General features: G+C 48.6%; 31 protein-coding genes across 31 annotated transcripts; 16 read left to right on the forward strand and 15 right to left on the reverse strand.

The window, feature by feature from the left end:
* Nucleotides 1-8914: 8914 nt before the first annotated feature.
* Nucleotides 8915-10794, forward strand: F5B22DRAFT_655173 (uncharacterized protein; the record flags this gene model as incomplete). The annotated part of the gene is made up of 2 exons (XM_047979867.1): nt 8915-9168; nt 10340-10794. 2 exons carry the CDS (start codon nt 8915-8917, stop codon nt 10572-10574), a joined length of 489 nt encoding a protein of 162 aa, XP_047831251.1. The 3' UTR covers nt 10575-10794.
* A 5163-nt stretch (nt 10795-15957) lies between these two features.
* Nucleotides 15958-17376, reverse strand: F5B22DRAFT_130335 (uncharacterized protein). Its single transcript, XM_047968950.1, has 2 exons — nt 16819-17376; nt 15958-16668 (listed from the first exon to the last, which is right to left on the reverse strand). The coding sequence occupies exons 1-2, from the start codon at nt 17201-17203 to the stop codon at nt 16298-16300; spliced, it is 756 nt and encodes a 251-aa protein (XP_047831252.1). The 5' UTR covers nt 17204-17376; the 3' UTR covers nt 15958-16297.
* Nucleotides 17377-17888: 512 nt separating this feature from the next.
* F5B22DRAFT_130508 (CPSF A subunit region-domain-containing protein) lies at nt 17889-22706 on the forward strand. The gene is made up of 5 exons (XM_047968951.1): nt 17889-20208; nt 20259-20575; nt 20627-20800; nt 20851-22096; nt 22160-22706. The coding sequence occupies exons 1-5, from the start codon at nt 18117-18119 to the stop codon at nt 22690-22692; spliced, it is 4362 nt and encodes a 1453-aa protein (XP_047831253.1). The 5' UTR covers nt 17889-18116; the 3' UTR covers nt 22693-22706.
* A 328-nt stretch (nt 22707-23034) lies between these two features.
* On the reverse strand, nt 23035-23916 carry F5B22DRAFT_130512 (uncharacterized protein). Its single transcript, XM_047968952.1, has 2 exons — nt 23275-23916; nt 23035-23192 (listed from the first exon to the last, which is right to left on the reverse strand). Exons 1-2 carry the CDS (start codon nt 23692-23694, stop codon nt 23103-23105), a joined length of 510 nt encoding a protein of 169 aa, XP_047831254.1. The 5' UTR covers nt 23695-23916; the 3' UTR covers nt 23035-23102.
* A 1426-nt stretch (nt 23917-25342) lies between these two features.
* Nucleotides 25343-27006, forward strand: F5B22DRAFT_636073 (major facilitator superfamily domain-containing protein; the record flags this gene model as incomplete). Its single annotated transcript, XM_047977238.1, has 6 exons — nt 25343-25426; nt 25520-25708; nt 25744-25881; nt 25935-26022; nt 26094-26522; nt 26561-27006. 6 exons carry the CDS (start codon nt 25343-25345, stop codon nt 27004-27006), a joined length of 1374 nt encoding a protein of 457 aa, XP_047831255.1.
* Nucleotides 27007-27293: 287 nt separating this feature from the next.
* On the forward strand, nt 27294-28880 carry F5B22DRAFT_130601 (U6 snRNA phosphodiesterase Usb1). The gene is made up of 2 exons (XM_047968955.1): nt 27294-27781; nt 27940-28880. Exons 1-2 carry the CDS (start codon nt 27517-27519, stop codon nt 28827-28829), a joined length of 1155 nt encoding a protein of 384 aa, XP_047831256.1. The 5' UTR covers nt 27294-27516; the 3' UTR covers nt 28830-28880.
* A 540-nt stretch (nt 28881-29420) lies between these two features.
* Nucleotides 29421-31363, reverse strand: F5B22DRAFT_636074 (endoplasmic oxidoreductin; the record flags this gene model as incomplete). Its single annotated transcript, XM_047977239.1, has 2 exons — nt 29421-29529; nt 29604-31363. 2 exons carry the CDS (start codon nt 31361-31363, stop codon nt 29421-29423), a joined length of 1869 nt encoding a protein of 622 aa, XP_047831257.1.
* Nucleotides 31364-33581: 2218 nt separating this feature from the next.
* F5B22DRAFT_130578 (regulatory subunit of cyclin-dependent kinase) lies at nt 33582-34379 on the reverse strand. The gene is made up of 4 exons (XM_047968953.1): nt 34080-34379; nt 33873-34017; nt 33745-33803; nt 33582-33683 (listed from the first exon to the last, which is right to left on the reverse strand). The coding sequence occupies exons 1-4, from the start codon at nt 34187-34189 to the stop codon at nt 33656-33658; spliced, it is 342 nt and encodes a 113-aa protein (XP_047831258.1). The 5' UTR covers nt 34190-34379; the 3' UTR covers nt 33582-33655.
* Nucleotides 34380-34975: 596 nt separating this feature from the next.
* On the forward strand, nt 34976-38235 carry F5B22DRAFT_130591 (Bromodomain-containing protein). Its single transcript, XM_047968954.1, has 6 exons — nt 34976-35250; nt 35641-35735; nt 35870-36631; nt 36691-36952; nt 37003-37555; nt 37607-38235. The coding sequence occupies exons 1-6, from the start codon at nt 35161-35163 to the stop codon at nt 38020-38022; spliced, it is 2178 nt and encodes a 725-aa protein (XP_047831259.1). The 5' UTR covers nt 34976-35160; the 3' UTR covers nt 38023-38235.
* A 1869-nt stretch (nt 38236-40104) lies between these two features.
* F5B22DRAFT_605104 (hsp70-like protein) lies at nt 40105-42781 on the forward strand. Its single transcript, XM_047974823.1, has 4 exons — nt 40105-40291; nt 40438-40615; nt 40728-40899; nt 40968-42781. Exons 1-4 carry the CDS (start codon nt 40249-40251, stop codon nt 42423-42425), a joined length of 1851 nt encoding a protein of 616 aa, XP_047831260.1. The 5' UTR covers nt 40105-40248; the 3' UTR covers nt 42426-42781.
* Nucleotides 42782-44532: 1751 nt separating this feature from the next.
* On the forward strand, nt 44533-45579 carry F5B22DRAFT_636077 (uncharacterized protein; the record flags this gene model as incomplete). The annotated part of the gene is made up of 1 exon (XM_047977240.1): nt 44533-45579. One exon carries the CDS (start codon nt 44533-44535, stop codon nt 45577-45579), a length of 1047 nt encoding a protein of 348 aa, XP_047831261.1.
* Nucleotides 45580-46172: 593 nt separating this feature from the next.
* On the reverse strand, nt 46173-49790 carry F5B22DRAFT_646150 (hydroxymethylglutaryl-coenzyme A reductase; the record flags this gene model as incomplete). The annotated part of the gene is made up of 2 exons (XM_047978691.1): nt 46173-46515; nt 46573-49790. The coding sequence occupies 2 exons, from the start codon at nt 49788-49790 to the stop codon at nt 46173-46175; spliced, it is 3561 nt and encodes a 1186-aa protein (XP_047831262.1).
* A 3530-nt stretch (nt 49791-53320) lies between these two features.
* On the reverse strand, nt 53321-54695 carry F5B22DRAFT_130913 (isochorismatase). The gene is made up of 3 exons (XM_047968958.1): nt 54338-54695; nt 54130-54256; nt 53321-54034 (listed from the first exon to the last, which is right to left on the reverse strand). The coding sequence occupies exons 2-3, from the start codon at nt 54190-54192 to the stop codon at nt 53390-53392; spliced, it is 708 nt and encodes a 235-aa protein (XP_047831263.1). The 5' UTR covers nt 54193-54256; nt 54338-54695; the 3' UTR covers nt 53321-53389.
* F5B22DRAFT_130912 (alpha/beta hydrolase fold-3 domain-containing protein) lies at nt 54696-56578 on the reverse strand. The gene is made up of 2 exons (XM_047968957.1): nt 56239-56578; nt 54696-56101 (listed from the first exon to the last, which is right to left on the reverse strand). The coding sequence occupies exons 1-2, from the start codon at nt 56389-56391 to the stop codon at nt 55118-55120; spliced, it is 1137 nt and encodes a 378-aa protein (XP_047831264.1). The 5' UTR covers nt 56392-56578; the 3' UTR covers nt 54696-55117.
* Nucleotides 56579-57606: 1028 nt separating this feature from the next.
* On the forward strand, nt 57607-58483 carry F5B22DRAFT_130871 (catabolic 3-dehydroquinase). Its single transcript, XM_047968956.1, has one exon. The coding sequence runs from the start codon at nt 57850-57852 to the stop codon at nt 58300-58302; it is 453 nt and encodes a 150-aa protein (XP_047831265.1). The 5' UTR covers nt 57607-57849; the 3' UTR covers nt 58303-58483.
* A 905-nt stretch (nt 58484-59388) lies between these two features.
* On the reverse strand, nt 59389-60153 carry F5B22DRAFT_646154 (uncharacterized protein; the record flags this gene model as incomplete). The annotated part of the gene is made up of 4 exons (XM_047978692.1): nt 59389-59496; nt 59567-59698; nt 59879-60070; nt 60136-60153. 4 exons carry the CDS (start codon nt 60151-60153, stop codon nt 59389-59391), a joined length of 450 nt encoding a protein of 149 aa, XP_047831266.1.
* Nucleotides 60154-62956: 2803 nt separating this feature from the next.
* Nucleotides 62957-64345, reverse strand: F5B22DRAFT_636081 (uncharacterized protein; the record flags this gene model as incomplete). The annotated part of the gene is made up of 4 exons (XM_047977241.1): nt 62957-63650; nt 63705-63846; nt 63898-64160; nt 64218-64345. 4 exons carry the CDS (start codon nt 64343-64345, stop codon nt 62957-62959), a joined length of 1227 nt encoding a protein of 408 aa, XP_047831267.1.
* A 757-nt stretch (nt 64346-65102) lies between these two features.
* F5B22DRAFT_605114 (uncharacterized protein) lies at nt 65103-66745 on the forward strand. The gene is made up of 2 exons (XM_047974824.1): nt 65103-65749; nt 65805-66745. The coding sequence occupies exons 1-2, from the start codon at nt 65225-65227 to the stop codon at nt 66387-66389; spliced, it is 1110 nt and encodes a 369-aa protein (XP_047831268.1). The 5' UTR covers nt 65103-65224; the 3' UTR covers nt 66390-66745.
* On the reverse strand, nt 66746-68686 carry F5B22DRAFT_605115 (nineteen complex-related protein 2-domain-containing protein). Its single transcript, XM_047974825.1, has one exon. It carries the CDS (start codon nt 68439-68441, stop codon nt 66846-66848), a length of 1596 nt encoding a protein of 531 aa, XP_047831269.1. The 5' UTR covers nt 68442-68686; the 3' UTR covers nt 66746-66845.
* Nucleotides 68687-68778: 92 nt separating this feature from the next.
* Nucleotides 68779-69205, forward strand: F5B22DRAFT_646158 (LSM domain-containing protein; the record flags this gene model as incomplete). The annotated part of the gene is made up of 4 exons (XM_047978693.1): nt 68779-68808; nt 68869-68940; nt 69000-69074; nt 69137-69205. 4 exons carry the CDS (start codon nt 68779-68781, stop codon nt 69203-69205), a joined length of 246 nt encoding a protein of 81 aa, XP_047831270.1.
* A 2120-nt stretch (nt 69206-71325) lies between these two features.
* On the reverse strand, nt 71326-74167 carry F5B22DRAFT_605120 (family 76 glycoside hydrolase). Its single transcript, XM_047974826.1, has 4 exons — nt 73572-74167; nt 73006-73491; nt 72702-72940; nt 71326-72545 (listed from the first exon to the last, which is right to left on the reverse strand). The coding sequence occupies exons 1-4, from the start codon at nt 73660-73662 to the stop codon at nt 71985-71987; spliced, it is 1377 nt and encodes a 458-aa protein (XP_047831271.1). The 5' UTR covers nt 73663-74167; the 3' UTR covers nt 71326-71984.
* A 2210-nt stretch (nt 74168-76377) lies between these two features.
* F5B22DRAFT_131080 (uncharacterized protein) lies at nt 76378-78689 on the reverse strand. The gene has a single exon (XM_047968959.1). The coding sequence runs from the start codon at nt 77977-77979 to the stop codon at nt 76444-76446; it is 1536 nt and encodes a 511-aa protein (XP_047831272.1). The 5' UTR covers nt 77980-78689; the 3' UTR covers nt 76378-76443.
* A 2313-nt stretch (nt 78690-81002) lies between these two features.
* On the reverse strand, nt 81003-82506 carry F5B22DRAFT_131125 (uncharacterized protein). Its single transcript, XM_047968960.1, has 2 exons — nt 82448-82506; nt 81003-82371 (listed from the first exon to the last, which is right to left on the reverse strand). The coding sequence occupies exon 2, from the start codon at nt 82216-82218 to the stop codon at nt 81016-81018; it is 1203 nt and encodes a 400-aa protein (XP_047831273.1). The 5' UTR covers nt 82219-82371; nt 82448-82506; the 3' UTR covers nt 81003-81015.
* A 14841-nt stretch (nt 82507-97347) lies between these two features.
* F5B22DRAFT_131352 (glycosyltransferase family 2 protein) lies at nt 97348-99494 on the forward strand. The gene is made up of 4 exons (XM_047968961.1): nt 97348-97716; nt 97797-98651; nt 98717-99011; nt 99070-99494. Exons 1-4 carry the CDS (start codon nt 97622-97624, stop codon nt 99295-99297), a joined length of 1473 nt encoding a protein of 490 aa, XP_047831274.1. The 5' UTR covers nt 97348-97621; the 3' UTR covers nt 99298-99494.
* An 11663-nt stretch (nt 99495-111157) lies between these two features.
* Nucleotides 111158-112824, reverse strand: F5B22DRAFT_646165 (sugar transport protein; the record flags this gene model as incomplete). The annotated part of the gene is made up of 4 exons (XM_047978694.1): nt 111158-111421; nt 111470-111513; nt 111580-112691; nt 112745-112824. 4 exons carry the CDS (start codon nt 112822-112824, stop codon nt 111158-111160), a joined length of 1500 nt encoding a protein of 499 aa, XP_047831275.1.
* Nucleotides 112825-114445: 1621 nt separating this feature from the next.
* F5B22DRAFT_131506 (uncharacterized protein) lies at nt 114446-116708 on the forward strand. The gene is made up of 4 exons (XM_047968962.1): nt 114446-115198; nt 115393-115901; nt 115953-116177; nt 116261-116708. Exons 1-4 carry the CDS (start codon nt 114856-114858, stop codon nt 116318-116320), a joined length of 1137 nt encoding a protein of 378 aa, XP_047831276.1. The 5' UTR covers nt 114446-114855; the 3' UTR covers nt 116321-116708.
* A 4122-nt stretch (nt 116709-120830) lies between these two features.
* Nucleotides 120831-121831, forward strand: F5B22DRAFT_131738 (uncharacterized protein). The gene has a single exon (XM_047968963.1). It carries the CDS (start codon nt 120891-120893, stop codon nt 121611-121613), a length of 723 nt encoding a protein of 240 aa, XP_047831277.1. The 5' UTR covers nt 120831-120890; the 3' UTR covers nt 121614-121831.
* A 219-nt stretch (nt 121832-122050) lies between these two features.
* On the forward strand, nt 122051-125679 carry F5B22DRAFT_646167 (uncharacterized protein; the record flags this gene model as incomplete). Its single annotated transcript, XM_047978695.1, has 3 exons — nt 122051-123067; nt 123125-123718; nt 123775-125679. 3 exons carry the CDS (start codon nt 122051-122053, stop codon nt 125677-125679), a joined length of 3516 nt encoding a protein of 1171 aa, XP_047831278.1.
* Nucleotides 125680-126936: 1257 nt separating this feature from the next.
* Nucleotides 126937-128900, reverse strand: F5B22DRAFT_605192 (phospho-2-dehydro-3-deoxyheptonate aldolase-like protein). Its single transcript, XM_047974827.1, has 2 exons — nt 128069-128900; nt 126937-127946 (listed from the first exon to the last, which is right to left on the reverse strand). The coding sequence occupies exons 1-2, from the start codon at nt 128545-128547 to the stop codon at nt 127010-127012; spliced, it is 1416 nt and encodes a 471-aa protein (XP_047831279.1). The 5' UTR covers nt 128548-128900; the 3' UTR covers nt 126937-127009.
* F5B22DRAFT_131747 (uncharacterized protein) lies at nt 128570-130273 on the forward strand. Its single transcript, XM_047968964.1, has 4 exons — nt 128570-128938; nt 129071-129470; nt 129626-130005; nt 130112-130273. Exons 2-3 carry the CDS (start codon nt 129228-129230, stop codon nt 129728-129730), a joined length of 348 nt encoding a protein of 115 aa, XP_047831280.1. The 5' UTR covers nt 128570-128938; nt 129071-129227; the 3' UTR covers nt 129731-130005; nt 130112-130273.
* Nucleotides 130274-131680: 1407 nt separating this feature from the next.
* F5B22DRAFT_131750 (cytochrome P450) lies at nt 131681-134287 on the forward strand. Its single transcript, XM_047968965.1, has 4 exons — nt 131681-132241; nt 132294-132393; nt 132463-133049; nt 133104-134287. Exons 1-4 carry the CDS (start codon nt 132118-132120, stop codon nt 134192-134194), a joined length of 1902 nt encoding a protein of 633 aa, XP_047831281.1. The 5' UTR covers nt 131681-132117; the 3' UTR covers nt 134195-134287.
* Nucleotides 134288-134486: the final 199 nt, after the last annotated feature.

Genomic DNA, 134486 nt, shown 5'->3' on the forward strand with positions numbered 1-134486 from the left:
CCTACAGCCTTGCTGCTATGCAGCAGGGTCAAAGTCCATCAACCAACGGGCATCGGGGCCACATCCTGAGGAGCCAATAAGCTGACTACCCGGCCGCCCAGGTGAGAAACAATCTACAGCCCTAGTACACTAGATTGCCGCCGTTGATGCTGTACATATGCAGCTCGTGCAGAGCTCTTGGCGGCCGATGCCTGTCAGTGCCTCGGCGTGTTACCTAGTACCAGGGCTGTGTACTGCCAGTGGTAGATGTTCATATGACCTATGACCAGACAGTAGACCAGACAGCAGGCCAGATATATGACGATAAGTCGTGCTAGGTGATAGTGAGTTGCGAGCGACCAAAGTACTATCTATGCTCGGTACATGCAAACATACAAGGTAGTATGTGCAGTAGGCTTTCCATGTAAGTAAGACGCGGCCGAGATGGGATACTTTCAATGGAGTGCAAGTGGAGACAGGGAACCCACGATCCCCTTTCCGCGCGAGTTCCAAGCAGCTTCCATGTGTCTTTCAGGCCTTCAGCAGCGGACAGCCTGGAACCACAACTGCCTTGGTTGTTAGCTTCACTTCCAACATAATCTCACCGACACCGAAGTTATTTTATTCTCTTCGATTTCAATTAGGCTACGCCTACGATGTAGGAGCGTCTGCAGCGTCTGGAGCATCTGGAGCATCTGGGTCGTCCTAGTAATACAATCACTCCCTGGCCGCTGCTTGCTTGCTTGCTTGCTCGCTCGCTTGCTCACTTGCTTGCCCCACGACACAATCAAGGTTCTACCAACAGCGGCCTCGACGCGATCCTTCAGGCCCACGGCTGGTAGCAGAATCGTCCCGTTGTAGAGTGTGCCGTTACAATCCACCTTGAGCATCGTCGGATCAATCAAACCGCAGCCTGTCTCGAGAGCATTCGAGACGCTACGCACAGCGACATTTCGAACATGCTACCACCTGCATTCCACCCCGAGACCAATGACACGCCGCAGTCGCACACTCACACTTACTCATTCTGTGTAGCATCGGCGTCACTATCCACCGAAATCTTTTGCCATGCCTCTGCTTGTGGCGTGATACGCTGTTCGGTAGATTGCAGGGCCAACCCGATCTAGGCTCCTCCATGTGCCAGCATGAGAATCCATGTATAGGTGCACCCCACGCTATCCACGCTGTATTCGGGTACAAAAGAGCACTATTGGGGCACTTCTCTATTCTCGATATGCAGTGAGGGCGTTTGAAATTTGCGTTTTTGATAAATGGGCGTGATATAGTAGGGCTCACAGGTGATGATCATCTTGGAGGACTTCAATTATCCCAGCTTAAAATACTTCTACCTTCATCGTGAACCCTCATCCTAACCCCACGTTGAAGGAGTGTCAAGGGCTCAATCAAAACCATGCGTGTCTTCAGACGAAAATCACAGCTGCTTATTGAGTTCCCTCGTTGTTCTACAATACTCGCGTCCACCCACCTTATCCACAATGTGTGACAGCCGATCGTTGGCCTGTACCGAACGTGTCTCGGCCGATGTGCGACCATCCAATTGAGTTAGTTGGAATATTCTTCAAAGGCACGAGAACGGCCCTAATTCCGTTCTCATGCCGGACGGCCAAATGGGAATGTGTGCCGCTACCAGTGCCAATCACGACACCATCCTTCGAAAGAACACTCAAAGTCGATTGGAGAGTCGGTATGCTGAGACCAGACCATATTCGCGCAGTATGGTCCGGTCTAGGGCTAGCTTCATGTGCGACTTTTCTTATAAGTTTGCCGCTTCTAGCGGGCAGTCGAGAGGCTAACGTGAACATGCTGTCGACAAAGCTCAATAATTGTACAGCCTTCTTTCATGGTGAATTTCTTTTGCCAGGAAGACCCCAGAATGAATATGAGCGCGGATATGTTCTCGGCAGAATCACCAAGAAGCATGGTCACACTCACTTGGGATGATGGTTTCACATAGGTAGCATCGGATATTTCCTTGACTGTGACCGGCAGTACGCGGGACGACTCTCACGGCAAATGTGTTATACTGGCGTTACGAAATTCAGGCCACGCGGCCTTGTCCTCGATACAGCCTTTTCTTTCACACACTTACTTTTCGTTTAAGGAGTACTTTGGCTGCGTAGTTGGGAGGGATGCCATCATCATCTTCCACCAGTGATCAATAAACCTATAAAATCAAGACTCAATCCACCAATGAGCAAATTGATATGACGAGGCACCTATTTGTTACTGCTAAATTAGATCAATGAAGCATCGTAGGCAAGTACGCCAAAAAAAAAAAAAAAAAAAAAAAACCGCCGGATACACGTGCCGACCTTGCCTTGTAGTATTCCCCACCGCCATGGGAACAGCAGACTGCATATTAAACATTCCTCTCTGCCTGCTTGGTACTTTCGCTAAAAGATAGATGCATGAACGCTCCAAGACTACAGCATGGTCCCTTACTGTTGGCTTGGCAGGTTTAGGTGTGTGAGCGGCAGGAAATAGATAGTCACGGTGAATAAACCAGGGATTCTTCAGCCGCTCCTTTCCTAAAACTCACTGAGCTGATATTGTTGTTGGGAAATTCGGCTCCTTCTCCCAGCATGGGACTTATTTTATTTCGGGTGAGCCCGGTTCCCGTTGGAGTAGGTAAGGATCTCTAGCCTTGCTGGGACGAAATGTTGTTGGTAGAGTCGACTATTGGGGCTAACTAATATCAATATTATGACAGGATTCGTCATGCACCGAGAGACTTTGCGAAACAAGTTTCTGCGATATACTCCATGAAAAGAGCCCTGCGAGGCACTATAGGACGCCAATTGATCCCAAAGGACCAATAGCGGGCCACGTGGTTGCGACTAAATGCCCCTGCTGCAGAGGTTACCAGAGCCCTGGGTCGAGTTCTGCCTGCGGCGAACCTTACGGAAGAAGGTGAAGGAGAAAGAGAAGACTTCGTGATCTCCACCTCAGTCGTTACGCGGCGCAAAAGGATGGGAATGCCCTAAACCTTGTCGTTACTAAGGATACGGAACAGCTACATGAAGAAGACCACGTTCCCAAGTGGCTCGAGCCAACCTTCCATCTGTAGCTAAAAATATAGTAATACTTTGGTGGCGGCCAACTTCGAGGATCATCTCACTGAATGCGTGACAGTAACATGTGCCGCAACTATACAGTAGGGGAGCACCGGAGCACTTCTGCGAGGAGCTTGATGTGTGGGTTTATCTTCCCTAAACTGGCAATGCGCTCGGGCCAGAGCCACGGTTGGTTGTTCGTGTTTGAATACCTGACGCAAGAACTATTAGGCTAGCATATAATGTGAGGAGTTATTCCCACTGGATCTGTCCTTTGTGGGGAGGCATAAGACCGTTCCCACGTTTTCTAGAGTTGAGTGATCGAGCGAAGAAGTCCCTTGCCTTAGTCCTAGATATACTTTCGACGGCACGCCGCTCCCACCAGCCGAATCGCCACTTTGGAGGATGATATCAAACCACCCCTGTTATTCATTCCTTCGTGTCTTGGGTCTGTCATTTCTAGATGGGGCGAACTAGCACTCCTTTCTCGTGTATCATGCCTGAGTGGGTGGAAGACGGGATGCAGAGTGAATGGTTAGCCACGCCTTAGGTCAATCCCCTTAAGGTGAACGGCATTAGCCGAGCAATGGATTTTACCAAGCCTTGGAAAGCACCAGGCTTGATCGGAGTTCAGAGTAACCTACCTAGTGATTTACCTGATTATTGCTCTAGAATCCTGCATGAGTTCTATAACATCAGGGACGCGTAATCTTTCAGATAACTCCTCATGAATTGCTATAGTATTATCTTTGACGCCTCTGAGACATCATGCTTTTCTTCGACTAGGGAACAATTAAATCTAGTCTATAGAGAACACGGTTTGGTTACAGGTAGATGATCTTACCTTCCTCCATCAACATCATGAAGTAGTCTCCAAATTACTACCCCTTTCTTTCGGAAGCTACCCGACAGGCTTCAGTAGACCTTGTCCGTCCGTCACACCACACTTGATAGATATGCCCTGAATTCGTGAATTAGGTATCATGTCCGTAGTAAATAGTACATCTACCTGACTAGGCTATTGGTCTATGTCACCCTTTCCAAGTACTAACTTTGAGCCTTCCGTTCCATCGATCTAGGTTAAGTGTTGGGAGTTCACAAGTCAGCTACTAAATCACAAGCCTGGTTATCATCCACACACCCTCTTTGAGATATATTCAACCTGTAAGGCAAAGTTCCCATTGAAGGATGTTATCCTGCCAGCTTTATTGATAGATGATTGTTAAGAAAAATGCCGATCTACCCTTTTTCGCTTACCTTAGTTGTATCAAACCTCTAGTATGTGAGATAGAATATACTCCATATATCCGATGATCTTGCGTGATTGGCAAACGGCTTTCATCGTAGCTCCAGGGACTATAGTCGAGAACACGGGACATGGAACACAAAGCGTGAATGACTCTTAAATACTGCGAGGTCAAATGACGTATTGGTATACTCAACATTGAGCGCAATACCACAGTCATCACACCTTCCCGAGGTGAATACCCCAATATACAACGACATCCCGCAAATTAATTAAAATGCACACATGATAGTTATGTCATTCCCGCTGACCATGCACTCTCCTCTCGAGTCCGATGCCGAGTGCTTGTATTAACTCCGAGAAAGCTAGGCGGTTGTGCACGCGCGTGTGTATTCCGATAAAGGGATCTCTTTACAATATCGGGGCATATACGAAGCCTCTAAAAAGGGTATTTGGGCGTCTTAAACTAGGAATTTCTCTATATTAGAAACCCATTGAGCAAAACTCGCACCGAGGCAGTAGTGAAGCTATTCCAATTGTCCACCTTCCCCGAGGCACATAGAATCATGCTTTTTGCCCGCTCTTACCTCCCTTGAACATTCATTTGTCTTAGTAGTTAGCCTTTTCCCTTCAGGATCATATGTCCTTTCATGACACCCGATGTCCCAACCCTTATCCTGCGGTGTTCCAGACCCAGGATTTCCATACACAGGCAATAACAGAAATTCGTATCTGGGAGCAGTAGTTTCAACTTTAATGTTGTCGTGTTTGATTGGATCCTGTGAGGGGATGATGCTGTAGCCGTTCTAGCCGGACTGAGAGCAAGATCAAATGCGGGAAGAAGGTTAACCATCGAATAGGACGAAATAGAGTTGCACTGTCCAATTCACAAAAAACATGTGTTCAGTCGTAGGTGAGAAGTGACATTCAGAACTAGATAATTTGAGTTTTAAGATCTCCTGTCATTGCACGAGGGGTTGTAATTACTAAGGTCACCAGAGGTCTACTATTGACAGAGTGCTTTCTTCACCCCCCGGGGGTCGTAGTGTGATGGCCTAGAATCTGTATCGTGAGAGTGTAGCATAGACAATGAACTTTGATGAGATATATCTGTTCAAGATTATTCATCAAAATCGTCCTTAGCGAAGATCGAGCAGTATAACAAGGGCAGAGATACTGGGCTTGGAACTTAGAATTCAGATTATAATGAACAACTAGGGCTGCATGAGTCCTTGACTAACCAACTCCTTTTTGGCTGTTGGTGGCTTGACTCGACTAGGTCTCTGGGGTCTGTTTCAAGAAGCGAAGTCTGTATAACCTCACTTTCCAATATTGCCCAATATTGCCTGCATGTCTTGAAAGATCATGAACAGCCTGCAATGGTCCTCCCTACGGCCGAAGTGCAAGGCGAACTGCATATTCAGCTGGCACAGAGGTTGTACGTGTAACAAGCAGCTATCTAAGGAGTTGTGTCAAATCACTTTAAATGCTGTTTGAATTTCCACTTCTCATGTCTTTGAGATTGCAACTAACTCCTGTGAAATTATATGCGTATATATGAGTGCAGTGGCATATCATCGCTCTTATATGTATCGAGTTACCTTGAGAGTAGATCCGGCACTCCCGGACGAATCTTATGCTCCGAGTCACAACACTGTTCAACCGGTGAGATACCACCTATAGAAGTTGCATGGTCGTCATCTAGCTCGAGAACTCGAGAACTCGAACACTGACTGGGACCTTCCCATCTTCGACATATCGTATGTACTCCATGTCTTCCAGCTAGGTGAGTATCCCAGGCAGCCAGAGTTATAGTTGTGTAACAAATTCACTAAGCTGTCACCCGCAGTCCTTAAATCTACACGTCTTCCAGATTGAACAATGAACCAAGTCGATTATTCGACGTACACGACGTATGAACTAGCATGTTTGAACTCGTGTATCTGGCTTGTGAGTGGTGAGCGGATAGACAAAACGCGTATATATGAGCCTTGGGCAGAACTGAAGCTCGTAACTCATTTGGATATATCGATTCATTGCAAAAAAAGCCAATAGTAGATCGCATCTTGGCACTATACAGGAATAATCCTGCTTGCTGATGAACGCTGGTGGATTTCCTAGACAATCCTGTCAAAGTCTGCTAGGAACAAAAGCCTGTCCATGTAACGCTTACACTGAGAGTTTAACGAGCGAGCCATGACATGCGTAAATACGAATACCAAAGATGATCTGCTTTGTCCGTATCATAAAGTCAAGCGAATCGACTGCTTCCCGCTCTGCGTAGGTTATAGATGTATAGATTCTCATATATCTCAACATTGATGAGATTGTGATATGCAAGGGACGCGTGTAGGTCCTTCGTGAGTGGATGTGAGACTATTTTCTTCTAAGAGCTAGCTGACAACTAGATCAAAAGTCGAAGTTATCAATACTCGTTTGCACACGTGGGCTATTTATCTCCTATCACTTCTTACCTCTTGTGAGTGTCGTATCGGTATTGGGTTACGTCGCCTGTGCTAAAGTAAGATAGTCTGGTGAGTATGAGGATAGAATAGAGAGCGTATATTGGATTAGGTACTCGGATTCGCCATCTCTGTATATTTATCTGAAGCTCACATATAACAACAAATTAAGGTAAATTCGGACAGGAAATTTCATCATGTATTTGATGTATCTAAGTAGAGGCAATTCCTGGAAGATGTTGATCTATGTTAAGTCGTCTTGGGAGGTAACTGCACTTATGCCAGTCACAAATTCAAAGGAGATGTTCATTTTCCTGTTCATGACTGGTCATGAAGTTTCAATAGAAATTGCAATTATATCGATCAGGGATGAATATCAGGTTCTTTAGACCTCCTAAGGTATCTGATTTCGCAACTGACCCTACAGTACTTGGTGAAGAGCATGCTTCATCAAGTTCGGCACATAATCAGATATATGCATCAATAGGTATGACCTGGATACACCATAGCAGCATTTATTCTTGTTCTTATTTTTATTATCATTTTAAACAGATATTTCCGTGCTGTGTATGGGCATATGTTCATATCGAACGGTGGCTGGGGAGGGCACTGGCGTGCGGGGACAAGGGGCGCGGGCCCCCTCCGAGGAATTCTCGTTGGGGGCCTCAGCGCAGCCAATGGCAGACGCGGCAGCGAGGCCCAGCACTTGTCGAGGGCACCTAGGGCCTGCTGGGGTCTGCTGGGGCGCCTGGAACAGCTCACTGTCGGGCATTTTCGAGGCCTCGTTGGAGCCGGGACTTCGCGAGGTGTCATAAAGCTTAAAATGAGCCGCATTGTTCTTCTCCACACGGATTCTCATATAAAAGCCAACGACATCAGTTCGCCTCGGGCGTTGGGTGCTGGCTCTGCTCTGTTCTGCTGGCGGGTTCCGACCAACTCGCGCCGCTGCATCATGACACGCTCCCTTCAGCCGACCGAGGCCCCTCTCTCTCTGCCAGTGCCGGGCCCCCTCCCTCCCTCCTTTCCTACCTCGACTAGCCGTGTACCAAGCCTGAGCTGGGCCAATTACGGTCGAGAGAAAGCAGATACAGGCAGATACAGGCAGATGCTAGGTTGGAAGACTTGAGCAGCCGGGGGTTCGGGGGGGGTCGTCAAACTTTACGCACCATGTGAACGTCTGGAGATTCGCGCTGTGCTGTTTGCTCCTCCGAGCGTTATCTCTGTGCATGGCCAATTGAGCCATTCAGCACCCCACGTGCGGGACGTCTGGCCTGGCCCCGACTGGCGCTCAGCACCCAGGACCCAAGGACACTTGTCTCCTGGAAGTGACCAACACTTACTTACTTACTCGTGTGTGGTGTGTGTAGGAGGTCAGCGACCAGCGACTTACGGCAAACAGCCGCCTGCTGTCATCATCCTCTTCCCACCCACCCGTACCAGGCTCTTGTGCTCACCAATGCCATTCTAAGAAGGCCCTCGCGAGTACCACAGCACTCGCTTCGCTTTCTCTGCTAACACCGATGCCCAGGCCCCAGTCTTCTACCCAGTCTTCTGCCCAGTCCTGCTGCAGGCGCGCAGAGTCACCCAAAGTATGATTGTGCTTGCCTGTGGGGGTGGAATGCCCGGGAACTGCGTAGTTTGGCTACCTAGCTGAAACCTCGAAGCTTGCGGTACACCCACAAACCTTGGCACTCGTACAGTACTTACATCCACCACCGTGGCGGACCGGACAACATAATTTGTAAGTCTTGGCGACTCACAACCATGGGCAGGCACAATGGACGATCCCAGAAGGTTTTATCAAGTACCCTCCGGTGTTAGGTATGATGTCCCTTGTGGGGGTTGCCGTGGCCGTGGTGGCCCGTGTCTCTCCATCGCCCATCACGTACCAAGTGCCACAGAGTGAGTAGTATAAAGAGCTGCGTCCGTTCTAGTTTCCCCTTCAACTTTCTTTGATCCAACTCAAGTCACTCTCAACCTTTTCACAGACAAAGCCGAGGAAACCGCCCCTCTAGCACAAGGCTAGTCAGTCGTACTCCCGCTCACCAGTCATTCTATCTTAAACTGCAGCCATCGCAACCTTGTCACTCCCGCACACGCAATTAGTGACCATCATACCTACAACCTAAACACATACCTCTCTATCAAACAAAATGTCTTCCGTTCCGACTGTTAAGAGCGTCAACAAGGTCATTCCTCGACCTTCAACCTTCCTCTCTCTGGCTCCTGAGACCTCGGCCTCGTACCCTACTGCCCAGGACATCAAACCCGCCCTGCACCCGCGTCGCAGTTCTAGTGTGAGCAGCGCAGGCAGCGCACCAAGCCTTCGCGTCCTCAAGCTCGGCCCTGTCCACTACGGCGAGCACCCTGATGAGCACAAGGAAGACTTCCACGAGGTTGCCGTCGAGTAAACTCATCAGTCTTCGAGACAAATTGCGACCTTAGACTGCATGACTCCATCAATGCTATTGATTCATTTCCTCGCGTGCTTCACAACCAAATTGATCTTCACGCGGCACTTTCTACATTCGGCGCTTCCCCTTGCACAAAAAACAGAACCGCACAAAAAGGTGACGGAAATGGCAGGCGCGACACTTTACGAAGTTATCTGATTTGATTCATCTTTGATTGCAATGATTTTTCAACAACGGCGTTCACATGCTCTGCTAGAGGAAGGCACCACAGGACTATTGATGATAGCCTGGGGATTAAGAGAAAAGGCATAGGTTTTTTTTTTTTTTTTATCGTAGTGGCGTTTTTCCTATGGTGACTGGAACTGGGATAGGATTTTGGGATGGGCGCACGAGATAGACCGAAAACAATGATCAGACTAAGAACAATACCCTCAATGCAGAATAGTACTCAATTTACCCTGGAATTTTTTTTATTCCTTGCCATCTCGCTTCGTATCTGTTTCGTGCATGCGTCGACGTCTGCAAGATGGTTACATGGTCCTATGATCACGGGGCATGGCCGGGAACTTTGCCATTTCCTCCCTTACTATGTAGTTACACGTACAACGAAAGAGCCAACTTGGGTGTTAAGAGTTTGTCCCCCACACCGAGCTGTCTGGCTGAGAACTGATAGGTTCGCTGGTAAGGGTGTTTTTTTTATTTATTTACATCCCTGCAAATAAACGGACGAACTGTACAGCTGTGGTCCAGACGTACCCGCCGGTGATGCATCACATGATAGAAGTCTCAGGCTAGATGTGCCGCAGAAAGAACGAAGGGTCAGTTCGAGAAGAGGGGCGAAAGCCTTATCTGCCACTCAAGGTATCTATGTACCTAGGTACCTACCTATGTACATAATATTCCCTCTCCGCTACTCCTGCCCGCTCCTCCTCTCGTAAGTAAGTACCTAACTCCGCCCGGTGAGTGGGCCGCACAAAGGATGGGAATTGCGTAGTTTCGCCCTACGGATACGTCAATTGAGCTATTATTAATATTTCCCATATTTTGTGAAATGAATGGGCAGTGAAACGCGTAGGTAGATCATTGTCGAAGGCGAAAGAACCTCAAGCAATCCAGCTATTACCATAGGTACATAGACATACGTACCAGTACTTACATGCTTAGGGAAGCCCTCGAGTACCAGATCCATTCCTCGTCACAAATCCCCCTTCCACTGATGCGCGTGCGTACGTTGCACTGCGGCGGGGAAAGGAGACAGGGGAGTCTTGGCGAAGCGACTACCAGAGACTTGGCTTTTCCTTGGCAGACGGGGATCCCCTTGAGCGCATCCAGAGGCATCCTTGCTCTGTTCGAGCAAACTGGGAAATGTGTACAGAGTTTACTTCCATACACTGCCTAGAGTAGTTAGTTTCTACATGTAGGTATCTACCATAGTAGTACTCTAGTACTAGATAGTGTTGTTAGTATCTTGATCATCATACTTACAGCGTTAGTGTCGAGATAATGTTTTCCCCAGAAGTATGCAATAGGTAGCGAGGAACTTATCCACTCACATCCTCCGCGTAGAATGACCACATCAGGCAATAGAGTGGGTTGAAGACAAAATGTTTCTATTGCCTTTTCAGCGTTCGAGAGGTCCACGCATTCTATCTCTACTTACGCATACCTACTTACATACCTGGCAAGTATGGGCGTGCAGGGGTTAGTTTTGCGCGGTTTGGTTGTCCGCTGCATGTGCCAATGTACTCTGTATGCGAGAAGCAGGGCAAATAGCGCTGGGGGACGGGATAGATCGATAGAAAATGGATTGATAATACTTCCCCTAAGAAATGTAAATGACAAGGCGGGAAAAGAGAGAGAGGAAGAGAGAACCCGCTTGGTTTCCTGGCTGGAGGTATTCATTCACCTACTGTTTTCTTTGCCTGCCGGCTAGTATGTGTATGCCCTTGTTTCTTTTAATTATTATAGAGGGTTGCATATCCCCTCCATGTGTCCGTTACGTACACTGCCACAGGTGATAGAAAGTCGATTCAATCAATGTCCGGATTTTCAAGGCTGTTGCTAGAGGCTTGGTATGTGTTCACTACCGTCATGGCCGAGATAATGGCAGATCTTTAGGCAATGTTACATGCCAAGGTGCACATGTGTCTGTTCTGTAAGTACCCAGCGTATTCCTACCTAGTATTATGTAGGCGTTTGCGTATACGCAGATGAACATACGCGAGAGGCTTATCTATCGCACAGACAACTCGATCAGATCAGGGTTTGTGTGAGAAGTGCCAATCCCAGTCTCACCAAACGCTGGAGCGAACGACATGCGTCATCAGGCTCCAGCATCCAGGTTCGACTGCTACGGAGTGAAGGAAGCCCGAGGAAGCCCTACCGCAAATGTAGCTGGTGGTGATACGCTACCTATAATTAGTAGGTAGGTACAGTACATGAGTGGCCTGTAGGCTACAGCAGTAGCCGACACTACCAACCTAATCTACCTACCATTCATCTTGCAGCAAATGCGATCGGTAAGCTTGGGACTTCTGCTTTAGCTGGAAATGGGTAAAAAAAAACGAAAAAAACACTTTAGCATATGATCAACTAAGAATTGAAGAGTGAAGTATGCGATATATCTCCGAAGTTGGAACAGGCTAAAAAAAGTAGTGTGTGATGTACTTGTGCTAAGTAGGTACCAGTGTAAGTAAATACCTGTCCCTACGTCTACGTGGTCAATTTTGTTTTAATTCTTTTCCTAAACGGACGAGATGCACTACAATACCAAGAAAATACCAAGACGCCGCGCCTCGGGACTTGAGGATTAATCTCGGAAGTCCTGGCTGGAGGCTTGCCGCAAGGGGCCGGATTTACAACACTTGACATGAGATCTGCGGCCGTCCCTGCTGCTCTTTTCCCTCTTTCTCTTACTTAACTGATAACTGTGTACCCAGACGGACGGTGGCAATATGTGCATAATCACTCACTATTATTGGCTTCAGTGTTTCTGCCCGTAGATCAGCGCGAAGACGGAAACAACTATCGCGGGCATTTCGTGTACCCGATGAGATCGTTTACACAATGCACGCACACACCATCTTACTTAAAGGGTAGCAGAAGGGTAGGTAGCAAATAGAAACTCGAGATAAAAAGGGCAATAAGGATCAAGAACTACGTCATCCTGTCGAGCATCTCAAACACTACATAAGTAGTACTGTTAGACTGATATGCTAACTATGTCTGTTTTAGCACCGTGGATGGTGAGGCGAGGAAGGGGAATCCCTCCAAGTCTTGATGATCAATACACCGGCGAGATGTACAATACACTACATAGGACCCTGACAACACTGGCTTATCCACACAAGGACAAGGCGCTCCGGGCCGCGGCATATTCGACTCTTGGCTTGGCTATATATCTGAACAGAATATTATACACCTTGCGTCGCTTATGTGCTTTTTGCCGACTTGGTACCTACTTGGCGTGTATTCCTCGAAAGTAGTACCCGTTTGCGAAACTGGAAGGGTAAAGAGAGTCTATCAAGGCTTCCTAAGATATCTATACGTGATGCAATGAAGTGTGGGAAAAAGGGAAGGATATGGTTGGTATCCCCATGGGTGCCCAGGTATGTCAGACGAGAGAGCCTGCACGCTGAGTATACATTGCTACAGTTCTGCACCACGTTGTGCTCATATCAAATCCGTATACCGGTATACTCCGTACAAAGTATTATCAAGTAGGCTGACTGAGATTCTCCCCGCAAAGTGCTATACTTGCCACACACCACTTAAGTACATAGCAGTAGGTAACGCATCCATGTCCATGCCAGGAGCGGCAGAGCAGGGGATCGCAGTTTCGCAAGGCGAGGCAGATAGCGCACGTCCTATCTATTACATCATAACTCCCTATGAATAATGAAAGGTGTTCAGGTATTTGTCTATCACTCTGCCCAACTGCTCATCATCCCTTTCAGAAAAAGGCCATTGGCTCATGGCGATGGAACTATGTGTCGTGCAACTACAACCCGTCGAACGAATGCTGAGAGCTGTAATAATGTCATAGTTCAGCAATGACGATATGCAGCCTAGTTGTATTGGATGAGATAAATTGACCGCCGCAACCACTACAATACTTAGGTAGGCAACAAGCCGTAACACAAGGACTTGAAAGAGCAGTGATCGAACCGACAAGGGCATTTATTTTTGCCAGGGTTCAGCCTTTTCTTATCCGACAGCGTGGGATCTCCGATGATCCCAGCATGCGCCAAGCTGTCTGCGTTTCGCTCACTGACACAACGCACCGCCCCCAGTCTGGAAGCTGACATTCATTCCTTCCTGGCGGCTAGCTTTGCTGAAAGCCTGGTCTCGCCCCTTCTCTCCTATTCTTCTCTTCCTCTTTTGATCGGTTCAAAAGGTACAGATCGAAGAGGGAACTACATAGAGGGTGTTGTTGTACAGCACGTTACGCCCTGGCTAGCCAAGACCCTGGATTTTGTACGTGGGATATATTATGACGCAAGGTAAGTAGGCAGGTATCTTCGATGCAAACGCGGACATACATGTATAGGGTCCGTACAGGGCATTAATAAGCACCTTGATGGTTAGGCTACTACTGTAGGTAGGTATCAAGCCTCGGTAATCTTCCCAATGTGTGTGAACAGATTGTCTTCGGTGAAGGTGATCAGCCTCGCCTTTAGTCGTCTCTGCCTGCCTTATCTCCGTCTATGTACTGTAATATCTAGTACAACGTCAGGAACCCCAGAATTGCGTTATTTTCCACCCCCCTGGAGGCACCATCAGCACATTATCTGATCGCGTCTTACATGTGTATTCGTTCACCAACAAGCAAACCATTTGGCAGGTAGCTGTGTGGCGAACACACGAGGAACTAGGTATCTTACTAGGTAGTTAGGAGCAGGATGCTGGACTGTGGTGGCGGAACCCATGCTTGTCACATCGTTTATATGCGATATGCATGCACGTAGACACACAGACTTCAACCGGGGGAAAATGACTTGCACATGTCTGGATAGAAACAACAAGGAGTATGCCGTACCGGTAGCAAACCTACCTATACGACGGTACGTTATAGATCACTATCCCCGGGATAAAGAAATGCCTCAAAGGCGGGAGGGTTTTCTGACGGGTCATGCAGGCATGTCTTTCCTGTGCCTGTAATACCGCAGTGTCGTGTTATGTCGAGAGGTCGGTTGTAGCACTGAAATGCATGCAGCATCATGCATACCTACGGCATACCAAGTTCCATTCAATCCCCGTCCGTGGGTTTCGAGAAGGTTGCATGCGCTGCTGTTATTCTGCCTGCCTGTCTGCTTACCATCACAGAGTAGCACCAATAACAAGTTGAGTATTGTACCGAGGTTCTGCGAGGTCATGTCAAATGTTATGTTCCCGAGTAACTTTGCCCCCCTTCCCAACCCTTCCCCATGTTTTCTGTGTACACCCTTTTGTTTTCTCTGTGTGATAATTCATGTAGCAATAAGCCGTCTCTATGCGTATCTAAGCCTACCAACCGTCCTCGATGAAACGAGATCCTTGCCACTGTTTGTCTGCCCATGTCGCGCAAACGCTATCACGTTGTGTAGCAAGCATGGCCCTGTCATTCTTTTTTCTGGCTGAAAAAGGTTCATGGAAAGCAAGTTGAGACGAAGAGCGCTCGCTTCGGGACTACTCGAGGCCCGAGAGAGATCCCTCTCGGAGTCCGATCCGAATCAGCGCCCATTACACGGCTGGTGCTGAGCTGAGCAGAGCAGCCCAGAACGCCAGAAGGAAATGATCTTCTAAATCCTTCTCTCCGCAAGACATAAGCCTCACCCCCGATGCTTCCTGAGACTCAACGTCATTGTTTACAGTGATGGTGACACAAGTGTTTGGTTTTCTGGATCGCGGACAAACTCGTGACTCAACTGTAAGATATTGACGGAGATCATCTGAACCCGTAGTAATTCTTGTACTAGGTAGGCAATACATTGCACTGTCACTGATGCAGGTATTTCGATCTTAATGAGTGATGTTACAAAATTTGCTTCTGAAACTCACTTCATGTTTAGGATACGCTCCCCGGTGACTTTCGCGGAGACCCGTAATCATAATCATATCTATCAACTCGCACAGTCACTGATCAATATGCACCACGCCTCTTTTTAGACAGCTTATGCCGGGTACACATCCGCCTGCAAGCCAAAACGTCTAGGTAGTGTACACCGCCTGGGCTTGCTGAATACCTACTCAAAGATGCCAAGCTCATAAGAAGGCAGGTCACCTACATCTTCCCATGTAGGTCATCCACAGCCGGTGCATGCATAGGCAGTAGTGAGATGCGGAGATTGCTTATTTTCTGAGTCTTTTCGTGAGAAGTGCGTCAAATGTATTTCCGGCTCATTCGCTCTTGCCGTCTCTGCTCTTCTTGATGACCATCTGTTGAGGCGGGATATCCATCTCATCTTAGCCAACAGTGGTAGCAACGTCACTTCACTAATTCAGAGAGCCAAGAGGCTCACCACCAGCCGGATGAGCACCACATGGCCTTGGCAGCTGCTTATTACGCGTAAGAGCTTCAGTAAGGCCTGTGGGTGTAACGTGGTGAGGATTCGAGAACCAAGCTTTAACCAGTAGATGCCAATATTCGGCAGAAGAAAAGCAGGCCCGTCAACGCGTGGACGGGTACTGCCGAAGAGTAAGCGGCTGGGCGAGGCTGGGCACTTCTGGGCAAATGCAATCACCCTCCAGAACGTCGCAAGCTCCCAGTTTCTTTGTACGGGTTTGCTAAACTGGTGAGTATTGGAGCATTGAAGAAGTGTACCTTGGCGACATTTTCTTGGCCGACGATCTCGGCGAAATACAGTCTCGGCGTGTCTCGAGTTTATTCGTCCCCAAAGGAAGACATGGGATTATGACATTGACGAAAAGCGCTATGATACAGCCAGCGTTGAAATCCGTTGTGGCCGGTCTGATATTGATACGCATGATTAGCAACGCACATGTGATCCGTGCTTTGGTTCCAAATTGATATCTTGGTTCGGTGGCCATTCATCCACATCTCTCACAACAAATCACTCTTGCTAGAGACCTGCAGCGTGCCTACGCATGTTGCGGTCGAAATGTGTTTTAGCTGTTGAATCTTCAGGAGTCCACGTCCTTGATTTTCAGAATTCTTTCACCTGCCCTGAAATTTTCTATCATTGCCTGCCAGTCAAGTTGGATCCAGTCTGGATGACCGCGAATTGTGGCAAGGCCATGGTCATCCACCGTTTCCGAGGTCTTTTCTTTGGTTGACGCTTCTAAGTTCTCATGAAAACGGCAAAAGATGCTCCAGTGGACTTTCCAAACGCACAGTTCGACATGCTGTAGATCTGGGTCAGCTAACAAATCCAGGAGCGCCTGAAAAGGGACTGTCGTCATTATGTTGATATTGGGACCGGATATTCTGGCATGTTGTGAACTTGGTGGCCCAAGGCATATCTTTAAGCTGCGCAAGCTACCAGATAAGATCACTACGGCACAGTCAGCTATAGCCACCTTCGCCGGTATTTTCAGGTGATCCAAATCACTGAGAGTGTTGAGGGCATGCTACGAGCTAGAGGGTAGTTTGTCCCCTCTTAACCCTGATTGGGAAACGATAATAGCCCCGGCATCACACTTACTATCGGAAATAGCAGGTGCTAGTACATTCTCGAACTCGCCACCAACTCGAGTCAAATACAAAGAAAGAGTCTGAACTCTTCGTCTAGCATCCCGCCCCTGTGGACTCAAAAAACCACCGGCTTTCGTGAGGTGTCCCGGCAATCGGTGGCTTTGGCCATTGAGTATGAAACGATTCCTTGAATAGAATATAGCAGACGCTTCTTGATACATCTGTACATTGACGAGAAAGATGTACAAGAATGTTACCCTATCAGTGGCCGTGAGGCCGAACAGGGTGCAGTTATAGAGGACGATGCCGTATCGTGAAATCAGCAGATAAGACAAGATATTGGTCCGCAGCTCTGCTGGTAGGTCAAAGAAACGAAAGTAAGAAGCTGAAGGCATTTCGGTGCTGCCTTAATAAATCTATAAGGAAGAGAACAGTAACGTGCGAGAGTGGTGATGAGAAGGATGCTGATTAGGTGTAGAATGATGCATCAACGACCTTGGATGAGGGTAAGGTCGATGATACCAGACATCAATGGTCTATTCATGAGATAATGGAATTAGAAGATATATTGAATGAAAACCAAAGGACCCTAGACTGAGCATGTGTGAAACTCTCATCGATCTTCAGGGCTGGCCTCGTGTATCAGCTCTCCTCGATTCACCATGACGTGGTGCTATACCCAGTAAATTAGGGGGTTAAGTTGGGCAGATAGATAGAAGCTTGACATAGAACGACGGTAGGTTATCGCACTTTCAATTCCGGGAGAAATCCATCATCTTCTCCAGGCCAGAGTTTAATGCCTGTATATAGGTCGGTACCGTGATACCTAATGTCTGCTTCCAAGTTTACCATTTCACATAGAGAATGGACGGATGAGGCGGACTTGGCCTGACGGGATCACCTGGTTAGTTCCAAGGTTGTACATACTAGGCATACCATAACATGTATTTGCTAGAGCGGTATACTCGTCTATGCAATTAAAAGGATGGCGATAACGCTGCAGGTGAGGTCCTTTGTACTAACTGTACCTATGTAAGGTACGATCGCCCCTTATCAGAAACCCGATAAGTCCAGCACATGTGAAGACCTACTGCGAGGTGAGGTGTGGATGGAATGGGAAGCGGAGCCCAGAGCTGGAGCTCTTGGAGCATCAAATATCGTCAACACGCGTTTTGCGCCAACAACAGGCTCTATATATCGACATACGTAGCGAGTATTCCAACATTGGCCCTTGTATCTTGCGCGCATCGCTGGTCTAGCTAGCCATTGACCGAGTATACGTAGTGAAATGCGCCAACAACAGTCAACATGCAGTGCTACGCGGAGTTGACGCCTCCCACCGCCGTCACGCATTCTCTGAGCTTGCACTTTATCTCGGCCCAAAGCAACAATCTCGTTGTTGCCAAGTATTCTCTCATCCAGATCTTTACGACCAAGTCGGTGTCGGCCGAGCTAGATAATGCCCAGAACTCCCAGCTACAGTCATCCACTACCGATCAGCCCTACGACACGCGTATCAACGATGACGATGGACTCGAAGCCTCTTTCCTTGGTGCCGATTCAGCCCTCATTCGGTCCGATCGCTCACATTATACCAAGCTTGTCCTCGTCGCAGAGTTTGCGCTCGCTGGAACAGTGACCGGGCTTGCGAGAGTCAAGTACCCGCCTTCGTTGTCTGGAGGGGATGCTCTCCTGGTTGCGTTCAAGGATGCTAAAGTAAGCTTGATCGAATGGGACCCTGTGAAGCATGCAATGCGAACAATCTCGGTACACTACTATGAACAAGAGGATTTACAAAGTGCCCCCTGGGCTATGCCGTTGAGTTTCTATGTCAACTTTCTTATTGCAGATCCGGGAAGCAGGTGTGCTGCCCTGAAGTTTGGGCTGCGTAACCTTGCGATTATTCAATTCAGATCACACGAGGAGGATGTAGATATGCAGGATTGGGACGAGGAACTTGATGGCCCTCGCCCGGTCAAAGAGCCGTCTACCACGCTCGGAAGTGGTACTAGCAACAAACAAGAGACATCGTTTGCAACTTCATTTGTCTTACGCCTGCCCAATCTTGATCCCAGTCTCATCCATCCTGTGCATATTGCCTTTCTACATGAGTATAGAGAGCCTACATTTGGAATCCTCTCTTCAACCGCCGCACCGTCATTGGTGCTTAAAAGAAAAGACTCATTGTCATATAAGGTCTTCACCCTCGACCTGGAGCAAAGGGCGTCGACCACAATACTTTCTGTAAATGGGCTTCCACAAGATCTATCCCGCGTGCTTGCGCTCCCTGCGCCGGTCGGTGGTGCTTTGTTGATCGGAGCAAATGAATTGATTCATATTGACCAGTCTGGGAAAACCCACGGCGTTGGGGTGAACTCTTTCTCAAAGCTGGCCACGTCATTTAGCTTAGTTGATCAGTCCGAGCTTGAGCTCAAATTAGAAGGCTGTCAGATTGAGGTCGTATCTGCCGAAAATGGAGAACTCTTGATGGTGCTCAATGACGGGCGTTTAGCGCTTATCACTTTTAGGATTGATGGCCGTACAGTATCGGGATTGAGCGTTCAAATGGTTGGGCCGGATTCTGGCGGAAACATCGTTCCAACACGTGTATCAACTCTCAGCAAGCTTGGCCGAAGTGCATTATTCGTTGGAAGCAAGGAATCCGATTCTCTAGTTGTTGGTTGGACACGAAAACAAAGCCAATCGGAAAAGCGAAGGCGTCGGGTCCATGATACTTCTCTTGATCTCGACATGGATGATGAAGACCTAGAGGATATGGAAGATGATGATGATTTGTATGGAGAAGAGTCCGCGCCGGCGAAACAAGCCTCAGATGTCATCGATGGCCAAGGGGGACGATCCGGCGAACTTGTGTTTCGTATACATGATTCCCTTGTCAGCATCGCCCCGATTCGTGACTTCGCCCTTGGTCCAACATCTGGATCCAAAGGTGAAGAACAATCGACCCAAGAGGGCGTAACGAGTGACCTTAGCCTTGTTTGCGCCACGGGAAAGGGGTACGCCGGCTCGATTTCCATAATAAACAAAGCTATTCAACCTAGAGTTATTGGACGGTTCGAATTCCCAGAGGCCAGGGGGTTCTGGACAGTTGCTGCACAAAAGCCCATACCCAAATCATTACAGGGCGACAGGGGTACTAACACCTTAGGAGCCGACTATGACGCCTCAGCGCAGTATGATAAATTTATGATCGTCTCAAAGGTGGATCTGGACGGATATGAAACATCGGATATCTATGCTTTAACGGGGGCCGGATTTGAAGCTTTAACAGGCACTGAATTTGACCCAGCGGCTGGTTTCACGATCGAGGCCGGTACTATGGGCCAGCATATGAGGATAATTCAAGTTCTAAAGACTGCCGTTCACTGCTACGATGGAGGTACGAAAAGAGTCCCGAATTTCCACAAAGATACTAACGCACCGCGGTAGATTTCGGGCTTAGCCAGATATTACCTATGCTAGACGAAGAAACCGGGGCAGAACCAAGAATCGACTACGCTAGTATAGCCGACCCTTATATGCTGCTTGTTAGAGACGACGCAAGCGTGCTTATTGCGAAAATGGACAATGACCTAGAATTAGAGGAGCTCGAGAAGCACGACACCTCATTAGCTTCTAAAAAATGGATAACAGGGTGTCTTTACGAAGACAAGTATGGTGTTTTCTTAAAGACTTCAAGTGATAAAGGCACAAACTCGGGAGAGAACATAGTGATGTTCTTGTTAAGCAAGACCGGCGCCCTTCATGTACGTCAACCGTTGGAAGTCTACGGAAATGTGCTAACACCAGTGTAAAAGATATACTCTCTCCCTGATCTCACGGCACCTATATATATTGCTGAAGGATTGTCATACTTGCCTCCAATTCTTTCTGCAGACTATGCAGCGAGGCGTGGCACATCCCGGGAGAGTCTCAAGGAGATTCTGGTTGCTGATCTGGGTGACAACACATCTTCTTATCCCTACCTCGTCGTAAGTTCCCTGGGCGGCCGCATATCATTGCATCTACTCACATAATCTAGACTCGAAACAATCAAAATGATGTGGCTATATATGAACCGTTTCGAAGCATTTCCGAACCTACCACAGGGCTTTCTCAGGTGTTACATTTTCTGAAGCTACCAAATTCCACCATAGCAAACAACCCGGAAACGGTTACAGAGGACGACGTTGAAGGGCAAAGGACGTACCCAATGCGTCAATCCGGCAACATAGCTGGGTACAAGACCATTTTTCTGCCTGGCGACTCCCCACACTTCATTCTCAAATCTTCCAAGACGCTACCAAAAGTCATCGGGCTTCAAGGATGCGCTGTACGCGGCATGAGCTCGTTTCATACGGAAGGCTGTGAGCGAGGGTTCATCTATGCGGATTCTCGTGGTATCGCACGAGTCTGTCAACTCTCAGCAAGCAACACGACTTATGCTGCAATCGGTATGCCTCTGCGGAAACTTCCCTTAAACATTGACACACATGTCATTGCCGTTCATAGCCCTTCAGGAACGTTCGTCGTTGGTTGCGGGACCAAGGTCCCTTTTGAGTTGCCTAAAGATGACGACTACCATAAGGAATGGCAGCTGGAGAAGGATCTTCGTCTGAAGCCCATGGTCACACATGGGCTCATCAAACTTATTAACCCTTTAACATGGACAGAAATCGACACAGTTGAGATGGAGCCATTTGAAAGAGTCATGTGCGTTGAAGCGCTTCACCTAGAGGTCTCGGAGTCAACAAACGAGCGGAAATATCTCATCGTTGTTGGAACTGCTATTTCTCGCGGAGAGGACTTACCAATTAAGGGCCGAGTTCTTGTATATGATGTGGTGGCCGTTATCCCCCAGCCTGGCCGGCCGGAGACGGACAAAAAACTAAAGCTCATCGCAAGAGAAGACATTCCACGCGGCGCGGTAACAGCACTCTCCGAAATCGGTACGCAAGGACTCATGCTTGTTGCACAAGGTCAGAAGTGTATGGTACGAGGCCTCAAAGAGGATGGTTCTCTGCTGCCGGTTGCGTTTATGGATATGACCTGCTATGTAACGGCAGTTCGGGAGTTAAAGAGTACTGGATTTTGCCTCATGGCTGATGCCATCCAAGGTGTCTGGTTCACCGGCTATACAGAGGAGCCTTATCGGATGACACTCTATGGAAAGAGTGCAACCAGATTCGAGGTGCTTACTGTCGATTTCCTCCCTGATAAGGATGACCTTTTCATCGTGGCTTGCGATGCAGATGGCGGTATTCATATACTAGAATACAACCCGGAACGTGAGTTGATTTTTAAATTTTGTTTGCTCAAACATTCTTGGGCGCCTAGCTAACCATCAGCAGATCCCAAATCGCTCCAAGGTCACCTGCTGCTACATCGTACTTCTTTCTCCACTGGCGGCAATATACCAACTCGCAGCAGGCAACTACCACGGACATTACCGGCTACGTCGGACTATTTCCTTCAGAATCAGTCGGACGGAGACTCGTCAGCGAGACACTTGCATAGTGCATCAACAATCCTATTTAGCTCGCCAAGCGGCGTCCTTGCCACACTCTCGCCGATATCTGAGCCACAGTATCGCCGGCTCTCTCTCCTATGTGGACAGCTCATCTCTTCATTGCCGCAACATGCGGCCCTCAACCCCAAAGCCTACCGTGCTCCTTTGACGACCGGCACTATGGGACGGTCCCCGCCAGGTGTCGACGCGAACGTGGGACGAAGCATTATTGACGGTGCACTTCTCGCACGATGGAACGAGCTGGGCGCCGGCCGCAAAGCCGAGATTGCGGGACGCGTCGGGTTCGCTGGCGTAGATGAGGCTCGGGAAGTGCTCAGGGAAGTGTTGGGGACGAGTGGGCTGGGGTACATCTAATAATTTCCTGCGCGCGTATAAAGTAGATCAGTACTGGCCTTGTGGCAGGGATCCCGAATTCAGGAATGGAAGTTCGTGCCAGTCTTGTCTTGTAGTCGGCCGTTGGAAAAGGGGAAGAGCCAAGGAGTTAGGAGCGGTGGGTTTCTCCTCGCCATGTATCATTAACTTGTTGAAAAGTATGAGGATAACCTTCATTAGAACAGTGATTACGAATTTTTCTTTACTTTCACTTGTTTTAAAATCCGAATGTGAATGTGGATTAGCCCTGCCTTAAACTACCCGGGACTCTGAAAGCTACATCTCAATCTCCGCTTAAAAAAGAAGAACCGTAACGCCAGTGATAAACATAAACGCTTTAAACATATTACCAGTATTCCCTTTCACCATTGCGCATTTGAAACCCTGTTTAATCAGTCCTTCATTTTCCTGCCTGTCTTGAGATCTCGTTCAATCGTGTACGCGGGCTCGCCTTTTCCTTTCAGGTCGCTGGGGTGGTATTGCTATATGTCGATAATTAGTTACGTAATTCTTACTACCCCGATGACATATCTGTTCTCGTCTTTTTTTACTTTAATTACTTACGACGTGCTCATACCGCTTATACGCACCGCCCGCGGCGTCAGGCTCGCGCATGATATCAGCGCCCTCCTCGTAATCCATCACATTCCCTTCGTAATCAACGGCGCCCGGAGGGATGATGGCCGTGCCCTGGAGCGGGACATGCTTCGTCACGCTGTCGACGACGTTGACGGCCGGCGTGGCTTTCAAGGCCTCCCTGTTGCCTTCTTTCACGGCCGCGAGGGGCGCGTACCGCGCGTCTTGGTTGCGCGAGGCTAGCGTTGCGTCGTAGGGCCCGTCGTGGTGGTAGATGCCGCCTGGCACGACGTTGTCTAGGGAGTCGATTTGGTCGGGGCGCGGCTGGTTCGCTTTGCGCAGGTGAGGGGAGCGGTTGGCGAGTTTGGTCTCGCGCTTTATTTGCTCTAGGGGACGGGGGAGGGACATTTTTGGTTTTGTGGGATTTGTGTAGTTACTGATTGATATGGTGTTGGAAGATGAGGGGTTTGGTTTTGGTTTTGGTGAGAATTGGGATGCTGGTGATTTGTTTGAAGTTAATTAAATAGGTAGGTGAGAACCTGTGGTCAAGGGCTGTCTATGGGTGTTATATTTTATTGTGAGCTCGTGTGGATACAATTGATCAGATGAACTGTTTTCTCAGGCACGACAAGACAGGGGAGACGGAGACGAGAAAGAAGGTAGCAGAAGGTAGCATCGGGATCATATACAAAGACCCTAATAGCTTGGAAACCTGTCTACGTAGGAGATGCTCCGATCATCGTCACCCGATTCGCTGCTTTGTCGCACACAGCTTCGCGTCGGGACTCCATATGTAGGTATCTACCAGAATCTACCTACAGTAAGTAGGTACCTATATCATGTTATCATACCCTATCCACCCATCCCGGGCATCGGCTGTGTCTGGTCTTGTAAGTAGTGTAAAAGCCAATCCGTCATCATCATAGCTGAGCTGGAACTGGACGCTAGGGTATGATGTAATTGTCGAGGTCGGGAATGCGCGTCAAGTGGCTTGCGCCGAGAACGGTTGACCCACAGGCGGCTCTGCCCTGCCCAGTGACGCAACATTGATGCAGGGATCAACATCTCATCTCTTTGATAACCCCCAACCTCTGCCCAGAGCTCTGCCCTACTGTACCTATGGTAGTAATTATCATCAAGTAGTATGAGAGCTGTCGTAAGCCATCAAGGTATTGAATTGTACTATTACGGCTGATACTGGAGCAAGGTGTGGGGGTGGCCATGTAAGTACCTATGCTGTGCCGTGGATTCCGCAAGCAGGATCACTTTCTTTCAGGTACTCACAAGATTATTACTCGTGTTCGCTTCTTCACAGTACAAGCTGTTTGAAAAATTATTGTTCAATTTGACTATTAAGAACTAGAAGTTTAGCTGAGCGGTTGGGCTGTTGTCATTCACGTAGAAATCCTACGCGATACGTGCACAATTTGGTTGACAGCTGGTCGAGGTTGCTGCAGCTGATGCTTATATAATCAAATAGCGGACCTCGAGTTCTTCAAGAATACCTCTTGAATACTCCATATGCAGACTGTCTTTGAAAAGAAGCGGTATGCTCCAGCTCACCATTGGAGCGCATACATAAAGCAAAGTATGGCCCACGTTGCAACCGCGGAATACAATGATACTTGCCCGACCCCTGGCGGTCGTTGAACACGCAGCAAACTACTGCAGGTCGAATAACTGCCAGGCACCAACAACTATTAGAATACTTATGTGAACTCCGCTTCTACCATACTTGGCTGGCCTGGCCATGATCGCATTGGCCTTCCAAATAAGTGATGTCGCTGTTCCGCAGACACAATGCCTCCAATCTGCTTTCGGTGTTAAACTGCGACTCGCACTCGCTTGCATTCACTGACCGACTAGGTAACAGGCTGCCATCGACAATCACCAGGGGGTGCCTTCTTCCCCTCTTTCCTGTTAAGTCGGCCAAGATTGTTTACTTTATTCTATGTCTAAGCTGATTTATTGGATTTTGTGTGTTTTTAGACGACTTCATTTGCCCAAGTTTGAAAGTTGATGTTTACAATACTTGTTGAAAATAATATCAATAGCTATGGGAACCATACCGCCTGTCAGTCGCCATGAGCATGAAAAATCAGCAGGAAATAGTTACGAGGTAGACCTTGAAATTCAACATGTAACAGAATTCTACCTCATCGCAGTTGCTCTGTGACTCAAATAATTTCTCTAGGCTGCCATTGACCGTGGGACGTCACTCGATGGGACACAGAGTATTCTGGGGGTCTCAGCGACCCTCAACTCAATGATGCAAAAAATGAAGAGAACAAAACTACGATATGAAACGCTCCCAGTAACCAATCTTGACGAGAATATCGTAGGTTGGGATAGTCAAGAGGACCCCGCGATGCCCTTGAATTTCTCGTCGCGGGATAAATGGACGTGGGTGGGCTTGCTGTCTGTCATAACGCTGCTAACCCCCTTTGCCTCTCGGAGATATATGGGCGCAAGCCCGTCTTAACCGCCGCCAACGTCTTCTTCTGTCTTTGGCAGATCGGATGCGTCTTAGCCCCTAATATCGAAACCCTCATTGTCTCTCGTTTCTTCAGTGGTGTTGGTGGAGCTGGATGCTTGGTGAGTGCAGTTACTAATTATGTGTACAAAACGGTGTACTAATCTCACTTCAGACGCTCGGCGGTGTCATTGTTGGCGATCTTTTTCGCCCAGATCAGCGAGGTTTTGCGATAGGTGTATGGAACATTGGGCCCTTACTCGGTTAGTCTTTCGATTTCTCACGAAATCGAGCTGCTATGTGCTACCCAACGTCCCTAGCTAACCACTCTAAGGTCCAACTGTTGGGCCTGTGATCGGGGGTTTCTTAACCAAGTTCCCAGGATGGCGATATGACTTTTGGATTGTGTTTGCCGCTTCCTCACTAGTTACGATTCTGATCCAAATGATAACAAGAGAAACCAATCATAAAGTCTTAATACAGAGAAAGACAGTGCTGCTTAGAGCAGAGCTTGGACAAGCTAGCCTCAAGAGCTGCTATGATAACTCGAATGGCCAAGGTACAAGCAGAATCATACTTACTGGCTTAATAAGGCCATTGAAAATGCTTGTTCTGTCTCCCATAGTGTTGCTTCTCTCGTTATATATTGCTTTCGTCTTCGGAACCGTCTACCTCCTTTACACGACAATCCCGGCTGTGTTTGAGAAAACATATGGATTCAACGTCGATCTAACAGGGCTCGTGTATCTCTCTCTTGGCTTGGGTAATATCTTGGGATGGTTAGTCTGCACCTTCCTCCAGACAGAACCATTATCCGTCTAGCCCAGGCCAACGATGGTCACTTCGAGCCCGAAATGCGCCTTATGATCAGTATATACTTCGGCATCTTCCTTCCGGTGACCCTGTTCTGGTACGGTTGGAGTGCCGCTAACAAGAATCATTGGGCATCCACGCTGCTCTCTCTGACCCCGTACGGTTTTGGCATTATGGGACTCTTCTTGCCTATCACTACGTATCTCGTCGATAGGTACCCGATGTATTCGGCGTCAGCGAGTGCCGCGAACATCATCCTCAGAAGTACAGTAGGAGCCCTGCTTCCTTTGGCAGGGCCGCCGTTATATGACACTCTTGGTCTCGGATGGGATAATTCATTGCTCGGGTTTATCTGTATTGCCATGATTCCATTGCCCATCATTTTCTACAAGTTTGAGGGCCGACTACGTAAAGCAGAGCGCTTGAGGCTTTGAGTTCATGATCCTACGGAAAGCCAATCAATTTTATGTTCCGTAATGGGATTCCCATTATGGGAATGTGTTTATGCTATTCTCAATGGACCAACTTCGAAGTCTCGAAGCCAGACATGAAGACTTCACCGGTTTGAGAGCCGAAAAATATTGGCTTATCCAGCTTGACGTATCAATGCAATTCTAGAAAATCATACACAAGCTTGGCACGAACTCCTAATAAGATCAGTGATACGTAGTAGGTAAATTAATATAGAAGAAAGTGCTCTTTAAAGTGTGACGGCCTGCAGCTCAGCTAGTCCCCGCAACCCATCCCTAATTAGCGTCCACCTAAGCCCACAATGCATGGACTACTGTACAGGGGAGATCACCTACAACTCCGCGCAATACATCTGGCCAAAAGGGATATGTCCAGATGAATTTCTGACAACTGATATCTCTACCTACATATAAATACATTCACTATGCCACAGACCCGAGTCAGCGGCACATGGATAGAGATAGAATCTAGAAATGGGACTTGTAGATTATTCGGACTCAGACGAGTCAGAAGAAGCTCCTAGTAGCCCTCGCGTGAAGAGACAAAAAACGTCATCAGATGACGGTGCATCTCGAAACACAGCAAACGACGTGCTTCCACCTCTTCCATCCGCCTTTCACGATTTATACGCATCCACCGTGCGCGTCAGCGCAAACGATGACCCGACGCTGCACCAGGGTCGGAAGCGCGTGAATCCTCACAAGGTCGGGCATTGGCCCAGTCACTTGTACATCGAGTGTGAGTTTTCTCTCATCCATCTCACAAGCTCTGCTTCTCACTGTATACATTTCCATTTTCATGTATACGGGTCTGAACACATAGAGAGCATCTTGGTACACGACACTCTTCATGATAGTAAAACGAGGCTTTCAGAGATGTAAACTGACGAAGGACAGGGCACCCAACATCAACAGAGCGGGCGACTCTCACCACCCTCCTTTCCACCCTCCAATGCAATCTCAATGCCGCCTCACCCTCACCCTCACCCCATCACACCTCTATAACAACCTTCCTCACCTCTGACCTCGGCGCTCCTCAACCCCTACACATAAGCCTCTCACGCCCGATCGTGCTAAGCACGTCGCAAAAAGACGCTTTCCTATCCTCTCTCGAATCGCGCATCCGCACAAGCGGGATCGCGCCCTTCGAGCTCTCACCATTAGGTCTCCAATGGCACCGTACAGAAGAGTCATCGCGGTCGTTTCTCGTCCTGCGGGTTGGCAGCCGCTCGTCACATCATTCCCATCCCGCCAACAAGCCCCACAATCTCAGCAAGCCCGAGAAACAAATAGATGAGAAGAGTGTTACTAATAAGAATGACAACGATGACACTCAAAATACGAACCCCCCCAGCCCTCCTAGGACCACCCCTCCCAAATCTTCAAACCCTCAACTCTCATCCCTTCTCAGCCACACCAACGCCATCGCAACAGCCTTCGACCAGCCGCCTCTATACGCTTGGGCCAAACCCTCTGATAACGACAGCGGCAGCAACCAAGAGGATACGCTGGACGGCGCCTTCCACATCTCCATAGCATGGTCCTTCGCCTTGCCGAGCGCCGACCTGCGGCGTCTCACAGAAGAGGTGTTGAACACGGCCTACACCATCTCTACTACCGATGCTGACGTCCACGCGCCGGAATGTGCAAAAACGATGGGAGACGCAGTGCGAGCCATGCGCGTTCGTGTCGAGGGCATCAAGGCCAAGATCGGGAATATCGTGACGCATATCCCGTTGAGGAATCGGAGGGATGACGGTGGGAGTCGTGGATTGTTTGGCATGTAAGCCTTCTTAAGCATTACAGGGCGTAACATTTACTGGATTTTAGAGACTTGCAGAATCGCCCACTGGGGCTGTAACGTTTCTGATTCACGCATGAATAAAACCTAAACATCATTCCATGTACGAATTCTGCCAGGGGGCAAAGCTAGCCAGCCGATGCTATATAATTGTAACTGGCTAAGAGGTAGTTTATACTGCATTGAAATATAAACAAGTGTAATAGGCACAAATAAGAAGAATATTTGAAGAAGACAAAACACCATTTTCCATGCCCCCTTCCGGAACGCCTATTAAAACTCCATCGTTATGGTTTGTAGCGATTTCGAAAGACCCAACATAGCTCTCTAAATATTGAGTTCCATATGGAACCAACAGGCGAGCAAACAAAAAAAAGTTCGCTAGTAGTCTTTCTTTATATATCCTGTTTCCAAACAATGCAATCAAAATCCCACAAGAATTTATAACTCACGATCTCTTCGTTCTTTTTATGAATAGTAAACATAACGTGCGCCTATATCTATGCAAGCAAAAGGGCAAAAAAAAGTAGTGGAATAAATGGAGTAGAGAAGCAAAAGAGAAATAAAGATGGAAACTCTATAGCTCATCGAAGCTTGGACGTTCTAGATGCCAAGTTCGCGGCGTCACCGGAAGTCCAATGTAGAACTCCCAGAAACGGTTGAGTTCGAAGAGCATGATCTTGAGGCTAGAACATCGAATTTTGCATTAGTTGAAAAACCATGGGAGTTAGGATTGATGATGAGGAAATGGCAAACTTACAGTAGTTTGGGGAACCCAAGCCATAACTTTACGACTATTTTGGTGGCCTTCATGACCGCCTTCAACTCTTGCCAAAAGTGCTCTTTCGCATTTCCTGTTTCCTTTCCAGTTGATATATCCGCTTCGTCAAAGTCATCAATATCAAAATCAGACTCGGGATCCAACACGAGTTCTTCATTAGCCGTACTGGGTTCTGACTTGATAGGTTCAGGGTTCGTCTGTGGCTCTGGTGAGTGTTTGACGGCATGTGGTTTCTTTGCGCGATCTGGGATCGGTGTTACTTCTATCGGTTCCCCGGCCTTCGCAGCCTGGGCCATTGCTCGAAATTGGTGGTGCGCTCTTACTGAGCTGCTGAGTCGCGAGTATGTGTTGAATAGAGCGACCAGCTCTGTTCGCTTGAGTTCGGGAACCTCACCGCTATCGTTGTCTGTTTCAAAAAGAACTTTCAACGCCGTGCCGTAGCCCGAAGTTTGCAATTTACCCCAAAGCCGGCACTTGTCGCAGCCGACACAGTCCATTATGCGGCTCACGTTTCGGAAGCGATTTCGGAAATCTTCTTTCAGAGAAGGGCCTTCACCATTCTTGAACATCAGACTTTCGTCGAATATCTGGGGAACAGATGACGCTGCCTCCGTGACTTCAAGAACCTTGGCTTTCGTGGCAGCATCTTGATCCGGCTCGCCCATACAAAATGTATAACCTTGCAGATAAGGGCCCAGCTTCGCCACGGCCCGAGTGAGTAGGGCGTAGTTGAAGTATAGGTTCGAGATGCGTTCAGGATGAGTAAGCAACCTATCGGTGTAACACTTCAGGTTTGGCTGCCATTCGCCTGTGGTTTGGTTGAGAAAGTCCCAGCAAAGGTGAGTGCTGATGCTGGAATGCATGCCGGATATAACACGGTAGAAAACGCGCTTTTCAAGGCATTCGTCCTCGTTCTCCAGGCCAGTCTGTGCAAAAGATGTACTAGGGTCTTGGTGTTGCTCAATAATCTGTTGTCGTTCTGCCGATTGAAGAACGTTGCGAAAATCTTGGGCGGCTGGGCCCTGGAGTAGCGAGGACATGCCCAAGGAGGCCGACTGCGGGAATGATGACTTTTGGAAACAGTTCTCCCTGTATATCGCATCCCATACCATCTTGGCGCCCTGGCCAGCGAAGCCAGTGAATCGCTCCGGGTTGAGGACCAAGCTCACGTAGTCGCCCTTAGAGCTCGTGGTCTCGTCCTCCGGCACGCAATAATCTCGCTCGTCACACTCGTCGTCATACTCCACTATGCAACTTTCGCCAACATTTTCTCCCAACAATCCTTGTAAAGGTCGCCGTGGCTTCTCCTTCTGTACCTTCTTTCCTGGATGTTTTGCGGATGGGCCCTGTAGCTTTCCTAACTCGCTCGCCCTCCATATTTTGGGTATGTCTTCCTCATTGTCTATCGTGTTGACGGCGCATGCGATATTGCCACACATGCCATTTTCGTCGTTCCAGAACGGACATATCTTGTTAAATAGGTTCAATCGGTAATATGAGAAGAAGTCGGACTCTCTGGTGAGCTCGTCGACGACGGGTTTCACCTTTTCGTTGAGGCTTTCGAGGGTCTGGTAGGAAACGCAAGCGTCGCTCACAATGGACTCGGGTGAGAACTGGTAAATGGCATGGTTAAACAGGTGGCCGTGGAGACGCGACGGCGCAATGGTCGCCACAATGGTCGGCGTGATGGCAAGGAGAAAGAGGAATGGAGAAATTATAGAGAGCAGCGGGAACAACATACTGCACAAGAGTCATCTTGCTCTCCTTGGGTGGTAGTCTTGCAGAGCGCAGGTGAAGCCCAGAGCGCAAATACAGTCAGGAAGAAGAGCTTCCCAGCAGACGGCATGACGGTGCGTGGACGGGGTCGCAGCACTTATGGACACTTTACTCAACCGACAACCGACAACCGACTATACTATCGAGACTCGGCGTGTCGTTGTAGCAAGCACGGGCGACAAGGAGAGCAAAGGTAGTATGGGTCGCGACCAATGTTACGTTCCTGCTGCATTCGGCAAATGCAGAGCTGCAGACGAGACGGGAGAGGGGCGGCACGGTCGACAATTGTCCCAGGTATGTGCTAGGACAAGTGCCTAGGTAGCAAGGAGAAGGTGGGTGAAGTGTCCGGTTTATGGGAATTTGGATTTAGCCAGATTTTGGATGTGCTAAGAACTTAGCAGACGGGAATGGACCATGTGGAAGCACCGAATGGCCAGAGTGTGATGATGTATTACGCCGTACAGTAGGTAGGTAGGATCGAGGATTGCCACTTTGTTAATTTTGATTCGCGTAGATGCGAGCGGGTACTGTACTTCAAGCTAGGTAACTTTAAACTCGGCGCATTGATTTGCCAATGTCGATACGATGCGCAGAGGTTAACAACAACACCACTTGAGTCGAGCGTTGAACCAGAGATGCGGGACAACGAAGCATATACAATACTATCTACAATACTATATAGCTACGAAGTATGTAAGTAGCCTACTCTGGGTTTCCGTCTTACCTGCTTACACAAGACAGGGTCTGGTGTACAAGATTTATAATGTAAATCTACCAACACTGCTTATTTCCTTCCATGTGGCGCTGGCTATTTCGGAAAGAATCAGAAACAAATTACTTACCTACTTACAACGTGTTCTTTTCAAAGCCTCCGCCAATTTACATTAATAATGGGGGGGAGGCACATACTATGTACTATGTAACTATTTGGGACACACTAAAACTCCAACTACCTACCAGAGTACATGCAGTCGGTTTTATAGGAATCGAACAATCCAACGTCATACGAGGCGAATACTAGCAAGGTGGTTCGACACTAGCACGAGCCAGAGCTGCTTGTGGCTGGTCTCGGCAACGGTAAGACGGGACGTTGACAAGTTGGACGGATCCAGTCCAGGACCAGCTGGGCTGATCATCAGGCAAGTTGATCAAGTAGTCAGTCTACCTACCTACTTAAGACCCTTCTCCGTACTTACATGTGCCTAGGTATCTTTTCAAAGACCCTTTCCACTTGACTGCTTCTCAATAGCATGGTTCGCTCACTCGCACACCCGGCAGGCTTTTGACTGCACAACGGCACCCGGCGTCGAGCACACCTGTTGCAATTCCAGCAAGCAGGGCATGCTGTTGTTCCCCGGTCTGCTGCTGCTGGTCGTGTGACTTGCAACACCTGGAATTGTTCCCATAGGACATGCCACGCCTTAGGAGCAGTAGGTACATATTTAGTTGCATATGTCCCGTCAAGCATGTGGGATTGGTCAATTGCAAGACGTCTCATACCCTTCCTGATTGGCGCTGGCGCTGACGCTGGCGTTTTGTTTCCTAGGCCGCCGTTGCGTACCAACTTACCGAATTCCATGCCTTTGTTCCAGTAGACATCCCTTTCGTCTTGCGCAAGTTGTTTGGTCGCAGCAGATTAGAAAACACTATGAATCACATGATCACATACCTTCACAAGAGAACTGGCCGTCGAGAATACTTATGTACGATCATGCATTATTCATTTTCATTCATTTCCCGCCCTTGGGGCGTTATTTATATATACCACTATAAAGTAGGCCAAAAGGCTATTAACCGAGTTCGGCAGGCATGCGGAGAGCGCTGATGAGCTACAGTGCACTGTCATCTCTGGCCAATCCTTACTCCTCCGCCTTATCGTGTAGCGTGAATCTCTAAACAAGGCCAGGCAAGCTTGGTAACGCCCGTACACTGTACCCAGATTCATATGATGCCAAGTTCCATTAGTCCTGTGACGTATAACTCGTCAATGACGACTGATGCGTTGGCGACAAGAAACCAAACAGCCAAAACCCCCACTCGCGCCGAGATCGGTCAGAGCTTTCGAGTCGGTCAAGACTCATGCGGGACATATCAGTCGATGAGTTGAAAAGTGCCGTCATCATTAGTCGTCCAAAAAGAAATAAACCCATATCAATATCAAATGCGACAGCGCTATGCAGTAGAGGGTAGATAGAAGTATTCGAAGAAGGCGTCACGGAAGCCGTTGCCTCGCAAGTGTGTCGTTGCACAAGCCGTTACGACGGCTGGAAGTTAAGCGGGCGCCTTGACGTGTTGTATTAGCTATCATGAGCGCGGAGATGGATGGATTCACTACAACACTCACTTAAAAAGAAGGATATGTGGCTCGGGCTCGTGTACTTCATAATGCTCCCAACCCAGGCTCTGTGTGCCACCCCGTCAGTTTAGGTCCGTCTTATCCCCTGGGCAAGCTGTTACAAGAGTTCGACCTACCTGAGTAATACCCATTGCGCGCCACTCGTCCTCCCATAGCAACTTTAGAGTACCCTTGGATGTGTCGTGATATTCCTTCGGAATCGCCTTGAGCATGGCCTTGGGAAGCTGCACGTGTCGGTACTCGTATTCGTCATCTGAATAGCTACACGCGCAAGTTAGCAACGGGACGGCCATTGAGAAGCTGCAGGGAGTCGGCGAGCTTACCGAGCCGAGTAATGGATATTCTCAATGAACTCCTTGAGTCGCGCCTGCTCACTATCCTTTAGCGGCCGGGGCTCTGTGTTGCGACGGGTCATGTCGACGTCCAGCGGCATGGCGGTTGATTGAATTATCGACGGTATGGGACCAGTAAATTATAACTGATGTTGGTTGCACCCCTAGAAGGATCTGGAAGAGCGAAGCCCGCGTACTATGGAGCTGACTTATGAGGGGGAGGGGAGTGATGACGCGAAGACGACAAGCTACTCAAGGTGCACAAGATCAGAGATGGATGGGTTGAAGCGCGTTTGTTTGTGTCAGCTTAGAGGCAGGTCTGTCTCGTGTTGTTTGGGTAGAAAGCGCGCGTTGAGAAGAAGAAGCCTGGAAACGTTATAGACCGCTGAAGGTGGGAAAGGCGTCCAGGGCAACAATCTTCCTAGGTTGTCTATCGAAAAAGCTGGAGGGTGCTAGCACGCAGGCGATCACGATAGTACGATTATTGGAGGGGAAAAGTCAACAAAGCTATGCTTATAAGCGGTCTCATTCTCTTGTCAGGTATATCATCCCCTCCTGCAGGTTTATCGATTAGACAATGCAAGCGCATGGGCGGGCAGAGGCGGGCGGCTGCGCAAGCCCCTTGTTGAGGTCCCGGCTTTGTCATTGCACAAGCCACATTGTGGCTCGCCCACCCGCGCACCGAAAGGTCGCCCTCAGGTCGCCCTCAAGTCCCGTCTTTCTGCTTGCTCGCTCGTCTTGGCATGTTGGTCCCATCTCGAATGCAGGACCACGTTGAGCTTATTGACTGAATCCGGCTCGGGCGTATCAATCCCCCTTCGATACTATCCACTAGCTGAATCCTTACCTACGTATGCTTAGACGACGAGCGAATTCTCCACGTTCTCGGTGGATGAAAACCCTGAGCTCTGTGATTGCCAGCTGAAGTCAAGGGCCGTTGCCTTTAGTCTTGAATTGAGCCCATTCCCAGAGCCCTGCAACGCTACTGCTTTCTGACCCCCCTCCCCAACCGACCGCGTCGAGCTTTCGCGCTACCTGCGCCTCGCTCAACTCCAAGTTGCAGCACCCAGCAATGGAGAGCAAGCGCAAAGTGAGCGGCGCCAACGGTCTGGAGACCACCGCCGATACCGATCGTGCTGCGAAACGTCGCAAATTAATAGAGGTGAGCCATAATCATTTCTTGTTTGTTTTGCCTTCCATCGACACTTCCGATGCGCTGCGACCGATGCGACAGCGCGCCATGTCTTGCGACAAAAGCTTCTTCCTCGAGTGCGACCGGCCACGTTTTCGAGCTTCTCCGACTTGCGCGTGGGTTGAGGAAAATTCGCAGCAGCGGCAGGACTACTCACAGTAGCCGACTGGTAAAATGCGCAACCCAATGCCCTCATGGTGCCAAACAATGTACCTCAGACAAAAAAAACCTACCTGACCCTTTCACCTTGCACTTCGTTCGAGCACTTGAATCTATCGCCCAATCTCCGCATGCTCCTGACCCTTTCAACTTCAACCATTTACATGGTTTCCCCTTTAACTAATCCGTCACATCGTTCAGGAATATGGCGACTTGGCAAATGGCGAGACGAGCGAATCCACGACTGCTTATGGCTTAAGCATCCTCGAGTCCATCAGAGCTACCACAGACAAAAAGTATGTATACGAGCTTCGATATCTCCACCAAGATCGATATTTATATATCATTGCTCCCCAGACCACTCTGGTCAATCTTGGATAGTACCGAAAAAGTCTTAATGAACTATTATTAATGGTCTTTTGTTTCATAGCGGTCGCGCAGTGTCTCCCTATTTTGAAACTCTTCCTTCACGATCAGAAAACCCACAGTACTACAAGAAGATACGGCTGCCTTTGTCACTTGAGATAATTGAGCGCAAACTCAAAGACAAACAATACGCTACCCTATCTTCTCTCGAGAGTGACTTCAAACGCCTCGTCTCCAATGCAAAGGAGACGAATGATCGGAGCTCCACCATTTTTGGCGACGCAGAACGTGTACGCAAAGCTGTCAGCAACCTGATGGTCAAACATAATCCTGCATATAAAGCTGGCAATTACCAAGCAGTACCTACACCACTTCCGCCTACCCCTGAACCAGAGGATGCCGATGATCAGGAAGAGCTTGATGATGAAGTAGATGGCGAAACCACTGCGCAGGCTATCGCTGAGGATGTAGAGCCTCCACAGAAAGCTGGTGCTGATGACGCCGAAGCCGAGGAAGAGGGAGGAGAGGGGGAACGAGAACGAGATGAGAATGAGGAGGCAGATGATGACGGTGATGAAGGACAAGAGGATGAAGAGGAAGAGGAGGGGGAAAACGATGAGGATTCTCAGCCAAGACGTCGACGAGGATCATCATGGAGGAAAGCTGATCCCAGACCTTCTCGAGATTCAGCAACACCAGGGCGGAAAGCCATTCAGCGTACTGGAAAAGCAGACCACTATTATGAAAACATATCGTTTAGCCAACTCAACTTCCAGCAGGCTCAGGAAAAACTTATTGAAGAATTGATTCGTAAGAAGGAGGATCCGTAAGTATTCTTCATACGTCAATACTAGAGGTACACGGGCATTGACTAATGGAGCACAGCGATGACTATCCATACTTCGAGCCGTTCATTTACCTCCCCCCACGTACTTTGAGAGATTATTATGAAGTTATCGCCGAACCCTTATCACTCAAAGCGTTGCAAAAACAGGTTCGGGGCCAACACGGTCGATTGGAAGCAACGTGGGTTAGCGATTTCAAAAGCTGGGCCGCTTTCGAAGACCAGGCAAGCCTGATATGGAAGAATGCGTATCACTACAATGAAGACGGCAGTGAAATCTTTGCAATGGCACAGGAACTCGAAGTCAGTCTCAAAATCCCAGTTCCATGAATGATATATGCTAACTATACTAGGAAACGTTTCATGAGTTTCTTAAAGAAGCCAAAGAGAACGTGCCAGAACCACCTCAGCCTAAAATCAAATTAAAGGTGCCGCAGGCTTCAGAGACTCCAGGGCACCCCAAGAAAATTACCATCCACGTGGGTGGTAAAAATAGTGCGGCAGGATCTCCTGCTCCGCCGACAGGGCTGTCTGGAGATAGTGAGGCAACACGGAATGAGACTCCTGTCAACAAAAATCCATTTGGTGGTGCAAGTTCAACTGGGACATCAGTCAATCTGAGTCAGTTAGACAAGGCACGGAGTATGTCCGCGTCCGTAGGCCCACCCAGCCCGAGCGTAATGGGCGTGACAAAGACGGAGGATAACGTGCAAGCAACACCCGTCCCTCGGCCACAGGTTACAACCACGACATTCCAGCATTTTGTCCCGGTGGTGACGAATGTTCCCGTTCCAACAACTAATGGTCTTACTGCACAATACCAGCAGCCTCCGCCTCCACCACCGCCTCCTAAGCGAAGTGCTACTGATATCCTAGAAGCACAGAAGTATCGGCCGCATCCGATTAGTAAGTTCTTTTGTCTCCCATTTACAATCCTTTCATTAACCGCGTACGTAGGTGAAGGGGAGGCTCTCATGCCGAGATTGGTCATTACAACCCATCCTTCGGCTCAAGTTGAGAACAAGCTTGTAGCCACCCTCCATGCTAGTATGACCGAATACCAGCAGGATATTGTTATTAACATGCCAGTGAGCCACTTTCGATTGCAGTTTAAGCCACTGGTTGCGTCGTTCTTAGAAACAGAGCAACGTGAATGGAAGCTCAACGTGATGCACGACACAGCACGGCTGTTTCCCTCGTCGGCATCATATGAAAGGAGAGGGGAACCAGTTTTTGACGTTACGTTACGGTACGGAATCAACCGTCTTGAGGTGACACTTATTGCAGCGCTCCCGAAGGGGGAGAAAGCACCCAATGGTTTAAATATGGAGATGGAGAGGTTTGTTCTACACATGAATCTCCTCAGGCACTGATACCTCGCGAATTGCGCGTGAAAATATCTAGGGGAGAATTTGTTGAGCAGTATATTGCCTCCCACCCCTCCCAAAAGAAAAATGTCGACACCGTGTTTTCATCTCTTCGCAGAGCATGGAGCCCTGAGTCTCGCTACTAGACGTTCAACCAAAAGCCATCAGCGTTCGAGGTTGAGTTTAACTCGGGCTATATCAGCTCAATATTCACCGCTTCAGAGTATTAGATGTAACCAACGAGTCTAACCTAGATGACTCTCATTTCACCGGCTGCTACAATCGTCAGCAAACCGCTTCTGTAACCTCATAGCTGATTTCAAATAGTCGTCGACTTTGCACTATTAGGAAAGTTTCCTTGCTGGATCTGGAGTTCGGGGCGGTACATATGGTTACAGCGAAATGCGCGGGAGAGTCATTCTCATCGGCCAATGTGTGCTTGCTTTTTTGGCTGCCTTTTGTACAAGTATTATACCTCCTTGGGACACGTGCTGGCGAGGGCTAGATACGCGACAACTGAAAATATAAAGCATTTCCTGGCCATCAGGAGTATTCTATTGTTACTTACTTACATGGCACATGTCCATCATGTATGATGATCTATCAATGAAGCAATAGAGTATAGATCCGATGTGATGCATGTGCTGGGAAGACTATTCTCGAGGGCAAAAATCGAGGAGTCGCGGTTTATAGTTTTGCCGCATACCTTGGTCGCAGTGCCATCATATCATCCCGGCCTCTGCTAGAAAGGTCAAGAAGCCGAGTCCTGGTCAAAGGCATTTCACGAAGTTGATGAGGGGGAGATGATGCATACTTTGATCACTATTGATGCTATGAGGATTATTTAGAAAGGGTTGTAGTGGGTTTTTGCCAGAGAAATCAGGCCGCTTGGGATTGAGAATTTCGTACCTAATGTTTCGCCCTTAGCCTACTGTACTTAGGTACTCCTACTCCTACTACTAGAAATACATGCAAGAATGCAAATAGCAGGAGGTATCTCATCTTGCTTGCCAGTTCTTGATTTCGAGTCATGGAAATTAAAGCATTGATGTGTCTAGTTATTACGGGTCCCCTATAAGTCTGGAGGGGGGCCATATCTAAGTAACAATCTTTATTAAGACAAAGACCCGGGGACATACGTAAATACCTAGCGGAACAGGACTGAGACATATTCTAAAAACCATAAATTGACATGTAAGTATATACTCATATGAGCACGTCTCTCAACTTGTAGCCTGGTTGTCTTATATATTCATTCCCACAAGGTAACATAACATGACAGGTTATTGGGGCTTAATGTGCCTCAACAAATCGTAAATGAGAAAAACATGAGTCAGCTGTAACACTTGTCGACGAGGCATGATTCGGCAGAGAGACGCTCTGGCCAAATCCGGGCTCGTCGAGATCGAATTCTCAAAATGTGTGCTTAAGCGCCTACCTACGCCTACATACTTAGCAACGTAGTGGAGAGATGAATGGAGGCCACTACTTAAGTCTGAATGTACTGTACCTGGGCTAGTCAGCTTCAAGTGGAACATGAGAATAAATTCGAAGGGGAACCAACCTTCTGAATCAGGCCCGAAACAATATGCTACCTCGCGCAGACAAGGCTTGTGAGAAGCAAGTAATTGATGATGCCCATATTGTTTTGTTTCATTTTTTTTTTCCCATGTACTACTAGGCACACTACATTGTCTTCAAAATGCTGCATTTGGGTCCAACATGCCCCCCTACCCCTACAACAACAAAACAATTTGTTCACCGGGGCCGCAGCCGAATCAGGCTGACTACGAGCACGGTAGGTACATAGTAGAGGTCGTTGAACCATGATCTTTTTTTTTTTTTCTCGCTCCCGCTAGTGGTGGCGTCCTGCGAGAAATGCTTCGCACTAGAGGACCCTGATACCAGGCTCGCCAGGCTTCTTCTGCGAGACTGCTACCAAGGCCCCAACACCCGCAGTTATCGTGTCTTATCGTGTCTTATCGTGTCTTATCGAATGGTCGGCGCGGCCGCCCGCAGGCCGGAGGTGGGGTTTTTGATTCACCGCTCACCGCTTGGGGAGGGGCAGAATTTTTTTTCAGGCTGTCCCCTCCACAAAGCACAAAGTCGTAAAGTGGGCGCCATTTGCACAAATAATAAGTTGGCCGCAGCGCTCCTGTCCCTTGACAAAAACTTCCTGTCTTTCGGCATTCCTCTCTCCCACCTCTCACATCCCCCAAACTCCACGCAAAGATGGCCGAAGAAGTCTACGACGGTGCCGTTGGCATCGATTTGGGTACGTTCACCTCACCCTTCACTCGCGACCCTCGCGACCCCGCGCCCGGTTCTTGATCCCGTTCTCGATACCGTTCTCGATACCATTCTCGATAACTACTATCTATCATCATGAACATCCCATAGACTGACTGATGCGGCTATCAGGTACCACCTACTCTTGCGTTGCCATCTACGAGGGAAACAATGTCGAGATCATTGCCAACGAGCAGGGTAGCTTCACCACCCCTTCGTTCGTCTCCTTCAACGAGAAGGAGCGTCTGATTGGTGAGGCCGCCAAGAACCAGGCTGCCATGAACCCCCGCAACACCGTCTTCGATGTCAAGTAGGTCAACCACCATTCTTTCTATCTAGATTTCTATCTAGATTGGACGCGATGCCTCAAACCACCCACCCATTGTTCCAGGAACCGCTTTCTAACATGGTTTCCATCACAGGCGTTTGATTGGCCGACCTTTCAGCGACCCCGTTGTCAAGAAGGATATTGAGTCGTGGCCCTTCAAGGTCGTCGAGCAGGGCAGCTCCGGCAACCCTGTCGTCGAGGTCGAGTACCTCGGCGAGACCAAGACCTTCTCCCCTCAGGAGATCTCCGCCATGGTTCTCACCAAGGTAAGCCAGCCATATCCAATGCAACATCTCGAGTTTCCGGACTATTGCTGACACACCCTGTCTTATAGATGAAGGAGATTGCCGAGACCAAGCTCGGAAAGAAGGTGGAGAAGGCCGTCATCACCGTCCCCGCCTACTTCAACGACAACCAGCGTCAAGCCACCAAGGATGCCGGTGCCATCTCTGGTCTTAATGTTCTACGTATCATCAACGAGCCTACCGCTGCCGCTATTGCTTACGGTCTCGGCTCAAACAAGTCGAACAAGGAGCGCAATGTCCTGATCTACGATCTTGGCGGTGGTACTTTCGATGTGTCCCTCCTTAACATCCAAGGTGGTGTCTTCACCGTCAAGGCTACTGCTGGTGACACCCACCTTGGTGGTCAGGATTTCGATACCAACCTCCTCGATCACTGCAAGAAGGAGTTCCAGAGGAAGACGAAGAAAGACATCTCTTCCGACCCTCGTGCTCTTCGTAGACTCCGAACCGCCTGCGAACGTGCCAAGAGAACCCTCTCCAACGGTGCCCAGACCACCATTGAGATTGACTCGCTCTTCGATGGTGACGACTTCTTCCTCCAGATCACCCGTGCCCGTTTCGAGGACCTCAACGCCAAGGCCTTCGCCGGTACCTTGGAGCCTGTTGCCCAGGTCCTCAAGGACTCTGGTGTTGAGAAGAGCGCCGTCGACGAGATCGTCCTTGTTGGTGGCTCAACCCGTATTCCCAAGATCCAGAAGCTGCTGAGCGACTACTTCGACGGAAAGAAGCTGGAGAAGAGCATCAACCCCGACGAGGCCGTTGCCTACGGTGCTGCCGTCCAGGCTGGTATCCTCTCCGGAAAGGCCACTTCCGCTGATACCTCCGACCTCCTTCTGCTGGACGTCGTTCCCCTATCTCTTGGTGTTGCCATGGAGGGTAACATCTTCGCTCCTGTCGTCACCCGTGGTCAGACCGTCCCTACCATCAAGAAGCGAACATTCACCACTGTTGCCGACAACCAACAGACCGTCCAGTTCCCCGTCTACCAGGGTGAGCGTGTCAACTGCGAGGACAACACCTCTCTGGGTGAATTCACCCTTGCTCCTATTCCTCCCATGCGGGCCGGTGAGGCTGTTCTCGAGGTCGTCTTCGAAGTCGATGTCAACGGTATCCTCAAGGTCACTGCTACCGAGAAGACCTCCGGCCGCAGTGCCAACATCACCATCGCCAACTCGGTCGGCAAGCTCTCATCTTCTGAGATTGAGAACATGATCAGTGACGCCGAGAAGTTCAAGAGCAACGATGAAGCTTTCAGCAAGCGGTTCGAGGCCAAGCAGCAATTAGAATCCTACATCAGCCGTGTCGAGGAGATTATCTCCGACCCGACTCTCTCCCTCAAGCTCAAGCGTGGCCAGAAGGAGAAGATCGAGGAGACTCTCAGCGATGCTATGGGTCAACTTGAGATTGAGGAGTCAAGCGCTGATGACCTCAAGAAGAAGGAGTTGGCTCTTAAGAGACTTGTGACCAAGGCCATGTCGTCACGATAAGCACGTTAATGATTTTTCCGGTTTTCATCATTGGGACATAAACGGGCGCTGATTAAATTGCGCAAGGGCGGGCGTCACACATACGAAGCGTATATAAACGCGAACGAGGGACGCGTCGACGGCATGAGGTTTGAATTCGGTATGCCTTGATATGTTTAGGGGTAAAGATAAAAGTCTTCTGGGATGATTCACGCCTTTCTTCTACGCACTTATAACGCCCTCTACCATCTCTCTTTACCTCTCACGCGACCAATCTTTTGATTCTCAGCGTACCTTGCATGTAGACTAGGAAGACTGGGAATGAGGAGGGGAAGCACATTCAGCGATATATGAAATATGTTCTTAAAATATCTGATCCAAGTCCCTTCTCCTGTGCTGTTGATGAAACCTCGTATTTGTATCCTCAAATACTATTGAAAACTCTGCTCAGGAGGTTAGCCTTCCGACAAGTTATTTAGTCGTGAGAAGGTAGGTTGTAGATTCCGATGTAGCCGGTTACTCATGAGAGCCTAATATACGCACGCACAGTTGGGCATGCAGTTCGCCTACGGCTACGGGCGTAATATAGTTCATTCCATGACCTTGAAGAGACATGCAGCCAATACTGAAAGCGATGTTATACAAACTTCGCGTCATGAATCAGATCAATGAGACCCAGCAGTTAGAACTAGCTTTCCAATTGTAGGCATATACTTAACTAAGTCAACTATTAAGACCAAGAAGAAATTGGTTGGCGAAGGACTTTCGCCAAGAATAATCAAACCATCGATTCAATACCGCACTGACCTATCCTCCAGACCAGAAAGTTGACGTGACAACAAGGGAAGAGGTCCAGGCATAGAAATAAAGCCATTCACAATATAATAATAACCTATTAGAGCTGTAATAGATCACTTGAAGTTGGAAGGCTGTGTTGGTTGTTTGTTAGACGGGGCACGATCTACGTATGCATGGCTTATTTTCGGCGTGTGGGTGTTTCTTGTTTTCTTGTCTGCTGTTCGGTCGTCTTCACTGCGAGCTTCGGTATTTTCTATAGCAACTGTTTATTTGGGCTAATTGAGAACGATCTTGATAATGATACTACAGCGAAGCGTGATCGACTGGTTCTTACGGTGAGCTCTGTGGTAATAGTTCGTCTCCTCACATCTTCTTTTCTCGCTCAATCGGCTCATCTGGCTAGTATATCGATCTCCCGCTGAAGAATAACTTGGATTCTGAGCAAGCAAGGTTTGAAGATGAAATCTTTACATGTCTGAATTGGCTGAGGGGCTTTTGCTGGTATATTGTATTGTGCATCGTCTGAGATGGTTGGTTCAGTGGAAGTATGTTTGAACCAAAAGTAGCACGTTCTTCCTCTCATAATTTCTCCCTTTTCTCATGAAAAACACTTTGGATTTGATTATATGCTGGCTTGTCGAATTTACATATCCTTATCTCAATGCCTATACTTCTTGATTTTCGCCTCCATCTGAATGCTAGCGATGTAAATATGATTACGACTAGGAATTCACCGTACAATTTATATTTTCGAGATCTATGTATTCAAAAGACTCACTTATAAGTACAGCATGAGACAAGAAATTCATGAGGCGCAACGATGAACATTGTCTCGGCCTAAGATGTACTGAGTACAGTAATGGCACAGCCAAGAGATGACGTCACCATAACACGATGAACGCAACACCACAGCACCAAAATATCAACACGATAATAGCACCACTGGACTAGGCCCACCACCATAACGCAGTCCATATAAAAAGCGGGGGAGCATAACGCCCAGCGAGCACCTAGTCAAGAACGTACGGACTTCATCAACACATTCAGCAAACATAATTCATCGAAGTGGGTAAATAGTCAAGTGAGCTAATTGGAAAGGATTCCAGAATCATCACTAAGTCCTGTATCTAAACCTCTTTCAAACTTAGGATCGATGTTAGATTGGAATACGGGTTCTATATTACAGTAAAGACAGAACCACATCTTGAGGGAAAGGAATCGTATATAAAAGACCGTCAAAGAACATCGAGCAGAAATCTCAAAGATGGCAGACAACAACAACCACCACCAAACAGAAGATCATTCTTCCACGCACCCAAATCCAAACACCATGCGCGCCTGGGTATACTCCAAAGCAGGCAAGAGCCTCGCCTCAGCCCTAACACTAAGCAAGACAGCCCGACGTCCGCCATCCCCACTACCCGCAGACAAGCTGCTCGTGCGAGTAACGCACATGTCGCCGAACCCAGCAGACCACAAAGTTCCCGAGATAGGCCAGCTCGCGTCGCTCGCGCTGACACGGTCCTTCACAGCTTCGCCGGGGATGGACTACGCCGGCGTCGTCGAAGAAGTCGGGGCGAAAATCAACAACACTACTACATCTAGAAACGCGGTGAGCTACAAACCCGGCGACAAAGTCTTCGGCAAAGTCGAAAGCACCCCCTTCGGGACGTTAGGGGAATACATCCAACCGTTTCCCAACGGGTGCGTTCCCCTCCCACCATCCGTCTCGCCCGCATCAGCAAGCACCCTGGGCACCGCGGCGCAAACAGCGTACCAAACCCTCATCCCCTACATAACCCCAGGCGCCGGCGACGAAGTCTTCGTCAACGGCGGCAGCGGCGGCGTGGGCACGTTCGCGATCCAGATCGCGGCCAAGGTCCTCGGGTGCGTCGTGACAACGTCCTGTTCGAGCCGCAACACATCCCTGTGCTCTTCCCTCGGCGCAGCCACAGTCCTAGACTACGCCACGACGGACATCGCTTCGGCCCTGCGCGCCCGGGGCCAAGTCTTCAAGCTCGTGGTAGACTGCGTGGGCGGGAGTCCGGCGGACCTGTACACGGCCGCCAACGACTACCTGCTTCCCTCGGGCACGTTCGTGCAGATCGGTGGGGACTTCAGTCCCTCTGCGCTCTGCGCGACGGCGTCGCGGGCTATGTGGCCTGGTTTCCTCGGCGGCGGGAAGCGCGCGTACAAGTTTCTTGTGATGGAGACGAGGCGGGACGATCTGGTGCAGCTCGCGCAGTGGATGGCGGAGGGCAAGATCGAGGCTGTTATCGATGGTGATGTCTACCCCTTTGAGGAGGCGCCGAAGGTCTTTGAGAAGTTGCAGACGAAGCGGACGAGGGGGAATCTGGTGGTGAAGGTGTCAGATTAAGCATCTAATATGGTCGTGTCTCCTTTCTTTTTGTTGGTTTGGGTTTCGGGTCTCATAGGATGGCATATTTATGGGATATCTATGGGATATCTATGGGATTTATATGGGCACCACGTTGATTAGGGGGTTGGAAGGCGTTTATAGTATGGGTTCAATCAGGCGAAATAACCAGACATTCAATCAATTCGCATTGGTATAGCAGACAACGGATAACATCTAACTTCGAAAATTTCAATTGGCTCAAAACCAATGATTCATGTATATTTTGATCATCTATGCAAGACACCAGCGTCCCTTAATTGACGCCCATGTCTATTGGTATTTGTAATAACTATTCGTAAGGACTTGTCGTGGCAGCCCACGTTCTATAATTCTTTTGAGTGGGTGATTGATTATGTAAATTCCGTCGTGCAATCTGATGTTTGAGAACTAGGACAATTCAGAGCTGATTGCAACTCATTCAGATTCCCACTTGCTTTACTTTTCTACGCAAAGCTGGCGCGACGCCGGATATGATAATACCTAATTATACCCGCAACAAGGCAAGGCTAGGCAAGGTATCTGTCAACTGAATCGTGGGGGGAAAATTGCCTCTAGCTTTTAGTAGTCATGGCGAGGCCACCTGGCGTCATTGTACCAGATGCCGGGGCTGGAGTGGCGGAACGAGTTGGTGGCTGAGATCGATTGTGAGCCATGTGCGCTCTAACCAGGTGGCCAGCAGCTAGGGCACTGCAAAGGGACAGTTCACCGGCAAGAACGGCACCACCAATGATTCGAGCTAGGCGGCGAGCGTTGTCTCCAGGGTTCGTTGGATGAGAACCTCGGACGCCTAGCATATCAAGCATGGCGCTCTGGGGTTCTAGAATCGTACCACCGCCGAGGGTACCAACCTCAATCGACGGCATAGAAACGGCTATCTGTAGAGAACCATTAAGGCTAGAGAATTGTTAGCAAGCCAAACTTCGTAAGAACGCATTAGATCTTGTCACTTACTTCCTCATGGTGGTAATACAGTTGGCACTTTCAACCACTTGCGCCGGATCCTGACCTGTGGCAAGGAACACAGCGGCAACAATGTTAGCGGCATGTGCGTTGAAACCACCGACTGAAGCCGCCATAGCAGATCCAATAAGGTTCTTAGAAATGTTCAGTTCAACCATAGAATCAACATCGCTCTTCAGAACAGCCTTAACTACATCACCAGGGATAATAGCTTCGGCAACAATCGACTTGCCACGACCGTCAATCCAGTTGAGGGCGGCCGGCTTCTTGTCAATACAAAAGTTTCCTGAGACTGAAATGATGTTCATGTCGTCGAAACCAGCCTCATTTGCCATTACACTCAAAGCATGCTCCACACCTTTCGAAATCATGTTCATGCCCATGGCGTCACCAGTCGTAGTCTTGAAGCGGATATAGAGATTGGTTCCAGCCATGGCGGTCTTCATTGTCTGCAGTCGAGCAAACCGGGACGTAGAGTTGAATGCCTTCCTCATTGTAGCTTGTCCCTCTTCCGAGTCAAGCCAGATCTTGGCAGCGCCAGCACGCTCTAAAGTCTCGAAACTAACACAAGGCCCACGGGTCATGCCATCACCGGTCAAGACAGTTATAGCACCACCTCCAGCATTGATAGCCTTCGCACCACGACTTGTACTGGCGACAAGGACACCTTCAGTGGTGGCCATAGGAACGTAATAGCTTTGACCATCAATAACGAGGGGACCAGCAACACCAACAGGGAGGGGAAGATATCCAATAACATTTTCGCAGCAAGCACCAAGAACTTGGTCCCAATTGTAGTTTTCGTAAGGCAGCTTTGACTGTTCCAAAAGGCTCGTTGTGGCAGACGTTGCTCGGGTCCTCGAAATAATTGACCGCCGAACTTTGACAGCACGGGTGCAATCTCGGAGACTTTTCTCTAAGGCGTAGCCCGGGATTTTGCCCTTCAAAGATAAAGAAACAACTTCGCTATCACTCATTTCATATATACGCTTTTCTTTGAGCAAGACGTCTAGTTCTTCCGGGCTCCTCATAACCTCAGGAGAGGGTGGTGCTGAAGGGGGTTCCATGGGGGTCGTAGGGACAGGTGCTGGTTTAGGGGGAGGGGCTTTCATTTGAACACTTTCGTCATCAGTTTCGGCAGGAGTAGCAGGTAGTGTCGGCTTTCGTTTCGGTTGGATACCTCCTAATGGGAGTGCAACGTTATCCCGTGGATCGTTGAATCTCTCAGCAGCTGCAAGCTCTTTGCGGTCGATGGGGTGATCTGCAGCAGTTGGGTCTTTGATGCCCCAACGGGCAACATTGAACAGATATCCATTAAGCGCAACGCTCATAGCGAGAGCGATCACAATCCATTTAGACAATATCGGGTCTTCCAAACTGTCGAAAATGCTGCCTACCATACGTCCACCCACGCCGTATCGTTGAAGTCTCGTGAAGCCGTGCTCATCCTCTTGGCGAGATTCCGTGTCCGTGGACGGAACGGCGTAATGTACTGAGGGATATTCCAGTTCATATTTGATGGGAGTCAGGACGGTCACCACCGTAGTTCTAGAATGAGATTTGGCGTTGAACAGAATCTCGTCCAAACCGTTTGCAGCAACCTTAAAAGGGTCCAAGGGAGGAAGGCTTACGACGCCGCCCAAACCTCCGGACCATGATGTAACACCGGATAGACCGGTAGTTCTAAAAGGAATGGTAAAGATATTCAGGAGGTTAAGACCGAAGAAGCCAACGACCATCCAGAACTTGAATTTGGGGACACTGCTGCTCTTGGCATCCTTACCGAAGAGAGCCTGAGTAGCTCGATCTCCAGTGTCCTGTCTAGGCCAATCGTTGCTAGAAGCAACTTTCTCAGCCACTCGTCGGCTAACACCATCGTCTTCCAACGCTCGGCGCTCCTCGAGATGACGGCGCATGCGGTTCACTTCAAGTTTGATACTAAGAACGGCGGTATAGAAGGTGAAAAGGAGGATGCAATCGAAGAACAGAATCCATGCAGCCAAAAAACAGAACTGCTGAAGACCTCCCTGGACACCAGACGCGGCCCCAGCAATCAGGATAATGATTTCGATGAGGTAATCGCGAACAATTTCAAAACCGCTGTCCTTGATGGCTCGTGAAACAGCATACTGAATAACTCCATCGTTCGTGCTAGAGATGTTCGACGATTTAGCTCCTTTACCTGTCTGCTCGGGCTTTCGGTATTCTAGCGCATGAGATAGCACAGCGCTGGTCAATACAATGTTCTTCTCGAAGCCAATTGTAACAACTAGGAAGGGTAGACCTTCCGAGAGCAAAACAAAACTGACGGGTACTCCAAGCTTCGTTGTAACATTGAGACCGAAAAGGAATGCGAAAGTAGAAGAGAACAGGACGCTGATTGCCAACCAAGCATTTGAGCCGAGCTTCTTCATAGATAAGAATAGAGAAATGAAGGTGAGATGCATAGAAAGGTAACCGAGGACCATGATGACAATATCAAGGGTATCCGCATGCTTAAGCAGATCCAGGAACTCAGAGTAGGCATTCTGCACCCAACGTACAATGCTGTTGCCCGAGTGACCGCGGGCCACCTTCATAATCCACATCTTCTCCTCATCTTGTCCCAGTTCGTTCTGGCGCACTTCTTGGGCTGGCCCGTCGTTGGGAATCTCCTGGACAGCAGCGACAAACTCAGAAGCCTCGCTGTACTTGAGAGCGAAGGCTAGAGCGCTGTCTTGGGCATAGGTAGCAATCGAGTTCGACGTAGAGGGTAGATGAGTAACGGTCAAGTTGTCAGGCAGAGGTACGACGTGCGCCAGTGGAGCTTGTTGCGCTGCATTTTCGCTGGACTCAGGGAAAACGAGGGTAATCAGGGCCAGATGATCAGCGTCCTTGGGCGCTTTGGCATTAGGATCGAGAGCCTGCCATCTCCAGCCAGTCTCGGGGCCAGTTTTCAGGTTTCGGCTTCCTTCGACCAGCGAGGACCATTCGGCGTTCCGCACATTCCTCGTCACATCCAACAGGCTCTCTTTCATGACACCGACATAGGCGGTACTGGCCAACAGGGCGATCACGACAATGGTGTGGACTGGGTGAGAGCAAGCCAGTTTCGAGAAGAATTGCAAAACAGGGGTAATTTTTTTATTCATCTTGGAAGGAGGTGCATGAACGTCTTTCGGTTGCTCACCGCGAAAGCGGGAGGGGAGAAACGAAGAAACGGAAGCCATTATGTACAGCTACCTCGGCTGCATACATATGGAGGGGTCTCGCTACTATGCACTTGGACCGAGTGGCGTTAGTTTAAGCACATGCGCAGTATATCCAGCATCAATTGAATCACTCCAGCCATATTTCCAGGCAAAGAGATGGACAATGTGGGGAAGGTCTGAGACAGAGTTGCATACCTAAATGGAAATCTCACCAACGGTGAGGGGGCGCTGAGGATGGTGAATCCTTGCCAATGAAACGGCAGCGCTGTTGAAGATGCCGTGTAACTCTACTTAGTAGGTCGAGTAGAAAATGAAGAAAATTGGGTGAAATGGTGAGCTGATGATCGGTTTCTACACCGTTTCGTCGCTCATCGGCCAGTTGTCGGCGTTGACTTAATGTCCTTGCTGGTGTGGGGGCTGAAGCGTGACCAGGGTTACCGGCGATTGGAAGGATACGCCAGTAAGTTCTGATCGGGCTGGCGAGAGCACGAGCTTCGCCGGAACCAAGGGCGACAACTCGGACAGGAGAGGCTGGGTGAGGGTGGCACGGAGAGGGAAGAAAGAGAAAACACCAGAAGGAGGTGGGAAACGAAAGGGCGAAAGGATGATGAAGGGGTAATGTAGGCCGTAGGGGGGGGGATGGTAATTGAGAGCGTCGGGGCTCGCGAACAGAAATTTAGTGGGTTTATCGTGAGGCTTCGGGGAGAGCTTCGAAAGTCAAGGGCCCTAAAATTACAAATATGGGCCCACTCTGACCACTGGCGTATAACTGGCCCATAACTGGCTCAGTGATCTTGCCGGGCCAGTGTAGTAGTCGCTACCTAATCTCACGCTCAAGTAACGCTGCTAGTCCCGGCGCTGCCCTGACCTGGTAATGCTTTCCCCCCGATGGATGGCAAGGCAGGTACATACTACCTACTATAGGTAGGTAGGTACCTATGTGTGTACGCTACCCACATGCAGATGAGTGTACCTACCGCCTTACGGTGCAGTGCTACCTACCCTGGATGCATGTACTTACGTAGGGTAGGTACTTAGTTATTTAGTGCCTATGCCAAAAGCTCGACTATGCCGGCCGGCATGTATGCAGTGTGTGCCTGGGTAGATGGCCATGAATATAGTGAATACAATATAAACAAGACTCGGGAGTACTCTGTTGAAAGAACTATCTTTCTTCGATCTTTGAACTCTCCAAAAGTACCCATCATTCATAGTAGTGTAGGACTCTTTGATTATGTCCATTGTCGATCTCGCTCGAAAAAAAGACGGTCTCTTTAGTCCATCAGAGTCGATCCACAAATATTTCCAACTTTAGCCCGTTCCCTCCCACTGGGAAACGTTGATGGGCGTCTATAATTGCCCTGGACAAAGACGCAACGCGAATCTTGGTCCAAGAATCCAAATGCATTGCTCCAATCAGTCCGGCCAAATTGACCTCTGGCTTCTTGAAATTTCAGTAATATGATAACATTGAGTTACTTCTCACCACACATTCGTCCTAACAGTACTTACATAGGTAGTACACTACAAAAGCCTGGGTAGGTCTGGGATTTACGTAAGCGACCCATCTCAATTAGACCAAGCAAGTAGTAAGGCCGTTGGGGTACCTAGATACCTGTGGATCTGTGTGTGGATGGTAGATTAGGTCGACACTACTGTAGACGAGGCCACCACCGGTGCTTACATGTACGATCTCGGCTGACTTGCACCTAAAAGTTACGCTATGGTGAAACATCACGGACGATATCCCTAAGGCTTCTTGCAAGATGGTCAGTGCATAGTCAAAGGCTCGTTTCTTCAGTGTCGACCTAAGAACGATCAGTAGGTGAGACAGCTCATCTAGTCATCGTGATCAGCCACTCTGTCGTCTATTCCAGAGTGGGGATATATATAAATATACATGCTTAAAAAAAAAAGTATCTACTTGAGTACCTAGACGTGAAAGACATGCATACCCGTGGCGCACATCCGGGAAAAAACGCCCCCATGTCCAGTACACCGCTATCGAGGTTTTTACTTGTCAAAATCTCATAGGGCTAAACGAGCACATCCGTGTAATTCTACATATACTTAGGCGCAATTTTAACTACTGACTCCGCACGACGATTAGCAGGTAGGTAGCGTAGATAGTGTAGATTAGCAGTGTGTCGCCCGCGGCTCCAGCGTAGAGAAAGACCTAATTACAATTCACTTTACTATGAATAGTTACCGCATGCTTATGATTCCCCGGGCCGGGCATTGGCTATTTTTTGGCCTACATTCCTTTGATAGCTGGACGGGATCGTCTGGTAACCTAAAACAACGATCCATAGGTATTCTGATATTTGAAGCAGTTTTATGGTGAGGGGATAGGTAATCGTTTGAGACATGCAGCTAATGCTGCCTCAAGTCGTTCTCATATTGCTTTTTACTGCCTATTATAACTGATATCACACTGCAAGGTTGGGTATCTATCTACTTACAAGTATCTTTCTATCAACCGAGACATGATTTGGTGGATCTTCCACGAACTACGCATAATCTTGTCCCATCCCCGGCAGCTTACTCACCAACTAGTGTAGCTTATCTAGTGTAGGTCACATTGAGAAACCAGGCAAAGACCGTGATAATAAGACAAACTCTCGGTCTTTGCGCAGACAAGATCTAGGTACTGTACTCATGGAGCTAACTCAAGAATAAGTAACACAGCACTCCAAACTAGTGAAACCTGGGAGGATATACTTTTGTGTTCATGGCAAAAACTTTCCCAGGCGAATACGACAATGCAGCGGACTTAAGTTTACTGGAATTTTATATACCTAGCCTTCGACAATAAGTCTTGAAAAGGCAGTCCCATGCGGTATTGACACCTCCGTAGAGACGATGCATTGGAGCCAAAACGTGAGAATGTACAAAAGCTCCGTGGGTAATGTGATAAGCGCAAGACCCTGGGTAATACTTACAGTACAGAGAGGTGAGCTCCAATACGCAAGTATTCGGCTATCAGAAACCGGCAAGCATCCGAATCCGCACGACTTGACGATAGATAGATAGATAGCTATCGGGAGAGTCTAGATTCTGCAAGCACTGAACAGGGAAGGTCTTGGGCGCTAGGACACACGGCAATGTACATACAGTACATACTATGTATATGTAGGTAGATAGGCATGAAAAATGAGGGTGAGATCTTACGAAGATTGCGCCACTACTAGAGTACCTATGCTACTACTACCGTACTACCTTTGGCGAAACGGGCTTGCATGTGAATGTTTTGCGCCGGCTCAGATGCATTGCCGATGATGTAGGGCATTGACCTCAAGCATCAATTATTTATTAGGTATAGGTATGCATACAGCCATACATACATCCATCCATCCATCCATCCATAGATACTTACATACATACCTGTATATGGTATCTAAGTGCGGAAAGTTCTGGCAATCCTGGAAGCGGAAAGCGGAAAGCGGAAAGCGGGAAAGCGGGAAAGTGAGTTGGAAGTGAGGCAGAAGCTTAACCCTACTGCGTAAATCTTGATGCTGCAATCTGCGAGCGGACCCCCACAATCGTCTCTCCGATTCACGCTTCATACATACATACTTACTTACTCACTTACTTCCATGTACCCTACCGTACACTAACTACTGTGATTGTGCTGGTGCTGCAGTCATCAAGCTCTGGCTCAAGCGAAGGACCTCAGGCCCGTCCAAGCTTACGACCCTAGCGCGCGATCCTTCCTCCAAGGTCCTCCTGCACAGCGGCCAAGCGCCCGCGTCGACGGCCCTGGTGCACTCCTCGATCAGGTAAGTCCGAAATCCTTCCTTGGCGGCATCTTCCGCGCACGCCTTAACACAGTAATCACCGGCCAGCCCCACCACGTAGACGTCGGTGACGGCGTGCGCGCGCAGCAGCCCAGCCAGCCCGCTGTCGCTGGTCCGAAACGGGTCGTAGAAGGGGCTGTACATCTCGACGCGCCGGTCCGTGCCTTTCTCGAGCACCTCGTCCAGCTTGTCCGTCTCGAGCTCCGGGAGCAGCGCCGCGCCGCGCGAGCCCTGCACGCAGTGCACCGGCCACAGCCGCGTCGAGTAGCTCTCGGCTGCGTTGTCCGGGTTCACGACGGTGGCGAAGTCGACGAATGGCTGCTTGCCCGCGTGGTTGGCTGCGAACGAGATGTGGTCCTGGGGATGCCAGTCTTTGGTCGCGACCTTGAGGACGAACGGCAGGTCAAGCAACTTGTTGATTGGTGCGACGATATCACGGCCTCCGGGAACGGCCAGGGAACCGTTCTTTTCGTTGTTTTGTCAGTCGATTTGTTCATTCATCTTGAGGGCCCGTGACCTCGGGTCTGCTCGGGCCAAGGGAGGATGATGTAGGTACATACTGGAGGACAGAAGTCTTCTTGCACGTCAACAACAATCAATGCGGGTCTGAATTCGTTTGTCATGTTGATGATGGTATATTGGCTGATCTATTGCTTGACGCTTGCCACTTCTATCAATTCAATCTACCTGGGCTTACGGTTAGTTGGTCCTGATGCTGATGCTGACGACAACAACAATTTGATGAAGTCATTGGGAACCCAATAGTACTTGCTCACTAAAGTCCGAGAAGATAAGTATTCGTATTCGCAATGTTGTTTAGGTGTAACCCAAAGTACGACCGTTGTTTTGTCAACGCCATGTAAGCAGTGCACTTCTCTTCCTAAGGTAGGCTTCCAGCGATCCCGGGGCCGTGTCGCAAAGGAGATAGATAACGACCACGGGATGATGATAACAGGTATTAACGGCCAACGCGGGGTTCCCATGCGTGGCTTGACTCAACTCAAAGATCTGAGACATATTACAAACAATATGTCTTATGTTGTGGAACTACCTAGTTGCAATTCATTGACCAATCTCTTCGAGTATCCTCCATCTCATTTGATACTACTGGGCGAACTAGAGTTATAACTTGGCTTATATCTTTCCCTAGCATGAAGCTGCCGCAAGATAGGGCGTCAAAACACAGCATACCTATCTCCAGTTTTTGAATTTAGCAGAATTGGCATTCTCTCATGTTGTCTCGTCTGCCTTTTCATATCCAAGACACCAAGTTCCACGTTTACAGGATGCGAAAGAGCTCTGCACGCAAAGCATGACGTCATAAGACACTGTATCAAAAAACTGTCTCTCGGGCAGTAAGAGCAGCATGGAGCTTTTGAATGAAGAGCCCAAACTCTTGGGATGACGATCTTGATCCTCTCATAACCTGCTTCTCCTCAAACTCTGAAGCATCGTGCTACCATAACCGACATCCATAGCCCCTATCTATCCCTTCCCCTGCTAGCACTTTCGTACGTCTATATCACAGACAGTCAGTTGCACCCAAGCTCATGCATATTGCCTAATGAATTCACCCATTTTCCGCGCCACCTCGGCGGAACTTTCCTCGAATCCTAAAATATGACCAACGAGCAGCGTATCGTGCGGCGCGTCTGGCTCGATGTAAGTCTCGATCTCGTTCCCTTCCACACGCTCCATCTCCTTAACCCATTCCAAGCCATCGATGACCAGGATCTCGGCAGAGCCAAACGTCACAAGCATGGGTACAGACGTCTTGAAAGGGTGGCCTAACGGCGTGATGTACGGGTGTTCCGGCGGCACATCGCGAATATACGTTGCAGCGCCCCAGCGGCAGAGTTCTATGCCAAGGTAGTCGGTGCGGAAGTTGGGATTGCTCGTGACGACAAATTCGGGCCATAGGCTCTTCGCTGGCGCCGCCCACGGACATAATATGACGGCACTCTTGGGTTGCGGGATGTTGAGCTCAGCCCCGTACTCGGCAAGGTACCGCAGCAGTCCGATCACAAGATTCCCTCCCGCGCTATCGCCGGAAATTGTGATGTTGGACGCCGGGATCCCGAGTGTCCGCACGAAGTACAGGTAGCTCGTGAGCGAATCCTGCAGCGCCGCCGGGAACGGAGCAGACTCTGGACGACATGATAGACGGTATTGAGGGGCGAAGATATATCCCACTTTGCCGTGCTTGATGAAGAGCTCGGCCATTATGCCATCCTGGTCAGTCCGGCCTGTGCCGACGACAAATCCACCGCCGTGTATGTGAAGCAGAACCGTCCCGATGGCGCCGAAATCAGTTGGCTTCGCTGGATACCATTTGCCCCCTATTGTAGAAGGCTCAACGCTTGCACTGTCCAGGGGCCCGCGGTACACGTCTTTTGGAAACGGGTCAAGCTTCTCCCATCTCTCCTTATCTTTACCCGGCTCTAGCGATAGCGGTGTTGGTGTCTGTGTGCGACTTATCATATAGACGGATTCAGTGAGGAACCGGAGCATGATTGATTGTTTGAAACTCCACTAGAATACCACAGGTTAGTAATTGCTGTCCGAGGGAGAGATTTTGGCATTGCAAAGCTCCGATAGCATGATTCCAGTGCCATTAAGCGAGATTAAGTCTTTAACAGTAATAGAAGATGCAACATGAAATTCCTCACTCTTGAATGCGGCCTCGTGCGCGGGAAGAGAGCGTAGCTAAATATCCACACCGGCAGGCGGGCGATGATGGTGCATGAGTAAAAGAGCTTGTAGAACGCGCTCAGCACCGGGTACGACGCGAGAGGTCGCCCAGGAAACGTGACGGTAGGCATGCTTAAGGTTCTACGAGAAACCTGAACGAACGCCGACTTGAATGAATGAAAGTGAAATGACAGAGGTTAGTTCTTCCCCTTCCTCCGACTGAATAGAAAGTCGGAAGCTTGTTTGTTCCAACACACCCGCGCCGAATTTATCTATTGAGCGGTTGAGAGACAACAGTCCCTTTCACCTAGGCTTGTCAATAGTTGCTCTTCTGGGCTGATAGCTGATATCGTGCCACTATAGAATTAATGATTGATTGAAAAAAAAAAATGGCAAAGAGGAGGACGTCTCTCGTGGAACTACTTATCCAAGTTTTATCAGCACTTTCAAGTGAGACGATGCTCTCCGCATTTTGTCTGCATTCAGCTCACATCTGGCAGGCTAGATGTTCCGAATTGGGGTGGGTGATACCCTAGGTGAAGCGTGCCGAGGCAATATGCTAGAGTTGCAGTGTGACCCCATAAACCCCGAGTCCACGTGCGTAGTCATTGAACCCTACTCTATCGCTATGCGTGGAAGGCATTTCCTTATTCCTATATCGACCATGAAAATAGGAGATCAAAAAAGTGTTTTACAGCATCTTCTCTCTATTCTTAGTAAGAAAAATTATTGATGAGAGATACATCAACATACATGCTCGGCATGGTTCAACATCGTCAACAGGGGTCCTGGGCTATCTGAGCACACCTGAGCTGAAAGTGGCTCGAAACTTGCACTATCACGACCATTCATCCCAACTAGAGAAGGCTGGTACACATATTTTACCCCGAGCAGCTAATGCTGGTCTAGGATCTCCCTATTATGATAGCATCGATCTGGCAATTCGGAACTGTTCGTAGGATGCTTGAATTTGGTATGCATATGCATAGAAGCAAGCAGTAACCATCCTCTTGGGGGTATGAATACGTTTTCAGTAGCACTTTGGAAATAAAGTATTTGTGTGATGTAGACTACAAACTCACAGCAAGCCTTTGCGTGAATCATACTGCTGGGGTCCGAACTGTGCCTATCCGGATCGGATTAGTCGAGCGGTACAGACGTGTAACACATTTGCCTTTCATGGCATGAATGTAGAGAAGCAAACTTTTGATGCCACATGACGGGGATGGCTTATTCGCTTAAGTTATCCTATACCGTACGTATTGTATAAAGACTTACCTTTCGCCTCGGATGAGTCTTTTTCCCCAGATTCTCTCCGCGCTACCGTAGTTTAGTACTGAGTGCGGACCGGTGGAGCAACCCGTCTCCTCCTAGATCCCGCAATAGTAGAATGATTTTCCGGTCATGGGGTCCGGGGCCCAAAACCTGGGGTTCGAACCGGAAAGTTGGGCTTATCAAGACAACCGCTCAATATACCTAGAAAGAGGTTTATTATTTTTGCAGAACCTACCTCGACAGCCGTGTAAACCACCGAAGACTCTTATTATCCACTTCCACAGCCTCAAACCCTCTCCCATAGACCCCTCATTATGTCACGAACAATACTCTTAATCAACGGTCCCAACCTCAACCTCCTCGGGACGCGAGAGCCTCACATATACGGGAGCACGACGCTAACAGACGTAGTCTCGCAGGGGGAGGCGCAAGCTTCAGAGCTAGGTGTGAAGCTAGAAAACTTTCAATCGAATCACGAGGGGGCCATCATCGACCGGCTGCATGAGGCGCGGGGGAACGTCGACGCCATCGTCATCAACCCGGGCGCCTTCACGCACACGAGCGTGGCCATCCGGGACGCCATCCTGGGTGTCGACATCCCCTTCGTCGAGCTGCATATCAGCAACGTGCATGCGCGCGAGCCGTTCCGCCACCACAGCTACTTCCAGGATAAGGCCGTGGCTGTGATCTGCGGCCTTGGTACCTTTGGGTACACCGCTGCGATAGAGTTCGCGGCGAAGCATATGAAAATCAAGGATCGGCCGTAAGGAGTATGAGGGTGGAAGCAGAGTGCCGGTGAGCAGGAAGGGGGGGTCGATGATAAGCCTGAATGTTAAGCTGGTTTGGGATGGGCAGGAAAGTATGTGGTATCGCGGACGATATGTAATGAAACAAGAACTCTAATACTAGGTGCCAAACTAGATATTTTCAACGTATTTTACCATTCTATTTGTTGAGTACCTAGCTAAGTGTTGATGATGTTCCTCGTGAGTTATGTGGCGGATTAGGGTCGATTCACAACAACACAATTGGCATTTCAATACGCATGTCATTCGTTTTAGCTAGTCACAACACTTCGGATTCAAACGTCATACAAGCATCGCATTGATGGAGGCCCGTGCAGTACCGGGAGGTGTTCCTGTGCCTTTGAAAGGTACCCTACAATTCATCGTTCGAAATAGCCGTTTACGTATCCCCTTAGCTTCGTTATTCCTACCGCTCCCAAAAGTTAAGTGATTCCTAGAATTTAAGTTTGTGAGCCTAAGCATGTCCAAGTTTCTAGTATTGCATGTCCTGTTATGAGAATAAGCTGGTATTGATGCTGTAGACTAAAGGTACCCGCCACCAGTCCCTAAATCAACAAACAAAAAGACACAACGCGTTAAGTCATGATTCCGTACATTAATTCACTTTGCCACCATCTCCTCCAAAGCCTTGAATGAGTGATTACTTTAGTGGTATTCCTCCTCCCTCCGATTCCATACGCCCCTTACTGAACACCCGTGCTCACTCCGGTAAAACCCCCCGTCGGTGACTTGAACAGGGGTCGATAACAACGAACTACTTGACAATGGCGCCTGTCCATCTTCCTGTGTAAACCAATGCGAATTATGTTGAACATAGGTGGGGTTACATAATAACCGTTAGACCACTTGAACGTCTAACGGGGTCGTTTTGACGTTTGAGAAATTATTGTTGTTTTCCAGTTTAGTAGTAGTGCATGGGAATATCCCATGCATCGAATAAATAGCGGACGTACTCCAAAGTTAGGGATGGGGTCCAAAGGAGTGTGTCTGCTTCCGCCGGCCGCCCTCCTGGTTCCCAGAAAACTGAGAGCGCGTTGTCATCGAATCCTAAGGGCCATGGGCATGACCGCAAGCCCCAATCCAACACTTATCAAACTCGTCCAAGAGCATTTGTAGATCGTGGAGGAGGTGTGATCTCCGGTAAAATAGTTGTAGCTTAGTCATGTTAGTATAAACTCCACAATCCGTAGCAAGTATCGGTCACAAGGATACAGTAGAAACTTACATTGCGTGGCGGGGAGCCAAGGTTATTCAGAAGATCAATGTTATAGGAATACATGGTGGTGAACGTGTAACGCACGAACCACAATGTCATAGTAACGTGAAACTTCTTCCGCGGACCCGGCGTCTTCATCCACTGCAGCATCGAACGTTAGCGTTCCGTGTTTCTCGAGTAAATCGTAGAAAACCTCTAGAGAAGTGTGTGAGGTTTCGGGTGTACGTGGACCCAAGGGAGTCCCATCTTGCACTGAATCTCGCTAACAAAGTAGAGCAAAGAAGAAAGAAACGGGATAAGAGGAATGGGGAAGATTCTCACCCGATCAAAGTGCTGCCCCAGACATGCTAAGGTTGGTATGATGAGAACATCTGTAACTATCTTGTCCAACTTTCGAACGGCGCATTCGGAAATCGAAGAACCTTCCGTAGTCATCCACACGTTGCGGTGGAAGTCGCAAGCCTCCAATAACTCCAGCGCACTCTTCACAATACCCTTGTTCTCTGGCGGTTCCTATTGTAATTCATATAGGTTAGTAAATCAGACCGCGCTGTCTGAGCGTTTTGAACACAACTGACCTGATCGCTCTCAATCATATGGTGAGCTAGATCTCTAAAGCCCACACGGGACAGGGGGTAGTCTCTAGCTACGCCACGTCTTCTCCAATTCTAATCGTGGTCTTATCGTATTTGAAATCTTGCGGAACAGATCTCCGGTCCGATTTCTCCATTAAGGGGGATGTTAAAAGGTATTGGTGCGTGGGCACCGTTTTGAATTGTTACGGGTCCAGAGACCCCTGGTGGCAAGCTTCGAACAGGCGGATGATACAGCCTATATGATGAGCCAATCCGGCCATGGCGCAATGAGCTGGGTAGTCTGACATTGTGTATTATACAGCGTGATAACACAATGATACGCAGCGTAAGAAAGGATGCGATAATATACACAAGTAATGTGTATACTTAGGGATAGTCTTGGGGAACTGAAGATGAGAAAGATCAGAGTAGAGGGATTGGGATCAGACTGTGCTTTATATTATTTTCCTGAGAACTGTGTCCCAAGCAGGTAGTGAATAAGTTTTTTTCAGATACTTGAAAGTGTGCTCTTACACTCTTGATATTCCTCGCTCGCAGAAACATGCTTTACTAGCCCCTTGAGATTACACAGCATGTGAATAAGGGAGCAATGCACCGAAGACTCGACTGTCAGTCAAGGAAGGTGCTGTTATGCATCAAGCTCTCCCTTTGTATAGCCCGTACGCATGTGCAAAACAAAAACATGATGACGCCAACTCCCTCAGAGGCAGCGTTAATGATTATTCTTGGATATACCTGTAATAGTGTCCTTCTATGGCAATCGCTGTTTCTCAGGCCACAACAAAAGTTTTCTCCTTTCGTCAAGGAACATGGTCACAATTTACACCAGCGGCCGCTATATTGGGCCAGTGTAGGTATTCACATGAAAGTTTCTTCCCCCCAGATATATAGAGGATTCGGGGATCGACTGACTATTCTACTGAGCCCTATACTACCCTTCGGCCTACCTGTTTGACTACAACTGGCCTTCTACTCACTCTGAAAACCCCCTCTGACACCTTTACTTACCTGGTGCGTTATAGTACCTTCCCTCGTAGCATTCTACTCATCCCGGGTACTTTTGGTTCCCATACACTAGGTAGGTGTTCAACAAGTCACACTCTCACCTATACAACTATTAGGTTTCCATGTACTTGAGGCTCACGATTATGTATCGCATTATGGTATTTGAATACAGCAATATTTTTTTGTGAGCGGGCGAATTCTCAAGGGCTGAGATTGAAGATATCTAGATTCCTTCCAACAGTATCAGTGTAATTTCTTGGTTGTTGCTCTTCATCCTAGCATCCGCCTCGGCATTTTTGAATCTCATATGAATTAGTCTCAGGAGCGCAGTACACGGTAGATGTAGACTTCTAGTGTTGCGCAAGGGTTCTTCTAACCTTCCTGAGGGCAAAGCTGAAGCTGTATACAGGAAGTGTGGTCAGCATCTGGTGCATAGGGGAGATACAGGTACAAGCACTAGATCGATCTGGTGCCTATCCGGAGAGAGCATTTTGACAAATTGTTCTTTGTAACCCTACAACCTTGAAGATGCCTTATGACCTTGTAACACTATATTAATCGATAATATTATTACTGCTTATTCGGGGTCGCGGAAGTCGTCTACTGAAGATGACCCAGAAGTAGATCAGTAGATAAAATAAGGGACCCAAAACTAGGCAGGTATAGAGCAATATTATCTGCAAGATTTCACCTATTACTTGATTCAGGAACCTAGCCTTTTCCACGTTTTACATGTGAAGAACAAGTTGTACCATGGTGCGCGTGGACAGTATTCACACATACCAGATAATGAATCCGTGAACAGACAGTCCCATTGGCTATTGATAGAATGAGGTTCATAAGTTGACCAAGCAACCATGCGCCCGTAAGCTTCTGGCAAATAAAGCACAGGTAAGGTACTTATGTCAAGGTATGGCCATTCTTGCATTGACCCAACTAGGTAGTGTAGGTGATCTCGAATAAATTACAATGCCCTCCCTCATCGTCCAGTCCATTCTATTCCATCGTCATAGCGTTTCTCCCCGGTAGGGCTAAGGGATACCTGCGAAATCTCAGTGCAAGGTATTATCGTAGCTTGCGGATTCTTGGGTCGCTAGCCATGCCTTGTCGAGGTATGGCTATTGTGCCTAGGTATATCAAAATTGCATATGGTATATTTCAGGGTTGGACCTTGCTGAAGGTTTCGGAATGAATGTCTAACCCACCTACTCGAAGGATAGTACAACGGAGAGTATAGCATTAGTATCGATGAAGGGCTTCATCAAGATTGACAACGATATTGCACGCCGCCCTGATTATTCGGGAGGAGAATCCTTGGCAGACACTGCGGAGTGCATTGATTGTTTTCGCAATAATCGAGTAGATAATCCGTTCTCACAACCTAGGAACGTAGGCTATCGCAATACTCTAGGTGATAATCTCACATAAAACTGCTCGTATCACCCATGAATTGCGCTGTAGAGGTGATCCAAGTCACCAAAAGTTTCTATCATTATTATAAAGGAAATCTTAAGCGCAGTCTTCGAATAAAAAACCAACGCTACTGTTCAAGCCATCTAAGGTTGCTTGATTCGCTTGCCAAGATATATTTCATCAGAACCCAAAATGATACTGACTTATATGGCTAGGTCGGAATGACGACCTCGCGGCCAGGTCAAGCCGACACTGAGCCTATCCAGAGAAACCGCTATGCATGTTCATCGTCAGTTGATGCCACCTTCCTAAACGCCTGTTGTATCATAGCACAGAGGTCCTGTTCTCTTGTGCTAGAGTTAACCTAACTTATGCCACATTAAATCTACCTAAGCGGCGCCTGTACTTTTGGACGGATCGCCCTTAGTCCTAGGTACACCGTTCGCGGGTCATAGTTTTTTGTCTGGGGATCCCACCATGCGATGCAATCGACGGTTAGGACGGTACGCTGGGTTACTACTTCAACGAGTCCAGACACGCATATCGAACCCCTGGGGGGATAGGCAGGTGGCCGACGCCATTTCTGTGCCAAGTTCTTCTTGAACTTATCCCAGGGACCACTGGTGTGTTCCTGAGCTGTTCGAGTCATGTACACTTTTGCACTTGATACGGTCGGCACACTGCTGTCCACGCTAGTCCCTGTACCTAGAGTCTCAGGCGTTGTTGTAGAGCCTGCGGCTCTCTTGTCCATCGAAGGCAAAGGACTAGTAGCTGAACCCTCGCTTGTGCGGTCCTGAGAGGGGAAGGGTGGTGAGTCCGAACTAGGCTTTCTGGCCTGCTTGTTAAGCTGTAGTAATTTTTCCATTGTTTGTTGCATATTGGATAGTGAATCCTGTTGGGATTCGTACCCGAAAAACCTCGCGATAGTAGTGGCATTTTGCAGCACCAGTGCATTGGTGAAGCTCCATAAAGACGAAGTTAGCGCCGAAGGCCAGAGTGCTTGCCTTGTCCAAAAGACGGCAGTTGAATCAACTGGCTGTGTGGTCCACGTAATACCATCCCCTCCGCCAAAGGCCAATCTGAGTTCGAGTTAGTCGACAAGTATCTGGGAAGAGAGTTCGAAAGGATCATACCCCTGTCGGACGAAAGTTGGTGGTGGTTTTAATGGGTATTGCACGTCCAACCAAAATCGAGAAACAGTGGCGTCCTTTCCGCATCTGCTCGTCAGTTGACGATCGTTCGCAACAGCACGACGCGCCATCTCAGCAAGGTTGGCTATTCACTTGTGAGCAGCTAAGTTTAATAGGATGGCTGGGGTGAGCTGACTTCGAATTGATGATAAAAGCGCTTGATTCCTGCTAACTTTTATATATTCTCGCCACTCGGGATCGGAACTCCGGAACGGCACTGGTTCGACTGTCTGTGTGAAGCCTGGAAATGGGATGAAAAGAGGCTCTGCCTCTTCATCTTCAAGTTCTTGGAGCTCCTCTTCCGTGAGTTCTATATCCACTTCTTTTACCAAGACGATCAGAGCTCGGGTGACGATCTCGTAAAAAGCATAGCTGAGGCCGGCTATGACGAGTACATCTCTATAGCTTTACAATCAGGACAAACTGACGCTCTAAGGGGCGGAGGAGTGGGCGTACGAAATCTTAAACCTTTTCTTCCGAAATCTGACTCTCTGTACGCGGATAACATCGGCTTGCGGAGCGCTTGTATTTCTAACTCGCGCGCTGAAGGGCAGAAGACGCCGTAGGCGGAGGAGTCGAAACATGGTGGGCAAATTGTGAGGCGCGCCACAGGCCGGCGGCCGGCGGTAGAGGGAAGCCTCGCGCACAAGCCAGCAGCGATGGACGGAAGCTGTATTAGGATATCACCCGATCGATGCGCTTCTTGGGGACCGGATTGCAGTGCGATCAGAAAAGCCCCAATATACGGCCAAGGCAACAAGCTGATGGCGATGGAAGAGTCGTCGTGTGTTGAGGCTTAGATTTGGAGGGGACCTGTGCAGGTGAGTACTGTAGTTAGATTCAGAAGTTCTAGACCCGTGAAAATGGCACCGTGACGTACTATGTACAGTTCCAGACTGGACAATTCTACCGTAACTAACGGGGCATTGTCTTGCATATTACCTGTACCTCCCTTAAGTACAGATACCAGTATATCTCGTACTTGCTGACTCGAGGGTAGAATTGAGATTGAATAGAAACACACCGCTAAAGATAAGGAATTCCATTTAAAACTTGTACTAGTGGATCACACGAATCATCTCTTTATTCTGACTCTTGACTGGGACTGGTTCTTGTTATCAGTGTAATGGTAGGTACATGTCGCAATATGTTCTCCGTTTATCACGTGGCAATTATTCCATTACGGTACCCTAGTCTAGCACTTGCATAGGTACTGTGCCCCTCGCGCAAATCCTCACCCATGCCATCACCGTTTTATACCGTTTTATACCGTACAGAACAATTGGATCTACCTAAGAAGTAAGTAAGTAGGTACCTTCTGATATCTGAGCTCCTGCGGCAGCTAGCAACTGCAGACAGGCATCACCTTCAGTACAGCGAAGATTACTGGAATAATCAAATTTGCTCTATCCGCTCGGCTATTCCAAGCAACTATATCGAGGCTAACATAGAATTCGCCCGAAATGAAGCTAAATAGCTTCCTGCTGCCAGCCCTGGCTGGCGTCGCTACCGCCGTTGATTCGGCACCACAACAAGCTGAAGTGTTCATGCTTAGAGCCCCGAAGCAGACAACATCCAATCCGCCAACAATACCAAACTCTCTCGCCGAAGCCATCCTCCTTCAGCGCCTAAGCACGCCCGATAAGCCATCTACTCTTGGCCAGCTGCCTGAATCATTAGACGGAGATGAGGCGATATCATATATCAACCAGTTCGGGAAGCCGCCACGGCCCCTGTTCGACGTTTCAGACGCCAATGAACCAAAGCAGCTGGTCATTGCCTTCTCAGGCATCACCGCAAAACATCACGGGAACTTACTGCGCGCCATACCTGACGTGCCACTTGTCTTCACAACCTCCGGCCTTGGCCCATTGCCCGCCAAGGTCACCTCAAAATGTACCTTTGGGCAGTCCGTCGACCCTAAAGAGGGCGGATCCAGCAAATGTTGGAGCGGAAACACACAATATCTGCATTATGATCTGAAGAAGGTATGGCGACAAACACCAAGATCTCACACTGAATAGATTCTAACTCTCATTTCAGGACAGCACAATCATTGGCAAGCTCTCTAATCAGCAACACGCGCTGAAAGAGCACGCGAACGCAGGTCTGATGGAGACGACATTCGTCTTCCTCGACACCGACTCGACCACGAGCAACGATAACCTCCACCGTCGCCAGCTGCAATCCCAGAAGGAGACGAAGAATGACGGACTGGACGCGTCCTTCGTGGAGAGCACACACGGCAAGACTTTCAACGCCCTCGCTGGCCGTCCCACGCCGGTCCCCAACTGCTTCACGTCCCAGAGCGCCTGCGAGAACGCCACGAACTCGTGCTTCGGCCACGGCGAGTGCGTCAACCGCTGGGGCAAGGACGACACGGACAAGACGTGCTTCTTCTGCCACTGCGGGACGACGGTGGACACGGATTCCAAGGGCAAGAAACACGTGTATCGCTGGGGCGGCGGCATGTGTCAAAAGCGCGACATCAGCACGCCCTTCTGGCTCTTCGCCGGCGTTACCATTGCCCTCGTCGCCACGATCGCCTTCTCCATCGGTCTCCTGTTCAGCGTCGGCGAGGAGAAGCTACCTGGTGTTATCGGCGCTGGTGTATCGAGGTCCAAGTAAAGGAAGGAGGAGCGAATACATTTTGAATTATATCTCTATCTATCTACCGCTGGGTTAGTAGAACTCCCTAGGCCCTTCGCAGAAGATATATATCAGTCCTGGACGATAGTTTCGAGGCAAATAGCCAGCCCTTGACGGCCTGGGCTAGTGTAGTAAGTAACAGAAACGCGCTTGGTCGGAATAGCAGTAATATTTGTTTGTATCAACTATGTACCGATACAGGAGAGGTGGTTACAGCATCCATCACTGGTAATCTTTCTCTCATTCACCCGTACCGTACATATACGGGTCAGGTCAGGTCAGGGCATCATTTCCGTTTTATTCATATCAAAATAGAAAAAGAATTCAAAAGAAGCATGGGTGTCTCTAACAATTATCCGTGATTTTATTCTTGGTTATGACGCTTTACATCTATTCTAGCAAGATGTGTACATCAAGAGGGGTATCATAATTCATTCATTCCATCTGCGTCTGCTTCACGGGTGTTGTACCCAGACTTTCTAGACCCCTCTCCCCAGGGGTTCCGGGACCATCTCTGAATTGATCTAACAAAGTCCTCGCCGCCGTAATAGTGCTATCGCCATTTCCAATTCCATTGCTCCCTGCTTGCATTTCGCCGTCGGCTTGACCATTCTCAGTAGGTCCAGCACCAGGCATCATGAGGGCACGGTATCGTTCACCGGCTTCATTAAGTAATGTCTGCACTTCTGGTTGCCTCTTCAGTACGTCTTCGCGCTCGGTTTTGATCTGGGCTATGTGCGCGCGCATTCGTATTAAGCCGGCTTCTTTCTGCCGCATGCGAGCTTGGAATTCCTCCGCGAGCACGCTGAGATCTGGAAGAGGCGTAATTTTAGGCGGCACGGGGACCACGCCTTCGCGTACGCCTAATCTCTTTCGCTGCTGCGCACGTTCTTCGGCCAGCCCGTCCATGCCGGCGCGTGTCTGCGCCGCTTCGAATGCTGCCCTGCGCTCAGCTTCAGAATCGTCCGAGGCCGCCTCGCCATCTGACCCCGCGCCTTCGGCGGCAGATATCAACGACGCCATCTCAGCATGATGTCGCTTGCGCGCCTCGCGCTCTGCCTTTCTACCTAGTGATAAACCACCGTCCTCTACGAACTCATCAAAGCCCTCGCCGAGATCCTCGTCCTCAGCCACGAGCCGCGTATCTGATTTGGTATTGCTCTTCCGCGATAACAATGTTAAGTAAGAATCGCCTGCGCGCCGCTCGTCGTTTTCGTCGTCGGACAGTGAGATGAAATCTTCTGTGTCGCGATTTCCCTTCTGCTTCGCTAGACGTGACCGCCTCTCCTTCTTCTCGCGGATCTCGGCTTCTGTCAACACGGCTGGGGCTGCTGTCGTCGAAGGATTGGTTGTTAATGATGTGGATGGAGTTTCTTCGACGATCATCGCGCCTTCCAGTTCGGAAGGGTCAAGTGACATCTCATCATCAACTATCTGTAGCTTGGAAAGATCTTGCGGTGCATTAGGAGTTGAAGACTGTAGCTCGGAGAGATATTCTTTGCTATATCTGGGCCGGTCATCGTCATCCTCCATTGATCGCATGGGTAGTCGGTTGAGAGGCAAGTTCTTCGATATGCCCTTTTTGTATGCGCTGTTCTCAGCTGCGGACGCAGCGAGACCGGGCTTTTTAGGCGTGAATACCTCTCCGCCTAGAACCATGGAATCGTCATCATCTGCTGCCGTTTCACTCGGCCCAAAAGAAAGCCTCGAGCTGGATTGCCGCTTTTTGGACTTTGCGAGCCCTGGTCTGGAAGTTGAAGGTTGTGTCCGTACTGGCGCGCCGCCATCTTCTTGGTCTTCAGATTCGCCTGCGATATTTGAAGTATTGGTGTCTTCTTTAGAAGCTTCGTCGTTGATGTTAATGCTTTTCCGTAGTGAAGATTGCTTGAATGGTTTGCGACTCTTGAATGTGGGTTGGAGTGCAGGCTCTTGAGGCTCGGGTGTGGGGTTTAAAGACTCGATTGAAGGGGTCTCCTCGTCGTCCTGGACTGTGATCTTGCGCCCCTTTCTCTTGGATGCGAATGAACTCATAGTTATCGCATGCGCGTAAGAGCTTTTTGTGTATTTGCTGAGAGTTGCTATGTCAGTCGAGAAGCTGGAGAGGCCGCTTTCCCAGTCGCGCTGCTACCTGAGTATGACTGCTACCTAGGTAGATAGCTTGCTTGGTCTGGGGAAATTCTTATCGATAAAGGCTTTATCTTATCCCCATGCTGCAAGGTACAGTCAAGGTACCAACTTGCGCTGCATGGCTTTGGCAATTCGGCCAAGACAGCTTCCACTATTTCTACTATCACCAGCCTTACGACACTTCTGCCCTCCAGCCCTTCCCCTAACCTCTTCGTATAAATCGGCTCTTTCTGTCGCCAAGATGGCTCCCGCGCAACCAGAGCTCAAGAAGGTGAGCTATACCGAAATCCTTAGAAAACGGCTGCTCAACTACTCACGCATACTTCCACAGTACCTGGATAAGAGGCTCTTCGTCCAGCTAAACGGCAGCCGCAAAGTTATCGGCCTGCTTCGCGGTTACGATGTACGCTACCACTGCTTGAAATGGTCATCCCTGGGCTGAATGGCTGACCACTGAGCTAGGTCTTCCTGAACATCGTTCTCGATGATGCTGTCGAGGAGAAGGAAGGTGGTGAGAAGGAGCGGTTAGGGATGGTGGTATGTGCTGTGCCATGTTCGTTTCTTACTCGTGAGAGCTGTTGCTGATGTGAACTGTATAGGTCATTCGAGGTAATTCGGTCGTCATGCTAGAAGCACTTGAAAGGATCGGCGGTGATCGCGATAAATGAGCTACCCTTTTTACGCGTTAGCGGCGGCATGATATTTAGACGCGTCGACACTCACGCATGAGTGTTAGCTGGGAATACTCTACCTCACTCTAGAGAGTTGGCTGGCAAAATGGCGTTCAGGCGCAGGATCAAAATATTTGAGGGGCTGCTTCTGTTTGCGAATGCCACCATGTGCGGTGGCACGTGCTTGCTATGAGAAAAAGGTTACGCACTGCTAGGAGTATATCGTCGTGATTGTCATATTCAACCACCCGCGGATATCCCCAAGCTACATGTTGGAGCGATATCGAGGCCAGATAACCATGTTAGATGTCGCAACGGCCACTACAAACATCCTCATAACCTACAATGATACCCAGCATATTAGTAAACCTATAACTCAGGTCCAGAAGTTCAACGCGTCAACATCATCAATCAATGTTTCAAACGCACGAGAAGTTGTTTGACAGGTCATCGGTTCTCAGCTTTGTCACTACTCTTGCCCGTCCCGTTAATAAGCTTACGCATCCGACAAGATTTCTCAAAAACGCTCAAGTACGTCAAGAAGATCCGACGAAGGGACATGGTGAACATCTAGCCTTGTGTCCTGGAATCACTCATAAGCCTTGATCCATGAAGAGGGAAAGAATGAAGCTGGATCGGTGAATATCGTCGAGGGGCAACGTAGTCTTAGCCGGGAGATTACAAATTCAGTTGACGTAGATATATGGTGCAGATCATAGTATGCTGAAAGTGAATGCATGGTGACGAAGGCTCAATGAGCCGCTGACTTATATATGCACTTCCAAACAATTTCTTCCTCAATCTCTATACTGACATATACGTTCTATAAGGCACTAGGTTGAAAGAGTCCTTTTCTTGATGAGAACCCTAAATTGACCTTAGGCTGAGTTGAGAAGCTTTTGGCCCAAACATGCCAAACTGGGCGTGAACAACCCTTGTTGCCCAACAGTACGCCTTGAATATCTTTGTTGTCATTCACCAAGCCCATCATCCCTACAAGTGGACCACTACTCACTTCAAGGCCATTCAACCTATACTGAGTGTCCACGCACGCAGAAGGTGACTGTCCTGAGCTGCTCCCTATCAAATTCAGCTGGTGCCTTGCTGGCATGACGCAAGAAGTCTGCTACTGCAGTAGTTATTATATAATATTGGCCCCTTCTAGAATAATCTTTTTTGAAAGGAACTACATGACCTTTGAGTGGTATATCATATAAACAGATATACCTGCGGAACGACAAATATACTGGGATGAGCCAAAACATACATTTTGCAAGAACTTACAGCCGCATTGTACACGCGAGGATTTCAAACAAGAGCGCTCATGTCTCCCTTGCTTATGCAAATTGGCAAACTGCATTTATCCCTTGCTCTTTACACATCCCTCATCGCAGGCAGCTAAATAATGGAATTTTGAACTTACCTCATTCCGTGAAGAGTGCTGTCAAGTTCCATTATTTAGGTATCTGCTAGGACACCCCTGTCATTCAGACAAGATCCCGTGCCGCTTATATTAAGAGCCTTACAGTTAGTTATGCTAAGGCTGAGAAGCAGTTGCTTGGTGACTTCCTAGGAAGTCGTTGACGGTTCCGATATCTACATGCATACCTACGTACCTTAAGTACACATATATTTAGGCCAGTATCTATACAATGCCAGCCACAATTATCTCAAGTACTACAAACCAAGCCAGAGAGCATCTCGTCATACTCGCTCCTACCAGTGTAGGGATAGAACATTTCCCGCTCAAATGCCTACCTACCTAGTCTAAGTTTACAAGACGCTCTAAGTATGAAGACAAGCGACATCAACCCGCTCAATCCGCAACACGACTCACGATGCCATCTACAGCCTCACGTCTTTAGGCCATACTAACTCTCATAAAATACTCCCTACCGTATCCAGCAAAATTGGCCTGTCAACCCTACCCTAGATATACCGATCCACGAGCTCTACCACAAGATACAACGATAAACAGAAGACGAGCAGCTCCAACACATCCCTACTCTACATAAGCAAATAAAACTACCAATCTGAATCTGCATCTCATTCAAAAAATAATATGGAGGAAGCATGGTATACCCGCTCCTCGAACTCTTTCGTATACACACTCACGAATATTCTCGCACATATTTTCATTTTAAAATATAAGATTTCTATATACACCTCCCACTTCACAGTCAACCCTATATACTCAAAAACAGTCTGTAAACCCGACAGGTACCTATACATACTTCGCTCATCAATGATATACCACAAGTAGGCACATACACATAGATAGATGAGCATCACCCGCTCCAAAATGTCGTTCAGAAAGTTTTGAATCAGAAATTAAGAGGCAAAAAAGAAATAGAATAAAGCAAGCACTAGACCCTCCCAAAAGTCCAAGTTAACGTATATGCTTGTTATACACTTCCTTTCGTATCCAGCTGCGTCTATGAAATTTGAGTGATGATGCTGGTTGACTGGTAGTTGTACAAGCAATAGTGAAAGGCAGGTCTTAATCTCATCATAAAACGCCATATGCTCCTATAGTTTCCTTATTTCCCAGTCGTAGCCAGCTTAGATGAGACCTTTAAATAACCATGTACACAAGCGCATCCAAGTCTCTCTCTTCCTCGGCCAAGTCAAGTGGCTGAGTGCTGAAGATAGAGTATACGAGAAAGCTCAGGCTTAAATAACCCTTCTCTTCCCTGAGACATGGATGAAAGTGAGTTGCGTTGGCGTATGTGGTTGATTTGGCCGAAATGGTTTATTTATTAACTGTCTGAAGGGCTTAGTCCAGACTCATCCATGCAAAGGCTGAAAGAGCACCCGTGATAATGAGAATAGTGAGAATGCTCGCGCCGGCCTTGTCACCAGTTGTGATGGGGCTAAACGTCGGCAGTTCTGTCTTCGTTTGGCCAGCATCAGGATCACCTTTGGACGTGCCACCCGTGGTATTGGTGAGCGGAGGTGCGACGTCAGGCATCATTAATGCTGTCAAGGCACCGAGGACGTTCATCTCCAAACTAGCACTAAGCTGACCATCATATTGACCGGTGGTCCAGTGGAAACCACACATGCGTCCATTATCTCCACCTGTACATTGCTTCACACCGGCGGCAGCCGATGTTTTGAGAACAGGTAGGATTGTGTCTCTTAGGAAAGGCGCCATCTGGATCGTGTTTGCCATCCAGCGGTGCATATAACCTCTATAAGACTCCATATCAGCGTTGCAGGAACCCGGGGGTGGTTCACACGAAGGCTCGTAGGCAATCCCATCTTTAGCGAAAAAGACCCGAATTATACCCTTAGTCATGCCTTCTACACGTTCCTTCCACTCATCACTCTCTGTCTGTTTTGGTCACATGATGTCAGCTACACTTTTTCATACATAGAGACTAGGCAGGATCCTCCATGTCTTCTGCAAGGCTTGGTATTTGGAATCAAGTCCCTGCAGTTTTTTGAATTGCGGCCACAGAAAAGTGAACCCGAGAAAAGGTGTACATACCGCATTATACATAAATGCACTTCCCTGCAACAGCATGGCAGCATTGTAAGAAAACTGAGCCTTATTGATTCCCTTGCAATCAGGCAGATGAGCACCATCGTAAACGTCGTAGTCCTCGGTGATGTAACCTAGTCGCCACATCAGGTCCCAGGTTTTCTCGGCAAGTTCACCATAGGTGGAGTTGTCTGTATAACGGTGAAGTCGGGCACCGATATTGAAGTAACAGGCATTAGCAACAGCTGTTTGTTGAGGGACAGTCAGTATCAAAATCCTGCGGTGGAGATTTGGTTGAGAGGGCGCGTACTATTGATGTAGTCAAACCCATTGTTGGTTCTATACACCTGCCAACGTAGACCCCAGTCGCAGTTTCCACCTTCAACACGTCTGTCTATGTTGGTCTGCTCGTTGAAGACGGCCTGAGCTAGCGCCAACCATTGTGGCTGTTCGGGGGCGGGATCTCTGAATCCTGTTTCGGCAGCAATGAGAGCGGCAAAAGCCCAGAAGGCCTGATCATCGTTACCCATCGAAGCAGACCAGTTGGCTGGGTTGTAATCTTTCTCGTCTCCGACCTGGAATTGCAACGCTGTGAAAATAGTATCATCATATGTGTCGTCCTTCATCACATTTCGATAATCCAACAACGTTCCCCACATAGCACCACCTTGCCACCAGTAATAGTCGCCATCCGGGGGAGGGCCAGGCAAGATACCTGGAACCCAGCCGGGTTCATCGCCGCGGTAGAAACTGAGGAGGTCTTCAGCGACGAGGGCGGCTGCTTTCTTTATAGATTCTGGATGAGGTAGAGTGGTTAGCTCGTCGCAGAGGGGGGGGGATTCAAAATCCATCATTGAAACCGAAGTGCGCACGAACCAGGGTCATCGAGATCAACATCGAGAGCACCAAGGGCTCTACCGGCGAGAAGACCGCACGCGGCTAGTAACGCCGTCGGTAGCCTCACCATGATGCTGGCGGCTGACTCCTTTAGTGTACAATAAACGCTATTCTAACAAGCGAGCGAGCGGGCACTTTCGACTCGGAAAGCACAAAGAGACAGGTCGGTCGGGGTATCGTCAGTCGAGGTAACTACGGAGAAGATGGGTGCGATGTGGTGAAGGCCAAACGAGGGTAGTCGATGATGGTTGTATTGATTCAATTGACCATGCGAATCGACGAAGAATCAACGAGCGACCGAGTTCGTATGGAGTCGGGTTGGCGGTGGGAAGCCGGCACCTGGCGGATCGGGTTGTGCTGTGGTTGTTCGCGTTGGTGTGTTTGGTGGCTGTTGATGTAAAAGAGAGCGACGGAAGCCGGGAAATATGGCAAGAGAAGCCTCAGCAGCAAGTCCCAAGCACACTAACACTACGTATGAAATTGAATGAACGACTCAGGTGAGGGTTAGGAGGCTTGGAAGGGCAACTGAGCGACTAGATGGGGTCACGCTGGCGGACGGTTGGACGTAGACAGGCAGATCAGAGACAGGAAATGGTCAGGATGGGCGTCTAGGCCTAGCGCAGAAGGGTGGATGCATTAGAGTGGATACCTGCCTACCACCGTGGAAATTGCGTATTCAGACGTATGTAAGAATTACAGTAGACTACAGCAGCCTACCTACAGTACGGCTACACTGTCACAGCACACCACTGTAAGTAGGAGTAGTAGGTACCTGTAGTACGCTACAATACCACTACAATATCTCACTACCGACCTCCCTACTTCCCCCTTATAGGCTTCCGCTACAGGCTATCTGGACAATGTAGGTATGTACCTAGGTAGTAATAAATACAGTAGGTATCAAACCAGCCTGGGAATTCGAAGTACCCGGACACGCGCTACAATTCTCGTCACGGAATGCGGATTGTGGCAATGTAAAACGCAATAAAAAAGGACAAAAAGGACAAAACTACAAAACTACAAAACAACCGCTGCAGGGACAAGGACCACGCTATTGGCTGCAGCCCGTCCCGTACCGAGCGTCAAACACCTGCACAGCCTCACTGCCCAGTCTAGGTAGCCAGCCAAACAGCAGCCAAAAAGACCATACCTTAGGGAGGTACCTAGGCACTTTAAGTAAAGGGCTTGGGACTTGCAGTAACCGCTTTCATGCACAACTGTCTGCTTACTCCGTACTTACTTTCGCATTCTGAACCTGTAGGTTTCCCTTAAATTGAGTTTGCTTGTGGGTAAGTAGGTAATTGTAATCCTCAAAAGCGAGTAAAAAAGTGTACAGCCTACAAGGTCCCAAAGTTGAACAAAAAACAGTTGTAACGATTACGTCCTCATTGATTGTGCCGTGTGTACCGCTACCTACCGTATTCCCTCCCTGCCTACCTAGGTACCAAGGAAGTACCAAGCCAATAGCCACATTCCAAGGACTTAGGCATGATGACTTCATGATGCGCAAAAGAACTTGCAAACACGACAATAAACCAGTACACACGTAAAACAAATGCATATCTAGGTACTTGTTCCGAGATTCCGAGATCCTCTCTTATCTGAATATGTTTACGATAACATCATTTCTCGTTCCGTTAATTCATTCATCCAGTCATTCATGACAATAAATACAGTAATTATACTATGCAGGTGCACACGTAAGTTCTGTTCTGTCATCCCTGAGAGGCCTCTCTCTCTCTCTCTCTCTGTGCTAAAGAAAAATAAAATAAAATAAAAAGCCCGCTATACCGCCAAAAGAAGGGGAAAACTGGTCTGTCCTCCCGGAAACGGCTAGCTGCCGCAACACATCATCATCATCTTCTGGCATTGTACTTAAAGTACTCTCCAAAAATGGAGGCGGGCGATCCGTTAGCCATTCTGCACAAATCTGGACCTTGTCCAATCCCACCTTCCGATCTCCACGAGCTGAAACAAGCATGACGACGACGTGAAACTATAAAGAACTAATTGAGGTGCACTACCTATACTTTTTACTACTATGGGCTGTACTACGACAGAACCTACGATTATATGATAAATCTTAGAGGTTTTTTTTAATCTATCTTTGTAGTACTTACATGCTGTGGTATTTATTGCGTCATGATATTTGTGTATATTACGGCGTGCTCTACATAGTACACTACCAACAGTAGGCAACCCGTGGATCCGTGCTGCTGCGATATTGACACAGAAACATCTGCCCGGTATCTACTTCAAAAAGCAGTATAATCTTCACATCTTTGTCACAAAGCGAGAAAGAGACAAATGTTATAACACCTTACTTAATTTTTGCTTCAGTTATGCCTTGCCCTTCTGCAGCATCTGCTTAACTATAGCGAGCTAAACTCTGCGTGCGGGATGGGGCTCCCCCCCAAAGAGACTGTCGCTTAATGTGGTGATAATGATGTCGATCGATCAACGCTGTGATGAGGTATGCAGTGTACGAATGTAAGAGTGTCCAGGTGTTGCGTATGCCACCATAGACCAGAAAATTCCCCTTTTCCAGGAAAAACGAACACAGAACTATATCTACCAAAGGCAAACCAATCTGGAAGCCTCATTTCCCGTTCTCTCTCTCTATCAAACGAAAGGGGTGATACCATAAGAACTCCAAAGATGTTCAGAATCCCGGGAGAAAAAAAAAAGCTCATGACCCAAAACGCCATTGTCCTGTGAAGTCGTGATAGCGTCGTGAATGCTTGTCGTAATTGCACATGGTTGTGCGTCATGTATGTGTTGTGTTGGTGATTCTTTCCCTTGATCTTTTTTTTTCAGAGGGGAATCATATCAGAGTATGGCCCAGGCTGCATCAGCTCCTACTCATCCGTAGCAGCTTCGTTCTCAGCCATAGTATAAATGTCGTCCATGCACCCTGTGTTTTTTTCTTCGCCTTGCTTTTATGCTTGGAAGATGATGTATATTGGATGGAATGAGCAGCTCTAGCTTCTCTGCCGTATGTGGGTGGGCTGCGGGGCCCCGTGCTGTCGTAGCTACTACTCATGAATTTCTCCGATTCGCTTATTCGACTCGGCGTGTTTCGACGTGATAAACTAGGCCGCCCGATGTTCAAGCTCGGCCGAGGCATGGATAGACTCGGACGGCCGCTGCTCGCAATGCTGACTTTTCTGTTGTGCTTTCCGCGTTGAAGAGCTTCTTCTAGTTCGGCAGCTTCTTCTCGCGCGCGCGCAGCTAATTGCTCCTTATGTTGTGCTGCCGACTGCTTCTCAAGCTCTTGCGCACGCTTATTGTCGGCCTTTTCTCGACGCTTGATCTCTTCCCGTGCATATTTTTCGTCCTTGGCCCTTTCTTTGATCTCAAATTTCCTACGCGCCTCACGGAGATGTTCGGCCCGTGTAGCAGTATCCAGATCCGACTTGGCACGCAGCCGTGGAAACCCACCATCGAGGGACGTGCGCATAATGGGCGTTATCGATGTAGAAGGGGATGTCATGGCGTTTGGTGGCGGGTTTGATGTAGGTGAATCCAAATCTACACCACGGTCCAAGTAAAGATCCGAGCGGCTGGATACATTAGCTAACCGAGAGGAATGTGTGGGAATACTTGAGCAAGTGCGCGAGGTGTTGACTCGAAGAGGCGGCTTGGGTGAATTCGTATCAGAGACATCGGTGGAAGATGTATGCTGACTTTGCAGTGAAGGGAGATGTGAATTTAAGGCTGGCTGAGAAGCTAAATTTGAGCTCGCAAAGGTTGAGCAGTGAATGTTAATGGCGCTATTGTTGTGACTAGTACTCCTATATTGTTGTGAATGGTTGCGGGGCTCTATACTACCAGCAATACCATCCTCATTGTCCTCGTCTTCGGTAATAGTAGTGGGTGAATAGTCACGCGTGTCGGCTATTGAGGCGAGGGAGTTCGCGTACGACAGCAACGGCGGGGTTGACGTGCGCGGCGTTTGCTGGAAGGGGTGTACGAACGTGGCACCGGCCTGGCGAGGAGCAGGAATGCCGTTGCTACTGTTGGACGTTGTACCTGAAGCGTGACTTGTGCTGCTGATAGATCTCGAATGGTTGTACCGCCGCGCACTCACCCCATTCCCAAGCACTCCCAATCCTACTCCTCCGACTGTCCCCGACGGAATCGTACCGACACCATCTGGCTGCTCGTAGAAAGAGAGCGACGAGGACCTGCCCCAATCCTGTTGACTACTCCGATACTGCTCGCCCTGTTCATCCCAACCTCGATCCAGGTCCAGACTTTTTTTCTCCTTTTCAGAATGGGACCATTTCTTAAGAATCGGCTTCACCGCCGGTTTGACCTTGGACTTGCCAACCCTGTATTTGGCGCCATGCGATGGGAAACCGGACATAGACTGCAAGGATGCCATCGCCGTTCCAGTGTGGAGGAACCCAATTACCGAAATGGGAATTTAGGTTTTATGGAGGTCTTAATGGCGACCCAGCCAAGATGCGGCCGGCAGCTTTGTAATCGGCGACAAGCGCACCGGATTACTAGGCGACATACATTGAGCACGGGTAGGCTTGATGTAAACACAGGAAAGAAGGTTGTAGTTTAATAAGGTTCAAGCCAAGATAGCGAGCAGGTTTCTGTAGAGCCAGCTCGGGAGCAACGAGTAAGTTTCTTTTAGATTGTGGAGGGAACAATGAGACGGGCTCTGCTGACAGTCCGAGGAAACCGGCAGAGGTGCTGGTAGAGGACTGGAGGCTAGTGTCAGATAAAATGGCTTAGACGTAACATGTAATATTCATGAAAGAGGCAGCGAATTAAGAAGAGCGTTCGCTGCTTGGCCAATTGATTGCGTCTCAAACAGTGGCTGACGCGTTAATCACGCAGACACAATCATGAAGGAAGAACTAATGCCTTAAGTACCCCAGGTTGAACAGATGACGAGTTACCTAATTAAGGCACATCATTTTGGTGGTACGAGCACGACAGGAGAGGAGACTCTTAGGAACACAAAAAAGGCGAATGAAAAGTGGACGGCTTCATGAATTTAATAAGGAGGCATAAGTATGTTGGTTACCTACGTACGCTAGACGTGTGATAAGGAGTGAGGGAATGAGGGAAGACGGGTGAGATGGGTGAGATGGTTCGGTCTGGCGCCTAGACTGCGCTAGGATGTGCGTGGATGTGCGTGCAGGTGAGAGGAGGCGAGAGGAGGCGGGTGGTAGCGCTGGTAGTAGCGGTGGTGGTAGCAAGAAGGCGGAGAGAAAGAGGGGGAAGCAAATGAAGGTTTCTTGTTTGGGCGGCGCGGGTTGCTGGGGATGATGGCGGATGCGGGCGGATGTTGAGGATGCTGGGGTTTGCCGGGGATGCTAGTGCACTAACTAACCTAATAGACCTTAAAGCTTTAAAGTGATGTGTAGATAATGTCGATAGGCTTGCAGGCCGACCGAGAGAGACAGGCGAGACAGGGTTGACGGGGGGCCGACCGCTCTTTGGGAGAGAGGGTTGGCGTGTTGTGGTCGGCGTTGGCGACGCAGCGAAATGAAAGAGGAGACACGAGTAATTGAGCAATCAACCAAGAGACAACCAAGAGCCCAGGGGAGGGGGGCTTGTTTGCTAGACTACGCGATAATATGGTAAGGGTTGGTTTTGGTGTGGGTTTGCTACAGTACAATAGGTGAGGTGGTGAGCTGTTATGTTGTGTCTCTGAGGCGAGATGGATGGATGGATGGATGGGACGGCCAAAGAGATGTCAGACAAAGACCAAACAACAATAAACAAAGAACAAAGCAATCTTCATTGGAACAAGGTGGGCGAGTTGTGAGACGATCTCTTCAGCCTCATCCCAATCTCCAAAATCTCAGCCAGTCTCGCCAGTCTGGACTCTGCTGAACTGTTGTCATTCGCCACCTGTTCGTCTCCAAGGGCCAAGCTGCCGGATGATCATCTGGGATCATCTGGCCCTCTAGGCTCTCACTCAGCAACACCTCAGCCAGACTCAGCTCAGCAACGGCCTCATCAGTCAGCAACCGTCGAGACCTAATCATGGATCATGCAAAAGAGGGGCGCGAGGGGAGAGATAAGCGGCGGCCGGGCTCGGAACCCGGCAGGGGATCGGGTTCGTTGCGTTGACGGGTCGACGGATCTCCTTCAGGTCTACAGTACTAGCGCACAGTGTTTTTAGGCGTCCAAAAGAGGTTGGTCTGTGTTTAGCATGATGAGAAACCACTCGGATGCTGTTCTTAATGGTCCTCCCCGTCTAGTTGCACAGCTAACTTGCTCTGGACGTCCAGTGCGACAGTATCATAATCAGAATAAACACTGTATCCCCTAAGTACTACGAAGCACGAAGGAAGAAGTAATCCTCTTCTCTTCTCCCCGCCCTCTATCACAGATGCTAACGATATCCAAGAAGGCATAGCTCACGTGTTTTGTCGGTCCGTGTCTGAGAGCACTATATACATCGTTGTTTCACGCTTAACTCTCTAGCTGGTCGGTGTCTGGAGTAATGTGATCCTTCCCTAAGTGAGTATGCTCTCATCATGATGTCACGGATTCATAGTTTTGAATGAATGGGTAATAATTAGCAACTGTTAACTATGATTCCTGTTTGTATTGAAATAGAAACCAAGTTGATGTCTGAGTACCTAGTTACCCAAGTAGGTAAACAGCCTCAAGTACCCCCCAACTCTAAATGTGAAATGTCTAGAGAAAAGAGAGGCAGAGGTCATTCAATTCAATCTGATTTTTTGATAACTAGTGTAGTCTACCTGCATGTTGGAGTATGCAGGAATCCGAATATATTTCGTCGTGCTCTGGGGGGTAGAAAATATTCCCAACTCAACAGCGTTGATCCTGAGCTCACTGCAACGACATTCTCGATGCCTACCCTCCGTAACATCTCTCGAGAATGTACCGCCGGGGCCAGCGACGTGAACATTGTGGCCTCCTAGGTACTCGTTGCTGATTTTGTTGATAGTGGTGGGACGACATCTTGTAAACATAAGACACGTCAAGTTGACTACGTGTTCAGATAACCCAAGCAATCGATTCATCGAAACCACTATCAGGTACATCATGTCTGTGGCCGTGTTGAGGTTGCATTAATGCTCACAACAGTTGACCTAACGTCGCCAGTATTTCAATCACGTTCAGGATCAGGCCCGCAGCACGCCGATGAATAATCCCAAATTGCTATACCCCAATCAATGGCTTACCTGACTATGTGTGTTCCGAGCGAAGACAGTTTCAGTCAGGACAGAGATTGTCATGAACATTTGCTACTGCGCGCAGTCCTCGGGATTCTGCTATATTCTGGGTATAAAGAAAATGAGTCGAGTGTTCAGCTGTATGCTGTATCGAAAAGAAATCATTTGTCTAATTGTAGAGAATGTATTGACTTAATGCGACAATCACGTCAAGTCAAATGACAAGAATGACGCCGCGAACAGCAGCTTCAACCCCATACTTCATCGGCGACTTTCTTGACAAGCTCGAGCTTTTCCCACATTCTTTCCTCAGTCATATTCTTCCCCCCAGCCAAACTACTGCTACTGAACCCACATTGCGGGCTGACAGCAAGGCAATCTAAAGCCTCAGATACCGCAACTCCCTGAGCATCAGCAATAACTTTAGCAGCCATCTGGATCTTCTCTTTGATATCCCGCAGATCTTCAAGCTCAGCCTTCTTAGTTGAGACGAGACCCAAAACGACATTCTTACCCCGGGGCAAAAACCTCAAAGGTTCAAAGCCGCCAGCACGCTCAACATCGTCGAACTCAAGGTAATACGTCTCATAGTCTGTCTCATTGAACAATTTCTTCGCAATAACCTCGTACGAGCCCTCCACCCAATTCACGGAACCGGACATATTACCGCGACAGAGATGCATTCCCATATGCAAGTCCTTCGGTTTCTTGGAAAGGAGTTTATTGTGCGTGCGGGTGTACAGATCTAGGAGCTCATCTGTGTTGGTACCGTCTTTGTTGCAGCCCTCGAGGAACATGGACGACGCAAAGTACGTGAGATGCGGATCATCGACCTGAATATTGCGCAAGCCGGCATCGTACAACGTCTGCAGCTCCGCCGCATAGCATTTTGCTATATCATCGAAGTATTCTTCGTCCGAAGTGTAGCCTGAATCGGCCGTCCACGCCGTCCCCGGTTTCAGCTGGATATGCTGATATGAGGGAGCTGGAACAGTGATCTTGGCGGCGCTCCACAAATCCTGGGGTAGGTTCTCACGTAGTGAGAGCCACTCGGACAGATAAGGAGACTTCTCATACGTGATCTTACCCGTGCAGACAACGGCGGCGCGGGTTTTGGCGCCCATCTCGGCGAGTCTCGTCGTCGTGGGAAAATTAGTGCGGAACGCATCCGGGATCGGCAGCGTCGGACGTGCCTCGAAACCGCCCAGCTTCTCAAAGAATCCCCCATAATAAATGTGTCTCGCATACTCTCCGTCTGTAATGGGCCAGATACCTTTTTCTAACTGGAGTTGCACGATCTTTCGGATGGCTTCTCGCTCAGCTACTTTGGCAGTCTCCGGTATCTCAAGCGAGTACATCTGAGACGGAGAGCTCAGACTTGCCCGCGCCTCAAGGAGCTCTTTAGGTCTCAATAGAGATCCAACATGATCGTTTCGAAAAGGGGGTGCCATTTTGATTTAGTGATAGTTTTGCGAGATTGCCTATCCCTTTCTCTATTCTCTCCTTTCGAGGATTATGTTTCGAAGGAAAAGAACCCAAGTGCCGAGTTGGGTCTGCTGTCTTAACTCGGACCCCGCCCGTGATTATTGGGGTATTTCGAATAACTATACCCGATCAGACTTTTTCCATATTTAATGGACAGCGTGTTGATAGTACGTGTCTCTATTTGAGTATACGCACACTTTGTAGCTTTCACTCTCAAGGGTCAAAACTGGAATGTCATGGATTTTGACCTCATGGTTTTTGTAGTTTCAGAGAGCGGACGCGTTTCAATAGTCCAAACCATTGTTCGTCTCAAGGTAGACTGCCTGAACTCGTGACGCCAGTATCATGTGCTGATAGTGTACATGAACCACCTACTTAGAATGTCGTTAGCCCCTACTTACACTCCACAACCTACCCCATAGTCTTAATATGGACTCCAGCTACTTTTAATTAGCAGGAGAAGTGAGCTAGGATGGCAGATTTGGGGGAACCAAAGAAAGAGGTCGGTATATAGATATATGTATTAGATAATAATAAGTTGAAATACTCTGCGCTAGTAACAGTGTCGCCGAGCGTAAGAAAAGTGAATATAGGTCATAATCCAGAAGTTGGGTGTCAACGAAGCGCTTGTAGTTAAAACAGCAAGCCGTAAACCACCGTTCTTGCGATAAGAACGTATATAGAATCAATGATGTAATCTCACAACTCACCCGATTGTCTGGACGGAGCAGATTAGCCTTGGTATACTCGATATCGGTGTTTATATCGCGAAATGGTAGTTGTGAATGTGGAGGGATTTCTGACTATACTCATCGCTAGAATATGAGCTTGTAACGCCCATGGTGAAATATAACAGCATGCCAAGACCTGGTATACCGGCTATTGACTTCTATTGTTGCGCAAGGGTCCCTCTATCCTTCTTGCGGGCAAAGCTGAAGCTATGTACAGAAAGAGTCTCTTTGTTACAGTCTTGTAGGTGTCTTGTAGCCTCGTGACACAGCATATAAGCTCGGTGTATGGCTGTTCATATGCATTCCCTTTACATTAGGAATGAAGCCTATGTCAGGAACAGGTTAGTATAGGAGAGTGATCACACCTTATTCCCATAGTTGCCTGTCTCGAAGTTGAAGGGTTGGAAAATGACTCAAGGTAGAGCTTTATACTCATATCTTGGACTAGAAGCCGCCTTTTGGGGGGTCTAAGCTACGATTAACTCACATCATGGGAATACTGCAAGATTCTCCCGCTCTATCTTGGGCAGCGCGGACAAATTAACACCAGAAGGTCTCTTTTAGAGATGGTAAGGAGCTATCACCGCTAAATTTTGCAATGGTAGACGCCACCTATGACCAGAATTAATGACGGCGGGTAATGTGTGAGACCCGGCAGTATAGTCGATACTGCCTTCATGTAATGGCAAGGAGTAGCTCGAATCTTACAGCGTAAGAATCGTGGTCAGAGAAGATTACGATATTTAAATATGATACTTTGGTTATGACAAGTGGTGAGATTCAGGACTTGGATTCAACTCTGATCATAGGCTAAAGATTTATTACACTATTTAGGGCACCGAAGGTCCATTCGGACCACTTTCCGGCTTGCAAGTCTTGCTCTGAATATTTAGGAGAGTCGATTAGGGTGCGCCAATATGTCTCATCAGCGAGGTCCAATATTTAGCCTCGTCATCGATATACTTGTATATATATAAATATATAAATATACCGTTTATCACAATATTTATCGAATCTAGATCTCAGCTGACGTATATCCTCAAATGACTGTGTTGATATTATATGAGTTTCCAAGTCTGCTCTCATACTACTCAAGGTAGACACGTTGTAATATGTATATCACTTAATTAGATAGCTACTGCATTGCCTGTACACGGTATCTGTAAAATTGTATTGAAGCACTACTATCACTATCAACAATATATATGCGACTTGAAATAGCTTCATTGCTTACCCGTAATGCCTCAAGAAACCTGGCGGATTAGTTATCCTAGGATACACAATACGACAACCTCACTTTTGCTGAGCAAAGGTTCTGACTCACATGACGCACTAGAAGTAAGCTCAGCAAGTCCCAAGTTTTCGATATTCTAATTCGTGAAAATGGGCTCATGACGTGAAGGTATCTAAAGCCTACCAATCACAACTATGTAGTCAATTAAGCAGCACCCAAGATTGCATTTCAACTTATTTCTTACTAAAACTTACTGTAGTAAAGCCAGTTAATTTATCCATACGTGGATAAGAGGACCGATGCTTGTATTTCTGGCTCAGCTCCACAAACGCATCTGCTGGTTCCTTGCTGCAAGAGTAACGTTGACCCCAAACCGTGAAATAAGAATCCGTCGTCTTTTACCGACCTAGATAAACAGCCTTGGGTGTTTCCCGCAGCCTACTTCGCGGCTAAGTTGGATAGATAGGGACCGCATCGATGTGGCCAGGGCTGCGGGCGAATACCGCATAATCTAGCCCCGAACTATCTCTGACCGACTACCTCCCGTTGCATTCGGCTCTACGTCTGTGGGAACGTGAAAACGTGAGTTCCGCTCCACCTCAGGTCATGGAACGCTACATGAGGTTGGTTATGGCAGGTGTCAGTTTGCTTGGCATCCCTCTGCGGTGGGCTCGCCGTTGCCTGGGGGGGCCTGTGCAGTCGAAAGTCTGGCTCGCAGGGGCAGAACCCCCCGAAAATAACCATACAACGCTGCAGCTTCCCGGCCCGGGTCCAGCGTGGGAACGGGGTGATATACACCCTAGGAATCTCGGTGAAGCATCTCGGCATGTCCAACACGCGTTGACCCGTGCCTGACAGGCACCCCTGGCTCGGTATTGCAGAGGACGGTGTGATTCACCTGCTTCTCGAACCGGAAAACAAACTTGCCGTAAAAGTACTATGCAGATGAAAATTTTCTGTGCCGTCCCGTGCCGTAAGAATAGGTAGAGCAGGCGGCCCCGAGCCGCCGTTCCTGGGTTTACCGACAGAGCCCCATATGGCAAGGAAAGTACCGGTAGACGCTATGGTGTCACGATTCTTCTCAACAACCCTGGCGCTTGTATAGCTGATGCGCGTAATGCTTTGCCACATAACGGACTCGAGGCATTCCCTTCTCTCACGTCGTCAAGCTTGTAGATAGAAGACAAGGGTTGTGGTGCTTGCCCGTGCAATGGGATGCGTTCCTGGCTGATCTATGGAAGGTCAGACTCTGATTATCATAACGTAAGACATAATGATGAGAAGGTTCAATGAGCGTACCAGCAACTCCGCCCGTCATTAACTGCTAATGTGTAACGAGGCAGCCTTCAAACTACTTACCTAGGTAGGTAACGCGAGCTTGCTGATATACAACTAACTGTAATAATAACAATATCGGTGTGCAGTAGAAGCGCTGCTAGTCAATTATCGAGATAATGCGAGAATAAGAATCAATCTTTTCAAACTCGGTCTAACCGTTGAAGTTCATTTCTGAATTTATTCTCAAGCGTGCTTACATCTGGTGTCTCGGCTTGGCGTGCTGACGTAATCGCATAGGCGAAAGTAATAACAGTAGGTAATCACTCAAGGGAAGAGAAATTGACAGAGAGATACTATGATAATCATGACGGAACCATGAGAAAAATTCGACACTACAGTTGTGTCATGCCTTATTTCTTCAATTAGTCGGTCTTTGTGGGCATAGTGTCATGGGTGCAATATGATAGACGCGTCAATAGCTAAGGATTACGGGAAGTGGCCTAATTGGCTGCTCTATCTATTGTTTTTTCTTCCTTTTCCAACTTCCAGTTTCAATCTTGATAAACAGTTTCAACACTAAGATGTGTCTCATTTCTCACTTCTACTTTCAAGCTCCCTCAAAGAGTGGATGAATTATCTCCGAATGGACTCAAGCAGCCGACATCGGAATCACTATATTTTTCACTAGATGAATCAATGCCGTATACTCAAGCACAATCGTAAGGTTGAGCGCCTGGAATCATTCGGAGCGATAGTAGTTCAGACTATATTCGTAAATATAGTGCGAGCCTAGTTTGAAAGAACCGTACCCATCCGATTATGATCAACTACGTTGCACTACATACGCTTCGCCCATTCCTTAACTCACAGTTCCGGGGCCAAGTTGGATTCACTTTCAGCAAGGTAATTTGATCATCTGTGTGAAATCAGGCTAGTAAACGAATCACCAAAGTTTGCCATCTGTCCTCAACGGAGACCTCGTCTCCTGCCAAGCTCAGTAAGTAGCGGATGATCTATCAAGCCAACACGGTCGTGTACTGGTGAATATCTGAGTAGATGCATCGTGCGGGCCACATCTTCGTCGCATTTCTTCTTAGAGGTAGTTCTAGATTTCCTGAGTGGTCACTCATCATTCTCGATTTCCTCCCGAACGACCAAAGTGGCGAAGATCTCTGTTTCTCCATTGGGGCTGAAGTCGCGAATGACCTGCTCACATGACAAGCAGAAGAGGGGCGAGAGGTGGCAACAAGTGAGTAGTAAGGATTAACAGGTCCAGTGATACCCACGATATGCATTCGACGAGCGAAGCAAAGAACTTTTGACTCCGCAAAGTGTACTTCCGCGATACTTCAATTCGATTGAGGCGACGCTGGTGTTCCGTGAGCTATCGTCGTCGCTCCGGGGTCCGCTACCCGCCTGGAATCAGCCGAATGGCTGTTCAGCAGTCCACGCGGTCGGAGCTGTTGCCACCGACAGGTGTCAGCTCCCATCGTTCTTGATTGGTACTCAGCATCGGGTAGGTGTTGCCTATCAGAGGACGTACTCGGGTCTCTGACCTCATCCTCCTCAAGGGCATGAGGGTATTCTTGCCATCTTTGCCACATCCCCATCATCCGCCTCCCCAAGGGACGCTTGTCGCCGTGGCTGTCTTGACGAGAGACGGCTTCGAAGTCGAAATAGAAGTGGGATCATCATGCATACAACACCGGTGAGCTAGTCAGGCGTGATCACGCTGCCTATCTTCGCATTAGTTATGTTCTTAAGCGCGGATGGCGAATGAGAAATGCCCTCGGCGGGTACGAACCCAGAACCATTGTCTTGACCGCCAAATGTAATATATTTCTAAGGCCAACATGACAGGGAAGCATGGGAAGCATTGAAAGCTCCCTCTGAGCAGGAAGTCTAAGCGCAAGCATGCGGCACAATCTCGGTCACCTCTCGTTCAGGAAGCAATTGGGTTGTGACAACATTGGAAATGAGAAGAGATACCCAGGTGTTCTTCTTTTCCTGTTTCCTCTGACTCTTCTCCAACTTCCCTTGTAGTGTATGCAGTTCGGCGTCGAAATGAAACACAGCGCATGCCGTCCCCGTCGCAGTGGGGAAGGGCTTGCGCATGTAGACGTAATTTACTCAGACCTAGCACTACTGCATATGCATCCGAACAAAGTCATTGTGCGTCACATAGGCCAGCTATGTGATGCGATGCTCAGGTACCTGTGGAATCAGTCTTGCAGGATATGGCGAGGCAGATTTGGGTAAGAGGTAGAGCTTTCTCGAATGGGTTGTGCAAACAGCGAATATAATCTGTACAGTTTCTCTCAACCCATCTGCCTACGTAGTTGGTCCATGCAGTGATGTTGCCGCAAAGTTCTGCATACGCACATCATCGAGTCTTTTTCTCTGACCGGATGCATTGTGGTGCTTCCGCGGGCCTCCCGCAGTGGGCCGACTAAGGTTATCTGGGATCTAGACTAAGGTTCCATCCGTGAGGAGACGTACGAGGTGCCGAATGCATCTTGAAAATGCCGATATCCTCACTGGAGAGAGCCAATTCGTCAGCACCACGGAAGAACGGGAATGCTAAAAGCGAGATGAGGATTACACTATAGCAAAGCGCGCGGTGTCTTAACGAGATAACAATACGTAAAAGCGTTTGTGGCGTCTTCATCTGCCCCCTTCGCGAGGGTCAAGACACGATCGGTACCAGACATACAATCCTTTGTGCAAGTGTTAACCAATGAGGCCATAGCTGTTGAGATAGTGAGAAGAAGACATTTGATGTTATCCCTGTCACCTACCTAATTGATTCGAATAAGCGTAGTGTAGCTGTGGGGGGCACAACATCTGGGGCCTCTCTTTTCGAAACAGTGCCGTGCAATGTAGTAGGGCACAGTCTTATCGACTCATACATACAGTAGATCTCTTTAAAAGATGAGGTTTCAATCAGGAATTAGGCACATACTGATATCATTCCTAACCAAGATGTCAGCTCGGCAGATATTCCCCCCTCGGTTCGCCTTGACGACATATAAATACAAAACCGTGATATAGGTAGAGAGAACCTAGTATTTAGACGCTCTCGCCCTTCGAGAACCTTTCCGCCGCATGGCCTCTATCATCGTCAGCAAGGGACATCTTCGTAATGGATCTAGTCCCTGCATTTATTACGGGCAAGGTCAATGTAGGTACTGTAACTATTGAGTGTGCAGTGTGCATACAACCATCTCTACGGAGGATAGCGTTTCCTGCGGGACTTGCATGGGCAAGTATTTGAACAGCCAGAGCCTTGTTGACACCGATTGATATATTGGCTTCGTGTACTCTTCCCACTTCTTCAGTGAAAATACTATAGCCTTAGTTTCAGGTGGTTCTTATTCGACTACCATTCGTCCACCTTTACAGATATAACGTAAATCGCAAACAAGCGCTGCTCACTGGGCGCAAATCACGGACACGTAATAGGCTGAGCGAGGGAATGAGCGCGGTTATACCCTTGTCATTGCTAGATAGGTGTGTACTACAGTACCTAGTGTAAATTATCACCTCGGCTTGACCTCACATTCTGCCGAGCAGTGTAGACCCGTTGTGACAGGCTTTAGGACCTGCTTCTTTTGTCCTCGTAGCGCATGCTGAATGCTGTAGGGTTTGTCGGTTGTTGCATTTGGACGTTGCCGAGAGAGTCTCTCTGCCTTTTCGCGATTTTATCTCTCAACTGAGTGGGCTGTAGTAAAGGTTGTACCTAATGTAGTTCTACACTAAAGACGGATATCCAAGGTGTTGCTTACGCTAAATGGATAGTGAAATCTTCATCAGGTAATAACAACCCTAATCCTGGTATATTACTTAGACTGAGATGCAAGGCCGCATTCTCCACGTACCCTTAATTCCACTACACTAAAGATATACTTAGTATACCAACGATATAGGACACGAAAATCCACCCACAATACAAACGAGCTTGGTGAGTAGTAATAAGGATCTTTCCCAAATAGTGCTTGTGCCTCAACAGCTCTACTTATGGATCACATGTAGCTGCTGTATGAAATCGACCCCGAGATCTGGGGAAGGAATCTCGGATCAGAGATTGTGCGCAATCGCCTAAGTAGGTTGGATCTCAAAGGAGGGCAAGTTAACTGGCTTGAATCAAGTTCTTGCATGGGAACAGTTCCAAGGGTTGCTTTCGGAGTCTAGGGCTATACATGTGGCTTGAGCGAGAAATGGGCGACCAGCCTAAATAGGTAATGGTCCTTGTGTGATAATCGTCGATGGTTCACGATGAGTACTGTGAGTTACTTCATCGTTAGCTACTTGTCCATGTACTTGTTATCGTGCTATACGTAGACGCCCGGGTAGCTATTTAAGCAGGATACATACCAGCAGGTTGAAAATCTTACTCACATCCCCCGGTGCTCATCCGTGAGTCCTTGTAAGTTAAATCCTCCTGAATATGGTAGGTAGAGCCGGAAACACACCAATCACCAATCTTATGACAGCAGCGTGCTATACTGATTTTCCACATGATAGACGGTAGCGAACTTTGACTGTCTCCAGCGTTCGAGATGCTCTTTAGGGCCTCTTACGTAGTAACGAACTGTTGAGCGGCTCTACAAGCCTGATTTTCTTTCGGAAAGCTAAGAGATGTGCGTCCAATACTTTTACTTCTCATTTCGGTATAGTTCTTCTCCGGTTTTCGCCTACATACTTCCCAGATCTCCAAGAAGGAACTAATTTTTCACTTAAGCACATGTATGCATGTAGTAATTCCCATTATGTACTTGACTGTTAGTGTGAGATGAGATAATGATTTCAACGCACATTATATGAGAGTAGGTACTTCTATCGTCTGCAACATAATAGGTCAATGTGGATGCGGAATGGACTTCGTGTTTATGTCTTTGCTCCTTTCCTTGTTCTTATAGGCCGCTCCCAAAGCCGCACATGTGCGTACTCAGATTGTTTCTCCTCTCCTTACCTGCAAAGCACGACTCAGCTACTAAAAGCTCACTGTTGCCTGACCTAATGTGGAATGTGAATACTATGTATTATGTATGCCTTGAATGCCTGTCTACCCTGTCTATTACTACATGTACTGTGGCAACAGAAATTACCCCACTCATTCCTCCTACTTAAGCGCGCCATTGTCCTTTTGATAACTCCCGCAGTGTATACTTGCGGATGCATTGAAGCTCTCGAAGTGATGAGCAAAAAAACCGGCACTACCCTCTCGCCAAAACACCACCTATTCAACCAGCTAGAGGGGGGAGATAGTGCCAGTTTTTTTGCTCACCGCCTCGGCTCTCAGTTAAGCATGTGTGCTTCTTAATTGAGTGCCGCATTGTAGTGTATCATGGCGGGTTCTTCTGGGGTACGCGGCACGGAAATTATGTCGTCCTCTTCCGGTGCTGCGATAGTGGAGACTCGAACTGGATAGATACCGTTGGCCGAGTCAAACTAGTTGTTTGGAAGGTAACTACAAGCGTTAACGTAGCAGAATCGGAGCAACACTCGTCAAGGCCAGAACTTCGTGCTCTTACTAATTCTAATGTTTCTCTTAACAACAACTACTTTCAAATGCCGCAACGCGCTAGGGTATTGTCATGGTAACAACGGCTGTACTGCTACCTACATCGATAGCTTGGAGATGACGCCTAGATTGCGCCTGGGCCACTGATAGTTGCAGAGCAGCGTGCCTGAAGGGGCACGGGCCTGCTCGGTACCAGATCAAGATTCTCGGTCAAGGACTGCGGATCTCATCTAGCAGCAAACATGGGCCGAAAGGCACCGGCACGGGATAATTGGTCATTGGCCAATGGCTTCGAGATCGGCCAAGGTTACCCCAAACTCCATTGCGATAGATTCTCTATCCGTACTGGCCACAATTGCGACAACGCCGATCGCGCCTATCTCGTCTTTCTCAAACACATATGTTATATCCACACTACGTAATCGATATAGACGTACATAAACGTAGGTCTCATCGTGTACTTAGAGGGGTTACTGTGCACTTGAATGCTTACTCATTCACTTTCATTGTTGCCTCCTGCCCTGGACATCTTAGATCTCGTATGGCACTGGTTGTAGCATACCATACAGCGTATAGTTGTATCTAGCCACCCATTGTACGACTTTACCCGGCTCCCACCGCAGGGGCCGAGCTTATTAGCATATAGTATTCGTTTCTGATAATATCTTGATATGCTGCTGGACAGAAGCTGCGTTCTGATTCACCCGGAACCTACATTCAACCGTGATGGGCATAGGGAGACTCTAATTTGCAAGCCTCATGAGGATAAGGTTAGTTACACATAATGCACAAATTGGAACAAAGTTCCCGGCAGTCAATGTACTGAGTTGGTCTTATAGCATCCCATATTCCCCTTTGGGAGCACGGAAATTGGAGGTCCCTAGGCCTTGGTTGTGACGCCTGGACGGGCCGCAAAGGACCACTTTATCTACAGTTGCAGAATTATTCTTCACCTTGTCTGCAATCGAGAGATCGAGCTTCTCACCATTGTCCCGCTGCTCATCGTCATTAACCCCATTACCCCTCACAGCTTTCAAGGGTCGCCAAGGTTTCACTCGGGTACGGGGCGGTGCCATATTTAAGCGTGGGGACACGTTTTCTATATAATCATGCTTGCCTCATTAATGGTTATACTAAGTTGGAAACTATGAGAGGCATGGATAAGTATATATGCTCCACGATGCTTAGACGGCTCGACGGACGGGACACCAACAGAAACCCTAGCTCAGGCGCGGGATGTGTCCCAAGCCGATGCATGCAATCGCTTTTAGTAGGCATCTTTATGAGCCTATGTGCATATCTCGGTGTGCAATATGTTTTGTTCTCTCTGGCAAATGCCGTCATGGCTACGTGTCTCGCCTCGCCTCTGCCTGGGTATCTACAGGAGCAATAATCTACCAATTACTCGATCAACCGAACTCGATATCGGTGGGCCCCAATATGAGCTGAAAACGGCCACACCTTATGCGTTTCAAAGTTAACAATTATAGCAGGCTCCATAGCCGCCAATGCGCCTTTGCAACGCAGCCCTTACTCTAGTGTTGCGTCACTCTCACAACCCTTCGAAGAGAGTTCTGAACAGTGTGCATTTATCATACGGTTGCTCTTATAGTGAACATAACATCTGGGTTGATGAGCTATTTTTCTCAGCACCGTCAAGATGTATCCTGGGATGAGGCCCACGTAGGTATGGAGCGATAGTTGGAAACGGTCAATTTTCAAAACAGGGAGCTCCTCTATTCCCCCACCTTCCTCCCCCTGGTCGTGCGTGCCACGGGCCTGGGACAACTGACCTGGTAAAGGAAGGCGAGACATGAGGAAAATGGAAAGAAGAAGAAACAGGCCCGGGGTAAGGTTAGCAAACAAACACTGCAAAGACTTCACATGTAGACTTTACTCGGTGCGGGGATAACTACAGTAAAAGCTCCATGACTTTTCTGCAGCTAATCGGAGTAAGTCCAAACCAACCACGGAACCCACTAGGTAGCTGGTTATATTTGATTCGCCTCAACCGAAGTTGCGAAGTAACCGCAGAAACAAGGACGGCCGATTTTCACATGCCACGGCTTTTACTATACTGCCCACTGCCTACTCAATCTACCGGGCGATTTCCACAGGGCATCCAGGCGACGAATCGTTGTTGAACGACGGAATCGATGCGAAAAATGGCCCGAATAACCCGGTCTCGGTTCCAGGTTACATACATACTTGAGCAGTTAGACTTTGTTGTTGGTGTTCTCTTAACCTACATTGCACTAGCTAAAACAGAAAAGCCCCACTAAGATGCAGTTGAACCCTTAAGTAAGTAAGTATATTAGCACCATCACTATGCAGTACTCGGTACCCTACCGTAAGTAGGTTACAGCAAGTAGTAAGTAGGTAGGGTAGAGAGAGGGTTGTGGCCAAATTAGCCTTGCGCCGAACGTCCGATCTTTTTGCTCAGATCGCTGTACATACAGCAATAACTTACTAGGTTAAGGAGAGCGGCCTAAACTCGGAGGAAGATAGTAAGTATGAGCTTCTGTTAGAAATACGTGTTACCAACAAAGGCTCACCATATGCAGATACCTGGTTGATACGTATATATCATAATACATGTATGTCCGTACACTGTCTCTAGGTTGCCCGAAGCCGGTTGGTTAACTCTGGTTGCTTGCCCACGTCGGATCTTTCCGTCCTATACTGACTTTATCAGACGACGGTTTGCTCGCGTGATCGCCGGACTACTCTACAGTAGTAAACTCCAACAGGTAGGTAATTTGTGGCAAAATTGGAATATCAAAATGACAGATTGCCTGCAGCGGACGGCCCGTTATGATCTGTTATGATCGACTCTTTCCACACACGGCTACTTGCCAACCTGGTAATATGTGCCTTGAAACAACATATCCGCCAGTTCTAGCCCTTCTTTGAGGATGACAAGAGCCGGTACACCGGATGGTAAGAGGCAGGGTTTCTTGATGGGAATGTCATGGGCAACTGCAATCTGGTAACAGCGAATAGGTACTGTCAGCGCTGAGGAATGTAAGGGCATATACTATGGTTACATAACGAAGATGCCCGAGCGTAACAACCGCACAGTGCCTTGGTTCCTTTTCTCTTGGCTTTCGGTTCTTCCTTGACTAGACGAGGAGCTTTTCTGCTCCGTTACCTAATGGATGGTTGGCTATTCCCAGGTAACCTATAATATCGACATGATTTAGCATTCTGGCATACTTCACTTAAGTAGAGTACCTAGGCCTACTTGCCTTGGGCAGATGCCGCTTCGCCCTTGTCGCCAACTCGGGTTATATCCATTGAATGCGGCGCGCTTCTGGCCTCTGGCAAGTTTGTTACGTTAGTGCAGGCTAGCCGGGCGCAGCGTACTGTAAGTGAATACATAACAGGATACCAGTGCAGCAGGTGGTGGAGGCTAGGTATTGTTAGTGCACCTACAGCGCTAGATTCGCCCCCAAGGCCCCCAAGGCCCCATCAGATCCCCATGCAAAATGCTCCTAGACTCTGAAGTAGGCACGGTAGCTCTGCCCTTAGTGGCCGATAGTGCGTAACAGATAACCAACCAGCCTTCCGCTGTCGCCAACGGCCAGCCCACACTGTAGGCTAGGTGGGCTAGAGCGAGCTCCTTTTTCCCTGATAGCTGATAGGCATATCGCTTTCCTGCCCCTCCAACTAACAACTAAGTAACCCCTCCAACTGCCTACCTAGGCGAGTAAGTACTTAGGTAGGCACCTGGTACCTCAGCCCAGCGCTTAATCAACCAGAGTCACAACCAGTCAGTCCAGTGGCTTCTTTCTCGTCGATGGACGTGATGTGATTCATGCTTGCTCAGTCTAGCCCAGCCGCGCAGGTTCGGTGTTGTTGCCTTGTTTATTATACCAAATATTCCTTCCTACCTACCTACAGTAGTGCCTAGTTAAGTTACCTCCTATGTATGTAAGTAAGTATGCTCTAAGTTACCGACCGAATCGGTTGAATGGCTCCGAGCCTGGAGACAGGCAAGCCTGAAGCACCCGAACCGTGTCGATTTGTCTGTTCCGTGCCCGTGCCTATCGGTATGGAGATGCACTAGATACTTCCTGACTGAATCCATGTTATCTGCAGGCGACTGACTTGCTGTTACCAAGCTACCTACTACTAGTGATAGATTAAACCAAGATCTACATACCAGTAGTATCGTGACTACATACGTACATACCGGGACATGTATATGCAGTCCACGACAGGTATGTCGGCCGAGTACAACTCGAGCCTTTCGAAGGAAGAAGCGACCTAAGTAAGCAGGCAGAGCATATCTCATGTATGTAAGTATAGTATTCCATTTTACTACCTAGGTGCCTACATCATATCGACCCTTGACCTCTGACCTGGTATGTACTTGTCGTCTCTCGTTACATACCTCAATAAGTGGCATGTAAGTAGTAGGAAGCCCACCCCCCCTGTTAGAACTACCTCTGCAGGTATGTAACCTAGTAAGGAGGTTTGCGGTTACCACTCAGCACCAGTATCCCATGTCCGAGTTGCATCTCCCCACCCCAGAAAAAAACACAAAAAAAAACTCCACAGGCATTGCAATGCTTGCCCTACATAGTACATGGGTCCATATGTAAGGATATGTAGGTCTGTCTGTAGGCAAAGTGTGCATGCAATGTGCGTGAGTCTTAAGTATCATGTAAGGTGGTGAATGTATGGCACGCATATATGTGGATGTAAAGTGGGATGGATACATACAGAGTAGTAGGTAGGTATGTTACATACATACATTAGTAGATACTGCTTGTCACAGGCAGGCAACTGGACGCAAGCCTTTTCTTGTATTTCAAAGCCTACTACCTCTAGGAGGTAGGAGGTACAGAATGAAGTGACCTCAACAACGATAGGTAGAGAGATCCTACTATATATGTATGTAAGTATATATTCAACTAGACACACCCACCAAGTACCTCCGAAGTAGTCAAGTCGGAGCTACAGTCTCGACAAATACATTCACACCTACCTACATACCGTAGATATATATATGTATGTGTATAATATATATACCTTCTACTTACTATATACTTAAAGAATGTATGGGATGCCCATTATATATATGCCTACATACCTACCTTAGGTATATATATGTAAATTACCTAGCATTTACTTGGGCCTTCAACACTATACCAAGTACTAATTAAACATCCAGAATGGATAACATGATGTCGGTTGCAAGCTGCCTCGGTAGGTACCTATTGGGTACCTACTTTTCCTGCATCTCCCACATACAGGCCAGTACATATATACATGCCTACTTTCTTAGTACTTTACATATATGTATGTAGGTACATGTGGGCAGCTTAGCCGCACGTAGACACAGCCTTCCCTTTTCCCCATATATCCACCCTTTCCGCTAGGGCAGGTTCCAATGCATCGTCCATGTCCATCATCTCGTCTACCTCCAAAACTAGGCGGTCCGAGGTGGTGGACGGATCGGGGTCGTAGCTTGGGGAGGTGACAATTCTTTCGATCGACTTGCGACCTCCCTGCTTGCTACTACTACCTCCCTCTCGTCTGCTCTCGTCTCCTCTCGTCTCCCCTCGTCTCTGCCCATACAGAGAGAGGTACAGTATGTCATATCAAACATCAGTTGGCTGAATGGGGTCGTATCTGGGTCGGTCCATCTGCCGCCTATATATCCTTGCCTCCTCCTCCTCCACACGCCTAGGCCATATATTTATCTACTACATGTCTCGACAACTTCCTCCCCAGCTTGTCTGTCGACGATTGTTTCTACATTCCCCTCCCCAAGAGCTATTCGCTGGTGCCGTTGTCTGGTGTCTGTCCATGCTTCTTCTGCAACACCGTTTCATTCTTTGATCCTTTGCGCCGGCGATACACCGTGTAATAAATAGCTTTTGCGATTCCTCTGCTGCGCTCCGTCTTCGACACTCGCTTGTGGCTTTTCTCGGTTGCACGGCAAAAAGGCTCGAGTCTCGATAACACGGCCGACCTCCAATCAAAACGTCCTCCATTGTTGCAATAACGTCAACTGGCTGTTGTCTGTCGTATCCTTGACTCATCCTTCTTCTAGGGGGGACTTGTCACACATCCTATACCATCATCAATACTCGCTCTGGGCAGTGACCTAATCGATAGTCTACTCAACATTCCTCTATTCATCTACTCACGGCCATTTATTGCTTGGTCGTCTGGCATTCAACGTGGTTCTTCCCTTGTCTTGCTGCGATAGAGTCTATATAGGAAGCCATTCCAGCTTCTCCAGCTTTTCTAGTTTCCATCCCAGTGACGGGCTCTCATCCTCCTCCACTCCACGCAACCATAACGGTTCTCGGGTTTTTCTCATTTGTAGAACGGCTTATTATATGAAAACGTCTACCAACCAGTCCCCGGATCGGATCTCGTACTCGGCCATACCGCACCCCAACATATCAACTCCCAGCACCGACTTATCATTTTTTTTCTTGATAAGTCACATCAGCAACGTACTAGATCACCCCAGTTGTACTCCATACCCACGTCCCTTTACTTCGCCGTCGGACGTATCATCCACAGGACACTTAAGACCCTTTCGTTGCTCCTAATCCATTAAAACTCGAATTATAAACAAGATGACATTCTTCACTAATCTTGAGGCATTTTTCTCCTCGTATATCGAGCTTCTGTCATCCCCTAAGTTCTGGTGGTACACCTTCTGGGCGCTGTGGTAAGTCCTAAGTTCTGCCATTGAATTGGCCTTCCTCATTGGTCCAAGACCCCGGAACGTGATATCTGACTACTGGCCAGGGTCCATCGCTATTTGCGCCTCATCGTTCACACTTTTAGTCATTGGTTGTACAAGTCAAAACCCATACCCGATAAACCAAGCTTCACTGCCGACGATGTCACAGTCATCATTCCCACCATTCATAATGTTTTTGAAGAGCTCCGTGCCTCGCTAGAAAGCATCCTGGCTTGTAGACCCGCTGAGCTAATCCTGGTTACGACCGTAGACAAGCATGAGGGGCTGAAGAAGCTTGCCAAGAGTCTTTCTACCCCAAACGTCCGCGTGCTCTTCACCCCAATTGCCAATAAGCGACTCCAGGTCTGCGAAGCTCTCCCAAAGGTTAACACGGCCATCACTGTCATGGCCGACGACGATGTCACATGGCCACCCACGCTTCTACCTTGGATCCTAGCTCCCTTCGAAGACCCTAAGATGGGAGGTGTGGGGACTTGCCAACGAGTACGGAGAGAGCCAGATGGGTCTTGGTCCACGCAAATCTGGAACTGGCTGGGCGCGGCTTATATCGAGCGACGCAATTTTGAAATCTCGGCAACGCACAACATTGACGGCGGTACCTCCTGCATGTCCGGTCGGACCGGGGCCTACCGCTCGGAAATCTTGTCGAGCCACGATTTCCTCGAGGGTTTTCAAACGGAGCGCTGGCGTCGTTACGGGCTAAATGCCGACGACGACAACTTCGTAACTCGATGGCTTGTCAACCACCAGTGGAAGACCTGGATACAGTACGAGCCAGAGTGCGAGATTGAAACAACCTTGGAGAACAGCCACAAATTTCTCTACCAGTGTTCTAGATGGTCACGTAGCAACTGGCGTAGTAACTACACCAGCCTGTTTCGTGAGCGATACGTTCTCACGTGAGTATTTATTCTCCCAGCATTGCCCCACTCATTATCGGTTACTGACCATATCCATGTCGTAGTCAACAGCCGTGGTGCACTTACGCCCTGCACATCGCCACTTTCACGTCTCTTGCATTTATTGTAGACCCTCTTTTGTCACTCGCGCTTTGGTGGGGAACCGAGGGGTGGCATATGGACACTCGCCGAAATCTGTTCTGGGCACAGATCATCTTCTTGTTTGCATACACGAAAGTTATCAAATTGGTTGGTCTCTTCCGACGACAACCAAGCGACATTAAATTCCTTCCCATATCCATTCTTTTTGGCTGGTTCCATGGTCTCATCAAGCTCTGGGCTCTATTCACACTCAACATGGTATGTCGAACTTCCATTTATTCCTCGAGGCGAGTGCAGCTTACTAACTCTCCACTAGACCTCTTGGGGCAGTCGGCCTGACGGTGATGCTAACGATGCATCTCGTATGGTGCCGCATCCACCCAAGAGCGATAGTATCGTGACTCCGCAGCCACGACCCGATGATTTGGACCGCATTATTAACGATAAACAGCGCCATGCAGCACATGGATTGTCTGAGAAGAAGGCCATTGCAGTTTCGGAAGCAGAAATGCGACCGACTGCAGTCGTAGCTGGATTCACGTAATATGCTGGGTTATTCAGGCCCAACCTCAATTTCTCTCGACCTTTATCAATTCGTGTGCATTCGATGAAACCTGAAGTTATGATTCATGAATGCTCTGTTACTCCAGTGCATAGGTTTAAAATTTTCGGTTCCTTAAATAGGAGCGGTACCACCAGCGTATTCCCAGAACATAATACTGTTGTTCCATCCGGTCGGCAACGGACTTTGGGGCGGTTAGGGCCTAACATGACTGATGAATGGTGTGGTCTTCGTCTTGGAAACAAAAAGCGTTTTGCTTCAACGGAAATTGACATGGGTTTGGCGTTGAGTATCGGTTATTGTGGGATTTGATGGATTGATGGATTTTGGAGTTCAGCATCATCTTGGCTTGGTGTGTCAGGTCTTGTCGGTTCGATGGGTTGGATCAACAACTGTAATTGCGGGCAACCATGTTTTAATGAAAGAGGCTCAGGAAAGCCGAATGAGCCACTAGATCAAGACTCTGTGGCATGTCCCAGACTCTCCTGTAGATTTAAAGAGACACATATACAAACCTGCGGCAGGTCAGAAACTACCGCTATCACCGTTGACGAGACCAATATTGGCCATGCTACCACCATGACGCTCACATAGTGCGCTCAATTACTAGACTTGCCATATATCTCTAGGCTGTACCGAAATCAATTTTTACGTCTCTAGGGGTATACTGTCATGATGATGCACCTCCGTTACACGACAGGCGGTGTCATCGGAACATTTACCCTTCAGTAATCTCTCCGGCAAACAAACAAGAGTTATTCCGACCCAGTCGGGTGTCTTGACGAGAGGGCAATTTCCTTGCTAATTGAGGGTTGGGGCCTCACATACCTTTCAACAAGTATCTGTGGTTACGCCCAGCGCCACCAGATCCTGCCATTTTGCACAACGTGGTAAAAGCAGCCAACAGCAAAGGGGATGATGCTGATATCGATGTGGTAAAAGTGCAAGGCCTATAGCAACACCTATGCCTGCCTACTTACTTCTCATGTTACTGAGACGTGGGGTCGCCAGCTCCAGGGGAAATCGAGGACCCTTAACAAAGGTGAAACTTACGACTAGAGGCTGCTTGCATACTTGGCGAATCGAGACGTATTCAAGCATAAGCGTAGTTCGTAGGGCTATGCCTTCCCAGGCCCCTCCTCTATACCATTCACCTCGAGCCAGCCTATCACAGGGCGACATGGCACCCCCTTTACCTCCCAAACGGTACGACAAAGCATAACGCCAACGCAGGATCACTTGCATAATTAGACCCAAATACCGGTGCTGCAGCTTGCTGCTCTTCTCCGCAGTTCTGTGTCTCTCGGTCATAGCATATGTAGGTAAGTGTCTCAACGCCCGTAACGTAGACATGCACGCACGTCCGATGGCCCATGATGGCCTCCTCTTGCATAATATACGAAACAACTGTCACATATCATAGACCATATTGACCTGTCGGACGCCACAATTCGTATCAACTTGTATCGGCCAGTTTCTCCAACGGTCGGTGCCACGGCCCACCACTCTAACTAAGAGCCAGCAGGCTTGAAGCCACCAGTGCGGGGTGGTCATGACGGGGAATGAAGCCAAGGGAACAACACAACGACGATACCTTCCCTTAGGGTGGAGACAGGCTAAACGGATAGGCTTCCCTCATCTGGACTAACCGGACCAGAAAATATAGAGAATGGGCACCAGCGAATGCCTCTTGGGTCTGCCATGTAACTTCCCATGCAACCCCAGGATTCAAGATCCCTATCAAGGCTCGGCATCGCGTTTAGGGCCTTTCCATAACGGCAGGTTATTCGGAATCGCAGCCAATGACTCGTACATTCTCGCTAGCTTGTCCGATACGCGAAGACGGTTCAGCCGAAGGATTTAGGACTTGGAAATGCGAACAAACGAGTCTCCGATTGTGCCTCACGCGATCAGACCGAAACAGGCATGCTCGGCCCAAGGTCTAAGCCAAGAAGCCAATGCTATTGCGTAGCGGAGGCTCACCATGTCATAGTTCGTGATGGTGGAGGATGCGGTGGTGCGGAAGATGGGAATTACTGAGGGGACCAAGGGGATTGGCCAATTCGTCTCCCAGAGCTAACCCCTGCCCTCCCCCACACACAGTCACCACTCACCTTTCACCTACCTACCACATCTCACCTCGCCAAATAATAGTCGGGATTCATGTGATGCGCTGTGTGGCGTGGGCCAGCGCGTACGCGGCCGCTGGTCGTTACGAGTCAAATGTGATGTTCCTCCAAGGTGGCACATACATGTCCTTCACTTGGGACGGAGCTCGTATCTATCTGAACGTCGGAACAGAGCTTAACCTCGTTACCTTTTCACATAGTAAGTACAGACGGCCGGATAGCGCAAGCCACTAACACACGTAGTTCCCTAGGACGCATCGGTTTTGCAGGACAACCACTCCACTTTCATCGAGAATCGAGAATCGACCGACCTTCTCGCGCCAATCGCCTAATTCCTTACGCTATGGTGGGACATGGTACAGTCTGGTACAGTAATGAGGCGTCTGCGTTTTGGGGAAATGGAACCTTGCCACCTCAAATCAATATAGACTAACCGAGAGCCGCCCCCATATGAATTAGCCCCCAAACCTAGCATCGAACGAGCACGGGATAGCATCGATCTATTGACCTCTGTCCATTGTACTACAGTAAGTATACCTTCAATCTCGTTGTAGTCGTCGTCATATCGCTGTTCAAGGGAGCTGGAACTGCTAGGTATTTATGTGGTAAGAACCGACGATAACAGCTAAGTCACGAAAACCGTGAGCCATGTACGGCAAAGACGAGCATATGAACGCCGAATATACTACGTAACGACGCTGAAGTGCATGAGATATTCATCAATCTTGTTTTGTGCGGCACGAGGAAAGATACTCAATTCCATGCACGTTTTCATTCATACTTCATGACGTTAACTTAAGCGGACTCATATTCTTACACTACGTATGCACTCGGTTCTATTTCTCCAATCTACATACATACGTACATACATACGATGTATAGGTAAGGCCGTAACTACTAAGTAGTCATAAGCTAACGTGGTTACAAACATACCATACATACATAGTAGGTGGGCAAAATCGGATACGATACGCAACCGCATTTGGAGTCCACTTGAGGACAAGTTTAGTCTAGACGCATCTATTCAGTAGAACCTTGATTCCTGTCGTCTCCATACCCAGTATTTATTATAGGTAGGTATGTTGTGGTGTGTGTAGCTGTTCCCCCCCCCTTCGCATCCACTGCCCCTCCATCTCATCTTCCCATTTCCACTCTCGAGGACCCTGGCGCGCGTCACTCCGGCGTGCGCTTGACCTCATCCTCCTGGACCTGCGTCTGCGCGCTGCACGATTCTCTCCCATGTTACCGAATTTGTGAATCGAGTGGTTGGAGGGTGGTGTGCAGCCCCGGTCACGTCACGTCTGTTCTGTATAAGACCTAGTTAGTCCCTACCTTGGGTAGTGTGCCTTATTAAAAACTGAAAAAAATAAAAATAAAAAAAGTCCGTATATGCTCAGTCTGCTCAGGTACATGCGTTTTATAACGCACTGCCTACCAACTACTAGCTCACTTCGCCAGCTTTTACTTTTACTTTACGTAGTGCTTCGCTTCACCTTATCTACACTACAAGTACATGGTGTGATATCGTGCTAGATAACTTGGTCATAGTGTATGTATATAGCATCTCTCAACCTCACTAGATACTATGTAGTATAGATCTGGAGTCACCCCCCTCTTGATCCGCCCCAGCAAAGAACCTAGCGTCGTCCTTAAGTACATACCTGCTATGCAGTACACTAGTATGCTCCTCTAGCCTCTGTCTAGGTAAATCAGGCTAGAGAGAGGAGATGTTGAGCTTATTTATTCTCGGCACAGCAAGGATGTAGGTCGATGAAAGCGGTTGCTGTGGTGGAGAGGCGTCGGCTAATTCATGAGTCGTCGTCGAACACTAGCCATGCAAGACAAGACAAGCCGTTGCTGAAAGCCTCCCACCCCTCCTCGCCCTCCTTTACTCGTCGTCTCGATCGCGCGGCTCCGTCTAAAATAAGTAGATAGATAGATAGGCTAGTGTAGTGTACATGTAGTGGCGGAGGAGCTAGCAATATGGTAATAGAGCCCCATCATTTCCATTGAGGGATAAATACTTCGCTTCTTGGCCTCCCGTCTAGTGACAAAAGGTGCACCCGTAGATACAGTGCGGTCACATTATTTACGCACAGTGGCTTCAATGAGCCGTTACTAACTAACGGCTCCGTGTTTGAGCGGGCAACTATAACAACATCTTATGCCTTGAAATTGTGGCCTCATGAGGTTCTACAAATAATAGGATCAGAGCAGATGCTATGGAAGTGTCATCACCAAATTTGCAATAGTATGCAGTTGATACTGCTCACAACTGGCTTCCGCAATCCTTGAGGAATTTATGATTAATGACATGCCTCTCTCCCCTCCCTCCATCACACATGGTCTACATATGAGTGCACCCTTCGAACCAGCAAAATACCTTGAATTGCGCACGATAACTGCTCACTTACTTACTACCTACTACGAAGGTCCAAATTTAGATAAGTGGTGTCAAAGTCTACTGCTGCAAGTTACGTAGGCTTGTTCTGATACCAGGCAAGAATCGGCATCGCCTAGTCCGCCACAAGCGCTAGATACCGTTAGCATGGCCAGCCTCCTCCACAGCACTTACATTGCAAGACAAGTAAGTAGATCTCTGATATTTCAGGTGTCTTTTAGGAGGCTGGCCGTCAGGCCATGTATACGACGTTAATCGTTCGTTAATCATGATGCTTTCCCGTAACGGTGCAACTATTCTGCAGCCGAAGACCACGCCAGAACAAAGTACCTATCGACTTCGAAGTAGATAGATACGTAATACATCAAGCCAGGACCTGCTTGGGTACTCGGCCTGTACTTCGCATACACTGCCAAAAGTCTCCTTCGACTACAGTATGCGAACCAAATGATGTACTTGGGTAGGTAGGTATATGTTTAACCAATGGATGGATGGATGGATGGATGGATGTAGCACGAATCCTCATACTATATGTACATGAAGCATGATATATACTGGCATATATCAAAATACACACGCCTAACCTTGGGAAACATCGAGGCAATACATGTGTGGTTCTTATCATAAACCCCCCGTCTCCTCCACCACTCCCCAGCCGGCCAAGCACAGCCAATGACGATCAGAACCATGCGTCGACCTACCATAAGCAACCTAGACCTGTCATACAAGATGTCGTGCTTGGACCCAACAGCCAGTTGCGACAGCCGACCTACATGCCACAAGAATGGACAGCTCTTGGATCCCGGCGCCGGCGAATGCAACGACGGGATGTGTTGCACAGACGATGCGCTCGCAGGGATTGTTTCAATGTGATGTGGTCTATTTGACGGCGTACAAGATTGATCTCCCGCCGTACACACGCCCAGGGATCTGTCTGTCGTACTACCGTGTCGGCAGCACGTCGCGTCTATGGCCACAACTGTCATCTCATTTCAACGTCGCCGTCCAACGTCCAACGTCCAGCATCCAGCATTAGTCGATACAGTAGCTGTTCCAACGCCGGCCGATACAGCAGCTCGTATTTAAGTCACCTGCTTTTACCGATTGGACATCAGCAAACTGTGGCTTGACGCAGCACCGTATTACCTTATCTGCGGTTCGCATACAATTTCCTCCCAGCAGCGTAGTATATTATAGAAGACGAGAGGAAATATTACACCATTTCTCTTAACCGATGCCGAGTTTGCACCGCATCGCGAGTGCCCGATTGGATATCACGCTGTATGGCCGTCAAGTATTCTACAACATCATATCCGCAGAGGTCCGAATACTGAACGACATGAAGTCACATTGCGGCGTACCTACATCACTAAGTAGCACCCACAGCGCAGCAGGAAGATGTCGAACGATATGGTACCGACTCGAATTATACATGTACTGTAAGTAATGTCCTGATATGCAGACTCTGTGTAGACCACGAACTTACCCACTATCAAGTGGGTTAGTAACGTAAACTCTTCTCCCCTTTGTCGGGGGTGGGCTTCTTGGCCGCGCCAGGTCTTTCCCCAGAACATCCACTTATGCAGCAGTTTACGAAGTAGAGCCGACCAAGCCTTTATCTAATATGAAATGCCATCTATCGGATGCAGAAGCGTTCGAGAGGACACATGCACTAAACTTACTCGCAGGATCAGGATTCCAAATCAGCAGAATCATCCACGCATACCACATACAGACATACTCTGTTTTGCTCTTCGTCTCCCCGTGCCAGTCTCTAACTCCAGCTCTCTGCCTAGGTACCCTTCTTTCAAATAAGCCCCTTTTTGAAGCATACGGTTTCCAAACTCTATAAACTCAATCGGTGTATCATACTACTTGATAAATACTCCCATCAACGTTTGCGGCGTACATTAAAGTACTGTATTTCTGTGTTCCTCTCGTCTGGGACAGCATTGCCTGATTTCGTCTGGATGCCAAGGCTGAAAGAGAAGATCGAGCAACGGGACGATACCACATATAAAACTTGTTAATAAGCAGCCTCAGGAGCAATAGAGTGGCTACCGTCGCCCAGCGTTCCGAGATTCATCAAATAGTGGCTGATAGCTAACCACCCCGGGGCGAAGGGCGGAGCAAGCCAGTACTCCCTTTCTACATTATCCAGGATGAGCGTTCTTTGTTATTAATTCTTCTTCATCATGGCCGAGACGCAGATCGGAGGAGGAGGACTGGACATACCACTGTTCCAGATCCCGCAGCCGCAAAACCCCGGATCTACAGATCATCAAGGAATTGGAAGAACCACTTTGATTGCCTAGTGAACGAACCCTGGTCCGTGTACAACTATCTTTTCCCCCCCTTCTCCACAGCTGCGGTACTAGCATCCACCTGAACGAGGGAACCCCGGGAAGAGGAAAAATAACCCCTCTCCTCCTCAAGCTATGAGGCGAAGAGGGGTATAGCTCCGACTTGGTAGGGCCGAAGTTACGATGGGTTTTACTTGCAAGTTTATAACATGGACCACGCTGCCATGGCGTCAGCGCGTCAAGTTACCAATGTTTCGTCGAGGTGTAGAAACTCGGCAAGCCGCGCAGTTTCACTCGAGACAGTAAAATCCACAAGGGAAAAAGTACCAGTACCATGATTTCATTGCCGAAAGTGAAATCGTATGACGAACACAGCATGCATCTATCTACATACCTTCTATATACGTAGCGTACATAAATTACATACATCTGCATATAGCGTACGTACCTACATATATTCCATACAATCAACACCTACCTACACTATAAGCACACGAGCAGTAGCGAAGGGGGCAGGGACGCGAGCCCAGCCACCTGCTCCCTTGGGTCCAGCCGAAATTACGTACATACAAGCGGCATGCGGCGTTGCTGACGCAAGCGAGTGAAGCGTACATGGGCAGGGCAGGGCAGGCGAGACGGGGTCGAACGTCTAGGGTATATTAAAATGTCATCATGGATGGGATTCTAGACATTCTGAAAGAAGTAATCCACGGCAACCCCCGTCCGGCTTCGGCTAAGTTCTGCAGAACGACTCTAACCTTAACCTCACCTGCGGTACTACACTCATACCTACGTAGGCAGGTAATATGATATGCTTCTGCTCTTTGGTTGTTTTCTCTTTGTCGCTTTTATTTTATTATTTTATTATTTGATTTTTTGGCGCGTAACGAGAAAACTTGAAAATAAATCAGGCTATATTCAATGCCCTCTCGGCCCCGTAGTAGCATGTATGTATGTATGTATGTATGTATGTATGTATGTATGTCTTATATGTGCGTCTGGACATCTGTACGTACGCATGTGGGTGATATATGTAGCGTAGTGTATGTACGTGCGTGGGTTCCAGGATATGACCTTGAGATCATCTACAGGTTTGTCTGAATTTGGTTCGAGAAACCGGCATGTGGGTTTGCTGTAAGATGCTGAATTGGGAATGCAAGGGTATGGATGTAGCTTAGGGTTTGCAGGAACCTTGGTGTCTTGTCTGCAAGCTATATGGAATCCCTTGAGCATCTACTACCTCAACCCACCCAACCACGTAGTGAGTGAGTGGAATGTAGGTAGATTTGCACATCATCTCCAGAATCACCATCATCAGAGTCCTTCACCCGTCGTCATCTATCTGCTTTATCCGTTAACACGACTGAAATTTACATCAGCGTGCGTTGCAGATTGCTACATCGTCTCATGCCATGCACGCATGCATGCTGGCCAGGGAGGAGCCCTTCAACAAACCCCAACAGTCAGCTCTCGGATGATGATTCTATCCGTCGTTTAGATCTTGCATGTCTGCTCGCCGACCCGGCAAGAGGGATCTTAGACCAGGAAAAAGCGAAACTAGCAGGGGAAGAAAAGAGATTATGTCTGGGTTAGATCCGCATGCTTGTCAATAACAGAGTACATGAGTCCAGACAGTTGATTATCCACGAGGTGTCTCCCTGGGGGCCGTGTATGCAACACATCATTATGCCACATATCCCATACCCGAGATTAATATATAGGCATACATACTACACATCACGTTTATGGAGGCTTGATGTTTTGTGTACACATGCACCTACTTCGGCATGCGATATTGTTTCCGCTGCTTGCTTGCCTGCCTGCCTGCCTAGGTAAGGAGGTGGTACCTAAGGGTAAGGTATGTAATGTAAGAACAATGAAGGGGTTGGGGGTGGTGGGGAGACACTTGAGATTGGGATAAAGTGAGAACTTTAATTAAATCAGCCATGAGAGCAATGCCTCAGTGTTGCATTGCAGGGAAGCAGTTATGCAGCTACCGCAAGAGCACATAAAAAAAAGAAACAGAGAGAAAAAAAAAAGCCACCGCTACGACGCAGTGCGGCACAGATCGCATCTTGATATCACATTCGTCATGTTTTGTTTTTTGCGGAAACGGCGAATAAAGTGAAGCTGAATATTAGTAGAGAGAAAAGTAAGGAGAGAGAGAGACAGAGAACTAAGTTCCCCTAAGTAGAGAAGTTACTTATCTTCTATACCAGAGCTAGTGAGTAAATGTTAGCATTTCACTATCATCTGCTATTTGATACCCGTCGCCACATGATCTATCTTTCGTGCGTTGAATTTTCGTGAGAGTGGGGTACAATTTATAATATGAGACATCTTGAAGGCAGAAAGGACGTAGTATATAGTGATAGGAACTTTTGAAACCCCGTTCCTTGTTGTGCCTGTCTAATTATTTTACGCGAGCATATCGCGGTTGGTGGTTTTTATTCTCTTTCCCTATTCCCTATTTCCTATCCGATTCTCTTTTCCCATTTCTTTTTTTTATCTTGTAAAATAAAAATGTGCTTTCCGAATCCGGCAGAGCAGGGCTAAGGTTACATCATATTACCCCCAACAGGCATCGTCTCAAGAGTGCGATGTAGGGAGGGGGAGGGGGAGGGGAAGAAGATGAGGGTATCAGGGGCAGGGGAGAAGAGATGGGAGGGGAAGGGGAAGGGGAGGGGGGGTGCCATTCTTCCTGTCAAAGAATACCTTACAGGCCACACACCCCCGGAGGAACGTGGGAAGACGTCATGCACGGACTGCGAGTTCTACGGCGTGTTGCGACGTCGCCAGCCATGGGGGGGCACCACCTTTGCCGAGGGCGCCGCCCCCGGGGACCTAGGCTGAGTAAAATAGATTAAGGTAGGCAGTCTCCCAAACGCCCCATTCGGGCCTCGAAGCCGAAAGCCGACGTCGGTGCTGGCGCGGGTCGCGGCTGATCAGAGCCGGCAAGAGATTTCTCATCCCAAGGGAAAACAAGTTTGGATTCACGGCGTCCTTTTTATAACATCTCAATTACATCTCGATTGCATGCTGATCTCGGCATGTGGCGTTTATAGTAGGTTTCATGGTAGCCTCGATATGTAAGAATGTGATAATCGTGCCGGTTTGGCGGTGGGTGGGTGGGTGAGTGAATGACAGGGTGGAATAGGGGAGACCCCGTATGTGTACTATAATGAGTCGTAGCAGTCCTGGCCTAGATACGCGCATTATCTGCTGTGAATCACTCACCTTCTCCTGTGTCGGGTACCGTTTCTCGAGATTCATTACTTTCCTGAAGGATGGGTGACATATCTGAGTAGCGTGTATGCGTGCTTGTCGAGCAGCAGACTCTTCTAACGCGAGGACTGCTATATTCCTCTCTTGTGAGACTTAAATCAATTGTGTCCTAGCCTCTATCATACCGATGTCATTGTTTTTGTATAACCATACATTGAATAATGATGTGAATGTAGCTTAACTCAGGGTAAGATTTCGATATGTTCTGACCGTTGGTGTAACTTGACTCTCTTTCTGGGGGCAGTAGGTTATGTTCTCTTCTAATAAAGTAATTGAGAGTATTGCGGTGTATTTGGGCGGCCAGCGGTGTTTGAAGTGATGGTAATCCGATTGGAGAATCTTGAAGTAATTGACTTTATTGGCTTCGAATATGAGGCAGATAGCATGTCAAGTGCTGTTAAGAAGCAATGAGTTAATGATAGTGTACGACAGGAAAGTACAATCGCCTTACGACTGGTTATATTCGAGTATCATATACACCACCTTGGCTATTGTTACACGTATGTATCTGGCATGTGGACTTTACTAACAGATTATAAATAGTCTTAGATATAGTTGTACAGATTCTCGTGGATTCTATCAAATATCAGAAATCATCCTCTATGGTCGAGTGGTCAGTCTTATATCAACTGCCTGGTCTATTCCACGGCTTCAGAAGGAATGAGAAAGAAAAGGTAAAACACTCTAAATCATTTGACAGTTACTGACTTTGTGTGGTAATAAAATCTTGATGATAATAGTAGGAAGGAAGAGCATAGCCTATACGACATATCATTTAAAAATTCCGTATTTATAAGCCTTCATGAAGCGCCCTTTTGGCCTGACCTACAAATTAGCTCATTTGGTCAGCTGAATGAGATGCTTCATAGTAAACGACACTGATATTTTGCTGGTGGTGAAAAATCTATATATAGGCCACGGCCTATCGGGATGAATTTCAGCGCCTACACTCACCGCCCTGGCCTCTAACTCAGCCTCGGGGATGCGGTATGAACGCTTGACGAAATTCTCGACGACGTTGACACTGTTGAGCTTTTAGATTACGGAGACCAGCTGTTTCACGTACTAGCGATACGAACTCAAGAAAGTTTGCGCAACAAAACTTTCGATGCTAGTTTTGGTATTCTTAAGAGTGCGCCGCTTCGCCAGCTACGTTCGCGTGAGCGGCAGCAATGATACTCACGCCTCAAGCCCTGCAGACGCCTACGATAGTGACTGTGGTTGTTAAATCAAGCGGTCTGGGCGTAGAAGTAATAGTAAGAAAGATATCGAGAAACAGGGAGGGTGCTAAGTCACGGCGCCAATGTGTGGCGTGGCCGATTAGCTTACCGGGCCACGAAACATGAACCAAGTTTACGTCCAATATCGGCCGAATCGCCGAGGTTACATGAGATGACGAGTCTGCATCCATAACAATACTGGGGTTCTGGGAGATCTAAGAATCGCGCACGACCCGGTCAGCTAGAAAGGTATATATGAACATGGATACATGCGACGGAGCTGGATACGACTAGCCCTGTAGTTGTAAGGAAGTAGATAATAGAGGTGAGATGAACCCTATCGATCTATGAGTGAAAATAGTTACAACAGTAAAACCTTAAGAGCGCTTTCTTGCGAAAGGATCTTGTATGCACATCTTTCTTCTAGCTGTGGATCATAATCATCTCAACAAGACTAGGAACAAGAAATATCAATCAGTGGGTGACGTTTTTACGGCCAATACATCAAGAGCGCGTCGGATTGGTTCGTAGCCTAAATCCCCGAACAGGGAGTGACCATCTCCCTGTAGACAATGTCTGTCTCCTCAGGGCTTGTTTCTCAGCATACCTCTTTTCGATGCTCTCCAGCGTACGACCCTTCGTCTCAAACATGTAAAGGGCGGAAACTACAGTGCAGAGCAAAGTAGCAAAAGCGAAGAAATAGTACGCGCCGAAGGTCGATGTTGCAACAAATATAGGAGTCGTGAGCGCCACGAGAAAATTCGCTATCTTCATACCTGTTAGCCTAGTCGAAAAGAGTCAAGATGAGTAACATACCCAGTTAGAGCTCTGTGCTAAACTCGCAGCACTGCTTCGCGTTCCTATCCAAAGGTCAGTAATTGCTATCAAGATACCAAGTAAAACAAGGGAGTGAGAAGGGTTCATACTACTGGGTAAACTCTCAATCAAGAAGGCTCGGACGCCAATAGCCCACGTGGCGCTAAAGACGGCGGCAAAGAGGTATATATTGACAATCACAACCCAGCGGCCGGCCCCTCTGTCCCCATGTACCTCGCCTGCCGCGTACAGTGAGCCCGAGATCAACATGAGGGTGAATATCAGGGAGCCACCGACGACGGCAGACGTCTTGCGGCCCCACGCATCAGCCCAAAGAGTCGCGGGGATTGTGACGACTAAGATCACAATAGCACTGACGCCTGAAGCGAGGAATGAAGCATTCTGTGAAGATATGCCCGCCATCTGTAGCAATATGGGCGCGTAGTAGAGCACGCCGTCGATCCCGGAGAATTGCTGGAATGCCAGGAGGAAACACCCCAATAGTGTCCGAGACCGGAACGGGCCGTGGAACGCCTCCTTGAGATCGTGCGCTGTGTCACGCACGCTCTGCCAGAAGGGCACGTTCGGTGAGTGTGGGAGCATCTCCGTTGACTGCGACTGTAACTCGAGTTTCTCAGCGTCGTCGAGACCTAGTTGTTCGATAACTTGATTCGCTTCGTCTGAACGTCCGCGCGCCTGTAGCCATCTAGGGCTTTGCGGTAGAAGCGGGGACGCTGCCACGTTGGCAAAAGCGATAGCAGCCTGAAGGGCGATGGGCAAACGCCAGGAAATCGAGCCTGAAAGATGAGAGGTGCCGTAGCAGATGAAGAACCCCAGTACGAGCCCTAACGAGATGAAGAACTGCGCAACCGAGGCCATCACGCCTCTTTTTCTCGCCGGAGATATCTCGCAGACATGCACGTATACGGTGCTGAGGAACAAGCCTTCGCCGACTCCCTTGAGCAATCGTCCCACGATGAACATTGCTAGCCACATGGATGATGTCTCCAGGGTCGCGCCTACACCGTAGACGAGCGAGCCTACTGCGATGATGCGCGTACGGCCATATCGGTCCGCGAGTACCCCGGTGATGAGTGCCGTCACTGCACCTGGGAGCAGGACTGATGAGACAACTATCCCATGGAGTGCAGGAGAAAGCTCGCCAAATGTGTTTCTGAACGACGTCATTGTTGTCACCGGCCCAATTGTGCCTGTGTCAAGACTATACATTCGTGTTAGGCCTACTGATCTATTCCAAAGTATGCTTTCACTAACCCGAACACCAAAGCATTGAGCGCCGAGATCACCGAGGCGCTCAGCCAGAGAGGGACACCACGGATACCATTCAACAGCATCACGGCGGTGGCACAATGAATAGTTCTGCGGATACCGAGACAACAAAGGCAAATGACCACGTTAGGAGGTCTTCCCGTAAGTTTTCTAGCCTAGCAAAATCATCATATTCTGTTAAATGTGTTATACACCAATATATAGGGGCCCGAATGACGGTGTACGGTAGTGAGCGACCTTGGCGGGGGAGCCGCTTTTGGTATATCCGCCTTACGAAAATTTTGGAGATCACGCCGTCCGTCCGTCCATCGGCGCGCCCTGCGAACGACAACAGGCAGGAGGCTCATGAGAACCTATTACTCATCTATCATACTGGGTCTCTTCTCCGAGATAGGCGGCCGTGTAAACATTGGCGCCGTCCGTGACCTCTGCCGTAGCTGCTCTGTCATTAGTACTAGTACAAATGATTTATTGCGAGACCAGTCAATGGTCTTCGCTTTCTGTCGGAGATGAAAGAGTATTGTTTAGAATAAAGCTTGTCATGAGCTTACTGTCGTACATGTATTTAATGAGGAAGAGACATCGATAAGCTTAGGGACATTATATCGCTGACTCGAGCACGAGGGGTCTCGTTACCTAAGCTATCTTTGAGGAGACAAAGCCTGTGATGAGAGACACATTCCCTGAGAGATACAATTAAGGTGGTCTTGATGATGGGTGAATGGTGTATTCTTGTTCTGGGCAAATCTGGGTCTAATCATGAACTCTGACAGCAATATCACTCTAAGTCATACGCGGTGAGCTCACTCATGGCTCATCCATGCAAGAGCTGACACCAATGAACTGATCATCAGAGTTATCCAAGAGGTGTTAATTGGCCGCGCAAATGACAGTACCGGATACCATAGCTTGCTTCCTACCGAACCATGTGTCTTAGTAAATACCCAATTGATATGTGATAGGTCCAGGTCAGACAATATGGTGTCGAGTTTCACAGCCAAGGGCCTGGGTCTCTCTCAGCAATCCCTGTTCCAACCTGCGATGGGAGACATCACAAGCAGCTTGAGTAACAGTTCTAAGACATCTCCTGAGGAATCTGCAATGCTTGCATGTTCCCGGGCCGTGTACGCACATAACCGCGGCTGCTGTGCGACAACAACGGCTTTGTCTAGATTTTCTGTGGCGTCTCCGTGCCTTGAGCATTCCGTTTCTGATACAGTCATACTGAGGCAGACGGGATGGGGTTATCCCCTGCTACCCCAAAGCGCCGTGTGACCACACCTAGAGACCTTATGTATGTTTTCGATAGATGAAGACTTGGAATCAAGCCCGTCCTGAGCCGTCAGGGCCCGAGGGTTGTGCCACCGGAAACCCTAGAGCGATCACTCGTGCGTGTCAGCGACTGTTCCTACTCGTGTTGAGGCGCAAAGAAAATTTAATCTGTTAAATGAAAGTTTTGATCACTGTGCTCATCCCCAAGGTTAGGAAATACGTATGGGGACTCGGTGGCAAAACTTGTCTTCTTGTCTCATCATAACAGACACCGGGACTTCAGACTGCATGATTAGGGCTGATCGATATAAGCACGAAAGACCAAGCTACAACTAGGTGAAGACCAGCATCAACGGATCTTGTGATCATGATTGATCTAATAGGCACAATACCTAGCCATTGCCCATTCACAGCGCAGGGCGAATCCATGTTAACAGTGACCGTCAATTTAACGTACTAATTAACCCAGAGCTAGGTAGCAAGCTTATGCCCATACTTAGAGCAAAGAGTTGAGCTACTCTATTAAGTAAGCAAATGAACAACTGTAGATATCATACTTGGTAGATCCATGGACGGATTGAAATACACGTGTAAAACTAGCTAAAAAGAAAACGGAAAACCCCTAAATTGGGCAAAAGACCAGAATGCTTGAAAATTGGGGAAATTGTTTCTCCAAATAATTAGTATCGCGTGTTGTTCACGCCACCTCGCCAGTCAGGTACCGTAACATTCTGACGTAATCCGATCCCTGATCATGAATTGGTACCTATAGTGTACCTACCACATCCATCCAGTCGCTACCTGTAGGTACATCTAATGTAGACATGGCATCGAAGGAGACGAGCTACGCCGATCCGCTTGAGGAACAACACATCGGCCCCATTCCGTTCCTCCACGAGACGTGTCGGCATGAAGCGGCGAGCAAGCATCACCCGGTGACGGCCGCGACGTCACCGACGCCCGGGATATGGCGCCGGTACCAGTCCCGGGATAATCGCAAAGGGCGCCACGCTGTTGTAATCTCACCACCGAGTGAGGCGAGACATGGGATTTCTCACCCCCATGCTGTTGGGACGCTCAAGGCGAGCTTGCGGGGGATGGGGAGGATGCTGGTGAGATATCCTGTGTTCGATGTTAGTTATGATGTTGCTGTCATATTCACTTTGGGTAAGTTGCATTTCATCCCTTGTGCGATGAATAGGGAGTGCACTCTGTTCCTCGAAGGCTCTCAGGTGGTGAATTCAGGCTTTTTTTTTTTCATAGGCATGGGTACAGCGCTGATTATCGGAACCTCAGCTGATGAGAGTGCTCTGCGAATGGGCTGTGTGAATATCTTGAATAGACTAACGCAATAGATTCAGGGTCTGTGATCTGGGTCGTCAACGGCTTCTTCGCCTGGCTACCCGTTCAATGGCCTTCGACGGAATTTGTCGGTGAGGAGGGCCTGGGAGCCGGCATCACTGCCTTCATAGGCGCTACTGTCTTCGAGCTCGGGTCCGTGCTCCTAGTGCTCGAGGCCGTCAACGAAAGACGGACGGATTGCTTCGGGTGGGCGCTCGAGGAAGCTATGAACAGCTATGGCCTTCTGCTTCGCCCGGATCCCGCCGGATGTGCGCATCACCACTCAGTTCGAGACAGTCTTCTCACAGCACGGGAGGCTGAAACTGATAGAAGAGGAGATAGATCTTGGGAGTGGTGGCCGACCTGGTCTGAACTGAAGACGCACTATTTCCGAGAGATCGGATTCCTGGCGTCTTTTGCGCAGTTTGTTGCGGCGACTGTGTTCTGGATATCGGGGTTCACTGCTTTGCCTTCCATCCAAGGTCGTCTTTCTACCCCCGCTGTTAACGGGGTGTATTGGCTACCCCAGGTATGTACCTGAGATATAGGTTGTATTTCGTGCCGCGCTCATATCATTTAGGTGGTCGGCGGTGTTGGGTTTATCATTTCCAGTCTCTTGTTCATGATCGAGACACAGACAACGTGGTATACGCCTGCTCTTAACGTCCTTGGCTGGCACATAGGATTCTGGAACTTGATCGGTTCAATCGGCTTTACACTTTGCGGTGCAGCCGGATTTTCAAGTAGCGAAGCTGCTGTTTATACTTCTGATCTGTCAACTTTTATCGGTTCTTGGGCATTTCTAGTAAGTATGCCGTTCTCTGATCCTTCTTGGTCATCTAGACGCTATAAATTCAGGTACAATCAGACTAACAGCTTTGTTTATAGATTGGCAGTGTGATTCAATGGTATGAGAGTCTGGATAAATACCCCGTTCGCATTCAATGAGAACATATGCAGCAAGTGAGAACGGCTAATTATGATTTTAAATTCATCGCACTATTATCGATCGTGATCCTTTGAATTCGTGACTTGTCTACGAAGAAAGGCTGAAAGATATGGCGTGCCACCGTTTGGCTACCTGCCAAGCTGAGATTATCTGTCCAACCCCTCCCGCTCGTCAAGTGTCTACGTAGTACTGGTTGGAAGTAGGCAATCAGCCAGCTTAAGTCAACCTGTTGGCCACAAACCCAACTGTATGTGTGATGAACAACTGCAGCATAGAAAAGGGACCGGCCTACTCATTTCACGCCGGATGGGGTTGAGAAACCATCTGCAAAACACCGTGTGCACAACTGTGGTGGCTGTCATTAGCGAGCCAAAAAGAAAAACTCACAGTGTTTTAGATTGATAGGCGCAAGCTGTGGTCGCCCTTTGCGTGTGACCTGAAACCTCACTGTAGTGCCGGTGGTCATCTGCGCTGTGTATTACAGGGAAAATTTCCTGCTTTTGCTCCCCAAAGTTATATATGTGCGCGTGGGTTGAGCTGTCAAACTCTGAGATGATAACGCAAGGCTCAACTAGAGTGAAGCGACTAAAATCTAGCCATTTTTACCCCTCAACTGATACCATCTTGTACTGTGTTTTGACATACCTAACTTGGTTGTGATGTCCATTCGCTCTTGGTTTCTTCTTTTGGGCTGAACCAAATATTTGAAACCAGCAAGACACGGGCTCTTATTGAGGTAGGTATTATTATATATACCTACTTCCGTGTCTTAATATGATCAAGAAACAAGCACACCCTCTTCGGTACATTGACTCACCGCATGTGCTCGGTCACTACACTAACGCAGGTATATTGGATTTACATCCTCGTGGAACCATGATGTACGTAGGGGAGATGTCGAAGAAACCCATTATTCTCCGACAAATATGTCTCGGACGAGTAATTTCTGTTTCACAAAGTACCTTGCCAATTGAAACGGCTACTCGAGGTAACAAGACGAGGGAGTAAAGATGCCAGAAGCTGAAGGGCGGGCACAGGTATTAATTAATCGTTAGAGAAAGGCACCAACAGGAGGGATGGTTGGCTATCAAAGGCGTACGTACCTATATCCCCGTCCTAATCACGTATTTCCTAAGCGCGTGTGCATGTAACCCGTAGTAGGAGAGCTTGAAACTTCGACTAGCATAGTAAAATAACGATGTTAGTAATAGCAATAGATAGCAATATGTTTCCCGGCCTCGTTGAACTCAGGTCGAACTTGTCTTGGGCAAAGAAATTCATTGGCATACTCCGTACATGGTACAGTATAGTAGGCGACTTGTTTGAGACTAGGTAGCTCAACGTTGCTTCTTGAACTGCCTCGGATGCACGGCCGGGAAGGAGAGTATAACGTCATAAACGGCGAAAAGTGCTGAGCACTACTATGTAATAATTTGTCGCGAGTTAACGCGCCCTCGGGTTTCGCGGAGACACTGCTTAGCATAGGTATTATACTTACGGAGCATACTTCGTAGGATGGGATAAATAGCTGCTGTCACCGTGTAGATACTTAGACATTGTAGAATGGGTTAAGATGTCAGCCTCGCATGATCGAGGATTCGAGAACAGGATACTGAAGGCAGACACAGCTGAGGTAAAACGCATCGACCGTCGGAAAATATGTAACTATCACCTGGATAGGGATGGATAAGGTGATTTTCGCATTCAATGTAACCACAATGGCCAGATCCAAGCGAGATGGCTACAGCACACCCAAGCAGCGTAGTAGCGTGTGCGCTTGGGTGCTAAGTACGGCCTCGCCGTTCTAGCGTAATTTGCCCTTTGGACTGACATAACCTACTTACAGTACCTCAAATAACACACTTACATAGTGCGAAGTACATATCGTAAGTAGGAGAGATCCGGTGCTAATGGAGTGCAGTACATAGTAGCAAAAGCGCGGCTCAAGATCCTGGATCCCTGTAATTTCAAGCTTCCCGCGCCTGTTATTAACGGGCTATTATCATCGAGAGTCAGGACAACATGACCTACTATGTAACCGTCCAGCGGCTACAGTATGCCGCCTAATAGTAATTTCATGGTAATAATCGTAATAATCATGCTTCATGCGACAGACCTACCTACGAACGAGGTAGGTAAACGAGGTAGGTAAACGAGGTAGGTAAATGAGTAGACACATGGCAGGCATGTCATGTGTGATCTCCAAGGACAAGTGCTCGTCACGACAGGTGGTAGGTATACCTCTTCCAAGGCATTCGATAGATGGCCTATATGAACAGATGTGGAACACTGGCAAGTCAAAGCGGTCGCGCATGCTGGCCAGTGTTCGCCGTTCTTTAATAAATGTCGCTATTAAGCTAGGTATCGAGCAGCCCGAAGGAGAGGTAGGGACCGAAGAGGAGCGAGGCATCTATCTTGGCATACCTATGGCATGGCAATGCTCCAAGCACTCACTCACTCACTCATTCATTTAGTGCTGAGGTCCTATAAATAATCCGATTCGGCTGAAATGTTCCGATTCGCTGTGACGGGTAGATGCGCACGACGCAGAAAAAAAAGAAACCTGGACCTGGACCAAGAACAGCAAAGGCCGCTTGGCCGCCGTTTCGCAGTCTTCTTCTTGCATCGCGAGATGGGTGAGATGGGTGGCTCTTGTCTGGTCTTGGGTCGTGGCCTTGGGTCTTGGTCCTGGTTCGGTGTAAGTGAGGAGTCTGGTGACGCGACACGCAGCTGAAGGCGTCTGCAGCATGCGCGATGCACGCGGGTGGGCGAAAGGGTGGATGGCATTTTGATGGCTAGTGCATGTACCTGCATTTGAACGCCGTATCGGGCGGCTGTGGTTGGGCACCAGGTCCCCACTTGCCGAGCTCAGGCCCCGAAGAGGATTAGCCGCGGCCAGTGCATGAAGAAATATAGTATTTCAATGTACACGTAGAATACCTAGGTTACCTACCTAGAGTCTGATAGAGCTCTCGGGCATGGCATGGGCGCTGCACGGTTGTCCTACTGCAAGCAAACCCTCCATAATATACTATGTACATAGTATGTAGGTAAGCAGCTAGATAACCAGTACTCTGATACTTATGTATGTAAAGGAGCAAGATTGTGCTTGATTACACTGCTCATTTATACTTAATGTTGGATCTACTCTATGTAGATAAGTAGGTAGATACCAGGTACCTAGACAATGTAGATAATGTACATCTCAGGTCCTCCCTGGATATTAATACCAGCATTCATGGGGCACTGATTTACCGTGAGTATCTACGCGGGAAATTACGAGATGGGGAACACCCGCATGGACCTTAACAAGAACCTGACAAGGACCTTGACTGACATCGTGGTACAGTTGTAACCTTGGAAGGCTTGGTGGGATGCCAGGGTTCCACCAGCTAGAATTAAATACGTGCTGCTCCCATAAAGCCTCATTTCCTTATTTCCCTGTTTCCTTGTTTCCATCGCGCAGAGAAACATTACGCCTCGAGCTGCTTAGGAGTAGACATGATACAATGAACAGCAGGACTTGTTCTATCATAAGCACATAGGTAGGCGAGGTAAAGCTAAAGGTACCTTGCCTAAGGTATTGTTTACCTAGGTAGAGTCTAAATACTGCGATAGCACTCTCATTTACCGCTACTGTAGGTACGGTAGTCGCTTACGCCCTAACTGCTCTTTGCAGTTAGTTATATCGTTCTACCTAGCTTTGAACGTTGAGGCCAGTAAGTCTAAAGGTTAGATTCCCGCTAGGTACCATACTACTGTCTAGGAGCGTTTCGTCCTTTGCTGTACGAGTGAATAATGTCTGCCCCAGACGCCTTCGATCATCCTCTTTTTCATATTCCCTATGTTATGACTTGGTTGTGCTTCTCTCTCACACAGTGAAGAAAGAGCATTCTGTTTCTGGCCATGATAGATGGACAGGCAGTAGATCGCCGACACTTGTTACAAGTACAGGTAGTAGGTACAAGGTACAGCTGTAGCGCACGGTTGCGTCCCAGGCACTGTAAGTATATCCCTAGGTGGGTACCTATGTACTTAGTTCGTTTCTCTTTCGCGATTTTACACTAAACTTGTTTAAGTAGGCAATCTCTTGATCAATTAGCATTATGGGTGAGAGCCGATTTCCCTGGCGATGTCGTGAGCGTACCGGTATCTACATAACTGCCTATTCTACCTATTTATATATATTAGAGATAAACATTATGTTGTAGTGAAATGGCTTTTGTGAGCAGCCAACCCGAGTTTCTCATGGTGACTATAGGTATATATTTTTATAGGTAGGAGACAGGCCATGGTCTTACATTGAAAGTACTTACTGTAAGTATGTGCCCAGGTAGGTTGTATGAGGTACAGCAGTCAGGCTACCTAGGTACACTAGTAGCCCACTGTCTGCCCGCTGGTAGCGAACCGGGACCGCTGTACAGTACTCTAGCGGGCGGTACTGTACCCAGGAAAGGCCCTGTATTTCAGTTTGCAGCCAATCTCCCCCGGGCAAATCTCTCTCCCTCTCTCAATCCGGCCGACCGCCAGTCGCCTATACCTACTCCTTTCCTTCCTTCCCTCCTCCGGATGCGCCAGTGTGATTCTCTCGGCTTTGGAATCCAACGGCCTGGGAAAGAGAGAGTCCGAGTGGTTGTTTGTTGTCGCACGATTGACTCTTTGGCCTCTGGCGCTGTTGTCGCTGTCGTCGTGTTGTCCGCAGTTCGCAGCTCGCATCTTTTTTTTTATCCTTCTTTTCCCTCTCCTCGCCCTTCCAGGTACCTTCCTACCTATCAATTGGCCAGCCTAGGTGCATTTGTGCTCCCTTCCTCACAACCAACGAGCATCGAGAATCACCAGATACTCCAGCCTAGCCGTGCCAGGCCAGGCCACGCCAGCCATATCGCACCATCACCAGCGAAGCAACGCACTGACCGGGCGGACGACCTTGGCCTCATCCAAACGCGACCGCCGAAACGAAACACCAGCGCTGTGCAATTGAGTTCGAAGCATCGTCACTATCAGAAACCCAAACGCCCGACGTACCTGGCCTCGCTAGCGTCATCCTACATTAACTTGCATATAATTCTTTTCTCTGACATTATCAGAAAGGTAATTCACAGCGGCTCGACCATAGCACATCTGTCAAGTGAAGTCAATTCAAACCAAGGCCCACACGAATCGGATCAAGCTAGACGACGCGACAGAAAACCACCGCGACCTGGCAACGCAATTCGATACAACTATACCGATCAACCTATACCGCGTTCGCCGCCCACGATCGACCCTCAGACTTGTGTTGTCCTCAATTAAAGCTATCCAGACCAGAACGGGCGGGTGAGCGATAATCTGTCTCTGTGGCACTACACGCAATAAAATCCTGGCTTATTGGACGACCAAACGGTCAGACCGCTCTTGGACCTACTGCGTAGTTCTTTGCATTGACCCGGCGCGTCTTCAGCTTTGTATGCAATCTAGCAATCTCACAGTTCACAAACCGGACTATTCCCTGCTCTGCCCTACCCTGCCCACAACAGCCCTGTCTGGTCTTTTGCTCTTGCATGTTTACGGTGTACTGCATCGCATAACAGCCGATTTTTCCTGGTCAGCCTGATTTTTTGTTTCAAATATCTCGCAACAGCTACTGCCAAGGTGCTGTTTGTGCCAGCATACCAAGTCCGGCTTCTGCATTTGGTACATCTCGTTAGCTTTCGGTGTTCGTTGATTGTTCTACGCGTTGGGCGTAGAAAATGTCTTCTGCTGCATTACAATCTGCTCCCCATCAGCCAACCTCACTTTCTGCATTAAACACACACACGCCGTCGGCATCTCCCTCGAACCGTCAATATACCCCAGCTCAGTCTCCGAATCGCGAAGGTCGCTATGCAAACAGAGAACACCCATCCGCTTCGCCTGGACACTCGTCGAAACGCCCTTCTACGAGACCTAGCGGAAATTCTGCCAACACAACAAGTCCTATTCCTACCTACCTAGATCAGTCGCAACCAACCATGACTTCGCGCACTACATTGGCATCGCCGGCCCCTGTGATGGCCGCCTCTGCCGAGTACGAGAAGCCAGCTTCAGGCCGCCGGCGACACGACCCCCCAGTAGCTCCTCCTCGGACTTCCTCGACACAGTATGGTAACACAGGTTCGGGGCAACCTGTCGGACGTAGAGCTGCACGTGCTGAAGAACGTGCCGCAGACTCTCCTAGGCGGACACCTGGGGAGGATAGCAAAATGAGTTCTAATGGGTATCCAGATATCCGGCCATCTGCGTATGACGAACCAAGCTCGCGCACGAGCAGAACGGGGTCCCAGCATGCACCTCAAGCGATGTTGCATGCATCAGAGGATCAGAGGGACCAGCGTCAAACCGCATCCACTACAATACCTGTCCGCACTCGTGATCAACAGGCAGCGTCGATGTCATCCAAGCAGCCGTCTCGTGAGGCCAGTGAAGTGCTTAACCGCGTTATAGTTTCGCAACCCGAAGTCGACCTGGAGAGAGAGAAGGAACGCCGAGAGGAGTCCAAGCCGCATGGAACATCAGCAGCGTACAATGACGATGAGGCAGTCGCAACATCTCCAGTAGTGCACATGCACGAAGCTCAAGATGAAAGTCGACGTGGTGGTCGTAGCCGGCATGAGCATTCTAAACGGGAAAAGTCATCGCGATTTGGTGACTATTATTTGGGCAATACTATTGGTGAAGGCGAGTTCGGAAAAGTCAAGTTGGGTTGGAAGCAAGATGGTGGCGTCCAGGTGCGGCCTAATATTCTGAATATTGTTGTGCTGGCAAGTAACTAATCTGAGTGCCAGGTTGCGATTAAACTTATCCGCCGTGATAGTGTGGGCAACAATCCTTCACGGTTAGCCAAAATCTACCGTGAAGTCGCCATCTTGCGAGGGCTTTCCCATCCAAACATTGTTAGATTACACGAAATGTCCGAAACCGAACGCCATATTGGCATTGTCCTCGAATACGCCTCTGGTGGTGAACTATTCGATTACATTTTAAACCACCGTTATCTCAAAGATCAAGCTGCAAGGAGGCTTTTTGCCCAGTTAATATCAGGTGTGGGTTACTTGCACAAAAAGGGTATTGTTCATCGAGATCTTAAGTTAGAGAATTTGCTTCTTGACCGGAACCGGAATATCATCATTACCGACTTTGGCTTTGCCAATACGTTCGATGCGGCCGATGAATTGACGGAAGAAGAAGAGCTCAATCTACCCGATCGTGACTTCGTCAAGCGAACTGGTTTGGACAAGACCAAACCAAATGGCATGCGCAGAGGTGACCTGATGCAGACAAGCTGTGGAAGCCCATGCTATGCTGCACCAGAATTAGTTGTTAGCGACTCATTGTATACTGGTCGCAAAGTTGATGTCTGGAGTTGCGGTGTTATTCTAGTATGTATATCCCCCTTTTTCGCATGAAACCGGCACAAACTCACATCGGCTCGAAGTATGCCATGCTTGCAGGATATCTACCCTTTGATGACGACCCTGACAACCCAGAAGGCGATAATATCAATTTATTGTATAAGTATATTGTTAATACCCCCCTCACATTCCCTGAGTATGTAACTCCGCATGCTCGCGATCTGCTTCGCCGCATCCTAGTACCAAGCCCGCGAAAACGAGCCGATTTATTCGAGGTTGCCCGACATAGTTGGCTCAGCGAATACGCACATGTAGTAGAACTAATCACCAGCACTACTACGACATCTAGTGAAATCCAGAACACTACTGTACCATCCGACGAAGTTGAATCTGGTGGTTTGGCAAGAAGTGCCTCTGTTAGAGAGCAAACAAAGACTAAAGCAACCACTACTATTCCAGTTGGCGATTTGGCACGGAAACAGGGCAAAGTTGATGCTGATGAAGTATCCCACACGAAACAGCAGAGGGATAATAAACGGCGGACAGTACAAGTGGAATACGTCGCTCCTACAACGCAGACCCAGAGGGGAGCAGAACAACCTGAAGCTCATACTTCTTCTCATGCCAAGAGTAAAGGTAAATCTTCCAGCCAGGGTCCTGCAGATGTTCAGTCTTCACATGAAAAACCGTTACCGAAAGACCCCCCGCTTGTGAAAGACCCGTACGCTGGGTCATCTAGAGATTCTCGAAAGCCACCGAATGCGCACCGACGGGACGTGCCTCCTCCACGATCAAGTCAAGGACGTTCTACATCTGATCATGCATATATGTCTACCAGTGCTGGGCCATCTGTATCGAGACCTGCTACTGGTGGATCGATACATTCTTCTGGTTCTAGAGGACTAGTTCCATCCTCACGAGCGTCGTACGGCTTACCTTTACCCCCTGCCGTTGCCGGTACTAACGCGCAAGGAAGCATACAACAACCGAAGGGTCCTAAGAATTACGTCATATCAAACCCGATTCCACAAGATACCGCCGATCTAAGCTTCGGGCGACCGAGCATCAACATGCCTCCTAAATTCGCCGAAGTCTCTGGGTTTAATACTCGGCCCACTCCGCCATCGGGCGAGGGCAAGGGCCATAGGAGATCGAACACTATCGGTGAGATCGGTGGCAAGATTTTTGGTCGCAGCGGATCGATATTTGGTGCCCGTAAGAAGCGAGAAGGGGAAAAGCCTTCCAAGAAGTATCCGCCTGTCAGCATGTCCAATACCATGCCCGGCGAGTCTAGGGTATCTATGGATTCTAGGGCTTCCCGTAAATCATTTACGCTGGGCCTTGGAAAGAAACGCAGCGGTAGTATAATAGGCTCTCAAGCATCAGCTGAGAGGCCACCAAATGCTAGGCGTTTCTCCATAATGAAGGTTATGGGTTTGGGCAAAGATGCTTCACCACCCCCCGATGGCTCACAGCCTGATCTACCAATTCAAGACCCGCCAGAGGTAGACCCCTATGGTCGATATGTCAACCCACCTCCGAGTCAGAGCAACCCTGGACAGCAACATACAGATGGAATTTATGAGCAGCCCTTGGAAACACAACAGGCACCACCTCAAATCAATCATGGCCCCAGCTCTGCTGTTCATCGTCGCTATCCTTCAGAATCTCAAGCTTCTGCCATTCCCTCCTATTTACAACAAGGTGCCGTGCTGAATTCGGAATCAGAGTCTTCTGTTGATCGCCCACAACGGAGACCACCTAACTCAGCTCCATACCAGTCTGGCTATGATTCTGACCAATTTGACAGCCGTCGGACAGGCAACCGGCAAGGTGAACGTGTGCTTCAAAAGAACAAGCGCTTCGTAGATGCGTACGACGAAGAAGAGTACGGAAGGCCACGGGATCATGCTGGAAGTAGTGGCGCTGCGAAGAGAGTTATGGACTTCTTTAGACGTAGGGGGCGAGCAAGGGGTGGCGAGGTCTAGGCAGGCGAGCCAAACAACACACTCTTCCTACTCCATTCACATCATCCACGTTGCCCTGGTCGGCCTGGAAACATTCCTAATGAGTTATACTCTCCCTGGAACCCAAGTTGGACCTGGCTGGCGATACTCTGATTCTTATGCTAGGTTGCTGATGATCTGCATCAGCGAAGGCGTGTTCAGAGCTTCGGGAAAGCGCAAAGCGCAGCTTACAAGGTCGGCATCATCACATGCTGATAAACTTACGGCCTGCTGACGATGTGACGTGACGATAGTGAATGATTTATAGTTAAGTATTCAATTTCGATATGGGCATCCGGTTGGGAGTTCGACTGGCGGTTTAGATCAAGTTTTGTGGTCTTCTCCTTTTACTTTTCTCTCTACTCTCCTAGTATTGTCATCTCATAGCATCTCAAATCATCCCAACAAATTTGTACCCCGATTTGAGATATTCCAAAACCAAAAAGGCTGTTTGTTGCTATTATTAGTCCGATGTGGACTCTCAACATCTCGAAGCGGACGCGATCCTGGAAGGACACGACCTTCCCACTTAACTAGTTGTGGTTTATCTCTTTCGAGAACAAAAATATAGATGATAATTGGCGGGTGAGGGAGGCGATTGTATGTAGTGTTAATAGATTCTCCGCCATATGGCGGCGAGGGTTGTACGAGGAGTATGGATACTATAATATACCGATATAAACCTCGAGTTTGCTTGACGAAGGATAACTTTATTATTGATACGTCTGATTGGTTACTAATAGGCTTCAGTGACCCTACTTCGAATACATAGATAACTACCACTTAAGGATATCAAAATAGTAGCGATGTTTGGAGGTGAGCGGATGATGATGTGAAATTACGATGGCTCTACCACATTGATTCGAATCATCTGTCGAGATTGGTGTAGGTAGATGTTTATAATAGACTTGTGTTTTTTCCCGTGCAATATCAAGCTATGGTCATTTCAAGTCATGTTGTCTAGTCTTCTTTACGTCTGGGTTGAAATTCCGAATCAAGCCTCTACTCACTCAGCTTGTCATGGTTCTTTATTGTATTTCAGAAATGTGATTTATTTCGGTCAAATATGGACCGAAAAGTTTGTGCACCTTACTGCTACCAAGATACATCTGTATCTGATGAGATATATTTCGAGAAATCCCCTTTTTCGTTCTTACTATATCTGTGTTTCCTAGTCGTTTTCCCTTTTCCCCTGGCCCTTTTTATTTTATGCTGACATCCCCCCCCCCCCCCCCCAACCCGCTAGAGTCTCATGAATTTAGATTCGGAATAATGAATAGAATATGGGGATAGGTGCTTCGGAAACTGGTCACTACAGAGCCCTTTCCTTCCGGTAACTATCTGCGACGAGGAAGGCCAGTTCGAGGGCCTGCCGCTCATTGAGGCGCGGGTCACAGAAGCTCGTGTAGTTCGTGGATAAGTCGTCCTCGGCCAGACCCTCGCTGCCGCCGAGACACTCGGTGACGGCGTCGCCGGTGAGCTCGAGGTGTACGCCGCCCAGGTAGCTGCCCTCTTCCTTATGGATGTGCAGCGTCTCCTGCAGCTCTGAGAAGACGTCGTCGAAGCGCCGCGTCTTGATGCCCGTGCCTGTCGACCTCGTGTTGCCGTGCATCGGGTCGCACTGCCAGATCACTGCCCCCTTGTACTCGCTGCCTTCTACGGCACGAATATGCGAGGGGAGAAGGTCGCGCACTTTGGAGGCGCCGTACCGCGTTATCAGCGTGATTTTGCCGGGTTCGATGTCCGGGTTTAGCGTCCGCAGGAGCTCTAGAAGATCTGATGTCGGCGTTGTCGGGCCGACTTTGATGCCGATTGGGTTCGCGATGCCACGGAAGAACTCGACGTGAGCACCGTCTATTTGCCGCGTGCGGTCCCCTATCCAGAGAAAATGCGCCGAGGTGTTGTAGTACTGCTTTCGCGGTTGGCCGCCCTCTGTAAAATGTGGTGGTGGATTAATCGCTGGGGGCACGTCCATCAAGCGTGTCAATTTCTCCTCATACTCGAGGAGGAGGCCCTCGTGGCTTGTGTAAAGATCAATGGTGTCCAGCTTAGGGCTCTTATCCGCGCCAATCGTGTGCATGAAGCGTAGCATATCTTGTAGGAATTGTACCGCAGCCGTGTATTTAGCTTTTAGCTCCGGGTCCTTGACATGTCCCAGACTCCAGTTCAAGGGCCGGTGCAGGTCTGCTATGCCTGCTGAGATGGCGGCTCGGATGTAGTTGAGAGTTGCCGCTGAGTGGTTATATGCCCTAATTCTAATTAGTCCATCTTTGCGGAAGATAATCAAGAACTCTCTCAAGAACTTTTCTCGAGAGTGGAAGATAAAATGCTGCATAGAAAGCGTGAGATAGATGAATGAGTGTCGTCTCACTTGACTAATCTTTGGGGATCCAACTCCCGCTCCTCCAGGTGATACCCATTCAAGATGTCGCCACGGAAAGACGGCACCTCTCGCCCGTCGACGATCTCGGTCGGGCTCGAGCGCGGCTTCGCGTACTGGCCGGCCATGCGGCCGATGCGCACAACACGCTTGTCGGCGCCCCAGATCAGTACCAGACTCATCTGCAGCAGAAGCTTGATCTTAGATTCAATAGCGTCCTGCCGGCAGTAGTCGAACAGCTCAGCGCAGTCACCGCCTTGTAGCAGGAAAGCCTCACCGCGCGCTACATCCCGCAGTGACTGCTTCAGCTTCTCGATTTCGTGCGGGTGCACAATTGGCGGCAGCCTGCCCAGCTCTCCCGTCGCTTTGTGAAGCGCGGCTATGTCTGGGTACTCGGGACATTGCTTGATTGGCTTTGTGCGCCATGACGACGGCGTCCAGTCTGCGCTGGCCTTGTGGCTGTTTGTCATGTTGACCTTTCAGTTAAGCGCGTTGTATTAGGAGGGTATCCTTTAAGTATCCCGTCTTGTATAAGTCTGAGGCCGCAGATCGCGGGTTATCTTTTCAGTTTTTGATAGGTAACGGCCAGCCTCGAAGAATCTTATGCAAGTAGATAGACACCTGAGGCTTTCCCGCGGTTGAATAGTGGTCAGTCAAGAATAATTGATTAGTTGTACGCGGAGAACCAGAACTAGCTGATATGAATCATTGAATCTGTGACTCAGCCCGCACCACAGAAATGAAGCCACTTTTTTAACAAAATAGTACCTGACGCCAGAACCTCACTTCCGTTATTCGGACAGCTTGGTGATCATGTCCGTTACCTACTTAAGTACCTACAGTAGGTAGCGAGAGTACATAGTAGGTACCCCAGGCCAGGATTAGGGTCCGCGACTTAGTGTCCCCCCCGCTGTAGCCCCTCACTCTGCAGGCAGTATGAGTTACTTGAACCACCTGCATTGAGAAGATAGCTTCAGCGCTAATGTCTACCAGCTTTCCCACTTAAACAACGATCGTAAATACAACACAACACAATACAAAACAAAACAACTTGACCTTGCCAATTGACACGACAGAATCGCTACTATAAAGGCATCTTCGACTTATCCGCCTCGCTAAACACCTCCCTGCCACCCGGAGCCCAGGCGCAATGGCCGAACCTCAATCCCGCATCGGCGATGTCGAAGAAGATGTCGTCAAAGCTAAGTCAGCTGAAGATCGCAAAGCCGCTGCCGCCCTCGCGAACTTAGACTCTAGCGGCGACGGCGCCGAGGCTGCTGAAGTCGATGCTGCTGCTGTTAGCAAGGCCATGAAGAACCTGGGAACTGCTGCGTCTGCCGAGAAGAAGGAAGTCAAGAAAGTGAAGGTTGATGCTGCCGATGTGGCACTTCTCGTGAGCTCCCTCCTCCGCACATTCCCTCATCCTCATTCAATTTGCTAGACTCATCTCAGCCTACGACAGCATGGCCGAGCCGGCGACCGTTGCTGCCCTAAGATGGAGAGAATCCAGCCACTGATGCTAATATGCTAATATGTCCTGTTTTATAGGTCGACGAGCTCGAGTTGACGAAACCGAAAGCCACCGAATTGCTGAAAGTGCATGATGGAGATGCTGTGCGTGCTATGAGAGCCTTCATCACTGTGTCGATTTGAAGTAGCGGAAAACGATAGACAAGTGGTTTTCGAGAAGTATCATGCATAACGGGCGTCCAAGGTTTCTTTTGAAGAGTACTATAAAAAAAAGGGAGGATTAGGCTGGATGGCGGTTCCGGAAACGTAGATTTACCGACTTAGAGCGCTTTACTTCGACAACGGCCTGTATAACCAGTCATCGCTGCCCATAATCCTATCGCACTGCTGCTCTGGTTTGTGCATATAGCTGGAACTGGTAAACTCATACGCCAATACTACCAGTGAGAAGGTGTCAGGTACTTGACATTTTATATCCAAAATCACGTATAGTTTTCGAAATTCATCGTTATCATAGCATCCACGACACGGATGCTGACTGAACACTTCTAACTTTGTTTCGAGGGCTGAACATGATGCAGACGGTAGCTTGGATCTCTCGGGTTGCCGCTTCCTATTACCCACGAGATGTGTACGCTTTGATTCCGACGACCAACTTTTTCTAGGTTGCGTGAAAATGGGAGACGTGAGGCGAGATTCAGGATCATCATGCGCCACCTACTTGTGCGACGTCAGAAGCCAAATATATAACATTTTGAGACGATCTTATCCACCGCTGTATGCTACCATTACGGGCAATGCGCCGCAGGCATAACAATTATCAGCGAAGGTCTGCACTATAGGCTTGTTTACGCATATACGGAGCCAGCACTTTTCCGAGTCTATTCGAGAGAAAGGTCATTGGCTGATATTTAGATCCGGAGAGGGCATCTCAATTGGGTAACTAGAGATTTCCATGCCGAATACTTGCAGATATATCACTTTCAATCTCCTCGGCCCTTAGAGCGATGTAATGTTGTGTCAGGTGCTCCGAGGATAATGGTGGCCCGCTTCCCTGGTTACGCCACCTATTGTGGTAGTTGTGATGGAAACGTGATGTAGGTATCTGGTTTCGATATGCAGAATTTGAGTTGCTCCTTGGTCTGGTTGTTGATCATGACCGAGCCTTTCGATGAGCTGATAGCATATTATGTGCTGGTGTTATTATGCATATCACTGTACATCTTGTTTCTGACGATATATGCTGCTGGTCTACAGCCGTGTACAACATCGTTTGGATATCGGTGGGGATGATCGATTTCACAAGACATTATCGATAGTGACAAGCTGAATACGCAGTACCGGTATGCGGAAACCATGCGCCGGAAATTAAAACATATTTCCAGTAAGGACAGCTTGCAAATAAGCTTATTTTATGCTCGTATTACCTAGAATGTGCGGATTGTTGTAGGACAAAGAAAAAGGCCAGTGCCGCTCTATCACATGATAAAAGTGGCGGATGAGAAACTCGAAACATTTACTAGGATTAGGATGGCGGGCCTACTGGGTGGCTGCGCTGACGGTTGGCTACACACTTAATCAAACGACCTTCTTCATTTGTCCGACCCCTTTGATCGCTAAGACGTTCCCACCAAACAGAACTGGACTCAATGATTTTGTTTCAACAACGCCTCGAACGCCTCGAATGCCCAAGTAGTCATCAGCGCTCGCTAAGAATCGCCAAGGATGTAATCACGCCTGGCCTTTTCGCGAATAGGTGAATGGACGAATGGCGAGGTTCAGTGCTAAGCGAGGTCGTTGGCCATGTGGCTACGGGTGGGTAAGGGAGCGCGAGTGCGAGATGCAACCCATCCTCGCTTACAGAGCCCGTTACCTACTCAGGACCTATCTACTTATGTTACCTGCTTGTAGTAGATTAGACACTTTGTTTCTATCTAGGTAGTGTCGAAATACACACCTAGAGCAGAACCCTACAGGTATTAAGGCTGTCCATAAGCGAGCAGGCGATCCGCCCTAGAAAGCATCGAGAACACTTGGACAATGCGTTGTGGCCTATCAGGAGCTTTGGATACCAGTCAAGACGTCAAACCGAGGACTGGGCCCCCCGCTCAGGCTGTAACCGGTGCTGTCGGGACGTGGGAGATCCGGGACTACTCGGTCGCTTAGAGCAAGTAGTGTAGAGCTGATGGGCAGAGATGCCAAATACCAACCAGCAGATTTGCCGTTACCAGTTAATGTCACGTCCCACCTAGAGTGGGAACGCCATACCGAATGACGACCGACAAGCACTAGATTTTATGACAACTCGCTTTTCGGCGGCAATGCATTTCTATTTTATTCATTTTCCTCTCTCATTTTGCTACCGTCCTGATCATTCAGCTATCCCGAGGACCGGCTGGCCGACTCGAAATTTTATGTTTAGTCGCTAATTTGCTCGCCCCCCCAAGCTGACGGTGAGACGCGACCAAGAGTCTGACAGCTCTCGCGGCTGATCTATTCTTCACATTGGACCATTAACAGCGGCCACGGCAACTTGAATAAAGCAAGCAGAAGAGGGCGCTACTAGCAAGATGGTGTCCTCAATCCTCTTAGTTACCGGCGCAGTTGTCGCCTGGTGGGCATTCAAGATTATCAATGGCCTCCGGACCAATATCGCTCGTGCGAAGTCCACCGGTCTCCCGTATCATGTTGTTCGTAAGTGGCGACTGCGTATTGGTCGCTTGGCCTAAAACTCACCGATTTCCAGCTGTAAATCCTATCAACAATATAGCTCAAATATTCGCTTTCATTTGGGTTCCGCTATGGAAGTTCCTCGTCCCAAAGAAATACTGGGAAGACATTGCCGAGTATGTTCGATTATTATATTATCCCTACAGCTAGTGCTAAGACATGGACTAATGGGAATTACTTGCAAGGGTGTGCGAACATAATTGGCAGTTCAAGAAACGGTTTGCGCCGTTCGCCAAAATGGGTGACAATATTCTTATCGTCACTCCATTTACCCTGACAATGCATACAGCCAGTCCCGAGATTATCGCCGACATCACATCAAGACGTGAAGATTTCCCCAAGCCCCTGGAGCATTACGCAATTCTTAGCATGTTCGGCCGCAACATCGTGACAACGGAGGGCGCTCTATGGCGTATGCATAGAAAGGTTACCTCGCCATCATTTAATGAGAAAAACTCGGCTTTGGTGTTTAGAGATGCCATCGGGCAAGCGCAAGGTATGACCGACCATTGGTTGCGGACCCAGAAGGATGGAAGCTTCCAGACTGTCGAGCACGACACAATGTCGATGGCTCTCAACATCATCAGCTATGTTGGTTTCGGGTTGCGTTTAGTTTGGCCAGGTCAACCGTTGCCAGTGAATGCCGATTCGAAAATGGCCCGATACGCGAGCTTTGAACCTCCCGAGGGCCATTCCTTGACTTTTGCTGAGTCCATTGGGGGCCTTTTACACCATTTGCTGGTGCTATTATTAACACCTTCCATCATCCTGAGTATGTAGACTGTCCGTTGAAACACGACGTAGCCGCGTAACTAACTGATGTCAGACAACCACCCGTCCAAGATGTTCAAAGAAGCAAAGATAGCTAAGGAAAATTATGAATTATACATGAAGGAATTCCTTCAGCAAAAAGTGAAAGATGTCCGCCGAGGAGACCGAGACGTAGGCATGGATATCATGGGGTCACTAGTCGCAACTTCATACCAAGACAAGCAGGACGGAAATAAAGCAGGAATCCAGCTGGACGACTCGGAGATCATCGGGAATGCGTTCATCATGTTCTTGGCGGGCCATGAGACCACAGCCAACGTGATGCATTTCACGATGCTGGAGCTTGCGAACAACCCCGCAGCGCAGCGGCGTCTACAACAGGATATTGATGCGATTTTGGGGCGCAATACGGACCCAGCCACGTGGAACTACGAAGAAAAGGTTGGCGCCATGCAGGCGTCCATGATAGGCGCTGTCATGAACGAGACACTGCGCGTCATGCCGCCTGTTGTGGAAGTACCGAAGAAGACGCCACCTACGAAGGAGCAGACGATTACGATTGATGGCGTCAGGCGCGCACTGCCACCTAATACCTATCTCGGCCTTTGCGTGGTGGCTTGCCAACGTAACCCGCGTGCCTGGCCCGGCCGACCTAGCAAAATCACGGGTGCGCCGGACGATCTCGACGACTGGGTGCCGGAGCGATGGTTCCGCCCGAGCATCGGCGGGGACGAGAAACAGAGTTCGGGCGAACCCGAAACGGAGGACTTTGGCGGATACGCCGGCCCGGACACGAGCGCCTCGATGTTCCGGCCAGTGCGCGGCTCGTTCATCCCATTCTCCGAAGGACCGCGGGCGTGTCTCGGCCGACGCCTCGCCATTGTCGAAGTCCTCGGGGCGGTTGCCGCCATCTTCCAAAAGTACAGCATCGAGAACGCAGTCGAGGATTGGGCGTCTGACGAAGAGGTCGCGCGCATGAACCAGAGCCAGAAAGATGCGTTGTATAGGAAGGCTGTAAAGAGGTCTAGGGACGTCATCGCTTCGAGCGAGGCACGCATCACGCTCAAGCTGCACAACGGAGCTCGCATTCCTCTAAGGTTGGTCAAGAGGGGCGAGGAGAGGTTCGTGAACTGGTATGAGGAGTGATGGGGAGGCTGATCTGAATTTTGGATATATATATATACTTATATATTATATACGGGTGATGGATATAGTCATGTTTTTTTCTCCCCTCCCAGCGCCAAGCATGAAGCTTCTCTGCGCCTGTCATTGATGGCATGGTTGCTAAATCGTACATAAGCTTCTTTTTATATACCTATCCCAAGTTAGTGAATGGCACTCGCGCATGAGAACATAATTACCTGTACTGTCTGGTCATCTGAACCAGGCGGTACTTCGACTCTTTATTATTTTGGTTTTAACTATTTCTACTGTGTGT

Source organism: Xylaria bambusicola (assembly GCF_022495145.1).
Source record: "Xylaria bambusicola strain CBS 139988 unplaced genomic scaffold F5B22scaffold_18, whole genome shotgun sequence".
Classification (NCBI taxonomy): Eukaryota; Fungi; Ascomycota; class Sordariomycetes; order Xylariales; family Xylariaceae; genus Xylaria; species Xylaria bambusicola.

Excerpts from the sequence above, each read along its gene's own strand:
- F5B22DRAFT_131352 (XM_047968961.1), top strand. The coding sequence starts at position 97,622 with ATGACATTCTTCACTAATCTTGAGGCATTTTTCTCCTCGTATATCGAG. Across the intron at positions 97,717-97,796 it reads TACACCTTCTGGGCGCTGTG|GGTCCATCGCTATTTGCGCC; the intron begins GTAAGTCCTAAG and ends ACTACTGGCCAG. Across the intron at positions 99,012-99,069 it reads CTCTATTCACACTCAACATG|ACCTCTTGGGGCAGTCGGCC; the intron begins GTATGTCGAACT and ends ACTCTCCACTAG.
- F5B22DRAFT_605120 (XM_047974826.1), bottom strand. The coding sequence starts at position 73,662 with ATGGTGAGGCTACCGACGGCGTTACTAGCCGCGTGCGGTCTTCTCGCC. Across the intron at positions 73,492-73,571 it reads TGTTGATCTCGATGACCCTG|AATCTATAAAGAAAGCAGCC; the intron begins GTTCGTGCGCAC and ends TACCTCATCCAG. Across the intron at positions 72,941-73,005 it reads TGGGTTTGACTACATCAATA|CTGTTGCTAATGCCTGTTAC; the intron begins GTACGCGCCCTC and ends CTCAACAAACAG.
- F5B22DRAFT_130512 (XM_047968952.1), bottom strand. The coding sequence starts at position 23,694 with ATGTCCCTCCCCCGTCCCCTAGAGCAAATAAAGCGCGAGACCAAACTC. Across the intron at positions 23,193-23,274 it reads ATAAGCGGTATGAGCACGTC|CAATACCACCCCAGCGACCT; the intron begins GTAAGTAATTAA and ends ATCGACATATAG.
- F5B22DRAFT_130508 (XM_047968951.1), top strand. The coding sequence starts at position 18,117 with ATGCAGTGCTACGCGGAGTTGACGCCTCCCACCGCCGTCACGCATTCT. Across the intron at positions 20,801-20,850 it reads CTTCTTATCCCTACCTCGTC|ACTCGAAACAATCAAAATGA; the intron begins GTAAGTTCCCTG and ends CACATAATCTAG. Across the intron at positions 22,097-22,159 it reads ACTAGAATACAACCCGGAAC|ATCCCAAATCGCTCCAAGGT; the intron begins GTGAGTTGATTT and ends AACCATCAGCAG.
- F5B22DRAFT_130591 (XM_047968954.1), top strand. The coding sequence starts at position 35,161 with ATGGAGAGCAAGCGCAAAGTGAGCGGCGCCAACGGTCTGGAGACCACC. Across the intron at positions 35,251-35,640 it reads AACGTCGCAAATTAATAGAG|GAATATGGCGACTTGGCAAA; the intron begins GTGAGCCATAAT and ends CACATCGTTCAG. Across the intron at positions 37,556-37,606 it reads GTATCGGCCGCATCCGATTA|GTGAAGGGGAGGCTCTCATG; the intron begins GTAAGTTCTTTT and ends CCGCGTACGTAG.
- F5B22DRAFT_131738 (XM_047968963.1), top strand. The coding sequence starts at position 120,891 with ATGCGCCAGTGTGATTCTCTCGGCTTTGGAATCCAACGGCCTGGGAAA.
- F5B22DRAFT_605114 (XM_047974824.1), top strand. The coding sequence starts at position 65,225 with ATGAAGCTAAATAGCTTCCTGCTGCCAGCCCTGGCTGGCGTCGCTACC. Across the intron at positions 65,750-65,804 it reads TGCATTATGATCTGAAGAAG|GACAGCACAATCATTGGCAA; the intron begins GTATGGCGACAA and ends CTCTCATTTCAG.
- F5B22DRAFT_605115 (XM_047974825.1), bottom strand. The coding sequence starts at position 68,441 with ATGAGTTCATTCGCATCCAAGAGAAAGGGGCGCAAGATCACAGTCCAG.
- F5B22DRAFT_130913 (XM_047968958.1), bottom strand. The coding sequence starts at position 54,192 with ATGACAAACGAATTCAGACCCGCATTGATTGTTGTTGACGTGCAAGAA. Across the intron at positions 54,035-54,129 it reads AAGAAGACTTCTGTCCTCCA|AACGGTTCCCTGGCCGTTCC; the intron begins GTATGTACCTAC and ends AACAACGAAAAG.
- F5B22DRAFT_131506 (XM_047968962.1), top strand. The coding sequence starts at position 114,856 with ATGGCATCGAAGGAGACGAGCTACGCCGATCCGCTTGAGGAACAACAC. Across the intron at positions 115,902-115,952 it reads GGGTGTATTGGCTACCCCAG|GTGGTCGGCGGTGTTGGGTT; the intron begins GTATGTACCTGA and ends CATATCATTTAG. Across the intron at positions 116,178-116,260 it reads TCGGTTCTTGGGCATTTCTA|ATTGGCAGTGTGATTCAATG; the intron begins GTAAGTATGCCG and ends CTTTGTTTATAG.
- F5B22DRAFT_605104 (XM_047974823.1), top strand. The coding sequence starts at position 40,249 with ATGGCCGAAGAAGTCTACGACGGTGCCGTTGGCATCGATTTGG. Across the intron at positions 40,616-40,727 it reads AACACCGTCTTCGATGTCAA|GCGTTTGATTGGCCGACCTT; the intron begins GTAGGTCAACCA and ends TTTCCATCACAG. Across the intron at positions 40,900-40,967 it reads CCGCCATGGTTCTCACCAAG|ATGAAGGAGATTGCCGAGAC; the intron begins GTAAGCCAGCCA and ends CCTGTCTTATAG.
- F5B22DRAFT_605192 (XM_047974827.1), bottom strand. The coding sequence starts at position 128,547 with ATGACAAACAGCCACAAGGCCAGCGCAGACTGGACGCCGTCGTCATGG. Across the intron at positions 127,947-128,068 it reads GATCCCCAAAGATTAGTCAA|GGCATATAACCACTCAGCGG; the intron begins GTGAGACGACAC and ends AATTAGAATTAG.
- F5B22DRAFT_131080 (XM_047968959.1), bottom strand. The coding sequence starts at position 77,979 with ATGGCATCCTTGCAGTCTATGTCCGGTTTCCCATCGCATGGCGCCAAA.
- F5B22DRAFT_130578 (XM_047968953.1), bottom strand. The coding sequence starts at position 34,189 with ATGCCGCTGGACGTCGACATGACCCGTCGCAACACAGAGCCCCGGCCG. Across the intron at positions 33,804-33,872 it reads GCGCAATGGGTATTACTCAG|AGCCTGGGTTGGGAGCATTA; the intron begins GTAGGTCGAACT and ends GGTGGCACACAG. Across the intron at positions 33,684-33,744 it reads CCACATATCCTTCTTTTTAA|GCGCCCGCTTAACTTCCAGC; the intron begins GTGAGTGTTGTA and ends CAACACGTCAAG.
- F5B22DRAFT_130335 (XM_047968950.1), bottom strand. The coding sequence starts at position 17,203 with ATGCCTTCAGCTTCTTACTTTCGTTTCTTTGACCTACCAGCAGAGCTG. Across the intron at positions 16,669-16,818 it reads AGCACCTGCTATTTCCGATA|TGATCTTATCTGGTAGCTTG; the intron begins GTAAGTGTGATG and ends ACTGTGCCGTAG.
- F5B22DRAFT_131750 (XM_047968965.1), top strand. The coding sequence starts at position 132,118 with ATGGTGTCCTCAATCCTCTTAGTTACCGGCGCAGTTGTCGCCTGGTGG. Across the intron at positions 132,242-132,293 it reads TCTCCCGTATCATGTTGTTC|CTGTAAATCCTATCAACAAT; the intron begins GTAAGTGGCGAC and ends ACCGATTTCCAG. Across the intron at positions 133,050-133,103 it reads AACACCTTCCATCATCCTGA|ACAACCACCCGTCCAAGATG; the intron begins GTATGTAGACTG and ends AACTGATGTCAG.
- F5B22DRAFT_130601 (XM_047968955.1), top strand. The coding sequence starts at position 27,517 with ATGGGACTTGTAGATTATTCGGACTCAGACGAGTCAGAAGAAGCTCCT. Across the intron at positions 27,782-27,939 it reads CAGTCACTTGTACATCGAGT|GGCACCCAACATCAACAGAG; the intron begins GTGAGTTTTCTC and ends GACGAAGGACAG.
- F5B22DRAFT_131125 (XM_047968960.1), bottom strand. The coding sequence starts at position 82,218 with ATGGCACCCCCTTTTCGAAACGATCATGTTGGATCTCTATTGAGACCT.
- F5B22DRAFT_130912 (XM_047968957.1), bottom strand. The coding sequence starts at position 56,391 with ATGCCTACCGTCACGTTTCCTGGGCGACCTCTCGCGTCGTACCCGGTG. Across the intron at positions 56,102-56,238 it reads GCACGAGGCCGCATTCAAGA|TGGAGTTTCAAACAATCAAT; the intron begins GTGAGGAATTTC and ends GTGGTATTCTAG.
- F5B22DRAFT_131747 (XM_047968964.1), top strand. The coding sequence starts at position 129,228 with ATGGCCGAACCTCAATCCCGCATCGGCGATGTCGAAGAAGATGTCGTC. Across the intron at positions 129,471-129,625 it reads CTGCCGATGTGGCACTTCTC|GTCGACGAGCTCGAGTTGAC; the intron begins GTGAGCTCCCTC and ends CCTGTTTTATAG.
- F5B22DRAFT_130871 (XM_047968956.1), top strand. The coding sequence starts at position 57,850 with ATGTCACGAACAATACTCTTAATCAACGGTCCCAACCTCAACCTCCTC.